General features: G+C 39.1%; 1 protein-coding gene across 3 annotated transcripts; it reads right to left on the bottom strand.

The window, feature by feature from the left end:
* Positions 1-32,177: 32,177 nt before the first annotated feature.
* On the bottom strand, positions 32,178-100,213 carry tns1a (tensin 1a). Of its 3 annotated transcripts, none has more exons than XM_079263794.1 (32): positions 100,135-100,213; positions 90,750-90,788; positions 86,625-86,666; positions 77,026-77,075; positions 75,308-75,479; positions 75,155-75,205; positions 74,930-75,052; positions 72,981-73,045; positions 72,394-72,477; positions 67,350-67,462; positions 67,209-67,269; positions 67,018-67,093; positions 66,769-66,898; positions 65,713-65,778; positions 65,418-65,543; positions 48,199-49,878; positions 46,929-47,009; positions 46,537-46,700; positions 46,029-46,173; positions 42,421-42,495; positions 41,509-41,590; positions 39,058-39,611; positions 38,881-38,967; positions 38,579-38,707; positions 38,357-38,452; positions 38,194-38,271; positions 37,781-37,852; positions 37,290-37,316; positions 36,782-36,950; positions 35,890-35,958; positions 35,774-35,803; positions 32,178-35,613 (listed from the first exon to the last, which is right to left on the bottom strand). In XM_079263794.1, the coding sequence occupies exons 5-32, from the start codon at positions 75,455-75,457 to the stop codon at positions 35,484-35,486; spliced, it is 4,713 nt and encodes a 1,570-aa protein (XP_079119920.1). In that variant the 5' UTR covers positions 75,458-75,479; positions 77,026-77,075; positions 86,625-86,666; positions 90,750-90,788; positions 100,135-100,213; the 3' UTR covers positions 32,178-35,483. The 3 variants fall into 3 exon arrangements, with proteins under 3 accessions (XP_079119920.1, XP_079119921.1, XP_079119922.1); XM_079263795.1 differs by having other exon boundaries at positions 46,095-46,173; XM_079263796.1 differs by having other exon boundaries at positions 46,092-46,173; positions 100,135-100,196.
* Between the last annotated feature and the right edge of the window lie 12,421 nt (positions 100,214-112,634).

Here is a 112,634-nt window from a genome sequence, read left to right as displayed (position 1 = left end):
CAACGGCCTCCACAGACACATCTCAATCCAATAGAGATTGAGATGTGGTTGAATGGGATGGATGTGCAGCCAACAAATCTGCTGCAACTATATGATGCTATCATGTCCATTTGGAGCTAAATCTGAGGAATGTTGAATCCATGACACCACGAATTCATGACAGTTCTGAAGGCAAAAAAAAAGCCAAAACAAGCAGCTGCATTGCTTGTTTTGGGTTAATATTGCCAGGTGTGGTCAATATTTAACATGATGTGGTGCTACTGGCAGGGGTGCACTCAGGTTAGTGTACATCACACATGGATGAAATGAAGACAATCTAATAAAAAAAAAGAGATAATAATAGACAGGTGACTGCAAGTATGAGGAAGTGGAGAAGCAAAGTATTTCCTGCAGAAGTCTGTAAGTCAGCTGACAATGCATCCACCTGCCGAATGATACCTGTTTGCTGGTAGAATGAAAATAGCATAATATATTTAAATTCCAATTTCTTATTGCATCTGAAAGGTTGTTATATTTCTCTTTACATCTTTTGTATAATGACAATGCTCTCCCCCACAGAGTCAGGATCATAGGGTACCTTAACCTTTTAAAGCCCGACCCATGAAAAAATGGCAAGAGAGGTCATGTATGAGGTCTTTATATGGCACTTTAATAAAATGTTACAAAAAATAACAATATTAGGAGGGAGATATATGCAATTTATTATCTTATGATATGTCAAAATTATGATTGTTTAATCTTCTGCTTCTTGCAATCTATTATGGGGAAGAAGGCAAGTATCAGATTATGCTGAACAGGATTTTGAGCAAAGTTTTTACCATAAAGTGATGCAAAAGGTCTCGGAAACGGTATATATTAAATATGATACGTTTGGCTTTGTAGGGTGAAAACTTTGAGGGTCTCAAGGGTGTAAGGCCTGACCTCACCCCTATTGAAAAACTATGTGATCTGCTTGGACTTGCTGCATAGTGACCAACACAACCACGCTGGTTGATCTTCAGCAGCTCCTGGTTGATGAGCCGGATTCTGTCCTGCAGCGAAATGAAACTACTCTGATGTGCCAAACTGTCGCTGCCCCTTACAGATCTTCCAGATGCTTTTAGGATACTTGACAATATAATTTGAGTAAAATGTAAAAATGGCCAATATACTGTATATATACAATCCCCCAGGAAGAGTGAATACCAACAGGACAATGTTGCAGTGAATTTGACATTTTTTGGGGGGCAGAACCCACAGATTTCCATGTGCAACTCATTACACAGAATTGCAATATATTCAAAGTATATAGAGGTGCTATAGAGCAGTAGAGGTGACTAGTCAAGATGAAACTTTACCGTCTGGTATTATCAAAGGGAAGAAAGTACTGGCCAAATACCAATTTTCTTACTTTTTGTGCTAAGTTTATTTTTGTGGCTAACCCTTGTTGCCATAGTTAGTTTTACAAGGGAGAATTTTCCACATTATCTAAGCCCTTCCAAATATGATGAGCATCACAGAGGACTTAGTTTTTTTTTGTTTGTTTTTGCGCTGGTTTATTTTGCTGCCCAGTCTTGTGTAGGTTCATCACTGCTTTTTTTTTTTTATCTGCTTTTGACTAAATTGCACAATTTTAGGATGGTGTAACGAGGCTGTGTGAGTATAAAAAGAAATGTCCATCCATCCTTTCATTTTCTTAACTGCATAGTCCAATTAAGGTTTGGGGGGAAACTGAAGCCTATGATTGGGTGAGAGGCAGGGTACACCCTTGACAGGCCGCCTGTTTATTGTAGCATCAACAACTTTTGGGACAACTTATGTGTCACATCTGCACATTTTAGGCCTCTGTATGCCTTATCTGATGCTTTTCTCTCCATAGGAGAGCAGTAGCCGAACTGAATGTTTTATCTACCTCTTGACAGCATAATTGCTACCCTTTTTTTTTTTTTCCAACAAAACTCTTCATTTATTCATGAAATTCCCCTTTTTTTTCCCCCAACAAAACTCTTAATTTATTCATGAACTTTTTCATTTTGAACCACCGGTACTAGTGGTGATCAAGATAATGATGATGAAGAAGGACAAAAATAAATAATGTTGCATTTAAGATAAATGGGAATACGTGTGGTGGAAGAAAAGGACAAAGCATCGCTTAGTCTTTGTGCTGGAAAGAACCAGTTGTAGCTGTTTTAAAAATGTAATCAGGCGCTGATAACAACATACTAAGTTTCATCAGAAGCTGGGCTGAATGGGCTTGTGTTTATAAGAACTTACTGGAACATTTAGGATATTTTTCACATCATGCAAAGTATGAAATCCATCTCCTGTCAACGCGTTCATAGTTAAATACAGAGTGGCTTAAAATCCCTGTTAGTTATTAATCCGTGTGCACAGAGCCGACTGTGGATCAGAAGATGACTGGTTGGTGTGACTGATGTGCTCATGACGGAGTCAGAGCTTACTGTAAGCGACAAAGCCGAGTAAACCGCTAAAAATGTGCTGAGGCAGCATGCTTTAACCCCCAACACACACACACACACGCACGCACACACAGACAGTCAATTCCCAGAATACAGTAAGCACTTGATTTTCAGAAAGAATTAGATGAGTCCATGCTGCATAAAGTCTGAAATTGCAAACAATGTGGCTATATTTGCGTGGTAGAAGGATAGCAAAGGCCAATAACTTGCACACAGTGCCTTTCCCACAAATTTCGAAGAAAAGTCATAGAGAGAAAAACTAATGAGTAAGATTGGTTAGCATTCCTGATGGCTCATACTTTCATTTGAATATCTGTAAAACTTGTCCAGCCAGAAAACATATCCTCTCCTGACAAGTGTGTGAAATTTCATGCCTGACATCAGCAGCCTTGCTTGTTTTGAGTTCATTTTTAAGAAATGGGTGAATCCCATGAGCAGGGATTAAACCTAGTGCCACCTACAGAGGTTCAAGCTCTAGCGAGGGGAAATTCCCAGGAAGAAAAAGATCCGAGGTCAAAGCCGATCTGTCAGATTTCTACTACAGTATTTATGTGGGAAGTGAACGACAACGACACCACATCAATGGCTGCACAGCATCAGTGACGTCATTGTTTACAGTCTACAGTAAAGATGGCGAGTAAAGCCATGTGCAAACCTTTCCTCAGCCAAAAAAATCACCTTTTACTGTAAACAGTCTGCATGCGGTTTTCTCTGATTCACAAACTTCTTAAGATGACAGTGTGCTTTTGTTTCCATGGCGCAGCAAATGAAGTCACCAAAACCAAATTACACATCATGTTTGGGAAATGTAAACTGCACATCAACACAGTGCTGTAATCTGCATAGAAAATTACAGTGCAAGGTAAGCGGAGGAACAACTGGCACAAGTGATGCGTTTAAAGAGCCCTGTAGGCTGCGGGGTTGGGTGAGGATTATAGGAAGCAGTACGTGAGATGGCAGATTGGCTAAAACCCTGTCAGCACATCTGTGTGGCCCTGGTTGAATGTGGATTGGACATGGGGAGATCATTGGATCCAGATGTTGGAAAAGCTTTGGTGCTCTTGTGCCACTAGAATTTTGTTCAAACAAGTGCTTATTTTCTGTGATTTTATGGAGCCTAATTATTCGGATATGTTAGGAAATCATTTGTCTCCTGGTAAGTGAGCTGCATATTGTGTCAGGTGGTCTCCTCTCTCAGGTGAGAGAGGAAAGGGCTCACATTTCATCCATGATGACTCAACCATATGCGAGCGGATTTACACCAGCTCTCTTTAGAAATGTCTGTTTTTTCCAAAATCCAACATGTAAACACAGTCAAGTTGAATAATTTTTTTTTTTTTTTTTTTTTTTTTTGTGATTTAAAGTATCAAAGCATATACTGACTTTCAATAAATTACAAAACATTCACAGCCAGGTCACGTTGCTCCATGACCCAACTGTGACACCTTCACAGTCTGAAAACAGCAAAACATTTATTGGAAAACAGATTTTTGGCATCCATATCTCAGTCATCACTCACATGAAAACGCTTTCTCAGAATTCGTGGTTTTTGCTCATCTGCGGTGTGGTATGCAGAAAGTCTTCCAAGTAAATATGGATGAAGTTTGGCTCGAGAATGTCCTCCGAGGAACCATTTTGATTTACTGCAGCAAGTCTTCGGCCCTTGTTGTGGCCCTTAACAGGTCGAAGCTGTGGTTTTGCTGTCTCTACTTTGTTACTTTCCAATTGGCGTTAAAGTGCAACGCAGTGAGTGATGGTTAAGCTTTCGAAAAGTTCTTTCCCAGAATCAGTCCGGCTGTGCTGTTCAGGGTCAGTGTGACTTGGAAAGACTAAATGTATTTGTGCAATTACACATCATGTGCCAGAGAAGTGTTTCTAGTATTTTGTTTTTCTCAGTTTAAAATGCATTGCTTGCAAAAAAGAAAAAAAAAAAAAAATCCCAAAACGAATAGATCATAAATATGCATGTACACACACACACACATACAGCCAACAAAACTGCAGCCTTACCTCATATCAAAACATGCAAAAATTTCTATTTGTGCTGATGAACATGACTTCTGACCAAAAGTGATTCCAAAGAGCTGGACATTTTGTGTTTTTAACTAAGAAATGGATATACTACCAAAGCTGACTTTGTCACCTGTTAAAATGGGATGCAACAGTCATTTCATGATCATTTTATTTATTATTAGGAGAAAAGAGAAAGAGAAAGAAGATAAAACAACTCATAAAGCAGGGGTGTCAAACTCCAGTCCTTGAGGGCCGGTATCCTGCAGGTTTTTGTTGGCTCCATGCTCCAACGCACCTGACCGAAATTGATAAATAGGTTGAGAAGAAGCTCCTGGATCCACTTGATTTGAATCAGCTGTGTTGGTGCAGGGAAACAACAAAAAACTCTGGATACCGGCCCTCGAGGACTGGAGTTTGACACCCCTGTCATAGAGCTAGAGTCAGAAAAACCTACGTACGCATATACACACATACACATTCGCCTGAATAAACACAAATACATACACATACACACACATACACAAACAAGCCAATCTTAGATTCATATTCCCCTTGTGGAGGACTAAGCTATCAACTATCAGGAGCACCAAAAACTAACAAGTTAAATATAAATAAGAAACACAGAAAGAAAACTACCTGCTGTTAGTGAATAAACCTGCAGGACAACTCAGTGACTCAGTGTCACATGCAGAACATACAGAGTGGAACGTGTTCATAGAAGAGTGATCATGCCAGTGTGACCCCACCCACACAAAGGCAAGAGGAAGGCCAGGAGGACCCCAGAGACCTGGGCAACCAGAAGCCACCCCAGAGCCCAGGCCCCAACTGCCGCACTCCGGAGCCACCCATGCACCCACCCAGGAGGTGGCGGAGGGGGACCCCAGCCAGAGTACCCCAAAGTCAGGGGGAACAGGACCCAGCGGGCCCGGACTGGCAAGGACCGGCCCCACTGGGCACCGGCCGCCAAGGGCAGACAGAGCGTGGGCCCCAGGGCCCCAAGAGCCCGAAGGCCATTCCACCACACCCGCAGGCAGAGGGCCCAGCCCATGCCAACAGAGGGCCAGGATCCTCAGACCACCACTGAGCGGCAGCCAGGCCAAACTCCAGCGCACCAGCCGCGCTCCCCGGGCACAATATACCCCCCAACACACACACACACACACACACACACACACACACACACACACACACACAAAAACCTATACTCCCTCCCTACACTCACCCTTCCCACCCATCTGTTACACATGCTCCATCTCACACTCCCCTACCCCCCTACCCCCACTCACATACTCCCCCATACACACATACATAGACCACAACACAACTCCTCTCATAATCTCCCCCTCTACACACAACATGTGCTCCCCTACACACCCCCATTCACACACTCCTTTCTTTGTCCACACACACATCCCATCATACACGCATCCAAACTCTCCTCCAATAACCCACTTCTCTCTAAACACACATACCCCCACCCACCTTTACGTCCCCACTATTACACTACCCCCCATATGTGCCCATACTTTCTAACTCATCCCCCCACCTCTACACACCCACACACTCCCCATTAAACACCCCCTACCCCACCCACACTTACATGATCCGCCTTTATTCACACATATGCCTCATCGCTCACTCCCCTACTCCACCTGCACTCCACCTCACTAAACCCCCTCCATCAACAATCACACTCCTCCTTATAAATAAGCACACTATCATACCCACAACCACCCCGTCACGCACCTACCACCAACATACCCCCCCACTTACCTACCTCCACCCATCCACATACACCCGTCCTTACCCTAATCCCACTACCCACCCACTTTCCTAAATTCTTTCACCCTGATTCCTCCCTTTATCCCCCCCCTCTCTTACATTCCATTCCCAAATTCATCCATTTACTCCTGCACGCCCTCATCTTTCCTTCCCAACATGTCCTGTGTGAGACGCCCCTTGGGGAGCAGAGAACAGGAAGGCCATCAGGGCCCCCGCAACTACTGCCCACCACTACCACCGCCACCCCACAGAGACAGCCGACCATCAACCCCCAGGGCCAGCAGCACTTTACCCCCAGCCAGGCCAGCCTAGACCCAGGTCGACAGGACAGCACTCTTCCCCCGCCTGAAGTAACCACACCGTGTTGGGAGAGGGAATAGGCAGCCCCACCCATTGTAGACTGCATGGCCAGTGGACATGTTTTGGCCCCAAAACATGTCCATGAGTTATCAGTGTGTTTTTTGTGTTATTATGACTAAGTGTAATTAAAAGTGAGAGGTGAGCCAATAATGGGTGCAGCCATCAAGACCACATTCATAGCTTCTCTCACCACCCAGCAACATGCACACCTCCCAACACCCTGCCTGTGTGTAATGTAGAGCGGGAAAGAAGAGGGATCCGGGGATTTAGGTCCAGAGGGAAGTGAGCTTCTCTCCAGAAGGTGAGCCGCCACCAATACTAGGCACACCTCCCATTCCCGGGGCCCCCGAAGGCCAGGACAAGCCAGGGGCATGTTGTGACAATATAACAGCAATGGGTTAGATTTATATAGCGCCTTTTCAGGCACTCAAATATTTCACATTTCATCTGTTGTTCATTCACTCCTTGTTTATACTTGGTGATAGTGAGCCAGATGTGTAGCCAGACTGCCAGAAATAATGACCTCCCCGACTATCACTGAACATTTGACGCCACCACTGGAGGCAAGGAGAGTGATGCTGCCCAAGGAGACAATGACAGATTGACTACCTTGTCATCGACAATCCATGACTTCTCCTATGGAACCTTTTAGAGCCTTCTTATGGAGGTTGCATGATGGTGTAGTGGTTAGCACTGTGACCTCACTGTGGTTCCTGGTTTGAGCCCCAGCTCGGGGGAGGTTTGAACGGTGGCCTTTCTGTGTGGAGCTGGCATGTCCTCTAGATTATAGAAAAAAATTTAGGGACATTCAAGTAAAACAAGCATAAAAAAATCATATGATAAAGCAATTGGAAAAACACTCACCTCATTCTAGAGTCTTTCACATACAGTCTCTCTCACACACACAGAGTGCATTTTTACTTTTCCCACCCTGTCCACCCACATTCCATGAATTATTTTTCTTCATTACTGTCTTTTAACTAAATGCAGGTATAAAGGTGTTACAAAAAAGAAATAAACATCTGAATTGGTGCTTGATATTGCTGTGAGGAAATAATGCTTCAGAAAGCTCTGTGTTTTCTGTTGTGGAGCTTTGAAGTCTTCTTTTGTTTCCCTCTGAGAAACCCAACTGATTTGCAACTATGAGCCCTGGGGAGTCCTCTCACTTTGACAACTCAGTACCTCCTTGAAGTTACCATTTTTGCACCAGTTCCAGTCAATAACCGGAGGCTCTGTTTTAGAAATGTTGAACTTTGCATTTAGGGATATAAAGCAACCATGTAATCAGATTAATCAGGTTTGTTCCTGTCTCGATTAAGCCTGAGTAATTTGGTTCAATTTATTTGAATTGTTCACTGAACTTTTCTCAGCAGGGAACGCTCCCACACCTCACTGCAACCTTCAATCAAGTAATAAATATGTCAGATTTGAATGCTTATAAAGTAACACCACTAATTTATTCTTATTTGACTGTTATATGGTATTATATGGGAGGATGAGGGGTGGGAGTTACTCTTGTTCACTCAATGAAAAGAATGTGCCTGGAAGTGAAAAACAGTCATGGTAGATACAAATGAAGCTGCTTCAACATATCCTGAAACATGCACATACACATTTAACATCAACCAACAACAAAAAAACCAACAAGGAAACATCCTTTTTATTTCCTATGATTCAACATGTTGCACCGATTCTTGCAAAATGTGAGCTTGCACAAACACTGATACACTTGTTCTGAAACCATCATTGGTTTTGCCAACTTTGCTGCGTATGTATAATGGTGTTCCATGGTGGCAGAGTGCTCAAACTCTGGAGTTTCTTTTATGATGCCGGTATAATTTGCACATGGAAGTTTTTGTCCTTGAGAATCCTGCATATTGGAGCAGCATGTAAAAGGTCAAGAGGACCTGCATGACAAGAGGGCGATAGCAAAACGTTTTCAAGAAGCATTGCAGATTCTTATCAGAGGTGCTGAGCTTGTCAGTTGAGTTTTTTTTGGTTTTTTTTTCTCTTTTTTAAAGACGCCAAGATGCTGTGATTGCACACTGATGAGAATCATGGAAATGTGGATGATGCATGATATTGGCTTCATGAATAAGAAAAGAAATAAGAAACCTGCACATTCTGGTTTTGTATTTGATCTGACACCCCTTTTAAAATCTATCACGTATCAAGATGCATGCAGCTTCCAAAAATCCACAGGATTGAAGTGCTTGTTCTCATGTTCATGGATCTCTAAGCTCCTGCCAGAGCCGCGTCTCTCTGCAGGATATTTGATACTGTACCAGAATGGCATTGTCAGGCTGAAATGAGTCAGAGCGTGTTGTACGATCTAGACAGAAAACAGTGAGCCAGTACACATCTTCAAGCATGAATGAGAAACACGTTGTCTTCTTGCATTTTTAAAGCCCTTTAAAAAAAAAAAAGAGAAAAAGAATGAACATTTCTTAAAGGTGACCATAAAATGTCAACAAATGTTTTTAACTTATGATTTAACTTTTGTCATTTGTTGACAGTCAGAAGACTGGTAGCACATCAAGAAACTGGTAATCTTTAAAAAAAAAAAAAAAAAAAAAAAAAAAAGAGGATATTTCTAACTTGGAAAATGCCAAACAGTTTAGAATCTGTATGTGAGTGCAATGTTTGTATCATTGATGTGAGATAAAGAAGGGAGGCTATAATATAACAAATGCACTAATTTAGTGAAAGTACAGTCCTTGTCTGTGGGATACATGTGCTACCAGGTGACCTAGAGTGTGTTACGGAAGTGTAGAGCTGCTAGCCTATTTTAAAAACAAAGTAGGACAATTGTACAATGTATGTTGCTCCAACATCTTTTAGGTCGCAGCCACATCTGCATACCATAGTTGAGTTTCATGCTCTTACAATAAAACTTATCACAATATAAGCTGATGCATTTCACATTTTCGCAATGAAACCAGTGACGTTACAATGTGAAAAGGTCCTAGAGGGACCTTTTTTAGGTCGCAGATGTGGCTGGGACCTAAAAAATGTTGGGGCAACATAAATCATTCCTGTTAAGCAGAACACATCACTTGTTTTTGTTAGGCATTGATGATTCTTACTCTGATATATTGCTGTACACAGATTAATGTGGGACAGTTATGAGCAACGCACGTTGCCTGCCTGCATACAGTGAGATGGTGCATGTGTCTGCCTGAGTGTGTTGCTTTTGGTTAGCATGTACCAGTGGTTATGCCTACAGCCCTGCTGTCTTCTGTAAAGTAAATTGAAATGGTAAAAGCTACATGTATTGACTGGGACAATCAAGTTGCCGGCAGGATGACGCATCCCGTCTGGTTTATCACAGGTTCCTCCAAGCTTAACCTGTCATGTTCTCTTCCTGGATCAATCAGGGGATTCGGTTCACCTGGTATTGTCTGATTGCCACTCTGCCATGGTTCCCGCTCTGAAAGTCAGTTATATTCATTCCACCTGGGTTTCTCAAATTGCCACTTGGTCTCCATTCTATCTAACCTTACTTCACTCTCCTTTTCTGCCAGATTATCAGCACAGCTTCTGCCTAGTTGAAATCCGGCATTCTCTTCCTGACTTCTAGATTGCCAACTAGCTTTGACCTTGGATTGCTCCTCTTGCCTTGCCCTTGTCGGATTCCTCCTGCATATTTCTGGACTTCTGGATGTTGACCCATGCCTTGTCTCTGGACCCCAAGCCATGCTTGTCCCCTTGATAAGTACCTTTTGCTCTGACCTTGGCTCCTGGATTTTGGACTTTTCAGCTTCCCTCCCACTTTCAGGACCAGTCAGATCTTAGTGGACTCAATTCCCTGGTTCTAAACGCTTTTTCAAATTTACTACTCTTCCTGCCTGTGGTTGAATTTCTGGGTCCTCACAGTCACTTAATACATAACTTAATACACATAACTGTCACAATCTCTCCTGTAAAGTCCAACTTCATCTCATTTAGATATTTCTCTGATCTACTACAGTTTCCTCATTTTGAGACAAATATGGTTTATATTCCACATTTTTACTGCAAAACTTACCACATTATTGTATAATTAGATTCAAGTTTTTTTCAAAGACAGCTTATAACACTGTGATACGTTTGTACAATAAGCTAGTACTTTATATTGTAATAAGGTCTCCCTTTTTTTTTTTTACTTGGGTGACAGCTCTATGCATTTGTAATGTGTGCATAAAACAAAACGTAACCATAAATTGTGCACAGAAGGTCATTCAGAGCAATTTAAAATTATTGTGCTTCTTCATGCAAACCAGAACGTTACAGTTGCTTTACTGGTGGTAAAAACCATTTAGTCCATATTCAGAACAGTCGCTGGCTTACTCATTGACGGCCAAATATTGACAAATGAGCAGTAAAGAGTCCCCGGTATGCAATGTAAGGTTAGGTAATGTAATGGAGGTTAGGTATGTCAAAGGTGAAAGAAGAAATGAGTGTTCAAGAATTCTTAAAGGTAGAAGAAATCATCTTGCACTTAGTGTTCATTAGACGATCATGGACCCATCATGGTATGGTCTACTTTATGTCAGTCAATATTCCTGAGAGGATTGCATCCCTCAGGATGAGCAGGATTTCAAACATAGAGGACTGATTTGGGAGGTCCATGTGGTGACGTAACTTCTTTCATTGAAGTGAAAGAGAAGATCTCAAAGATAGAGATGACATTGCTAATCTAGAGTTGTCCATTATTATCGACCGATATCGACATTAAAATGCAAAATCAGAAATGATCAGTATCAGGTTTTACATTTTTAATGACACAATTTGACAAACTCTTCAGCTATGTCTCCTTTAACACAAAATATAGGTGAGTCATGTTTAGTTTTACAAATATCTTTGTTTGTTTGCCACAACTTGCTCCAAAAATATCCATATTGATTGATGTCAGTGTCAAAAATTAAAAGTTGGACCAATTTGGTATATTGAATATCAATAAAAAAAAAAGCCAATATTGATCATCCCTAGTTCAGACATTTACATTGACAATATTTACATTTCCTTCTCAAATGCCTGAAACAGAGCAGGCAGACATATAAAGCTGCCAACTAGATTTGATCTAAGCTAGTATAAAAACAATACATGAAAAGTAAGATGTTAAAGAAGGGGTCCATGCAGGGGGACAGACTGAAAATGGGAAACATATATTATTGACATTAATAGAAAAAAAGAAAAAAGCTAAATTAGGGGTTGCATCAGTCTGTCTTCAGCAATATTGACTGTTTGACCTAGTGTTGTCAGAGTGATGTGACTATAACTGTAAAGATAAACATTATTTAAAAAAAAAAAAAAAAAAAAAAAAAAAAAAGTGAAAAATTTCTTCAGTATTGTGCACTGCAGTCAAATTGTTAATGTAATAAATAATGGATACATTTCAGTTACTGGACATACAACACTGTTTAACACCTTATTTGTACATGCATGTTTTTTTTTTCTTCAATTGATTTTCAAATATAGCGAACTATAAAAGTCTCCACTGCGTTATTAAAACTGCAGAAAGTCACCTCCTGAAAGGCAAATAAAGCATTATTCTACTCATTTCTATTCTTCTGATGTAGTTTGCCCTTAGATTTATTCTACTTTGTCTAAAAAGAGCAACTTTCTTAAGAGAAAGGTAAACCATAAGGGTGACAGCTGGGAGGGACCAGACTCATTTGTGTCTCACTGGATGCATTACTCATTCAAGCTGAAGGTTCTCCTGATATGTCAAAAACTTTGCATAAATGGGTTTTATTTTTTTGCCCACCTTAATTGCAGGAGGTGGGCAGGAGAGGTCATTTCCACTGTTCGTGTAAATTATCCAGTTCTTTGCATTGTAGGCTTATGAAAGCCACAAATTAGTACCACATCCTGGCTACTTTCTTTGCATACAACATTTAGCCAAAATGAGTGGACAACACCACTATTGTACAAATGGGTTTTCCACCATTGTGGGCTTTATAAAATACTTCCTCTCAGGCCTAATTTTATTTCCAGTCCTCACCACAATAGCCTTATGATTTAATTTTTGCCACAGCAAATCAAAATAAGCAGAAACTCTGTCAAACAAGATGTGAAATGAAGTGAGAATTCCATGAGTCACAACACTTTATGGAAGCCTAATTGTTGCTTCTTTCTCTTTGGATATAAATTTCATTTACAATAAATAAATAATTAAAAAAAGAAATCAGAAAGTGTCTCCATCAGACTGATTTTAAAGTTTCAAAACAGTGTTTCCCTTATATGGAAATTGCCCAAACAGGAAGTGGGATAATATCTTTGTAACATTTCATGCATCCATACAACAGCACACCTCTCTGAAAGTGTCCAAAATTAATAAATAAATTAATCAAATGAAGAAATTTAACCATTGAGAGAGGCTAAATGAAGAGAAGGTCATTTAAAAACATGATCAGATTCCCATGATGGACTGGCGACCTGTCCAGGGTGTACCTGGACAGGTCGTACAGGTGTACCCATGATTGCTGGGATAGACTCCAGCTTCCTGTGACCCTGATATTGGACTAAGCGGTTAAGAAAATGGATGGATGGATGATCAGATCCTTGGACTTTTTTTTTTCCCACCCATGAAAACAAATCAGCAAATGACTCTTATAAATGGATGAAATTAGATTTGTAGTTAAATGGAAAATTGCATATTTTCTCCAATAATCCAATTACTTAGGCAGATTTTGAAAAATGTTTGAACTCACTTAATTCTTTATCAGTCCAGAGCTGCACAGAGGTCAACACTGAGCATGTACACATCTGAAAAGTACAACAACACTAAACAAAACTTTCACTATGCTGTCACTGACACATCTTAATACCCACTGCAGTCTTGATTATATGACACGTTCTAAGTTGGGCCATAGTCACACTTCTTGGCAAAGACAAAGCTCGTGCAATCCCACTCAGGAGTTGATAGAAATGTGTCAGAGAGTTGGACCATTTCCCTCACCGCACACACACTACCTCTCTTGTTTTTGGCCAGAGGTGTGTGTGTGTCATACACAGAGCCAGTGCTCTGGCCATTGTGCAAAAAGCATCTGCTCATTCAGTAAAGTTAGCCAATGTTGCCTCTCTATTGCTGGTGCAAATGTAGTATTTTCACCTGAATCCTGGAAATGCTCATGTATTGCTTTGAGATTTAAACCCAGATTTGGGTTTTGATTTAAAACCTAAATCTGACCTCTTACACTCTTAGAAAGCAAGAGTGTCACAGCTTTCCAAGATCATAGCTGTAGACTGTGGAATTTCTTAGGGATTATGATGCTTGTACTCTTCTTGATGCCAAATCAATTGGTGCACAAGCTTAGTATAAACCCTTTGACATTATCCATGATTACAAGAATATGGGACAATTTAACCCCCTGAATGTCTCTTTGACACCTTTTCTGATTAATAGTGGTAAAGAAATTCCAGACACTTTGCCGAGACTGAACTCTGTGACTGCTTTAAGAGTCATAGATTGGGATTTTTTTTATTTTTTTTATTTTGCTGTGGTTGTTTGGAAGGCTTTCACTGAAAGAATGTAAACTCTGTGATTCATTGAGGGATCTTGCAGTGCTGTAAATCTGCACCACCACAAGAGCCTGAAGAGTTTTCACAGCCGAAAGATGCTCTTTCTGCTACTTCCACCCAGCCGATACTACTCGCCCAGCAAAGGAGCAAGGTCTTCTGTCTCTCTGTTTGCAAACCAGCTCCCTAAGTCAGACAAAAGACATAACAGGCCGCGATTAGTTACAAAGAAATATAATCTTTTTGCTGGCGGTTCACAGCAACACCGGTCTCCAAAGCAAACAGATACGGTGTGCTTGGAAGCTTGGTGCCTTGTACTGCTGCCATGCCAAATCCAGACCCACAGATCCTCTTACAGCAGATCAGAAAAGGAGGGAGGGGTGGTTAGTTATCAAGCACGCTGCAGCATCAAAACTCCAATTTTGTCTTAAGTTCTCCACTACTAAACTGTTATGAAAGCAGCTTGTAAAAAAGGATTTCATTGCTTTCGGTAACTTCCACAATCTGCTTCCAGTAAAGTTATCTGCACAAACTTCTGCTGGATAGGAAGAATCTGATTGCAAGCGTGTGCAGCGTGCAGTGTGATAGCAGATGGTTGTGTGGGAGGGTTGTGAGTTTTAAAACATGCATAACACCATCAACCCTGCAAAACAGAGTGGGCGGAAGAGGGAAATTGCTTTCAGTGCTCTCAAGATGTTACAGTTTGTTTTAGGAAGCTTTTCCAGGATCAAGAACCACTAAGGCGAGATGATAAAACTTCAGAGGCTTAAAGGATGGCACACTATTTTATTTTCTGCTTAGATTGTGCAGAAAGGAAAAAAAGCAGGTTATATTTAGTTCTTAGTTCCACCAGATTGTTAAATGATAGTTGAAGCTCTAAAGCATGGTGCCCCTAACCATATTTCTTGTTGGCAACATCCATTGTTTCTTTGACAGCACTGTGAGAGCAGGACATATTCTGTACTCTAAGGAAGAACATTACATCAAGTTGATGGTTGAGGCCAGACTGATGGAAAGATGTGAAGGTAGATCTGTCAGTAGAGCATAGGGAGAGAGAAGTTGCCAAGTGGGCTGTTTGAGTGACGGTGGAGCTGCGACTGTTGCTTTTGTGTGAACAGGGAATTTATATGAGCAGCAGGCGCTCAAGGTGGCATGAAAATGTCTTAACCTGATATGTAACTTTAGCTGATTTAGTAAATGTTCTTGTGGAAATCTAATTTTAGTTTTTTTTTCACTTTAAACTTTGTTGCATTTTGGGGGAATCTACTAGCAGAGATCGAAAGTCAAGGCATACCACAAATGTTGATGACATTCAGTTCACTTCTTTGTGACAGATTTTGTATGACCATGTTTCTACGGTACCTCAGAGAGGACAAACATGTTTCCTTCATGAGGAAACGGCCTATAATTATGTTTTCAAAATATGCCCCATTTAGTGGCCATAAGGAAAGCTCTGTGTGAGCTGTGAAAGAACCTCCACCAAGATGATTGCCCCAATAAATAAACAGAATATTTTTTGTAACTATGGTTATTTTCTAACTGCAGATTCAGTGATTGGCTAAACTCAACCAGGAAGAGACAAAGTTTTATCATAATGTCTTATGTTTACATACAAGCAAAGCAAGCAGCAAGATAGTGACCAATGCAGGCGTTCCCAGAGATACAAAAATGTTCAGGCTGAAGTCACTCATTCCTTGTATTAAAGTTGACAGTTTTAGGAAAAATTTGGGACCAGCCAAGGCAAAATTAAAGATTTAGCATATAGATATATTCATCACTACCGATTTAAACTAACAGTAAAGTCAAAAGTATGATGTGCAGAGTGCAAAGCCTTGGTTGATTTGAAAAGCAATAGGTTGTTTAGTGAGTGGATTAAATGTGGTACATGGAGAGGCAGTGACGTCGCCAGACGGTTTTTCCGGGGGCTTTAGCCCAGGATGTTTTGTGTTTAGCCTCGGTAGCCAAAACCAGTGTAAGTCACTGAACATAGATGCTTTTAAACTAAGCTGCCACCTGCTCCGCCAACCCGCTCCATAGCTCCGCTCCAGTTTGTGTGACTCCATTCATTTATCATTTCACTTCTGGTCTGGGCTAAGCCCAGGTTGTCCTCAGAGGCTGGACATGGCCCTGTGGAGAGGGACTCTGGGAAAATCTGGAAATTCTGGGAATTCCATTATGTTGTAAAAAGTTTGAAGGCTGATGTTTTACTATTTTTAAAAGAGTAAAACCAAAATCAGAAAGTAAATAATGTGTTTAAACACAGTTGATCTGTTATAGATTAAATGCAACTCAGAAATAGAAATGGCTGTTGGTCTTGAACTTTCCATGAATACATAAATGGATGAAAGCACTGAAGGTAATTGTGATCACCATGAATAAATATTTTTAATTCTATTGTTTTCTCACTTTCAGCTCCGTCTAGTTTGTTTAAACATAAATACTCCTTGTTCATGTTCAACAAAAGAATGTAAACTGGGTCAAGTTTCTTCTGAACTGCATTTCATTGGTATTAATACAACTTGTCTTCACACCTAAGCGAACATATTCAGAGCATTAGGTTATATAGTGCTGTCCAGGAACTATAAAAAGAAACTGCCAAGAAATTACAGGAATAGTATAAAAAGCTTTACAGAGTGAATCTAATGAGTGATATGTTCAGATTTCTGTTGTCTGCCAGCTTTTTCCAAATCCCGTTAAAACTAAAAGCCGTACAAGTAAACGTAAATGCAGTAAAATGCAGATGCAGTAGAAGTAATAAGCACAAAAGCAAAAGACAAAATTAAAACATGTTTTCATCATTATTTTATGTATTAAATTGGACAACATGCAAAAAAAAAAAGGCAAATTTTGCACTGAGGCCTGCGATTTTCTGCCTCCTTCACAAGATGCTCACTGGACACGCAGGGAAATTCAAGGTTGAGACGACAACAACATTGGTTTCAATTGTACAGGTAGATCTCGGAAAATTAAATTATATTATAAAAAAATTCAATATTTTTTGTCACTCATTTCAGAATGTAAAACCCATGTATTATATAGATTCATTACACATTGTAAAACATTTCAAATATTTATTTCTTGAAATTTTGATGATCGTGGCTTATAAATAATGAAAACCCAAAATGCAGTGTCTAAGGAAATTAGAATATCACATAATATCAATGAAAAAAAAAGGATATTTTAAACAGAAATGTCAGCCTTATGAAAAGTATGTTCATTTCCATGCACTCAATACTTGGTTGGGCCTCCTTTTGCATGAATTACTGCATCAATGCGGCATGGCAATGGAAGCTATCAGTGTGTGGCGCTGCTCAGGTGTAATGGAAGCCCAGATTGCTTTGATAGCAGCCTTCAGGTCATCTACATAGTTGGGTCTGGTGCCTCTCATCTTCCTCTTGACAGATTCTCTATGGGGTTCAGATCTGGTGAGTTTGTTGGCCAATCAAGCACAGTAAGACCACAGTCATTGAAGCAGCTTTTGGTACCTTTGGCAGTGTAGGTCCTGCTGGAAAGAAAAAAGTGGCATCTACATAGAGCTTGTCAGCAGAAGGAATCATGAAGTGCTCTAAAATTTCCTGGTAGATGGCTGTGCTGACTGTGCACTTCAGAAAACACAGTGGAGCAACACCAGCAGATGACATGGCTCCCCAAATCACTGACTGTGGAAACTTCACACTGGACTTCCAGCAACATGGATTCTGTACCTCTCCACTCTTCCTCCAGACTCTGGGACCTTGATTTCCAAATGAAATGTAAAATTAGCTTTCATCTGAGAAACAGTCCAGTCCTTTTTCTCCTTAGGTGCTGGTGCACCTTTTCCTTCCACTGAAATTTCCATTAATATGCTTGAATACAGCACACTGTGAAGAACCGGCTTCTTCAGAAATGACCCTTTATGGCTTTCCCTCCATGTGGAGGGTCAATGATCGTCTTCTGGACATCTGTCAAGTCAGCAGTCTTCTCCATGATTGTGTAGCCATCTGACCCAGACTGAGAGACCATTTAAAGGTTTAGGATACCTTTGCAGGTATTTTGAGTTAATTACCTGATTATGGTAATGACACTATGACTTTCCAAGATTGAAGTGTTTCACAATATCATAATTTTCTAAGGTTTTCATTACCTATAAGCCAAAATTATAAAAATTTAAGGATTGAATATTTGAAATGTTCCACTATGTGTAATGAATCTATAAAATATATAGGTTTCACATTTTGAAATGAGTGACAAAAAATATTGAAGTTTTTCACAATGTAATTTTCTGAGATGTTCCAGTGTTTTGCCTGTGATTAAAGCTAAAACCATCACATTGTCCAAACAGCATCATGCTGACTCTTTTATGGCTCTAATTTTGCTTACATCGTCTTTTTTCTTGCCAGGCAGATCTTGATTCCCGCATTTACACTGGAACTCTTTTTGTTCACGGTGCAAACAGCCTGCATAAACAGCAATATATCCGGGTGGGGAACTTAATTTAAGCCAAGATTTAAAATGGCTGGGAACAAGGAAGACATAACCATTCATAATGTTTTGTTTTTTTTTTTCTTTAGAGCTTGTGGGATAGACAGCGCAAGTCATAAGACATCGTATTTGATTTGTTTGTTAAGGGGCAAGTCACAGCTTCTGTTTTATAATACTTACTGCAGTGACACAACAGGCCATGTTGACATGTCTGCTCATCAACGAAGATGTGTAAAGATGTAAACAGTCCTCCCCCGATCTTATGAAGAGACAGTAGAGTAAACGGGCAAGGTCCTGATTTACTGGTTCATCTATATCCCAACCCTTAGCTGAGGTCACATGATTTGGAAATCAAATGGAAAGCATGAGATCGCAGATAAAATTGTCTGAAAAGAGTTCAAGTGAGGAGTTCATTCATCCAGGAGGGAGTGCAATGTAAAGCTGCTTCTTCTCCATATCAAGAGAAGTCAGCTGAGGTGGTTTGAGCATGTGATGAGGATGTTGTCTGCTTAGGTCCCTTTGTGAGTTTCCTGGGCACATCCTACTGGGAGGAGACCCCGGGTTAAACCTAGAACACACTAGAGGGATTAGTGATCCTCTCGGTTCTGTGAACACTTTGAAATCCCCCAGGAGGAACTCTAGAGAGAGATTTCTGGTTTTTCCTCCTAAACCTGTTGTTTCTGGGATCTGACCTTGCATAAATGGCATAAAAATCAAAGTATATGTATTCAAAGTGTTTGGCTGAAGTTTGGTTTGGTAAAGATCCAAATTTACAACACAATTTACTCTGATGTGTACAATTTTATTGACATTGACAATATTACCATGGCAATTCATCGTACAAGTGTCATGTTAACGAAGAGGTGTCAAGTAATGAAGTAACAAAGTACAAATACTTCCTTAAGTAGAAATTTGGGGTATCTCAACTTTATTGGAGTACTTAATTTTCAGACAACTTTTTACTTCATACTCCTTACAATTTAAAAAAACGATATATATATATATATATATATATATATATATATATATATATATATATATATATATATATATATATATATATATATATATATATATATAAAAATAATTGTATTGTTTTTTCTTATCAGTTATCATTTTGTTTTTTTATGTTTTTGTTTGTCTCCTAATACAAATCTGTTGCCCTCACTGATTCCTGCTGCTAAGCCTAGATTTACTTATATTCTCGTCTCGTCTTCGTGCCGCTTATCCGGGTTCAGGTTGCGGGGGCAGCAGCCTAAGCAGGGAAGCCCAGACTTCCCTCTCCCCAGCCACATTTGCCAACTCTGCGGGGGGGATCCCGAGGCGTTCCCAGGCCAGCCGAGAGATATAATCCCTCCAGCGTGTCCTGGGTCTTCCCCGGGGTCTCCTCCCAGAGGGACGTGCCTGGAAAACCTCACCAGGGAGGCGTCCAGGAGGCATCCTAACCAGATGCCCGAGCCACCTCAACTGGTTCCTCTCGATGCGGAGGAGCAGCGGCTCTACTCTGATCTCCTCCCGGATGACCGAGCTCCTCACCCTATCTCTAAGGGAGAGCCCGGCCACCCTGTGGAGGAAACTCATTTCAGCCGCCTGTATAGATCTCGTTCTTTTGCTCACGACCCACAGCTCATGACCATAGGTGAGGGTAGGAACATAGATCGACTGGTAAACCGAGAGCTTCGCCCTCTGGCTCAGCTCCTTCTTCACCACGACAGACCGGCGCAGAGCCTGCATTACTGCAGAAGCCGCACCGATCTATCTGTCGATCTCGCGCTCCATCCTTCCCTCACTCGTGAACAAGTACTACTTACTTTACTTATATTCTAATAAAGGTTATTGATAATATGCCTTTTAAAGTTGGACTCTTTGCAACATTACAATGCTTACAGTCATCATATCATCCAGGCCAGGAAACACATCTTAATTCTCATATTGTTCTTTAAAATATTTCCATTGCACTCAAATGTGTTAATTTTTCATCAGAATCTAAGTTGCTGAAAATGTGTAGTGCTTCCCAGCAGTATTAACATTCTGATATCACATTATATTATATTATAACACATTATAACTTTTAGAAAAAAGGTATTTTGTGGAGGTCACTGTAGTCTACAGTGCTACAGTTTAAGCGTTCCTTTTTAATGGTATTTTTCACACTTGCATTACTTTAACTTTTATACTTTAAGTTTTTTTTTTTAATCAGTGCTTTTACACTTTGGTACTTTTACAGTTGGTACTTTTACTTCTACATAAGTTTTTTTAAACCTGAGTATCTAGTACTTCTACCTGGGTAATGAATGTGAATACTTTTGACACCACTGCTTGGAAAAACTTGGGGTAGCTAATGCATTCAGTAAGAAAAGAGGCAGCTTATGCAGAAAGGCTGGCCGTTATATCAACTTTAGTAAATAAGACTGTCATGAATCTCTCAACCTTGTTTCTTTGAGTCACTGTCAGTGAGGTCTACATCTGAGAGATGACCCAGAACGAGAATGTTTGGTCCTTTTTATATTTCAATACAATGTAAACCTTCAGATGAGTTGCTGGAGAACACACATGCTGTCACCAACAGTAAAAACTGCAAACTGTATTTCATAGACACACTTGAACAGTCCTCTTTAGGCACAGCAAATTCTTTTTTCTTTGTCAGCTCAGCGAGAAAAGGGATTTCACCGGCAACATAATTAAACCCCCCTCCAGGCGAGCAGCTCACTGCAGCGAGTTCAGCTCTGGATCAGTAATGTGTGCTGAGATCTACTTGTAGCACCTTGAGTCCCCAATGACTCATTTGTTTATTTATGCAGTAAAGTTTTGCTGAGCAGGCATGCTTTCCTGTCTGCATCTCCCTGCCCATAAAATTTCACTGCATAACACCTGGGAGCAGCTTGACAAAACCACAGCCTTCTGCTGATGGCTGCCGAGCAGCTCTACTGGTGAATCTGTGGGTCTACTACTTTGCTCAAGGGTGCCTCTGACAGTTAGTGTTGGGCAGAGTCTGAATTATACTCCTTCACTTCCTTTAAACCAATTTTCCAGGCACGCTTGGGATTTTAAGTGTCAGCAGACACAGGTGTGTACATGTGTTTTGTTTCCATGCAACAGCACAAGTTAGTGTTACATGTATTTAGGGGATTGATAGGTTTGACGACCAGTGCCAGGAATTGGATTACTTTGGCTGATGCAGAGATGACTTGCTTGAGCTAGTACATTGTGCGAACAATATGATTGCTTTCCACCATAAAAAAAAAAAAACAAAACAAAAAACCAAATTAGCATCAAGTAGCTTTTGTCATGCATGCATGATGAACTGTCTTGGCAGCTGTGAATTTGAAGCCAGATCCAATATTCTCAGCCAAATTGGGTACGGTTACATGATGTTTTTTTTTTTTTTTTTTGTTTATTTGTAATTAATCATTCAGAAATAAATATTCAGAATTAACGTATTCTACTACGAGTTTACATGGAGGTTTACATGAAACCTGTCCTTACGCAATTCCTCTTTAGAGCGGCGGGTTGGGAAGGGTTCTGATTGGACAGAAGGTGCACGTGACGTATGACGGAAAAATATATACTGGAAATAAACAAAGTTAGTTCGCTGCTTTTGTCTTTTCAGTCGTAACTTGTAAAAATGACATAACAGATTCCAGTTCTGTCGCTATTTGTATTATATTTGGAAGTACCAGTCTAACACGAGCATACTACTTCACTTTTTGCAGCAACTGAGAAGTTAAGAAAGATAGACCACCGAACACGGGAGGGAAAACAACGTGCGTCATATGGACAGGTAACAAGCATACACAGAACGACCGGAATTAACTTAAAGCGGAATTAAGGTTCACATGACAGACGAATTAAATAGTTTGAAATTAAAATGCAAATAAAGCAGCCACTTACATTGGAATTAGGTTTAATTCCGAATAGGAATTAGCATTAGGAATTAAGTGTTTACATGGTCATTTTTCATCAGTTTAATGCAAAATTACCTTTTATTCAGAATTAAATAGGAATTAAAACTCCCATGTGAATGTAGCAAATGTGGCATTAAGGATTTTTTTTGTTTACTTATATGTGGATGCTTCCTTAGAAATAAGGCAAGTTACTTGACAACATTTTTCACTTGTTTTGACAAAGCAGTTATGTTACTTCCTGGTTGGATTTGTGTGTCAAAGGTTTGGTTGGGATTAGGAAAATGTCCTGATTGGAACTAAAACAGATGAGTTGCAATGCGTTACTGTCAAGTTTGTTGGTGACCGTTCAACACATGAGATGCTGGTCCTCTCAAAACCACCTCTCATAATTGGTGGATGCAACTTCACTTCAGCAATACCTGAAATGTCCATTGAAAAGGGAAAAACTCTTGAAGAGTAGCCTTTGTTAGACATATTCCCTGTTTCAGCATGCAAACACTGATAGCAAGTGGAGCCAAATCTCATCAGAAATTCAATGGCAGTTAAGTAGATGCCAAAACCTCTGTCACTTTTATCTCCACAATTTAATTTAAACTCAGCAGTGTAGTAGTTGTAATTTGATATATTTAAAAAAAAAAACAAAAAAAAAAAAACAAGACAGAAACCAACAGGGCTTGAAGTGTTTCGGTGCTACCGTTAGCTTATTAGCAACAATCCATTAAGCTAACACTGATAACACTGGCCAGAGTTAAGACAGTTCATATTAAATGTGGTTGTGTGACTGTTTAACTGTAAATCATAAGCGTTATCGTCCTAAATATACAATAATTTGACCCATAAATCTGCAGGTGTATTAACTTTTATCAAGAAAATCCTCAAGCACATGTATTGACTATGTAGCACCATAATGGAAGAAAACCTCTTCTGCTGCTTTTACAGCATTTACACTGAAGTCTTTGAGACAACATGCCACAACTGACATTCCTGATCCCAGATGTCTCCGGCACCTCATGCATGATCACCAGCCCCAATCATGATGTCGAGACAGCAATCTTGTGCACGTTCTGGAGCTTCAATCTACCTAAATATTCACCAAATTTGACATTTCGAGACAGCTATCTGTCAAGAATGTGTTTTGTACTCTGATCCCCTCATGACGCTAATGATAGCAGCAACATGATCGAAGTGTTATGTATAGGACTATAATGTTACCTCTTCATTAGACACAGCCTGATAGCCCTGTGTGTTTTCCCTATTGTAAAACTCTCATATTATTGCTATCAGTTCCAGGTTTCTGTTGCTAAAGGCGCAGGTGAGGAGAGAACACAAAAGACAGCTTTTGCTGATACTTTTGGAAAGGTCATAATGTGTGTAACTAAGTAAACAGATCTTTTGTCTGTGTCTTGGACGACGGTACTGTATCCATGTTTCACTTGGAAACAAACCAACAATGAGCTTCAATAGGATCACGGTTTGTGGAATTGGAGCCGACCTTTCCCACATACAGAAATTGAATTATAATTCATCCAGAAGAAAATATCCCTCATAACAAGATACTTTATCCTGTTAATGCAGAGATCCTTTCACTCAGAAAGAAATGTTTTACATGATAAGTGGCGGACTTTTGAGTATAAATAGGAAACTTTATTTTTATTGCAGCATCATTTCTAAATGATTGTGTCTAGGAGCTCAAGCGCCACCACTGAGATGGTCTTGATTCTTTATTACCATTGGCAGGATTCATAGACTAAATAATGATTGTGTAATGGAATCTGTGCTGACTTAAACGCAGGAAATAAATGGTGGTGGTCATGTTCATTCATGCTGGCAATTATCTTTGCCTTTTTCAATAGAAAAGGCAAAACCCCCTTCAAAGCAAAGAAATTATTAACTTTGGAAATGCACTGACTGTGTTGCGTTGATCCAGGATTATAACCACTTGCGTGGGTGTCCGTCTGGTGCACTCATTGCTTTGACACTGGGCAGCTATTAAGAAGAAATCAGTCTTGGTTTGAGAGCGCGTCTTCACCTGAAACTATAATTTCCAGCCCGATGAATCTTCAAAAGAAAGATTTCTTTTTCTTCACTGTGCTTTGGAAAGATCAGCCCAAATATGATTTCAGAAAATGATGTGAAGAATGAAAGATGCCTTATGTCACATGAATAGCATAACAAAAAAAGAGAACATCTGAATCTGATTAGGTTGGTCAAAACCCATACTTTTTAAAAGTGTTTTGGAGGTCCTGTTTAATAGAAACTGAGCCACGTTCAGGACTTTTCCCACTCTGAAGAGCCAAGTCGTAAAAAGAAACACTTACGCCCCATCATGACTTAGTGTTGGGAGCATTCACATTTAAAAGCATTTGCATTTTCTCTAAAATGATGGAAAAATGATGGAAAAATAGTTTCACATTGTGTCTCAATAAAAGGATGGACTGGCCATTTTCCCAATGAGCCGATGTCTGACTGGTCCACTCAGTTGATTGGTGTCCTAACTAACACTGGGCCGGTTTGCTCAAATTTGTGAATACCACACAGATCATTCATCCATTTAGTCTGCATGGCATTTCCTGAGCGACACATTAAAACATATTTATCTGTGGTTCATTGGTACTTTTTCTTAACCGAAACCAGCATAAACCAGTCAGATGCTTGAATCCATGTTTGACTCTGTGTCAGTGGATGCAGCCACCCGTCAGAACTCAGGAGGGAAAATAAGGCCAAGAAAAACTCTGTGATATTCAAACACGATAAAAATGTTCGAAAGGGTTTGCCACAGCAGGGCCTTCTTCAGCTACCATGGATGATGATGATGATGGTGGAAGCTGTGGTAAGTGTCACTGATTTGACATCAATGAGGTTCTGTTCTGAATAAAGAGACCCATTAAATCCAGTAAGGCTGATCCATACAAGCCAATTAGTGCTGAACACACTGCTTACAAAGTAATGATGAAGTAATGATAGCAGGTCAATAAAACAGGATTTTCCAACCAGTCACCAACATTAACAGAGTCATCTATTTTTGGATTTTCTGCTTCAGCCTGTTTATTAGTGGCAGACTGATAGTTGGGTATTTTTGGGACAAAACATGTAAAAACAGCTTGTGCATTGGTGTTTAAATGCCACAATTACACTTAAAAAGTGTTTAACATACAGAAATTAACCACTTTTTAAATATTGACTAAAAGTAAATGAATAGACAATGGGTTATACTGGCAGCTGTTTCTCTTTATGAGAGAATAATTCTGGGTCTGACTGCATCACTATGATTAAACGAAAACGAAGAATCTCCAGGTTTGTGTTGAACCTGGTTGAGATAACAACCTCAGAAGAGAGGAGCAGCAGCAGACTCAGAGTCGCTGCTTATATAAGTTGTCTGGGAACAGTTTTCATTGGATTCATCATTTCGCATGTCTGTACAGTCTTCCTCTAAGAGTAGGATGAATGCTGCTCTAGCGTTCAGCACTGCGCTGGAGTACTATAGATTTTTCTTTTATTAGAAACTATACTTTTTGGAGGTATTTCATGTGTCTAACTGATTCCTGCTAAGTCATTGCTTATTTTAGTTGGTTTTTAAGGGGGCTGCATTCAAAGTTGATAATCACATTTAAGGATGTACAAAGATTTGTGATATGTATGATTGTACATGTGCCAGTCTTGGCTAAATAACAGAGAATTTATTTTGTCCAAGTTCACCTCTGATTCTCAGTCAAGTTCTGTCTGTTTCTCTGCAAGACACCCTCCTATGCTACTTTTTTTCCTTGTTTCTGCTGTGTTTGGGTAGAGGACCAGCCAATGACAGCTTGTGGGTGTAAGGACTATAAACCCTTCTGCTCAAATTACTATCACATACATAGAAGCTTCGTCAGCAAAATGTGCACTTTCACATATAACCTGACTATTCAGCATCTTCCCGCAGGGTTGTGTGAAGGTGTGGTTGTGCTTATATGTGCTTTAGAAGGTAACAACTGAGAAACATTTGATTTTATTCCCCCCAATGTAGTGCTGTTCTGTGACTTACATCTAAACAGTGCCCTTTCCCCCACATTCACTGCTTTTCATTAATCCGTTGGTAAATAAACAGTATTGTGCTTTTTGATAACTTTTTTCCTGTAGCAGTTTGTTCTTTCAGTACATTATTCTGTTTTTATGCCAGTGTTAAAGTTATGTATGTATTGGCTGAAATGAAAGTGTCCATAATTATTTAATGAAAACTCCACACCTATGAAAAAAATCTGCTATAATTGCCTTCACAAAATAGAAAGTAGAAAAGAAGAAGCAAGTGCCGCTGAACTTTAGCAGCCTCATGATGTGTGTCATCTCAAAGTGAAGGAGGAAAGACATCAGCAATGATCTCAGATATAATATTTACTTCCCATCAGTCTGAATAGTCTTCTAATGCTAATTTCCAACTGTTTGGAGTCCATCATTCTGCAGCGAGAATGATTTTTTACTGGTGAAAACATTCAAGACAGCGGCCAGTCTTCACTGTCCAAAGTTCAGTCCAAAGTCAGACTGTGCAATACTCCAAACCTCCCCCAACAAAACAAGCTGCGTTACAGGTTTTCGTTAGCATGTTAAAGATTAAAGGTGCAGTGTGTAAAAATCACTGACACCCAGTGGTTAAGATCGGCATAGCAATAATTTCAGCCACTAAGCACAGCTGTGAATGGATGCTGTTTATGTGAAAAATGGCCTTTTTATGCAGAGTTGGCATGTTCTCCTCAAAGACATGCATGCTAGGTTACGTGATCACTCTAAATTTTCTCCAAAAATGAATGTCTGTTCCTCAGTGTTGGTCTTGTCATGGACTGGCGACCTGTCTTGGGTGCATCTTGCATCTCGCCTGATAATTGCTGGGATTGCAGCCCTGAACTGGACTAAGCAGTATAGAAAATGAATTATTAGAATTAGCATTCTTTTGGTAAATAGTCATGCCTAATACAGAAAACTACAAATAACCCTTAAATTTCAGCATACCTCCTGCTACTCAGAAACCTCATCAGAATACTACCAAGTGTAAAGCCCCTAGTAGTTCTTGTGTCTTATATTGCAAATTAATTGCATATTGCCAAAGTACATCTCTAATGCGAATGATGCTTGATGGTATTTCACTTAAAAGCGTGTTGACATACAGCAGTTTTCTGTAAATTTATGTGCAAGTGAGGTTGCAGGGTCATTTAAACATGTAAAGTAGCATTGAGTTGTTGGCATTCTTCTCCCAAACTGAGAATGTTTAATTGAAATTACAATAGTTAAAGATAATTATCATTGTAACTTACCTATCAAAAAGAAGCATTCCTCTTCATGAAATGTATGCTAGCAGTGAAATCCAGCTATCAAAATGGCATAAAGCACCCTAAACCGACAGACAAAGCTATAGATATCGACTTCAGGTAAGTTATTCTGATAATGTGCCAATAGTACAGTACTGTAGTTATAAAGCTCACACACACTATGGTGTCCTTTCAGAAACAACATATTAAAAATGGTGGCACAAATGTGTCCGCTAGCATATACTTGGACCCACCGCAAGTAGATATAAATGGCCGATTCCACAAGAATGAAAACATGAAAGTTTAGGAAAGGGATTAAATGCCAATAGAAACAGTTTTGATATCTAAAGGTTTTCTGTCATGGATGTCTGAATTTGTAACACACTGCAACTTCACGACAGTACAAGCAGAAAAAGACAGAACAGGTGTGGCTTGTTTGTAGCGGTTACCAGGAGAAAGGGTCATCACTTGATACATGGCGGCATGGCTTTGGTCTTCAAAGCCGCATCTAAACAAACCACAAGTTTTCTAGCACAATGTCCTTTGAACAGACAAAACTAAAGCAGACACATTTGCTCACAATGCACCAACTTAAACAAAACCAACACTAACCTTTAAAATCACAAATTAAGAACAGCTACTGCGTACAGAGCAGAGGCAACCATTTTTCTTCATACTGACAGGGTGAAACCTGCACGTTTCCCTCCAAATATAAGCTTGTATTTGACTGAGATGCCTCACAGTCTCCATTCAGTCTCATAAAACCTCACCCTAAAAAAAAACAAAAAAAAAAACACTGAATCAGATTCAAATCATTGCATGTTCAACTAAAAATGCACTGTAGGTGGATGTGGCAGATACGAACACTGATGAGGCCTTCCATGCATGATCACTGTTCTGGAGAGATTTCACACGAGCATGAAGCTGAAAAGGAAGTAAGTGAGCTGTTGCGAACATGGTGAGCTGTGCAGAGCGTACTCTGCTGTTTTGGCAGGAGAACAGCTGGCCCGTTTCAGAGACGAGTGCTTGACGGCCTCTTCCTGACCAATGTGGAAGTGAGGAGAAACCCAGTGTAGGAGAAGCCCAGTTTCCACCCACAATAAGCTTGAACTCAGGGCTGTTATCTTAAGGAAACCCTCAGGAGCTGTGAATCGTTCAAATTGCGGATATGACAGGAATCAGGAGTGTTTTTCTTAGCAAATGGGCTAAATCAAGGCTTCTCCCGAGAAGATTATCACTGGCAGAAACAGCTCACTTACATCACTGATGAGGTTTTAATAATTTCCTACAAGACTTCTGTTCATTATCAGCAAGTGCACTGACAATGTCAGCATGCCAGGAATGTTTTGAGGTGGCAAAAAAGCTCTTAGGATCACTTTTAATTAGCATCTGCTGCTAAACTTTATGAGCTACTCCAGCAGATTAAACCCTTCACTGTCTGTGAAATCTGTTTTGTATTCAACAATAAGACTCAATTCTCTTTGGGAAGTAGAAAAGAAAGAAGACGGAGTGCAAACCAAAACAAACCAGGTTGATTTTTCCATTTGATAAGACTGCAGTGGGAATTTTCCCTTGTTTGAATATTTACAGTCCAGTGGCATCTGCATGTTCAAGGGTTAGGTTTTTCCAAAACGACTGAGTCTGTGTGGGAAGGTCATACCTGGGTGAGATGCCTCTCACAGACTGTACACATTTCCACTGCACAGTTTGGCTCAGATTAACCGTGAGATGTTCTTGTTCACGTTTTGACCAGGTGTTTCATGAGAGTAACAAAAACAGAAAAAGGGTCAAGTTTCAACACATGTGAAGGGAAGTGAAATCTGGAGTGACGTGTCCAAAGAGCGCTTTCTTTTTATCACTTGCACTGTTGCAGAAAAGTCAGAGAGCCTGACTTCTAAGAACTTAGTAATTAATATTAATCACACAAAGATTTTGAAAAATTCAATTTAAATGCTGTAACATGGTGAAACATCGCCAAAAGGGAGGTACAAGCAAAAGTTAGCAGCTTGTGAAATCTTAGGACAGAAACTTTGGTCAGGGGTTGGTCAGGGGTGTCAGACTCCAGTCCTCTGCTAGTTTTTGTTGTTTCTCTCTACCAACACACCTGATTCAAATCAAATGGATCCAGCAGCTTCTTGTCAAGCTATATAATCATTTGAGCCAAGGCCAGATTATCAAATGGGCATTATGGGCACAGGCCCAGAGGCCTACGCCCACTTGGGGCCCATGTGATGGCCATGTGGGGCCCACATAGGGCAAACACCAGCAGTTTGGACATGAAACAAAATGTACATAAAAGCCAGATAGTTACACCACAGTGTCTAGTCTATTGCTATTGGTACCATTGGCTGAGAAATGTTAGAAATGTCGTTTCACAGTGTATCATTCACAATTTTCACAATGTTGTGGTGGGGAAGGGGGCCCCTGGATCACTCTGGGCCCAGGGCCCTATGCACTTTTAATCCGGCCAGGTGTAATTGAGCAGGGAGACAATAAAAACCTGCAAGAAACCAGCACTCGCGGATGTTTGACATCTGACATCTAAACAATATATGAAGATGGGCTTGTCCACCATCATTCCTCCAAAAATGGACCTATATTTGTTTCCTTATATAGCGAGATCTCCTGCTTTGTTCTGTAGTCGCCAATGGGTCCAAACGTCTATTAACGTGCTATTTTGGTGTCGCATCTCTGTTGGAGCACTTCCAGTCATTTTTGCTGCTTGTTTTCTTTGTCTATCATATTCTAACATTCAAGCAATTAAAAAAAAATCTAAGAAATCTGTCTCATTTAGTTGTCTTTAAAGATTTTTTTTTTTTTTAAATGTGACACGTTGGGTGGGAATGTTCGCTTTGGAAGTGTTTTGTAAAGTATGTCCACTTTGACTAAGACAGTTTGAGCATAACTTTATTGAAGAGTCATGCTTAAGTTTGGCTGTAAATAGAGAAATGGTCCATTTAGAGTACAAATGATAGAAAATCACACTGGCTTGGACAATTCAAACAGACGGTTGTAGGTTTCCAGATAGTTTTTGCACCACCTTTTTAAATGAAGGCCTTTCCTTGACAGTGGTTTACCTCCCAGCACTCTCCTCTCACAGTCAAAGCAGACGTGCATATGGTCCTGATTTTCATTTCAACGACTTATGCGTTGATTGGGGAGGACGCCAACCGCTGCGCTGCTGATGTTCTTTTTAAACTCAACTTGGGCTTTTTATTGCCTTGACAGAGTCAGTGTTTTGAGTTTGTTTTGCTTTCTGTCTGTTTCATGTTATTGAATTGCTCAGCTTTTTTTTTGTCTTAGCACAGGAGATTTCTTGAACAAGAAAAAAAAAAAAAAGGGAAACATTGCTGTCAGTGTGATGTCAGTGTTCAAATAAAGGTGTCAAATCAAATCAGTTCACACGTGCTGCGAACAGCCCTAAAAAACACGACTCCCAGGCAAGCCTGTTACCTTCTCAGCTATGACTGAACGTAGAGAGTCAGCAAACAGACCCACAATGCACTTGGTGGGAGAAAGCGCTTCTCTCCAAGCTCATAATGTCACACGGCAACACCAACGTAATCTGTCAAAGGGGATATGTGTCATGCATATTTGTGAGTTTGAACACTGTCTGCAGTCGTGAGAAACTCTCGAGTTTTGATCTTGTTTCTTTACTGCCTTTCTCCATTTCTCATGGCGCTGGTTTGGTAAGAAGAGATTCCTACTTTTAACTTGGGCCACTTCTTTGATGACTGTTGCGCTGAATTCCCCGTCTGGCTCAGCAGCTTAGAAACACACACCTGTAATCAATTTGTTTGACCTCGCCTGATGATTGAGGGAACTCTTTCATTTATTCAAAATATCCAAGGTTGCTTGGATTGGGAATTACTTGCAGAAGACACTTTGAATCAGAAACAAGGTGCTAAAAGGAAAAAATATCCACATGAAATTTAGCTTACACAACTCTGTCACATTATAATGAATCTTCTTTACTAACAAAAACAAAATTTGGCTATTACAGGCCGTTTGATGGGAATGCTTTGAAACTTTTCCATTTAGGTATCCAAGCAAACCGCGATATCAAAAGTATTTTAATTAGTTTTCACAGAAAACTTTATGTTGGCAGATCGTACTATCACCAACGATCCATTCACATCAGATAATTGTGGACAAAAAAAACCCCAAGAAGTCTTCTTAAGGTCTTGAAACCAAACCTATAAGCAATAACTGGAATAAGGGAAGCTACATTAGCTTTCCCATCACAAAGCGGTGGGGGATTTTGCCTTGTTGGACTTATTAAAACAGGTGGTTGACGGTAAAATAACAGTGGGAAGTAAAGGTGAAGAGGTCAGCGAGCAGTCACATGTGACTCTCATTCTTTCATACAAAGACTTCTCATATGAGTTCATGCAAGCGTTCAGACGCATTGTTCATGCTGAACTGTGAAGAAAACTTTGCTTCTATGTGAACCGCTGCCTGTGAAATCGGAGCACACCGGCAGCCTTAAAATCAACTCCGCAAGGTGCTGCAGATGAAACCTAACAAGGTCATTTCAGCTGCACAGCTGACAGAGTGGAATGAATCAGTCAGAGGTAGTTTCCTGATCACAAAAACTAAATAAACACCCACATCGTGTTGATGTAACTGATCTGTATTGCTTTAATGTTTTTTTTTTTTTTTTCTTTCCCCAGGAACAGGTAAGCCATGACAACATAATGTAAATGATAAACGCAAACAAAATCTGAGACCCTTTTGTACATCCTTGGTAGCACATTCATTCAACATACAAATCCAAACTGCACAAGGGGTCGCAGATTCTTCTATTTTTCAGTCACACAAGGTAACTCTTGACTCAAAGCCAACAGGTACAATGTAATTCCAGATTTTTCTTTTTTTTTAAAAATTTTATTATTTACTTTAATTTTTTTTTTTTTTTTTTTTTTGATAGGCAACATTCAACCATGGTATATTTTCCTCTTCAGACTTCAGAAAGCATGGAACTAGTTAGTAGTCAAATTAAGTGCTCTGTACCTCTTTGCTTTCAATAAAGCGCCACCATACATTCGAAAATCTTTTAACACCAACATAAAACTGCAAAGATGTGAAACAAGAATAAAAAAAAAAAAAAAGAAAGGAAAAAAAAAGAATAAATAAGAATAAATAAGTTGCTAACTCTTAAGCTGGAGAAGACACCTTTGGCAGGCAGTCTGACAAAGCTGCAGCTGTGGAGCTTTAGCATCATGGTGAGACTCGTCTGACTTTATTTACCTTCAGTGCTGACACCCACATGAAATTTATGTCACTCCTCTTTTGGTATTGTGAATATAAGTGCTTTGTTTATGCCCTTCCGACAGGACACTGCCGGCTTGTTCTTTCTAGAACAGGCGATGGAGGTGGACACATTTTTGGAGCAATGAGATGCCAGTAAAAACAAAACTAGAAAAAAAAAAAAAAAAGCTTGCCATATGCAGCTGAAAGTCTTGCTGTATGAGTGCCAGGGGCCCTTGGTAAACTGTACATCCCATAACACTCACATCTGTGAGATCAGGCTGGTTTGTAAAATTTCTGCTTGAGCTGAGCAAAGTGTTTAAATTAAATTAAAAATGGCAGCTGAGAAGCTGTCGAATACAAAAAAAAAAAAAAAAAAGCAACATGCAGCCTGCAGTCAACATCGATGGAACAAGCGGGAGTCTTTGGCAAAATCATAACTGTAAAATATCATGGGTGCAGACAGCTGCTTTTATATTGCATTTGAGTTTGGCGTCTGAGGTTCCCTTTATTCTAAGTCCTACCAGCTACAATGCATTTGCTTCGGTGTGTGCAAAACACACTCGGATGCTTCTACCCATGCAACTCAGACTCTTGGCTTCGGTCTCGTTCCTGCCGTGCCTCTTTCTGAAAGAACGCAAAAAAAATGAAAAACGCGACGAGCCAAAAGCAAACATACACATGTACAAAGTAATGTACACCATATATTCAAACACATTTCAAAATCCTCAGACTTTGAAATCATTAGCCAAAATAAGTATATATTTTTTTTCTCAACCCATAATTCTTTATCTAGACTGTACAATATATGTATATATGAGTAATCATGAGGGACCAAAGCAACAAAAATAAATACTTTTTCGCTATGTCACCTTTCAAAGTCGTATATCTATGTACATTTATATCAATATCAATTTTCCTTAGCTTATTGTGAATAGTTGAGCGTGTGTTCAACAAGCAGGCATTGTGCACAGTGTGTGTGTGTGTTTGTTTGTTTTTTTTTTTTCATTGCCCTAATCTAAATCTAAATGTAAATTTTTGACAAGACTGTGGAAGGATAACTAAAAACCAAAGTGTGAAAGGTAACCCTGGCTCAAATGGACCAAAACTGGAAAACTTCTTTTTTTTTTTTTTTTTTTAGTACTCCGAGAAGAGTAGAAAAATGTCTATTTCATGCAGTCTCTGACAAGTCAAACAACCTCAGTGTACTTGTCTAATTTTTTTTTTTCTTTTAAAGCACACAGCATAGAATGTTTTCAGTGATGTTGAGTGGTAGCTATGAGGGAGGGTGCATTTTCTTTTCTTTTCTTTTTTAGGACAACAACATGCATAAAGAACAGTGCATAGGTCCAGGTCAGTGGGCCAGTCCCTGGTGGTTTCCAGTGTGTTTCAGTGGCAGCGTCTATCAACAGATCCACTACTGCAAGCAGGTGCTGATGGGAAAGTCTGAGGGCAAAGTGCAAGCCTGAATGCATGGCGCCATCTCGTGGACAAACAGTCTTCTTCTTTTTGCCATGCTAGGAGCTTGCTGATTTCAAGCGAGAGTTCGTTCAGGAAGCGAGTTGTGTTGGGGCGATCGGGTTTGGACTGGTGGCCGAGATGATGAAAGATGTGGCTGCACTACCACCAAATGTGGTCTTTTTCTTTTGATGATTGTTTTTCTTTTCTTTTCCCTCCCCTTTTTTTTTTTGTTGTTGTTGTTTTCGAATCAGGTCTGCTATGCACAGTTTAAGATCAGTTGTGGTTTCACTGCAGAGCCCTTTCCAACACACAGCAGACCCGTAAATGACCTCTTAGGATTTCACAATGACTTTTTGTGGAAAGTAGAAGAACCAAGCTTAAAGATCAAGCTAACATGCAGAATGTCTTCAGTCGCTGTTTTGCTAAAAGCCATCAAGGCCAAATTTTTTTCCTGAAGAACAGTTTTTAGAAGAAACCTAAATTCTTTTCTTTTTTTGTGTGTGTGTTTTCTCCGACACCTCATCTTTTAAAAGAGGAAATAATAATGGCTTAATAGCTACATCATTCTTGTACTTGTATTGCAACTACCTTTGGTAAATCAATCAACAAAATCAACGTAAAAACCCTGAAACATACAAGTCCTGACATGTTCCCCGACTGAACATAGCATTGTTCCTTTTGTCTGTTGCTAGCTAGCTACCGCAGCACATGTTGCCCTGTGAATAAATCTCCATCTAGTGGCCTCTGTGTTTGTCACGTGCACAACTCCACATTGCACATCCTCTAGCTCCACTCTGGATCCATACCGAAGCCTTCAAGGAGAGACAACTTCAAATATGACAAACCAGCAAGGCAGAGAGGAAACAAGATAGAAAGGAAACTGAAACAAATCAAGAAGAAACAGCAAAAAAAAACAAAAAAACAAAAAGGGCATCATCGAGTCCTGGCTAAAAAGGACACCAACGTCGATGAAAGATTGCAAAACTGCCGCTGCCTTTCGGAGCTTTGGGGCTTCACCGCTTCATCATTTTGGAGACAAAGCTGACGATGGCGGTGGCAGGCTGGTCAGGGTCCAGCTCAGCAAATAAGTGGCTGACATTGTCAGTTGTGCTTCCTTGTTTCCTTGCAACAAATCCGAAAACCCTGGAAGTCAGAAACACATGCGTTTAATATCTTGCTGACGCTCAAGACTGACAATATCTGTCAACATACGATGTTCAAATTTCTTTAAAACGCTTAAAGCAGGAATCTTCTAACCTTGAAAGAGGCAAAACCCAGTTATGTATAAAAGATATAAACTTACTTCACTAAACCACCTCCTTCTTTGCTCCATCTATGGACAGAAGCAAAAGGAATTGGTTTTAAGGAAACACTTGAGCACAAAAAGCTGAGATGTTAAGCAAGAAAAAGGGTCCTTACTTTCTGTCCTGTGGGTCTGTGTCACAGTAAGTTACCGTATTGATGGGATAATGTCGCCTAAAGAAAATCCTGCAGCAAATCAACACATATTTATGTTATCAAAGGTGTTTTGTAGAGAGTAAATGGTATTCCTCTTTTTTAAAAGCTTTATAACCGAGGCAAAATGTGCCGAATCAGATAACTTTTCCTTTACCACCAGTGGCAGTTTGATGCAAAACATACAGGTTAGCTAACTATAGACTATTACAGTTGTGCTCATATTTATTCATACCCTTTAATTAAAGAAGGTAAAAACAGTTGTGTGTAAAATAATCTGAAACTGAATAAAGTAATAATATAAATTTTATGAAAATCATTACATTATTTTCTGATTCTGGTTCAATAGAAATATTTTTTTAAAAAAAGCAAAGTCCAGTCAGGTGTTATATGTTCCTCTCAGTCTGACTTCTGCACCTGTTGACAGGTATTTTGTCCCACTGTTCAATAGAAAAGTGCTCTAATTTGTCCAGGACCAATTTATTCATTTGTTTTTTATTTTTCTTTCTTTAACTCAATTAAATGAAAAAACAGTGTCTTATATTCCTAGATTATATTTTTGCAAATTTTTCATTATTATTCCTTTTTGAAGTCTCCAGTTATTTGAGTGACTGTTGTAAATTTAACCTTTTCTTTCATGAAAGGGGATGAATACATATGAGCACAACTGTATATGCAATACTCTATTGTCAATTATTTCTATCTATGCATTAAACTTATGCATCAAATTATTCATTAATATTTAGCCTTTTTTTAATCATTTAAAAAGTGACTAAATATAGTTGTTAAGATTCAGACTGAAAACCAGCAGCCAACACCAGTGTTGTTACAGTCCACCCTTCACGTGTTGACTCACTTCCTCTGGCTGTCTGTGAGTGTGATGCCCTGTGCGGATGCTTTAAAGTGGACAGTGGTGGCAGCAGGGAGAGGGTTGGTTGCCAGCGTCTGACTAATTGCCTTGGCAATCGCCTGAGGCCCCGTGAGAGATTCCATGTCCACAGAGTTGATGTAAAGAACGTTGCAGGCTGGAAATAACACAGGCAAACTGTTAAACGACAGTAGCTACAGGAAAAGGAGCGTTGCATGCAGGTCAGGGTAAGTGTGTGGAATTTACACTTGGAATTGTTTAAAAAGCACACAATGAGGAATGCTGTGCTGTTTGTGCCTGTCATGCACTGCACAGCAGGGAACATGCGTTTTACACATTGAAGTACTTCTCTGGTGCAGAGATGCTAGTTTCCAACATTATGGGCATGCATGTTTGTTTTTGTTCTTTCTTTTCTTTAACTTAGAATTTACAAGCAATTTTTGCAAATCAACTCAAAATTCAACCCCAGTGCACGAAGTTACAAAGCAGTATTTACCATGTGCTTCCTCAGGAACTTTCTGAACTGTAGAGGAAGGATGATATTGTTTAAGCAAATGAGCTGATTTAATAGGACAACTTATAGAAAATGTTAAAATTAAATGTTTTTTTTTTTGTTTTTAAGTTTTTTTTTAGAATAGACCTCTGCAGCATCCTGTATCATATCTGTATGAAATGTTCAGTTTTACTTCCCGTCTCTTTAAGGCCTTCTGAATGCTGCAGTCTGCTTTGATTGGTCAAAATTGTTGGATTGTTAGGCAGCTGCTCATTCTTTTATGGCGTGTGCCAAACAAGCCTCCAGGCAGGCATTATGCAAAAAGCAGTGCCTTCACTGGGAGACAATTTGGGTTTTAACTCTGCAGACGTTTCACATGCACAGAAAAGGCAATAACACACTAAAGGAAATACATGTAACTTAAAAAAGTATAATATATACCATGACAAAATCATTAAATAAGCTTTCAGCAGTTAAATTCCAATAATTCATACCTGCTCCTTGTTTGAGAAGTTCCACAACTGGATCAGTTGGTGTGGCAAGCTCCAACGCTTCTTCATTTGGGTCTTTAAGTGACATAATGTCAGACATTTATATCAGAAATTTTACAACATTAGGACGACAAGTTTGTTTATATTTGGTACACTTATTACTCACAAATTTAGTAAAAAATAGAAAGAATAAACTACAATTGGACCTTTGATTGGACAGTTTTATCAACAATCCACCACAATAAACCACAATATTTATATTTTAAGGGTTTTAATCATGCAAATAAATACATTTTTTTGGAATCTTGTTTGGTTTTTATGGTAAATGTCTTCATAAACTGGTATTCCATTGAAAATAATGCAATGTTGAGATAACAATGCCATCAGAATAGAGACATGAAGAGGCTGGTACAGACCTTTGGTGGGGATCATCAGCTTGCAGGGCAGGGCAAGTGGGGTCATCGAGTGCTGGTACACCAGAGCAGAGAGACATCCTGCAAATGTGAAGCACACTCCTGTTGCACTGGACCACTTCTGCAACCATGGCAGACAATTTTGATGTCATAAGCAGAAACTCACCGAAATAGGGCTCGTTCGGGCAGCCCTTCAGGCGGACACCTTTGGGGCTTGTCTCAATCAGGAAGTGCCTCACCAGCTCGTTTGTCATGTCACCCACTGGCAAAAAGGGCATAAATGAAGAATGAAATAATGTCTTCATCCAGAAAAGGTGAAAAAAAATCTCATGCTAAGGCCATTAAGTGTAATATAGTAGAAGAGAGAATGCTGTGCAACAAAATTCACCTTTTTTGTTCTGTTGGACGGTCGGAGGGGGGCAGGCCACCTTCATTGCCAGCCCATAGGCCCCACGGAAAGAATGACTGTCCCTTATGATGAATGCCCCCGGTTCCCTGTCCTTTAACAGATTGATGGCTGAGGGAAGGAGATGGCAAAAAAAGAGCAGATGGAATGATAAATAAAATAAAAAAAAACACAACCAAACAAGCAAGAAGAGGCACAAAGAATACGAAATACGGAATCAAAAACGCTGGCTGTTGTTTAAATCACTTCGGCGAGTGTAAAACACGGGATTACTGAACTCTCACCTTGCTCTCTGGAGATGTCTGGCTTGTACCAGAACTTGGAAGTGTCCTGGACAAACTTAACATTCATCTTAATGTCCGGATAGCCATCTGTTTGGATGAACATAAACAAGAGAAATGATCACCGTTCAGGACATAAACCATCTGCGACTCAATAAGAAAACATCGCCCGCATCTCACCATATATGGACTTTGAGACGTCTGAGATGGTGTGTGTGCCGGACAGGTTTGGCGTGCTGCCACCGCTGGCTGGTGTCGGTGTCAGGTTCTTGTTGTCTGTCCTCTCTGCATCTCCGCTGGACATGTGTCTTTTCTCAGGCAGCTGTGGGGAGACTGGGAAGGTGGGTGTAGGAGGCGGTTGGGCGCTCCCCTGACGGGATGCAGCGCCCAGCTCATCGGGTGTGCTGTGGCCGCTTGCTGTTGTGCGACGTCCCATTAATGGACTCGGGGGAACAGCAGCTGCTGTTTTAGGGTTTCGGCCAATGAGAGGACTGGAGGGGATGCCACCTGGAGGGGGGTGTCTGGCCAGCGAGGGACTGGCTTGACCTAAACGTCTTTGGAGTGCGGGGCTGGGTGGGGTGTTGGTGGCCACTGTGCGGTGGAGTGTGTTGGGGCTGCCGGGAACGGTGTGAACACCCATGATGTTGACCTGGGAGCCCTCTGGAGAGGCGGGTCTGTGGGCATGCATGGAAGCAGGGCTGTGCGGGGCACCATCCAAAGAACCAATACTCCTTCTAAAAATAAAGCCAGGAACAAGAAACACACATTACTGTCTCTGCATCCCTGTTCTACACACCAAACATTTCTATTCTATTCTATTCTATTGTACTCTACAGTCATTTAGCAGACGCTTTTATCCAAAGCGACTTACATATGAGTGAGAACAACAAAAGCACAAAATCAAACAGTAGAGAACATCGTAGGAAGTTGCTAGTGGACTGTCCAGTTGGACGCAGGTCCTTACATGAAGTGCTACAAGCTTCTTTTTTTTGTTGTTTGTTTGTTTTCTTCCATTCCACCCCATAATATAAGCTATGTTAAGATACAAGGAATTAATACCGTAATGTTTGTTGCAAAGAACTGGGCTAAGTTCTCCAACTTTCCGACAAATATAGCTAAACCAAGTGCGAAAGTGCTCCTTGAAGACTCTGCAGAGCGGACAGAGTTTTGGAGATCATTCCACCATCGTGGCACAACAGAGGAAAAGAGTCTGCCAAGTGATTTAGTCCCATGTTGTGGTGGTAACGTGAAGCATCTTTCACTGGTGGAACGTGTCTTTAAAAAGCTTACTAGATGCTGATTTTTAGTTCAACAAGATCATGTCTGCTGGCAATTCTACCTCTTTTTTTATTTTAGACTCAATCCTCAGGTGTTAGCTCCCATTGTGGCTGTTGTCGGTTATATAGTTGATTTCACCAGACTTCCACCTTCGTTGCAACTCTGTCGTCGCTGCATGACTAAGTATGCAGAATATTTGCCTGTTGGTACCACTAAACTGTTTTTCTTACAGTTTAACATCAGTTTGATGATTAACACTGACTTTTTCAGTATTTTGGGAAAAGCCATACAGTTTGAAAAGCTTTGTTAACTCATAATAACCTTAAAAAACAAGTAAGATTTTGTCAATTGACAACTGGCACACTGAGAGAAACTGAGGTCACCATAATACTAGATGTTTAAAGTGATTTAGCATGTCATTGCTTATCTGAATCTATATTTTTGAACCATTTGTAGATCATTTTTTATTCACTATTCCTTTATTACAATCTTCTTCTATAATAAATACTAGAAATTGCACAGAACTTTGCCTTTCACTCTGTTATCTCGGTCAGATCAAACTCAAGATGGTTACTTAACTTCCAACATATAGCTAAATGTCACATGACATGTTTTTGTTCTAGCTTAAATCACATCTAATTGACAGGTTTATATGACTTCCTGCTCCTTTTCAGACATTTGAGAAGGAAATGTAAATATTGTAAATGCAAATGTCTCAACTAGGGATGCTCGATATTGGCTTTAAAAAAAAAAAAAAATCAGGATCTAATATACTGATTTTGTCCAACTCTTATTTCCAATACCAATATCAACCAATACCGATATTTGTGGAGTGAGTTGTGCCAAACAAACAAAAATATCTTGTTTTGTCATGCAGTATCTTGTTGTTTTTTTTTTAAAATTTATTTTGAGTTAGTGGAGACATAGCTGAATAGTTAGACATTATATGCGCATGTTGTGTAAAAGTTATGTCATTAATAACTGAAAATGATTATTTTTGATGTTGCACTTAATGTTGATATTGGCTAATAATATCGGTAAGCTAATAATATCGGACATCTCTAGTCGGAACATGTATGAAGCAAATGACCTAATGTATCAAATAAAATCTAAATATATAGATTTTGTGATCTACTAACCAGTTTAAATACCAGTTCACTGGCTTTTTTGGCTTCCTAGTAACAAAATCCCCTTTGCAGCAACTTCTGGTTTTACATGTTAAGTTGATTAGAAATTACCGGCCAAGGTAAGAATTTGTTGAGACAAACAAACAAAAACAAAAATAAAATATGATTAAAAAAACATAAAAAAACAACATACCTCTGCTACAACAGTAAAAGTAGAAGGGCTTACCCATCAACACCGTGGATGGGACTGCTGGAAGACAGAGGAGCATTGACGGGTTGTGCTCTGGATTCCCCATAACTCCGAATATCTGAAGAACACAATCACACACACACAGACATGCACTCAGTCCTGTAAACTGCCTTGTGTGCACATTTTACATTTAGAACAAAACAAGAAGCAGCCATAAAGACATCAAGTGAAAAGTGGGGGTGACAGAATCGGGAAATGATCCAGCAGTTACGCTTTAAAGCAACACAACAACCTGGATGCAGGACTGAAAAAAGAAAGCATCTGGTTACAGTGGAATATCAATCATGTAAATATTCTGAGTTGTTTTTATTTGGATAATGACTTGTTTATGCGGTTTTGTCAAAGAAATGCCCTTACCTTGCTCTCCATTATTAGAATCAGAGTCTGACAGCAAAAAGAGACAGAAAGCGAGGGGCGAAGAAAAGGACAGGGGATGTGTTGAGGAGGAGACATGGAAGACAGACTTCTCCAAGTTATGCTCAAAGCACAAACATGGAGACATTTCCAGGGGTAAGAACATTTTATAACACAAGGGAGCAGCAGTGAGTAGTTTAAAAAATCTCTTTATGCACACTCAGCTCTAGTGCAACAATATGTGAGGAAATGTGTGTGACTGCATCATTAATACTTTGGAACTTGATACAATGTCATAACTCGTTTTTATGGTTTCAACATCTCATTTTATAGAGTCAGTGTGCATATTCATTCATTCATTCATTTTCCGAACCGCTTATTCCAATTCAGGGTTGCGGGGAAGCTGGAGCCTATCCCAGCCAACTTTGGGCGACAGGCAGGGTACACCCTGGACAGCTCGCCAGTCCATCGCAGGGCCAGTGTGCATGTATTAAACATTATTGTAATTTACATTTAGAAGAAGAAGATGCTGACCTGATCCACCTTGTTGATGAGGCTTCAATCCCAGTGCTGACAGAGGAGTCTTAGTCAAACCTGGCGTGGAGCGAGCTAAAAGAAAAAAAAGAAAAAAATTAGTCTGCTACGACTACAATATGTGTAAAAAAAAAACAAACAACCCACATGATAATGATGAAGATAATATGAGGAATGCATCCAAGCCACACAAGTATGATCAATGCTATGCATGAAACATTTAGCAGCAACATAATGCAACATCAAAATGCAATAATGTTATCAAAAGCAATAATTCAACCAATTAGATCCAAATACAGGGTCAAAAAGTGGCTTTTCTATCTATAAGTTAGTTCAGTTAATGTTCTAGTTTAAGTGTTATAAAGTTCACTTATTTATTATATCTTATAACCTCAGAAATAGACTAAATATTTCCCTTGAGTCAAAAATAATAATGTCACTGTGCCTTTCCTTTATGAATAACATAAATCAGTAAATGTGGAACCAGTATATATATATATGATCCAAACTGTGTCGTACATTTCAATTTGCTGTATCATTTCAGTCATGTTTTGTGAAAACATGAGAAGCTTTCAGATTCGTTCTGCCAATTACCTCATATCTAGCCATTTATTTATAAAGCAAAATCTATGAGTGATAGAAGTATGTGAACCTGCAGCTAATTTGATGGCAAAATTTAAACCAGATGCTTTCAGTCCAGGTGTGAGCAGATGCCCAGTTTTTTCTAAAGAAGGTTGATTTGACAAAGCTTGATCAGTCATTTCATGGCTGAGAAGGAGGAGTAGGTCAAGCTCATTAAAAATGAAATAGAAGTTGGACCAATCCACAATAACACAGATTGTTTACTGATCTAGGGGCTACTATTGGATGGCTGAGTTGTCCCACAACAGAAATCCAGCACAAAGCCAGCCGAAGGCTTCTATTGAGTTAGAAGAACATTGATCACGATTAATGGAAGGAGAAATACTGTACACGAAGAACACAGCTCTGTGTTTTAAGTTTGTAAAGGACTAATTGGACAAGAAAAACAACTGTATTTGAGCACAATAAAATCAAAATATATGTTTGGCTTTGAATGATTTTGTAAAACACTACATTCCAGCTGAGAAAAGCTCCATGTGAAACATGACGATGATCGTGTCATGGTTTGGGTACATTTTGCTGCATCTGGGCCCAAATGGTTTATTAAACAAGTCAGGCTCATATACTTTTACCATTCACTGATTATATTTGAACTTCTTCCTCCAGAAAGAAATGATAGCATAACAGGGTATATATACAGTATATATAAAATGAAACTAAAGGTTAAAGCACCACTGCATCAAAAGTACTTTGTGTCTTTTATATTTGTTTTTATGGAAGTATGACAAGACTAAAGAAAGTGAGGTGTCACAATGGTTAAATAGAATTTGACTGAGAATATGTTTTGTGTCGGTCTTATCACCAAATAAGAAATAAATGAGCATTTATTCTCAACACAATATGCATTCATGGAAATGTCAGAACAGTTACAGCATGCGGCATATCAAAGCGATGACTGTGTTTGGGTTAGATGTCAAAGCTAGGTACAGCTGATGGGGTTGTATTATTGTGGCACATCGGGGGTGGGGGGGGGTTGGAGGGGGACATTATCTAGAAATGAACTTGTAGAAATGAATCCAAAGGGCTTGCTGAAGCAGGCGCATGGAGGTGTAAATATGAATGTTTGCACCACAGAATGGTTTCTTACGGCAACAGTTGCAAGTTCGGGACTGACTGCAGGAAAGGGGGCAGGTCACACGCACCAATCTGTCACAAAAACCTCCTGAGCCAGCTGCTCCAACTGACTTCACTAGATATGTGAATGTATGACTCATGGTTTTGTAACTTGAACACTGAACCAAAATCTATACTATATATAAAATTCAATACAACCATAAGTATACACAAAAAAACCCAAAACATATATATATATATATATATATATATATATATATATACATACATATGTGTGAATTGGACAAACCTGGATTTTTTAAAATGGATAATAATAAATTGGCTTAAAATTATTATTTCTGTAAAGTACCTCGAACTAACTGTTGTGAATTGGTGACATAAAAATAAAGCTTAATTGAATTGAATAATGGATCTAATAATAATGTGATAATAATCAGACTACTATGAACTGAATTGAATTGGGTTATGTCTTTAACAATGCTTATACATGCTTCATATCTCTTAAGACTTTCAGTTGATATGAGACACTCATGCATCAAACTTCCACCTTCATCTTGCTCCTGATGAGCTCTCTTGAAATTTTTGTGGGGTAAGTACGTTTACATATATGAAGAAAAGGATTGAACGCCATCTCAGCGACACTGTTGTGTGTTTTATAATGATCTAGCTGTTATAAGAAGACACAGAAGAACTCTTACTCGTAACTGATGGTTATATCTGGATAGGAATGAAGAGAGGAGAGAGTGCCAAAAAATAAATGGAAGTGGTGAAGAGGTGGGACCGTGTCTTTGTTTTTCTGGGCATCTGGTGAACCCTCAAATGGAGAGAAAGAAAACTACGGTGCTATTAATGACACCAAGTTTTATGATGTAGCAGATACAGCTGGCTCTTTCTTCTGCTACAATGACTTGTGGTAAGGGAGCGAGAGATGGGAGGAAACTTGGGAGTACTGCTAGACACACCACAAAAGCATGGCCATCTCTGAGGCAGAAATAATGCTTTTACAGAGATGATTAACCAAAAGCACCACCGCAGAATATGTCTGGACCGGTTTGGATTTCTTCCCCTGAGATGGCTGGTTGTGGATAGACATATGAGACATGGGGAACAGAGAAACAGCCAGAAAGTCAGGATGGTGTGGCATCTTACAGGTAAAGGGACAGAGTGATAGCAGCATCAACAGTACATTTATGGAAGTGTGTGGGAAGCTCATGATTGTGAGGAGAGACTCCATTTTATTCTAGTTATTCTAGTTTACCATGATGTTCTATGTATACTTAGGTTTTATGCATTCTTTTTTAATTTGTTCATGTAAATTAGGTGTGTTTCCACCTAAAAATCCTGTAAAGATACAAAATATTTTCCAATTTTTTGAACCGTAGACTTGCTTTCATGAAATACATTTATCATTTATTTAAATTTTTTTAAACAATTTTGGAATTGTTATCGTTTATTTGTATTTTTCGCATGTGCTTGGTCTTTATCAAATCACATTTGATAAATGCTTTATATTAATTTACATTATATATATAGATATATATATATATCTATATATATATATATATATATATGTATATAATATAAAGTGTGTATATATATATATATATATATATATATATATATATATATATATATATATATATATATATATATATATATATATACACACACTTTATATTATCTTATATTATTTATAAATGATACATTTATCTAAGCTGATATTTGAAAAAAACAAAATTTGACATTAAAAATTTAACTAATTGAAACAAATATATGAAAATGAAGTAGCATTTGTTGCTGTTATGTTTTTTTGTTGATTTATCTTTGTTTTTTTGGTGGGGGGGAAATAAATACTTGGGTGAGCCCCATGTCTGCAGGCAGCGTGAACCTACACACGTTGAAGTAAGGACTCTGTGGTGACACTGGGAAGCTGGGAGTAGGGGGTGAATTCTCACCACCACCTCCAATTGTGGGACTGTTGGCCACCCTGCCCGCCTCATCGTCCTCAAATGCCTCCCGGTAGCTGTGCATGGGACCCTTTAAAAAGAAAGATAACCTAACATAAATTTCAACATTCATATAGTCACTGCTGACTAAAAGAAAAGACGTCTAAGCCGTATTTTTCTTAACAACATGATCTGACAAAGAAAAACAAGAAAAAGACTAAAGAGCACATTTGTTTTGATTTTAGTTGATGACACTATATAAAATGGCTCACTATCTTCTGAAGTAGCTCAAATGCAAATATACCATCTACAGTCATGCATGTACTTGAAAGCAGCTTTAACAGGTATTTATTTACCATATCAAATACTACACATGAAAGTGTTAATGCCTGTCATACTAAGGGACTACAAATGATTGTACATTCACATGACACAGGAAAACTTTTAACTGTACCTCTCTGGGTCTTCCTCCTGGGTTTAGGGCCAGATTGTTTGCAAAGTCTGGTGAATGTGATGCTGATGTGTTTTCATGACTGCTCTGGTACTGGCCCTCACTTGTGGTCCGACGCCTGCCTGTCTCTTGCATCACCTCTGGGGTCATCCCTCTAGAGCGAACTCCTGAAAGCCCCCAAAATATTCACTGAGTGGAAGTCAATATGTTTATCAAACAAGGTCTAGCAATCTGAATCACCTTCTGCATAAGTGAGACAGTGGGAGAGATGGATAGAGAGGGATGTTTTATTTGCAAAGGAGTGGTGCAGGACATGAAAAAAAGGAGATGGACACAACAGATGCAGGAACAAAATAATAAAAGTAGAAATTAAGAGTGAGGAAAAGTGGACAAACCAGAGAAGGAATAGGAGCGATGGCGATCAGATTGTTGTGGTGTCATGCTTTCACTGATGCCCCGAATTCGAGCGTTGTACTCTGTTCCAGGGGGTGGAATATCAGATGTTGGAAGGGAGGCAGCAGGTGGAAGAGGAGAAGGAGGTGGATGTGGGTGAAAGAGGTGCAGAGAAGGAAGCAATGGCAGGGAGTGTTTTCCATAGACATGGATTTAACAAAAAAGAGCAACAGACAAAACAGAAATTTATTTAATAGAAGTATGATAGTCAAATGATGTATGATTTGAGATGGCAATACTTTTATGAACTACTGATATGGCTCACATGAGAACAACTTTTGTTTAATCAGCCTCACCGGGAACAGCATTTAAAAATAGGAATATACACCTTTTCTCCACTAGGGGGCACATGGAAGGTTCTATCCAACTTTACATGAAAGTACATTCTGTATGCAGACAATGCATGGAAGCTGGAGCCTCTAAAAGCTTGGCTATTCTTACTCTCATCCCATCTCCACTCTCGCCAGCTCTGCTTCATTTCAGCTGCAGAGCTAATTTTATAAGCACGGGTCATTCCTCTGGAACGGCTCCCCATGATGAATTGGTAACAGAAACTGCTGAAAGCTGCAGTGCCTATGCTCTGCTACAGTTTTCTGTTATCCCATGTCAGCATTTTGGATGCAGGTTAATTTTCGTCTGTACCATTTCAAAGGTTTGACAAGGGTTTTGAGCATTTATGTTCTTTTCCTTTTTTCATATAGCTAAGTTCCCTTTTGTGCTTGTAGAAATAGAGTGGCTTTCAATAAAACACCAAACTCCCAATTTCTCCATAAGCCAGGCCATCAAAAAGAACAGCATCATCAAGTCCAAATTCCCATTTCTTCCCATTTATATGCAGACATAATACTCATTTCAAAATGATTTATCTTGAACAAGTTTCATGTTCCAGCATTTCAATTTACTAAATCATCCAAATTAATTAATCAATTTAATATTTATTTTGTTTATATCAACTTATTTTGATACAGGGTCACAGTGGGGTGGGGAGTGGGGAGTTGGGGGAGATGGAGACAATCAATGAAAGGAGGTGAGAGAACAGGACCACTGCAAGGATAAATCAACTCAACTCAAAATAAGTTTGAAGACTGAAACATCCAAGGTATCAGATGTGTAACCATCATAAGTAGGATGATTGTTGAGCAACAGACTCAACAGAAAACAAGCAAACAAATCTGCAACGAAGTAGACTGATGCAATATCTCAGAGCCTTACCAGCAATGCGATGAGCGACAAGGCCTTCCAAGTTTAGTGTCTCCTCCTCTGCATCTTGTTCTTTGGGCAATGGTGAAGAAGATGTATCCTTGGGCTGAGGGGTGATAGCAGGAAGGGGAGAAGAAGAGGTACTGTAGCCTGGGTAAGGAGATGACCCCTGAAGGTCTGGAGACTGTGAAACTCCACTGCCTGTGTATGGGTGCATTGACTTTTGTGGTGTTTGCTGGTTGAATTTTGAGGGCAAATCAGTGGGGTAGTGGTGGGATGTCTGGTGTGTGTGGAGGTAGGGCTCAGGGGTGTGTGTTGGGGTAGTGTTTTGGTGTTGATAGCTAGCATTGGACCTCTGGGGAGAGTATGCTGGAGACTCCATAACTGGACTCTGGTTTGGCAATGTTGATACCCTCCCAGCTGATCGTAGGTGTTTATGATAGGTGCTGTTGACTGACCCAGAGTTGTTGTAGCCATGGATGGCAGAGTCTGCTTGATATGATGGCCTAGCCAAGGTCTGGGAGAAGGGCACCTGGGATGAACTGAGGCTGTTCTCCCCAGGTGGTGCACTGTGAGATTTTGACATGTGGGAGTTGATTGGGTCCAAATCAAGCATTAACATGTTCAGTGCCTCAATGGATTGCTCAATGTCTCGCTGTGAGGCTGAAGTTGGGAAATGGGGAAGGCTGTGGGTTGACTGAAGAGGAGGGCCAAATGGATCATCTGGAAGACTATACTGGTGCCAGGCACTGAGACCTCTTTGAACAGCTTCCCGACTACTGGTGCTCCTTTCAGGGGCTCTGGGCATCAGCTTAGAATTTGTCTCAGGGCTGCTGGCAGCTGGATTCCCAAAGGATTGTGTGTGGTACACCCCTCCTCCATTTTGGTAGTTGTTGTATCCCCCTTGGGGTGATGGTGAGTCCATAGACCTCTCCTGCATTGCTGTAGGAGTTCGTACTCCATGTACTGGCATCTCGCCCAGTTTTTCCCCAAGGACGTTTCTCTCAAGGTATGGCCCGTCGTTCTGTCCACTGACAGGTGTCTGTGACTGGTAGTAGAGGTCACCTGGTGTTGCCTGGCCCTCTAGGGATGAGAGTGTACCCAAGCTGTCCACACTGTTTCCCTCTTGGCTGTTAGGCAGTTCGTCGTCAAGAATATCGGTCTCACGCTCATCTGCTGAAGGTGCACCAACTAATCTGGTGTGGCCCCCGTTGACGTGGACCTGTGCAGGGACCAAGTGTCTGACTCCTCCTGGGCTGGCAGATGTGGACAGATAAGTTTGCCGCTGAGTTGGTGCCTCAAGACCACTAAGAAGCTGGTCAAGCTCTCTTTTCTCTTGTGGGCTGAGTGGTGGATGATTTGTTGTTGGATTGTTGTGGCTCACAGCACTGTGTACGGACTGACTATGCTCATCAGTACGATCAGTTTTGATGGATGCAGTTGAGTTGCCCGAGTCACTGCTCACCGAGAGGGTATGGTCAACAGCAGGGAGTGAGGTATGGCCTGTCACAGGAAGTGCATGCTCAGTTGTTTGCAGTGGGTGGTTGGTCTGCTGCAATGAGTTCCCTGTAGTTGTCAAGGGGTTGTCACGAACTGGGAGGCCATTGATGGTGATAGTTTCCCCCAGGGAGTCTTTTTTGCGAACCCGGGCATATAGACTTCCATCAAGTGGACCTTGTGTGTGACCAACATCTGAAAAAGCCACAAGAATACGTACAAAATTCACCAAACATTTTTCATGTTTTTATGAAGTTCAATGAATGAATGAATGAATGAATGAATGAATGAATGAAGTTCAATGTATCAGAACATATGTGCATAAAAAGTGTGGGTCTTATACTGTAATACTAATAATGCATTTTATTCAAAGGTGCCTCTTAAAGCCCTCAAGGGCAACATTAAAACATAAAACAATAAAAAAAAAAGTCAACATGCACCAACACTAGGACAATATAGCTTTATGGGAGGCGACCAGACTGTCGACAAAAGTAGCGGCAGTATCAGGGGGTGAGAGAAGAGCAGAGTTGATTAATGTTTAATAACCGAGGTGAAAATATGCAGACCAGTTAGTATTATTTACATGACACTGGAATGACAATAGACTCTCATGGATGACATCTAGACTCCTAACCTGAGGAGAAAGGAAGGTTGAGCATCTGTCAATGGTCAGGGAGAAACTCTCAACTTGGTATAATATGCATTTTCTTCTAACAAGACCAATTTCTAAGTAATTACCATTTAGTGTCATACAGTCTGAGGTGACATTTTAATGTCAGATAAAGAGGATCTGAGGGAGGAGGGTGGGAGTGTGGAGTTAAATTTGCAGGAGAGGTAGAGGGAAGTCATCTATGAAACAGGGAAAATGAATGGTAAATATGGCCAAGAAGGAGAGATGATGAAGAGAAGGGGTACCAGAACAGACCCTGGGGAGCACCTGTAGGGACTGGGGAGGAATTGGATCTGAATGATTTTAACTGTATGAAATGACTGTTTCTTAATAGGCAAAAGTTGAATCACGTGAGGCAGAGATGTCCTATTCCGGTCCTTAAGGGCCACAATCCTGTGGGTTTTCCATGTATCCCTGCTCCAACACACCTGACTCCAATTAAAAGTCATTGTGAAGATCAGCTGTTGAGTTCATTTCACTTGTGTCAGGTGTTTTGAAGCAAAGATACAATGAAAACCTGCAGGACAGTGGACCTCAAGGCCCGACTTTGGACACCACTGATTCGAGGGGAGTATTAGTAATGATAATGGAGGAGAGTCTGCTGAGGAAGCTGGGAGGAGAAATTGTGTCAAAGGCCACACTCAGATCAAGGAAGATAGGATTGAAAAGGAAATCAGAGTCAGATGTGATGAGGGTCATTGGGGACTTTTATAATGTCAGTTTCTATACTATGATGGGGGCAGACTGGAAGGGCTCGTAGAGATTATTTTGAGAAGGGTGTGATTGAAGTTGAGTGGCAGTGAAAGTTGAGGGGTCACGATGACATTTTGTGGGCTTGGATTTACAGCTGAAGTCAGAGACAAGTTGAAAAAAAAAATATTGAGGTAATTCAAATCAGCTGAACCTAATGTAAGAATCACTTTCATCATGTTTCAGGAGCCCCTATCAGTTTTTGCAGGAATCTCTCACATTGCACAGTGGCACCCCTTTGCACTTGACTCTTGAGATTGTGAAGTTCGGCATACAACCCATCCACCAGCAACACAGGCCATCCAGCTCTATTAATAGCCAATTTGTAGGTCTAAAGCCTCTGGCACGTTGCGTCAGCGCTGGCCCACATGGTCTGACGTGAACCAGAGTGGTCCTGCCCAGTTCATTGAAACAGCTGATTGATGTGAGACAAAAAGGATCAGCAATGCCTGTTTTGTACTGAAAGAAGATGAGCTGTCGTCTTCATGAAGTTGATTTCTTGCGACTGAATTAAACTGATTGCAAAATTATAAAAAACAAAGTTATGCTCTGAAAGCTATCACAGGTCTGTGAAACATACAATGCCTATAAAAATAATTCTTTGTTACATGCAAAGTTTAATTATTTATTTTCTGGTGAATTGGACTGGTTTAATCAAGTGATATTTAATGGAAACCAAAAAGCTAAGTTAAATCCAATTAGCTTGTCTTGTTTCTATAAAACACATCATCATAGACTGTCTGTATGCCATTGGTAGCATCAGCTGATGCCTTTCTTAAACGCTCCCTCATGTACAGGAACTCGTGCCGTTTTCTTTAAATTCTGGTCTTTCTTTTTTAGCTTCTACTTCTATCACAACTCATGAACACAGACATGGTAATGTGATTCACGTAAAATGATACCATATAGATCCCAACTATGTCCAAACTACACCAGCAACTTGAATCAACGAAACAGCACATACATCATCTAACTCTGTGGTAATGTAAGAAAAAAACATGCAGTGCCGCTGTATCCTTTGTAGGACACATTTGGTAAGTGATACACAACATATACATGACCGTGACAGGCTCATGTGTGGGATGTTCCAAATTGAGTGACCCCTGGAGACAGATGGTGGATCGCTCGGACCGCAGCTATTTCAAAACCCATGTCAACAACAACTCCCAGGCACAGTGGCAATAAGAATGAGAGGAAGCTGTAAACAGAGCTTGTTCTTGTGGTTGTTCTTAATGTCAGCACATTTTGAGAGTGTATACATCTAGGCTTAGTATTACATTTTGTTTAGAATTATAGGATTAGTCTAACACTGTATGAATAAGTATGGCATTCTGTTTTAAACTTTAGTAAGTTAAATTATGTTTTTCTCGACAGTAAATCTCCAAGTACTTCATTTACTACTGCCAATGTAAGATTTGCTTATTCTTCTATTACCATAGGTTTATTTATGTCTTTGTATGAAACTCAGTAGAAACATCCTCCTTACCTGAACTCTGGGTCACCCTCCTGAGTTTTTAAATAAGCAAAGTCAACAATGAATTAAATATTTCCTTAATTTTAATTAAACTGAGCTCAGAAAGTTGCCTCATTCCAGACCTTCAGAAGCCACTCAGGCACTGAACCCTCTACCTATAGTTTCCTGTCCTCTGATTCACGGTCTCCCATAACACATGTGCTTTACTGAACTGAGGCGGAGTATACCACTAAAGCCTCTAAAAGGGGTGAGCTGGCAGTCTGAGATGATCTCTGGTTGTTCCGGGCAGCAGGGGAGGGACTTTACTGTCATTGCTGCCTTTGCCCAGATGCCTGAGAAGACACGTCTTCTAGATAAACTACAACTCCCACTCATCTGTCTGCAGCACCCTTGCCTGGTGACATCATTGGGGGATCCCTCAACTGTGTGGTACCTCCACTCCTTATATGTTGAGTATTTGCAAGGTTGCAAAACAAAGAGCAAATTTTCCTGCTGATAAAGAATTTACCACAACTTAAGGCCTCAGATGTTGACAATTTGCAATAATACACTGCTTTAACTTAGGTAAGCTCTTTTGTCTAACTTTATCGCTCTGGCTGCTTCTGACCTTTAACAGAGGAGGATATGCCCTTGTTCTTGCTCGTAAAAGATGATCTTTAAGTGCTCAGTGGTAAAAACGACCCAACTTTGCCTGTGTGACACTTTTTCCAGCTGCTGGTTAAATCAAGAGAGCAGACGCTGCCAGCTGACATGTGTCGGATCAGAGTGGGGAAAATGGAAGAGAGAAGCTGAAAATGCACATAGTAACAAAATGTTGCTGTGGAGTATCAGTTATAATAACAGCATAACGAAACATCTGTTTTATAACTCGTGTGGTATTTTCCAGCAGAGGTAAAGCATTTGCTGTGTAGTTCATGGATTAAAAATAAACAATTATGAGAAAATTATGAATCAATAAGATCATTCTGGCGTTGGGTTCATCATTTTGGACAACAGCACCCTGCTCTTGAATATGATAAAGAAATGGGGAAAAAAGAGTAGTATTCTCTAAGTAAGTAGTGTATTATACAGTGGCATTAAAGTTGGAGAGCACCAGATCTGAATGGCAGCTCTCTAACTTGGAATTACATCTAATGACCATAATTATGAATAACATAAACAAGCAGGTCCCCGTCGGAATAGAACAAATAGCTTTCATATGGTGTCAATAAATAGCTGCAGCAGAGTTTAAATTAGACTAGTTGACTCATAGAGGCTTGGCTAAAACAAATAGCTAACAACTTATTTCCTATTCCAGTACATGACATGCCACTCTGTGCTTCAGGGGACAAAGCCAAAATCACAGCCATTTAATAATCAGTACAACCTAGAACAGTTTTAATAAGTTTTAATCATTTAAAAATTGTTTTTAAAAACATTTCTGAGGTTACCACGAGTGTGTCTCTCCCACAAAAATCCGCACCTGTGCATACCCTATATTCCCTCATGTGACAGATGCTTTCCTTTATCAAAAGTACAGCACCTGCCTCGATGCTGTATTCTCCTAAGTGCTCGCTTGAGTGTCTTGTTGCTTCACTGGAGCTCCAGAGGCATTTAAAGAGCCATTTAAACACCTGTGGCTAATGGTTTATTATAAATAGACAGTGTGTTACAAACACTGTTATTGCTGTATCAAATGGACGAACTGGGATGTAGATGATACACAGTTAGTGCATTTCTGATTAACAGACAGTATGACAGGAGCAGCCCATTTGTCAGCATGCACACACAGGAATTATTATTATTTGACATCAAATGCTGGAAATAAATGTTTTAGTTGTAGTTAAATTGAAATAAATAGATTTTTAGTTTTATTTTTTCCCTTTTAATAGAATTGTATTAACATAGTAGTTAATACTAGTAATATGGCTCTCCCTGTGTGAAAACAATTATAAACTGTTAACAGTTAAAAATGAATCATTAAATCCCTTTGCAACTACTTTTCTATCCTTAGCAATCTATCATTTTAAGGATTCATTGTCTACAATTTTTTAAATTAATTTATTTTTTACATTTTTTAATTTCTGAAGTGAAATTTCTGAAGAGAAAAATTAATCCAGCCAATTAAAAAAAAGTTTTTCTTGTTGGTGGACTCCAAGGTTTCAAACTTTATTATGGGTGTCACAGTCTTAAGGTTCACACGGTGACCTTATTAAAAGACTAACCCCCTTATACAAAACACATTAATATATAAATTTAGAAACTCATTTTTGGAAGCAAGATTCAACAGATCTGAATGATGGGTTTACATTCTAATTAGGAGGGAAATGTCCAATGATAAATTTATGAGTTTATGCATACTAGCATCTCCAGCTAGAATCCAGAGTAGGAAAAGCACCTATGTGATAAAGTTCTTGTGTGTGAGCAGCAAACCTGAGATAAAAGGACTAAAGACCAGTTAATCAGACAGAAAAACCCTTCGGTTTTTAGAAATCACTAAAGATGAGCCAAAACTATGTAAAACTTGAAATTCAACAAAGCAACAATAAAAGACTGTTGCTTAAAAAAAAGAAAACAAAAACTTCTGAAAGAAATCCTCAAAGATGCAAAAAAACCAACAAAAAAAAACAAACCAGAAGTATTTAGAGTGGTGGATTTTCTTAATGTTCTGTGGCTTTTCTTTAACAACTTAAAAATAAACCATTTTGCTATTGGTGAACATTTGTTTACCACTGAAAGAATGATCACAGTTCTGCCTGAAGGTTTATCTGTCTACTGAAAGGGAAAAATTCTGAGTTCCCATTTGTTATTGAATGCAACTTGACTGGCCCTTACAACAACCAAGTCATTATTGGAGAAACAGTTCTTAATATAAGCCCTTAGAATGTTTAAATATCAAACAAATCTGAACTATTTGCTGGCCATGTCTTTATTCCTGCATTACCATTAAGCCAGTTCAATACCTGGGATCCTTACCAGTTGTCCTTCATCAAACTGCAAATGAGAGGTATCCAAGTATTTTAGAATAAAACTGTCAATCAGTTTGTTGTGTGGTACTCTGAGTTTTCTTTGTTGTGAACGCTAGTGTGAGCTCTGTGTGTGTCATACATGCGCTTTGTCATGTGGTATAACTTGCCTTAAGATTTTCATACAGCCATCTATATCCAAATTTACATTTTTAAGGTATTGCAAAGCATCAATCTCAAATAAAGCTCATCCTACAAACTCTCTGCTACAAGCTGTAAATACAGAGTTATCTACAACCAGCAACATGTTTCAAAAAGTTAGGACTGGGATGTCGGACTGTGGGAAAATGTCTAAAGCTGTCCTGTAGTTTGATAAATCAAAATTCCTCCTGAAGATTTCTTTAGTTAAAAGAGGAGAGGGATCAGAGATCCAGATTGCACAGTTCAAAAGCATCTGAGATGGTACGAGGGGGAGGCATTAGTGGTTCCTATTTACATTTTACACTGCATTCCAATTCAGCACAGTTATACCCAATCACATGCACTAGCAGGAGTGCACATGTACAAACATTTATATACACAGACATACTGTAATGTCACAGGATGGTGTCCAGGATCTTGCCGCAGGATGTTACATCCCCTGTCACAACTCTCATGCCACTGCGACGACAACCAGTCTGCGTGCCATTTCTCAGTGACTGGGTCATCTCAAATACCTGTATCTGTGCAAAACCCTTCAGCAATGACCATCATGATGCGGATGATGTTCATGTTACAGTAGCACTGTTGCTATGCATGTTTTTCTTCCTTTCTTTTTTAAAATTCCTAAAAAGTAAAAGTATCTTTTGTAAAAAAAAAAAATCTGCCTTTAACCGCTTAATATTGGACTATTTATTTTGCAGCAGAGAAAGAGAAAGTGAGACATCCCTATAAGGAATGGGGTGACAGTCCATCAGCGAAAAAAGGTGTCATGGTTGGCGTATCGGTGACTGGCAAAAGAAAAACTGTCACGGTTTTATATTTGCCATGTCTGCCACTCGGACTATCTATCACTGTCCAGCTGTCACAGTTTGAGGTGACATGATGTGACTGTATCAGTGCTTGTCTCGGAGATTGCTTTCAAGATGATGTCACCCATCTGTCTGTCTGTCATCTGAGTGCCTGTCATAAAAAGCTATCTGTCTGGCTGTCGGTTGGTAATTTTGACTTCCTGCCACGTCTGATTCATGTCTTGGAAAGGATCATACTGCAGATTTGGATCTTCTGTCAAGCTGGGTTTTGAGAGGATTCTGGTACTACCTTATGTAGTATTTTGAACAATCTTGGAGCTGATGTATAATCTATGGAGGAGTAAACGTGCCACAATGTATTAATTAAATAAATGATTAATTAATGAAATAAATGTGTCATTAATTTATTAAAACATTAAATGTAAAATTAATTAATTAATTAAATGTGTCATTAACTGTTTCAAATAGAAAATGAATGCACAAATATATAATTAAATATATCAGCTATTCATTAAAATACAATTCATTGCATGTAATAGTGAAATAATTTCATTATATATACGTACATATATATATATATATATATATATATATATATATATATATATATATATATATATATATATATATGATTATATATTTGTGCATTTATTTCCAATTTTAAATAATTAATGACCCATTCATTTAATCAATTAATTAATCATTGAATTAATACATTGGAGCACTTTTACTCCTCCATAATAATCTGTACTTTATTTTTATATATGAAGGGTCAATATTATAGTCAGAAACAGTGAATGTTAAATGAATAAAAACAGCTGAAGTCCACCTCACTCCTAAGAAATATTTTATTCTTTTTATTTCTTATTGTTTCAAAATGCTGTGTGGCTGAGTTTGCCTCCTATAAGGTGACAAACAGAATCACGTCAGGATATCTGGGCTGCATGTCTGCCTCTGTAGGCCCCTCTGTCTACTGACTGGAGGATGTGTTTTCCATGCATCTGTCCACCTATCCATCTTTCACTTATAAAGGATCAGTAGCTGTCATAACAGTGCATCTGCCTGCTGTCTACCTAGATGTCAATCTGTCATCTGAGGCTCTTTGGAGGCTTTAGAGAACCATATTTACTTCTTAAAGAAACAAAAGTGCATGCTATATATAGTGAAATTCGCCCAATATAACTATGTATCAGAGAGACTTTGTCACTATTTTCTCAACCCAAAAACACACAGGAAACAGTCAGCAGCAGGATATGTTGGTCAGCCATCATCTTTCCAATAATATGTGACAACACGGATGTTCTTTGGTTGAAAAATACTGAGGCAGAAACAACTGTCTGCTGCAGGAGGGGAAAGAATTTGCTTGAACTCAATTCTTTTTGTTTTGAATTGTTGTAAATGGTCCAGTTCTACTACTCAAGGGCAAGCGTCCTGCAGAATTTAGCTGTTCCCCTGCTCCAACACACCAGACTTGAATAAAATGAATCAACATGGATCTGCCAAATAATGGTCTATTCACTTTAATCAGATTGAATCTAAAACCTGCAGGATAGTAGGAGGACTGGAAATGGACATAAATATTGGTGTTAATATTTACATGCTTTTTCTAGTAGAGGAGTAATTCCACAATGTAGCGTTGCTACAAGTAAAGGAATTGAAAACATATATATCAATAAATATGAATAAATAAAAAGAATAAAGTCAGATAGAAAGACAGGCAGCAGTACAGTAACAGAAGCCATATGGAGACATCTTGACAGACAGTAGGAGAAAGGAGGCATTAAGAGATGAGGAGCGTCTCAGTGGGGTTTCCAGAGCTGCGATTTGAACCTGCTGCTGCAGCTCACTGTGCTGTCAGCAAGAGGTCTAACTAGGTACATTATAGCCTCATACATGGGTTGTTTTTAACATACCTGACTGTGCTCCATTTCTACGTAGAAGCCTTTGACAAAAAAACAATGTTTGCCACATTTAACACGCGCAGCTTTACTGATTAGACACATGCTTGCATTTCGTGCAATCTGATCCTTCATATTGCTGCTACTTTTAATTAGAAGTATTTAACTTTACCACAAAAAGTTTACCACTAGGACAGTTTGTTAAACAAACCCTACATGTACTGCATCCCACTGCAAGCACTCTGGAGCACACTTGAAGTTACCAATCAAAGTCCCTAATAGTTTTGGTGTACCCAAATTGCAGCCCAGTCATAAAATGTTCCACACACAAACTGCTCACTCCATGACTCATTTTGAACCATATAGATGCCAAACACGCAGGATGCAGCAACGTCGACATGGAAACACAATAAACAGACAAACAGACTCTTGACTTGGTAGACCAAGCGGACAGAAAGTTACACTTAATTCTGTTTTTAAAGTAAAAATAAATGTCTAAAACATCCTTGCATTGCTACACAAATAACACATGTAGAAAATCTGTAGGCATGATCAGATTATATTTGAATTGAATGTATGCTATAGGCAAACATGTGACTATCTAAATTGAACGGAAGCTTCCCAACCACTCAGAAAAGATGTAAATCTAATGTCTTACACTCACCAGTCTTGTTCAGCTGCTCTTTAATGACTCCTTGAGTTTACCTCATTCTTTAATCTCTCCTTGTATTTTACTCTCTAATGCAGCCAAACCTTTGAAATCTAAAGCAAAATGAAATTCTCACGACCTGTAAAAACCCTCTCTGATCACTGCTGTTTTACTCAGTCTCTCCGATTCTGTCTCACTATCTATCTCTGTCTGTCTCTATCCAGCTATTCCAGACATGTTTGAAAGCTCTGCCCCTGCCAAATATGGGAAGAGGGCAGTAAACAAGAAAGGCAGACTGCGCTGTCACTGGGCTTGCTCTTCTACTGGACAGCATACCACACACGACGGGATGAAAACAAACACATTTCTTGTGGCAAAACAGTACTTCTAGTAGGGGAAAGGAAATCTTTATAACACAAAGTTCATGGAATCATAGATTAAAAATGTTTAAATCTGACCCACTTCTGGTAATATGCCAATTTAATTATTAGCTCTGTAACATTATGTAAATAAAAAAATTCAGAAAAAGAAGGTCAAAACATATTTTTTAAACATTAAAATTTCTCTATTTGATCCTGTATGGCATTTAAAAAACTCAGTATCATTATGAAAGCAAGCACTCAACTGTATCTGGCATAGTGAGTGGTGAGGGTGCCATTACTGGATATAAAAGGACTATTCACCCAAAACTCAGTCCTTTTCATCAAGGATGGATAGTGGTTAATTATAATTTGTGGCAAGCTGTCAAAAAAAAAAAAAAAAATCTCAGCGCATCAACAAAATGTAGCAAAATAAATAAATAGAGTTTTAATGACTTATTTACCAAAGAGGTTTGGTCTTTTGTAGTGTCAAAATATCTGGTTGGTCTTCAAACATGTTTGTATTTCGAAGACAAAAAACACTGATGGTTATAGCATTCTTAAATTGCAAGACCGCGAGAGATTATCTGTTCACAGTGATCAGTGTAGCCCAAGCAGCAACCTCTGGTGGTTAAAAGTAAAGCCTATGTGGGAATGCAAAAAGTTGCAGTCCCCCTTTCATCCACTAGGGGCTCCAAAGTACAGGAAATTCCCAAAGAGTCCCATAATAAAAAAGCCAACTTCACAGCACAAATGAACATCCTGTTTTAAAAAAAACAAAACAAAAAAAAAAACAAAACAAACCCACACATTTAAGGTTTAATAGGTCAAGTTTACCTCATGACAAATTTGGTAAGAGTGAATTTCTTTATAACTCGTCTGTTCAGAATTTATTCGCAAAATTCTGCATAATTAGGGGCATGAACTTTTGATTGACATGTACTCAGTGTAGCACAACCACAGTTTTTAGCTGGCTTAGCCGCATGACTTAAGCCTGCAGCATCCCCCACCAGAAGCGAAAACCTTTTTCTGGTTTTTGAGGCCGTGAGAAGAAAATGACAGTTATTTTGTTCTGGCAGATGTGATTAAAGACAGTTTTTGACACATCCAGCTTGCAGAACTTTTGTCTTGTGGGGCTTCAAGAAGTATTGTGTGATTGAGGTTTGCGTGGTAAACACAGAAAAATATTTTGGTGATGCAGGTAAAACTAATTGCACTGATAAAACAGCTGATTGTGGTGGTGAGAAAGTATGAACTATTTATGTAACAAGCTTTAACTTTAATCTGCCTATCGTTGTTAGCTGGTTAGCTTACGTTAGCTCTGGCTAAGTTCAGTTAACTCTTAGCTACAGGCAGGTCGGAGTTTAATAGAGGTCAATCATCCACCCCCGGGCTCTGTCCATCCTTTATATACAGTCTATAGTGTAGCTGGTGTATGGAATTGGGACCTTCCCTCTATTATTTTTCCATACCCACTTCATTCACTTAAAATTTGCAAGGAGACCGGAGCCTGTCTCAGACAGACATGACGTACAACAGATGCACTCCTAGGATTAACTTTAAAGTTCAGAATGGGCTTAACATGCATGTTTTTGGACTCGGACATACTTGGAGAGAGCACAACAAGCATACATAGAGCACGCAAACTTAACACAGAAAGGTCCTGGCTGAGGTTCAAAACTGATTTCACGCAACACAGCCTGCTCCTCGATCCAGAAATGTAACCTTAAGGTGTATTACACAGGAAAGTTTTGGATAAGTTAGGAATATAAAATCATGCTAGGTTCTATGTGTCAAAGATAAAGGCCATTCAAGCTGCAACGGGCAAAAGTTTAAGTCATTTCTTTTCTTTTTTTTTTGTCTTGTCCAGCATTTAAGCTGGCAAATTGGATTTTCTGGATGCTGTATTCTGCTGGGCAAATTTACTTTGCCAAGGGAAACATCATAGATATAATGCTCCCCTTGATATTCTGGATTTTAATTTTATTTTTCTATTTATTTTGCATAATTGTTTGTATTACAAAGTTTGTACTGCTGGACCGGACCGGAGAGGACTGAAGAGGGACAGAAAGAGAATTGAAAAGAACAGAAAACACCTTGTAGAGAGAAAAAGAGAGAGAGAAAGAAAAAAAAGATTGAAAAAGAGAACAACCTACATACATTTGCGTGTATATAAGCACACATACACATCCACTTATATATACACACATCCATACACCTATACACACTGGAGTCATGTTCCCCCTGAGGGAGGGCGAAGCCATCAACTATCAGGAAAACCCAGAACTCACAAGCTAAATTAGACACAAGAAAACCAGCCGTTGTTAGTAAATGTACCTGCAGGCGACTCAGTGACTGTGTCACATTCAGAACATACAGAGTGGAACGTGTTCAGAGAAGAGTGATCATGCCAATGTGGCCCCGCTCACCCACGCAGGCAAGAGGAAGGCCCAGAGAAGAAGTTTAAGTCATTTCAACAGAACAATGCCAGATCTCGATCTGTACATCTCACCACAGCTCCATAGACAGTCGGTTTGTGTTTGACTGGCCTGCTTGTAGTCTAGATCTCCACAATATATTCAGCATCATGAAAAAGAGAAATAGACAACCATGGCTGCTGAAATACTGATCATTAAAAGGAATGAAGAAAAGATTTTTCCCAAAATGTACCAATACCAGTGAGTAAAAGGCAGCCTGTTAAACAAGCCTAGCTAGCAATTCTAGCTTTATTTATAAATGTAATCTTCTGATGAACTTTAACAAACTTGTAAATAAATGACAAAGTGAAGTTTTGGCTCTATTCTCACAACTTTTATCGAAATTTGCAATGAAATATCCATTAATGTCACTCTAAATCTTGCTGGAAGAAATAAAGGATTGAATGTTTATTGCTTGAAGCAAGCTTCTGCTTTCACACATCACCATTATTCATTTTCAAGAGACCTGATTTGCTTATTGTAACTCATGGATCCCTTTGAGGCCCAAACGATGGCTTTCTCACTTGTCTAACCTCTGTCAGCAGGTGCTACAAAACCACAGATCTGTTAATAGAGCAAAGGCATCATATACAAATTGCACAGCAAGGACACAACCCCCCTATGTCTCACATTAAACACTGTACAGGACCTATAGTAACATACAGCTGGCACAGCCTATAGCAATGAGCTGAATTCACGCAAAATCAAGTTAAATTGACCAGGAGTAGAAGCCAAACACTTTCTTTTACTCGTATGGTAAGTGTGAAATTGACACAACTTCAAGCTTCCTAATCCTGCAGACTCCTTTAAGACACCCATCTTTCACTGAGCCCTCTCGACCAATTTTCCAAGGTCAGTGGTTAAAAATGGCGGTGGAAATAGTTAGCCGAGTCCCCAGATGCATTCAGACATCAGTGCCTGTGGGGGAGAAACATTCATTTAACACCTAGACAAATAAACATGTCTGGATTCTTCCAGTGATGCCTGATGAGTAATTATGTCCACTGAGATGTAGCATGTAAATATAGACACTTCTCTCATGGAGATTCATTCATTAAGCAGTCATGTTTTAGTGTAATTTGCACTTAATTGACACTGATTAAAGGCTTTCTTACAGTTCTTCTGCAACATTTTGGCTTCTCTCCTTTCTTGCATCTTCCAAAACAAGCAAGACCCTCCAGCATGACCTCCCCCAAGCCTTGTAAAAACACACACTGTGTTCCTGCACCAGCTTCTTCTCAAGTTCCAGATTCTCGCGTTCAAGCGTGAGAGCAAAGGCTGCAATTAAAGAAATGAATAAACCGGCCGAGAGCTTTTTCTGCTGAGCGCTGAGAACACAGCCGCCCATTCAATTAGGATCAAACTTGCAATCCTGGCGGTTCCTGCTGACCTTCTTGCAACACAGCAATTACCGCGACGGTTCTCTGGGGATGTGCATAAAAATGAAATGGTTCTTTGCAAAGCCGTAAAAAAAGAAAGAAAGAGAAAAAAGAGTCCCATACATGAAAGTGGATGCAACTCCAGAGTCATTGCCAAGTCCTGATTGGCTCAGGGAGAGTACATCCATCTGTTTGTGCAGATTTCATAGCAGTATTTGTAGTAGGGGTGTAGAGACAGCTGCATGTTAAGTTTAATTTAAATCAACTTCTTTGCATATTTGTGTTTGCCATTCATTTTCCCATTGTAGTGATGCAGTTCTCCAGGCTCCAGGTATGCACAACTCAAAAATAAATAAGCCTGAGCCTTGGCAAAACACTTAGATCAGGCCTCTTCAAACGGCGGCCTGTGGGCAACATGCGGCCCAGAACCAACTTCTGTGTGGCCCAGCTTATGTAAAACAATAAAGATATTAACAAGAACCTTCAGTCATTCCGACGCTGGTTAAGTAGCCTACAATCCTACAGTTGTGCAGACCATGAATGCAACAATTGGTTGCCTAGCAACATTAACCCCAATGAGTGTTGTTGTGTTTTGAAGTTGTAAGAGTAGCGCTAGCTAGCATGTCGTTCTCTGTCCCAAAATGCAAAACTGACACCGAAAACCGCAGATTTAACCCCACCTGGCGCCAAACCGATGTGTTTAATCAGCGATGAGTGTGTGGCAGTGTTTCAAAATTATAATACGAGGAGGCACCACATAGAGAAGTTTACTTTGATATGACCGTTTTATGTTAAAAGTTAGGAGAAAAATAGGGTCTGACTGAAATGATCATTATTTTATTTAGTGCATTTGCCCTTGTCATGTGGGACTGAATTTAAAATAGAAGATGAATAAACTACTTATTTTTCAAAATGTAAATGTCATTTTTACTCATTTATTTTACCTTAATCTATTTACTGGCTCTGATCATCTTTTTTTTTTTTTTTTTTTTTTTTTTTAAATCTGGACCACCTGAATATCTAATTGAGTAGCCCTGACTTTGAGTCTTCCCGCTACATGTTTTTTGTGTGTGTGAGTGTGTGTGTGTGTGTGTGTGTGTATGTATGTATTGGCTCCCCCCAAAAGCCTGTGTTCCATTTTTTGCTCCGAAAATCCCCAATACTTTCTTTTTCCTCACTTCTTTGGATACCATAGAAACAAACATCCACATTAATAACAAATATTTTAAAAAATCTTGGACATTTAACACCCAGTGCCTACATTTTACATTTCTGAGCTCTTGGCACAAAAGCAATGGAAGTGTTGAACACTTGAGGGAGTCGTGCCTGGTGGGTGTTTCAGGTTTCAACTTCCCACTGGGGAGGGGGTGGCCAGTAGCAGGGCGACTGACGCCCCCCTATTTCTGCAGCAGCTATTTAAAGGCCTAACTGACAGGTCAGGAGAGGAGAAGCAGGAGGAGGAGGGCGGTGTCGGGCTTTAGAAGCTTTACAGGCTGCAGAGACTCTGAGACGTGGCTTCTCATCATCAGGGTGCAGCGTTTGCCACAGAACAGCACCTCAGCCTGTCACGATGGTGGAATTTAGTTTTCAGATTGTATGAAGGAAAACCTCAGTTAAATAGATTAATTAATTTACCCAAAAACTACCAATAATTGATCCCTTCTGTTTTGATTAATGAGCACAGGTACCTGTGCAGCTCCAGGTTATTTCCATCTCAACCTACACAACAGCACTGGACAAACCAGACTGTTTATCAGTATAGCCGGCTTTGTCTCCCATCTATCCTAAAACTTTTTCAAGTTTCTCTCATTTTTGTTGAATTTATTCGTTTTTTGTTTTTTTTTTTGTTTGTTTTTCTTCCTTTTATGTGCCTATTAGCCAATGCAGTGTGCTTAAATGTCATCAGGCCTCATTAGTTTTTTTTTTTAAATACATTTTAAATCGATGCTTTCCCCCCTTTTTTTGTCTGTTCCCTTGTTTTCAACGAGAGATGTCTGTGCATTAGTTCCAGACAAGAGCTTTGAAGGTAAGAGGGAAGCAAAACTAGTGAAACAGCAGTTCTATAACTTTAGTGACTGTGGATGAATAGGAACACTCCCATTAGTGCCCATGTTTGAACATACCGTGCTCGCCATCTGCTGTGTCCTCGCAGCGTTGATCAAAATTGTCGTACGAGTCCCAACGGATCAAAGGGTCCTGGGTGTTGTAATCCACAGAAACACTTGGGCCATTCTCCAGGTGGCCCAAACCTTCAGGACACAAGGTGTGATGGGTAACAGGATCCACACACAGAGCATATTAAACGCCACATTAAATATAAATCGAAAGAAGGGAATACAATAACATTCTGAATATAAAAAGTCACAAATTATTCATGTTCATTGGGTTACACCACACCTTCTTATTCCATATGGTTACCTTTGATTTTTTCTGGTCCATACGAGAAAACAAACTCCACCTTCCCGTATTCTGGGAACCTCTCATCTGCACCAAAACACAAAATTACAGAATAATGACAAAACTTTATTTCTGGCCTTTTCTTTTGTCTTAAACAGTAGATTTAGCAGAAACAAGTAGCTTCCTGTAACATGTAAGCAACATATTATGTGAAACCTTATCTCTAATTGTAGTGCAAATTACATTCCACTTTTACCTCCAGTGATTGATTTGCAAATATTTCTTTTATTCATTTAGATAAGTCAGCCAATTAAAATAAATTTACATTTTATGAATTTGAAAATATCCAATGGTTCCAGTCTAATTCTGTATGATCGTGAATGAATGCTGAGCTGCTTTCACCACCAGAGGACCCTGTTCACTGTGAAACTGTGGGAAGCAGAAAAACTTTCCCTGGAAGGAGCACTGAGAAACCTTTCAAGAGTTCACAAAGGAAGATTGTTTTAACATTTCATCTATTTATATATATATATATATATATATATATATATATATATATATATATGTGTGTGTGTGTGTGTGTGTATACATATGTATGTAAGTGGGTATGTATGTGTATTATCCCTGTATGCATTGATCTCTTTCTCTTGTTTTCTCTGTTTTCCTTTCTGTTCTCTTTCTGTCCCTTTTCTATCCTCTCCGGTTTGATCCAGCAGCATAAACTCTGTGATACAAACAATTATCTAAAACAAATAGAAAAATAAAATAAGAATCCAGAAAAACAAGGGGATCATTATATCTATAAAAGCTCCCGTTGGCAAAATAAATTTGCTCAGCAGAACATCAGTCTGCTTGCTTAAATGCTGGACAAGACAATTAAAAAAAAACCATTTCAGCTTTAGTTTTTGAATATTTCCTGACACTGATGGAACTTAAGCCAAAAAAAGTTTGTTTTGTCAGCCAGTTTTCTGGACATTTTGAGCATTTATAGCTCCAGTTTTCTGATGATTTTATCTTTTTTTTTTTATTGTAGTTATTAATGTAACAGTAATAACACATGCACAAGAAAACTTTTACCTTTGAAGGTGTCATCCAGCTCACTCTTCCCAAAAACCACTCCGAGGTCATGGATTGCACAAGTATGGAACTGAACTCTGAACATCACGTCTCTGGTTGGGTTTCTGTATCTCTTGTGGTAACATTTCAACTACCAAGAACAAAAACATCAATATTCTGGATCAGCTCAACAACCCCCTGGAATCAACTTTCATTAAAAAAAAAAAAAAGATCTGTTCTATGAAAAACAGTGAAAAAAAGATATTTTACCAAAATGTCTCCCTTCAGAAGGAGTCCAGGTTCGATGGTGATGCAGATACTGGTGTTGCTGTCTCCTTGCACATTGCTGTCAAAAGACAATAAAAAGCCTTTAAGTTTCAATTACTAATTCTCTCATGAAGACAGTTTTTCCCTGGATTTGAAACACAAACCACACTGAACTGGAATAAAAGTTTCCATACTATATTCCTGATGTATAGACTGGCTGCATTGCCTGGTAGATCTTCAGGAAGGGACGGCAGCCTGTGAATTGATAGAAACAAGGAAAATGAAGCATGCTCGAAGCAACCAGCTGAGTTTTCTGTGCAGGGGTTTGACCTCACCTCCTTTGGATTCAAAGTTGGGTATGCCGTGCATGATGACATGATGCAGGAACAGAGGCTTGTTGTTGATTTTGATGTGTCCTGACAGAAGGCCATTAAAGTATCGCACATACCTGCAGCCGAAACACAGACACATCATTGAGTTATCAAACCTGAACAATACTGTTTCAGTGTCAAGAAAGAAAAGGAAAAAACAAAACAAAAGACAGACATGATTTTCAAGCAATGTTCTTCTGATTTAATCATATGCAGGATAGAAACGAAAGAAGAAACCACAACACTTTGCTCTGACCAGACCAGAACCTGTCGCTATGAGAACAGTTTCTTCCCCTCTGCCGTCAGACTCATGAACACTCATACCTGTGCTAAGCTGGACACTTTATAACATCAGTCACTCAAATAAGTCATGTCACAACAATTCATCTATAATCCAGTCAATTTTCACAGTTGTTTGGATGCTGCTGTTCATATCTGTATATGCCTTTTTTACGTAATTCTGTGACATGATCAATAATTATTGATTCTGACATGTAGTTGTGTAATTTCTGTGTTTTACATCTGTACATTGGCAGGAGTGTGGAGATGTAGGAGTGAGCAAGTTTGTCTTGTATTGTTTTGTTTGTATCTTAAATATTGTTTTGCATTTAATCTGTGTAATTTTTGGTTAAATTGTATTGTTATATGTTTTATGTTTTTGGACCCCTTCAAAAACAAGATGGTACATCTCAATGGGCATTCCATAAAATAAATAAATAAATTTATACAAGATTTTTTTACTTTTACTTTTTATTAATTTTTAAAAAATATTGACTGAATTTTTTTCTGCATGTCCTTGCCTATTTATTTATTTATTTATTTATTTTTTTTCAAATAGCTGTATTTCTACTTTTACAGTGGTTTCATGTTGCACCTTATCACCGAAGCAAGTTCCTAGTCTGTGAATTGTGTCAACAGACAATGGCAATAAAGTTTCTGATTCTGATTTTGTTTTTAATGTCATTGAGCCAGAAAGGTTTCAGTAATAATAGAAGAAAATACTGTAAAACCCTTCAAATGACTCACAAATATAACATGCAATTATATATATTAAAAAAAAAAAAAGTTTTGCAGCCTGACTCAGCTGTTTTTTTGGGGTCTTTTAAAGAGAAACAACAAATAAAGTGGTTTGCTCAATGCTGAAAAGCACTGTTTGTGCTTGTGTGTGTTTTATAGATGAAGGTAGAAATGTAAATAGATCATTAATTAAGCTTTAAACATGTTTTCTAAAAGGAAAAGTGTTAAACATCAGTATTTGTGTGTGATGTTGGAAATGAGTAACCATCGTAATATCTCTGGTTTGGCCTCTTTTTATAGGATAAAATAGCTCAATGACATCTTTTAAGACAATGACGGCACTAAAATGAAGATCAGGACATGACAAAAATCTATACACTAAATTTTGTTGCAGTTAGTAAATACTGTCTGAGAAGCAGGATCTTAAACAGCCATCAGATCACTCGAGGCTGGAGCACAAAACCAGACTGAATAAATCCTCATTCTCCCTCCTGTCTGCTCCAACATCGCAGCCAGAACTGACTTCCTCTCCAAACACACAGTCTTTATCACTACAGGACCTGTCAAGGTGAATCAGAGTGTTCAGAGGTCAGTTGGGGGTCTGTTGAGTTAGTGTGGTCTGGTTGTTAATGATGATAATGATGATGGTACCAAACGTAACCTTGACCACAGGGTCGCCACATGCACACACTCTTCTTGCCCTGCTGTCAGTGAGCATATGGTTTAGTCTCTGTGAAATTCAATTAGACTGACCCGATGTGTTATGTTAGCAGTGTGGGGCTTGTAGCTACAGCACATGTGTGTGATATGAGTCATGCTCTGCCTTTAATCAAGACATCGTGGTCACTATGGATGTGTCATAAAATCACAGCTTGATCTTTATCTAATGCTTGTTTATAATAATCCTTTAGCAGCTGCGGTTTAATGTTTTGTTCCTGACTTTGAGTAAATTTTAAATTAAACGCAGCAAAAATGCACGAATAGACATGTTTCTATCCAAATGGCGTGCTATTTTTTTGTTTTTGGAAGACCACAAACTGAATATCATAGTGGCCTTGACGTTGTTCTGGTTTGTGTCCCTCTAAGACCACCACATCTAAACTCTGGGTTTCCATTTCAAACTCCTTGTTTCATTCCAGCTGAATCTACCCCAGTCCCACAAGAACGAGCTGATCCACCCGGACAGCATGCATGCTACAAACTCATCGGCATCTGATGGTGCTAATAGGCTACACATAAATCTCACTGTCCAACTTTTTACAGCTTGCATGGCAGCAGGATTCTCCGCTCTTCTCTTCATGTTGATGCCACAAATTCCAGACCATTATACTTGCAGACTCAAGGGGCAGAGATAATTATATCCAAAGCAGGAAATAGCAGCAGGGCAGAGGGTAACCTTATAGACCTGTAAAAGAATGCCTGGCTGCCTAAATTGCTGGACCTGAAATGAAGTGGTGTCACACTCCTGGTATTTCTTGTGTTCCTTCATTTATTATCCTCCTCATCCTCTCTCAGAAACTCAGGACTCCACAAGTGGAAAGGGGAACTTTGTTGGAGGAGCCCTTTCACCAGCCTGCTGTCTAATAATGCAAAGAAGTCTAATAGTTAACAAGATTCATGACTTATAATCACTTGAAAATAATATATTGCTTTTATTTTTAATCCCTTCTTAACTTGTTTGAGAGCTTTGATTTGTAATTTAGAGTACTGTAAATTCATGTAAAGGGTTTCTACAATGTTAGAAGTATGAGAGACTGATGGATGTTTTGCTCTGATATTCTTAAAAGACAAAAATCAACTTTCAACATGGCCTGCAGCCTCCCAGGAGACACCAGTGGAATCCTTCTGACAGACAAGACAGATTGCTTCTCTCTGTGCGCTGACATTCACTCACAATTATCTCCTTTAAATCTGAATTGGAAGTGATCACAAGAAAACAGGAACGATTCACATCTGAAGAGTGTTTCTGAGACTAAATGGCCGTGAGCTCAAAGAGTTGTGAAGTGAGCTCTGCTTGTATTTTTCAGAAACAAAAAGCACCAAAATGCAAGTGCATCAAATCAATGTGAGAATTTGTTCAAATTTATGATGCCTTATATGTAAATATGAAATAAATATGTCCAGGTATGTTATATTTGGCTAAATGAAAACACATTTATTTATCTAAGCACACTAACCTTTGTGACTTTGCCTTCCAGCGAAACACAGGCGCACCTCATAGACATACATGCAAGTCGTATACAACTGCTTGCTGGATGGTTTTCTTAGTTTCTTTTAGCTATATGCTCATTCTTTATAGTTACCTGAAGAGTTTGTCAGTGGCCCACTGTACTTATATACTTAATAAGAGATAATAAGAGGAGACACAAGAGGAAAGCAGGGTGCAGAATAATATGCATGCATGCATTGGGTGCATTGTGATGGACAGGGTTAGTAATGACAACTTTGCACTGGTGCACGGTGCTTATTTGTTGTTCCACTCAACTATAAAAAAGAATTTTATTAGAATATTGGATGATATTACAAGACTTTAAAAGTTGGACGTTTTATTCTAAAATATCAAAGGTTATGCTGTAGTAAGTGGTCGGTGCTAACAGTTTTTTATATGCTGATCTCAGTGGAGTAGCTGATGTAGCCTGATCTTTCATGATTGGTTTGGATAATTTGGTGTGGTTCTACGATGTTTTGAAGTACCATGTGGAGAGATTTTGTACGTCAAATGAAGTGTTCAAATATGCTCATTTGCCCCCAAAAAAGGGTTAAAAGAAGTGCACTATACCTCTGTCATGCAAATGAATACAATAAAGCAAGCTACTTTTACTGGTAAGAAGTAAAGTAGATTTCCAATGTCCTCTTTCATGTCTGGGTTCTTTACTTAGGGTTAGCTTACTGAATAAGTGAAGAATTTCATGTATTTACTCCTGTATCATGGACAGCTGTAACCTTTCTATTTCACATATTTGAGAACAGTGGGAAAAGGACCTGGGGGGCCCAAATGTCATGGATGGACCATGGCTCTTGCAAGAATCCATTCTTCTTCCATATGTTCCAGGCATGCTTTCATACAGTTCCAAGTCTTACACTTAGGTTACACTTCTCAAAAGTCAAATTAGCGAGAATATGTCCAATAACATGGACCTAAATAACGATAGATACAAACAGTTCCAGACTGTGTCCCATTACATGTTCTGCTCTTTTTTTCTGAACTTTGTTCTTTTCCGGTCTTCCTCTTTTGAAGCCATTGGTGTATGGTTTTTATATCTCACCTTCTTGCATGGTTTCTGTTTTGGTTGGCTTTTTGATCCTGCAGGATGTGTTCCCCCTCCTCTACAGATGGTCAATGCCTTTTCATCCCTATTAGCCAGACACCTGACCTTTACTTAAATGGAAGGCTGCTACTATTGGATTTGGGAAGTTATGCAGAATATTAAGTTGGAAAGGAGCAAATGTACCCTTGCTTAACTTGCCTGGTCTGGAAATAGAACTCTGGATATCTATACCTGCGCTTGGTCGGTGTTGTAATTAAGAATGTAAGGTGCACTTGTGGTTGCTTGTTTATCTTTTTTTGTATGTTCACCATGTAGGATAAGTCTGTCAGATGAGTTTTGGTTTGTCTAAAGGAACCTTTTGGGTTCTTTTAGCATTAATACGGTGATACTCCAGACTTTACTGATTTTACTCTAGCCTACTCTTTTCTGTAGATTGTCTATATAAGCCTGGTGACATCAAGTGTTGTAGCTTTGATCCATGTACATTAAGTAGATAAAATACCTGGTTTGCTTTTTCTTTAAAAATATTGACACAATTTTTCTTTTTTTTTTTTTTTGTTGGCAGTGATATAGTTCACATCCATGAAAGAAATAAAAGCAGCTTAAATTAGTTTTTAATATGCTTTGTCAGCTCCCGAGAGGAGAATCTGACTTCTCATTAGTTTATTTTTTTAAAAATATTGTTAGTTTCCAGTTAATGCTGAATGCAACATAAAACTTACCTTCTCTGCGATGGCTGACCCACAGGAAGTGCTTTGTCTTCGTAGAAACGCCTCATGGCAAACCTGTCCAGTGCCTGGTCAGCACTGCATAATGTGAAATTAAAATAGCTTCATTATCATTGGTTAAAAAAGGAATTATTAAAGAGATTGCAAAGCATCAGCACTAATCACATTTACTTGGCAAATCTTTTACACTTGTAGAAATACCTCCTTGCCTTCCTGAATTTTAAAGCAGCTGTAAGTTTCCCTGGCTCCTCCCAGCCTAGTAACATCTGGTTGCATTAGTGCAACGATGACATTTTCAGATTTTTTACCTCTCACTAAGCCAGAAAAATAATCTGGCCAGCGCAGACTGTTTAACTAAAACATCACATTGGTGTAAAATTCTCAAGGCTGCTCGGGAAGCCAGACCTGAAAGCTGAACTTTGATGGATGTGGTTCCGCTCCAATCCACATGCGAGGAGATTTAGAGGATCAGGTACTTCAAAAACACTTCTCTATTACTGACAGGCTGAAATCTACTGCTGATCAGTGTGGTTTCAACTCTATTCAGGTAATTACAGCGCTTTACTGAATATCAGTCATACCTTGCAGATATATTGCTGTAGTGCATATACGCAGCCACAACCACCCCTGTTCGACCCCTGTTCCCCTGTAACACAGAAACAGGCAAAACTCCGGTAATCAACACAAAGTTTCTAGATTTATTTGAAACAGGAGTCATATCAGTCTTTGTAACGATCAAACAAATATTCTTTAAATACTCTGGATTGGTCAGTAAGCTAGACGACTTACTGAACACATAAAACCCGAAAGCTGCAGCAATAAATAAGATGAAATGCTGTTAATCTTGCTGTTTGTTTACAGCAAGCAGGGAGACTGAAAGGCAATAGATTTCTTCCAGAGTCTGAGGATTTTTGCTTTTGTTATATTGAAACAAGAAGCGCAAACACTGAGCAGCTGGATGTGTTTTTACAAGAAGGAATGAACTACACGCTATAAAGAGTTAAAATTCTAACATTTATGAAGATTTTTAGGTTGGCAGCAAAAAATGAAAACGTTGGCTTAAACTTAGCCAATTCACATTTTCTGGAAATTTCACAAAAGTAATTCCACAAGGACAAAAAAAAAATTGGCTGAAATGGTGCTTTTACAAACCTTTGTTTTACATATGACAGAAAGAAGAAAAAGCACAACATTCTGACAAAAAGTACAAGCAGGAATTGAACCAGCAAACAGCTGTCCCATAGCAGTGTGCTTGAACCAAAACACTACTGACCTCTCTCTCATAAACTTGGTTCTCTTGGTTGTTGAGTATGAAATGATGTCACCATTGTGCCACTTCCAGTGTTTAAGTCCCTCCTTTTCTGTGTAAAACTGCCTTTTGTTCATTTGTTTCGGGATTTGTAAAAGTGTTCTGCCAGTTGTAGATCTCGGCTCTTTTAAAAGTGTTTCCTGAACTATAAATTTGTTTCCCCAAATAGGAATTTTGCTTTCTTATTTTAGTTTTTTCCTTAAATTTTTAGTTGTTTCCTAAAAACGTAAAAATGTTTCTTGAAATATAAATTTGTTTTTAAAAATATTTATTTGTTTCCTAAAATGGGAAATTGATTTTTTTTATTTTTTTTTATTTCTTTTTGTTCAAATTTGTTTTTTTAAAATTGAAACTTGTTTTTTTTAATTGAAATTTGTTTTTTATATTGGGAATTGGTTTTCAAAATGTAATTTTGTGTTTGAATTTTAAAATGTGTTTTTTTTTTATTTAATTTGTTTTGCACTTCCCAACCACCGTAGTTTCTTCCACTTCTGACTCTCACCCATAGACCATATATGAAAGATGGATGGAGCCTTCAGTAGCCTTCAGTTCGGTAAAAAGTGAAGCCTATGCAGAAGTGCATAAAACTGCAGTTCCCCCTTCATCCACTAGGGCTGGTTGCAAAACAGAGCAAATCCCCATAGACTCCCATATTAAAAAGACCAACTTCACAGCAAAAATAAACATGTTTACAGCCTGGTTCAAAAATACATCTTCGGTTTATAGGTCAGGTTTAACTATATGACAACTGGGGGGGAGGAGTAAATTTTTTTCAAACTCGCCCGTTTAAAAGTAACAATCTAATAATTTAATATTTAGGGGCGTGTCATTTTGATTGACAGGTATCCGACCTCACTCTTTCAGTGAGAAGAACGTAGAACAACTGCGGTTTTTAGTCGATTAACAATGTGACTTAGCTTTAGCCCGCTTACCTCCGTTAGCTAGTTAGCTCCTGTTATCTCCATGTTAGCTCGGTTAGCTCTTAGCTACAGGCAGCTTTGAGTTCGCTCGACGTCAATCATCCACTATGATGGTCACTGTGCCCCTCTCAGCTCCACCTCTTTGCCCATATGTGTTTTTCTGGGCGAGATGACGCGCATGCCTCTACCAAGATGGCGATGGTAGGAACCGCCCACCGAGCTTCAGTTCAGCTCTTCAGAAACCTCTGGGTGACGAGACAGAGGCTAGGTCCATCTTTTTATATACAGTCTATGCTCTCACCTTATTGTGCAGGACGACGACATTGTGTGTGTCTCCATTGAGCCATGTATCGATAGCTTTGCACATGCTGCAGATCTTGTCCAGCGCTGGTGCGTGGTGATCCGGCCAGCCAAACTCCAGAACCTGAGGAGGGAAGTTTAACTTTTCCTTTTTGTTGATTAACTCTTTTTAAGCATGACATGACTGAAAAAACAGAATGGACGCAGCGGCTGAGTTTCTTTTTACCTTGGGGTTTAATTTTGACAAATCGTTCCTCCAATCGCTCAGGTTGAGCACCTGAAACCAGACAGATGTTCAAACATTACGAACACAAACATTTTAAAAATTTTGAGGTATTCTTTGTTGACTTAGGATTCTAATGTTGCAGATCGTTCTCACCAGATAGTTTTCGCCATGCTTCGACCGCAGCATTGTCGCCACCTCCTTGAGGTTGGTGATGTAGCTGCGCTCATCTGCACCGGCGGGGAAAGAGACGGAGATGATCCTCTCTGTGATGTAGACCAGGTCCACCTCATAACTCTCCTCCATGTCCAGAACCACACTCTGACTCCTGGAGGGTCAGCAACAAAAGAAAACATTCATCTAATGCTAATCCAAGCGGTCTGTACATCATTTAGTTTCAAATCTTCATGACTGGGTTACAGCAGTCCTGATGGTTTACAGTCTGGAATAGAGCGAGTTTGCTCTACTTTGAAATCCCCAAACAGATCTCAGTACGGAGGCAGAAAGCTGCCAGAATTCATGCAATCCTCTTTAAAGCCATAATGGGCAATCTTACTCAGTCATTTTTTTTTTTTTTTTACTCTGGGTGAAGTGGTTCCACATCCTGATACTAGTCTATACATTTCTTAATCATGAACAATAAGATATATAGTTAGACCGCTCAGTTTACTGTAAATCTGTAAAAACTCTGACCAATCCAAACGCTAAGCCGAATTGAAGGTGTTCATTTCTCATACATTTCTCCCAGCTCTCCTACCGTAGCACATACCTGATAGCCACACCCTGCATATAAATAGTGTGTTAGGATGAAAATACAAAGTTGTGAAGAAGAAACTTCAGGAAAATACAGGAAGGATTTCCCCGACCCGGCTCGGTTTATTTGTCTCCTCCCGCTAAACAGCCGAGAAAGAGAAAATTGTTGGTGGAAAAAGCTGCGAACTAGAAAAGCAGTCGGAAAGCGCAAACCTCCGCTAAGGGCTTTAAAAAGTTCCTGGATCCAAACGGTGATCCGGATCACCACCAAATTTAAATGAGTTCTTCCTTTTCACATTTCCAATAACTCCTGAATATTTAATTAAAATCTGTCTGTCACTTTTTGAGTTATCTTGAACACAAACAAATAAACGCCTGTAAAAAACATGACCTCCTTGGTGGAGGGAAGAAAAAAGCCTTGGATCACGCAAGGAGCAAAACCAAATGAGGAGGAGCCAAGACAGGTTGCTACTTTCACATCTTGCTAGCTCCCCAACATCACCTTCCCCAGCTTTAAATGGAGGGATTTACAGCAAGCTAAGTGAGTGGCAACTAGCGCTAAAACCAGGAAGTAAAGTAAGACACAGACGGAAATACCGCAAGCTGTGGCAAAAAACAGTTATATAATCTGGTCCCTTCAAACTGCAGTCTTTATCAGCAGCAACCATCTGTTGTGAGTCATTTTTACAGCTGCTACGAGAACATTTCTAAAACTCTCCAGTTTCTCCGAGGGACTAACCACAGAGCAGATCTCAAACATCTACTTGATCAAATGTAAACTCCGGCAGCTTGCTTGTATATTTCTCAGACAGGCAGAGATTTACATTCCTTCCCTGACTGTTGACATGACCTCTGCTGATGTTGTGCAGCCTCTTTCTCGGGCCAAACAGCGATCAGGTTTATCGACTGGTGGGCATGAGAAAGAGCCCCACTTAAATAATCAGGGATTAAAGCGATTTAGAGATCTTAATGAAGTTAGAGGAATCATTTAGTGATCCTCAGAGGCGAGTTTTTCTCCCGCGGGATAAAAGAACTGATGATGTTCAGATCTTCTGCTCTTGTGCACATCTGTGAACATCTTGTGCGTACGCAAACATGACAGTATGACAGCGCCGCCTTACCGCGACTGCTTTCGCCTTATCTCCACGCTTTTGCAGGATCTCGTGGATCCCTGAAGAACACAAACAGACATAAAGAGAGAGAGTAAAAGAGAGAGAGAGAATGATTCATAAGCAAAATTGATCTGGTAACGATGATTATGTCACTGAATCATATTTGACATCACATGTAGTGTGAAAAAGAAAAGTCAGATTGTAGGGGCAAAGGTGAAAACATATTTAAATACAAAAAAAGGAAGAGGACACAGAAATAAGTAGAAAAGCAAGTAACAGTAAAAATAAATATACATGTAAATATTAAACAAATATTGTGTGAATTAATTTATTAACTGAGTCAAATTAACTTTCTTATCATGTATGTTTACATGCTAACCATTGAATTATTTTCCTTTTTTAAAATAATTCAGATAATTATTTAGTTAGATAATAACACATCTTTGAAAAAAATATATTCAGAGGAATTATTAATACAATATATTATTAACATGGTGGAAGGAAAAATAAAGGTAAAATAAATGTAATCAGAATGAAAGGATTAATTTGTAAATTTAAAGAAAAGTGAAGCTTGTTGCACTTAACTGGGAATAAAAATTAAAAGATAAAGTTGTTTCTGCAAAACCTTTTTCAATCTGGGCCTGAAATCCCCGACATGTGCCTCTTTGAATGTCACAAACCGCTTTGTCAAAAGCAGCATTGTGGTCCAGAAGTACCAAGACTGAATGTAGCCCATCATCTGGAGCCTTAATCATATAATGCTGCATGTATCATAATAAAAATATTCAATTTATGAGACCTTTTGCATCATTTTATGGTAAAAATTGTACACACATTGTACACAATCTATGACTTCTGCCCCCTGTTTGATACAATAATAATATAACATAACACTGCAATCATTTTAACACATCAAATGGTAATAAACAGTGAGTATACAAAAATATGTTGGTTTTTTTTTAATTATTTTTCTTAATTTAGTACAAATAAAAACTTCTGATCAAAAAAAAAAAAAAAAAGAAAAAGACTTTTCTTATATTTTCTTGGCTTAAAGCTCACTTGTGCAGAGGTTTTACAATAATGTGATACTTCTGGAAGCTTTTAAATGATAAAATTACATATCACCAATAGCTATTTATGCCGCTATCTTTGATTATGTCAATCTTTTATAAACATTATTAAAGTTGTTGGAACAAACAAGTTACTGCTGGAGGAAAAGCGTGACAATAAGTTTGTTTCTTCCTCATTCAGTCAGCTTAGCAAGGACAATATCTGCAGGAGTCGGCTATTGTCCAAAAGATGCCGTTCTTAAAAAAGACAAAAGGACAGCTGAATTTATCTCCATGCTTAACATTTCAGCCACAACGTGAACCAGTGCCAGAGCTCAGCTTTACTGGTGAGGCAGTTAAACGTTAATGCTGCCAAAAAGCATCTTGGCACAAGGTTAAACACACAGCCCGCAGCTCTCCCTACTGCTGCAGAGCAGCTCCTCACACATAAAGATAATCCCAAACCCCCCCAATGGCCTGAAATTCTCAGAGACATGACAGGAACCAGATGTGAGGCCAAACACGGACGATGGTGTTGGCAAAATGAAACAGCCTGTTCACATGAAGCTTCAGGGGTGTTACTCCTGTACATGGCACATCACAGGAGCAGTCTGCTAGCATGTACAAATATGGAGTTCAAATTATATCAATCAGCAGGCTAAGTGGCCAATACATTGAATTTCCCCTCGGGGACAAATAAAGGATTGTTGACTGATTGATTGATAAGCAAATAATTATACAAGTTTCACATTTTTAAATATAAGTCTCCTCAATTCCTCAATTCTAACTATTTAAAACATTTCTTCGCTGCCAAAAACACACACATATATATAGTCCAAGGTGCATTATTGTCTCGCTTTTATAATAATCTAAGGAAATGACACTTCCTTTCTTTCAACAGCAGATTAACGTGGACTCTTGTCTGATTCTAATCTTATGTGAACAATAATGAAAACATGGAATTATAAAAGACGCCTTGTGTGGGAGAGGCTCACCTTGCCAAACAGGTACCCAGTGGTCCACCTCCAAAAGAAACGCAAGTGGCCAAAATATCTTTGAATATAGCTGCCCAGAGGCATGGCTAGAGTGGCAACAAAAGCCCCGTTTCTATCCAGAAGTGTCCCTGATGATGTCTAAACAAAGTCCTCCATCAACCTTATCTCAATGTCAGATCATCACCCAGATGTTAGAACTTTACAATAAAGAGCTCATGTTTCATCATCATGATAAAAACTATGCTGCATTCGAGCCAAATGTGATCAGCGCTTACGTAACATGCCACAGTAAATTTTCTTTTATTCCAAACCGTCTTCTCCTCCCCCATCCACTTTCTGATCTTTGCAGCTCCTCCTTTTGTGTCATTATCTATCATTACTTCTATCCTCTCCCCGGTTCTGACTTCCCACTTTTCCCATGCCATGTGTTTTCATACAGCATGCTCCTTCTTGAATGTACAGTGTGTGTTAGTCTGCTGCACATGCCTCAGGAAACACAAACAGGTTGTAAATGAACACAAAGTGAAATAGAAGTTATGTTTAGGAAAAAAAAATCAATTATTTAATTGTGTCTATTAACTGTGTTTTCTGTTGATGGGTAATGTCTGGAATTTTTATGCATTTGTTCTTCCTCCCACTTTGTATGATTGGGTAACCTATTGACTCAATTATGGTCACAACAAGGCATTTTGACTTAAAACCAACATATTCTGCAAAACAACCATCAGGATTCCTGTTTGCTATCCACACACACAGACTCTTGTATAGAGAAACCTCTTGCATTGGTGATGCCTGGAACGTATCAAGGCAGAAAGCAGAAGAATCCTACATATCTCAATGGAAAAATCTATGAAAGTGAAACTCAGCTAGAAAGCGCAAGACTTTGTCTATGAAACACAAGCAAGAAAAACAACTCTGACAAGTTTACTCTTCTGGACAAACAAATGACATGAATTATAAATCCTTCGGCAAGAGAACAACTAATTTTTATGTAAAAAGTCTGTTGGGCAGAGAAATAGTATAATTACCCAAAACACAAATAAGTCATTGTCACATTGTGTGTGACAACTTTCTGTAATTACAGTGGGGAAAAAGGGACCATCATGACAATTAGTAGTCTGGTGTTTGCAGTCAGAGTCTCTCCAAAGTGCTGCCTTTTTCTCTTAAAAGCTTGCCTGCTTTTGCAAGAGCATGATAGTGCAGTCATTAATTTTCAGTAAATTTGATGGTTGTTATCATTAAAGAGTGATCACAACATAAAAGCAGCCTGAATTAGATGTAAAATGAATGATGTATTGAGAAAACTATTGTATATGATTTTTCAATGAAAAATTTTCTGAAAATTTGAATAGTCTGTAGTTGGCTTGTTGTAGCATGTAGCATAGCTAGATGCTGGATTATAAACCTAATATCACAACAAGATAGCAAAACATTTTGAATAAGTTAACCAATTTCCATATCTTCTGTTTTATATTTATTTAAAATATCCTCATAACACTCAAATCTCTAATTACATTTTCTGTAAAACTCAAGTTACAAGAAAATGTATGTAGCTATGTCGGTTTGTTGCTAGCATGTTTAGCTGTTTCCCCGTAGCATGCTAACATATCACTTGCTGTAACAAATGCAAACAGTTAATCAAATGATGTTGCTGAAAGATAGAAGTTGTGTAATGTGGAAACAAAAATTACTGTAAAACCACTGTAGCTTGATCAAATATATATTCACTAGCATGCTAAACAATTTTTAACAACGTAACGATAACAACGTGGGTTTTATAGATAATTGGAGCGCTTTTTGGGGAAAGCCTGGTCTTATTAGGAGAGATGGCATCCATCCCACGTTGGATGGAGCCGCTCTCTTATCTAGCAATATGGACTCTTTTATTAGTCAGCTAAATTGACAACTCAGGGTTGGGACCAGGAGGCAGAAATGTAGTCCTACACACTTTTCTGCAGCTTCCCACCTGCCGCCGCCCACCCAAAACCCCATTCCGACCTTGTACAACTTCCCAGCAGTAAGAATTAAACAACACAAAAACACTTCTGGGGTTAATCGTGAAAACCTCATAAAAATAAAAACAATGGATCTAATAAAATCTGAAAATAAGACAATAAAGTGTGGCCTACTGAATATTAGATCCCTCCCAAATAAGTCTTTATTAGTCAATGACTTGATAGGTGATCACCACATTGATTTATTCTGTCTTACGGAAACCTGGTTACAGCAAGAGGATTATGTTAGTATTAATGAAGCTACGCCAGCTAACTATTTAAACTTTCACATTCCTAGAACTACAGGCAGAGGAGGAGGTGTTGCAGCTATTTTTAAGTCAGAATTTTTAATTAATCCTAAGCACAAAACTAACTATAAATCCTTTGAATTCCTGACATTAAATTTATCTCATCCAAAATGGAATTCAGAGAAACCGCTCCTTTTAGCATTAGTGTATCGCCCACCTGGACCTTACTCCGAGTTTCTGACCGAATTCTCTGATCTCTTGTCTGAGTTAGTGCTGACTACTGATAAGGTCATTGTACTAGGTGATTTTAATATTCATGTTGACGATGAAAATGATAGTTTAAACATTTCCTTTAGCTCTATTCTAAACTCAATTGGGTTTTCACAAAATGTCAATGGAGCCACTCACTCTCATGGTCACACTCTTGATCTTGTTCTAACATATGGTATTGAGACTGATAAGCTCAAAGTATTTCCTCAAAACCCTGTCTTGTCCGATCACTTCTTATTAACCTTTGAATTCACTTTATTTGATTACTCACTGACCAAAAATAAATTCTACTATAGTAGATGTTTATCAGACAATAATATTACAAAATTTAAACAATCAATTGAATCAATTTTTTCACATCTACCATGTGTTAGCATGACTGAGAGTCCCCCTTTAAGCCTTACTCCTGCTCAGATTGATCAACATGCTGATACTATAACAGCTTCAATGCGTACAACCTTGGATAATGTTGCTCCCCTAAAGAAGAAGAAATTAGGTAAGATTATGAAGGCTCCCTGGTTTAATTCCCAGCTTCGAGCTCTAAAACAGGCATCAAGGCGTTTGGAAAACAGATGGCGTTCATCAGGACTAGAGGAGTCTCACTTAACCTGGAAAGAAAGTTTAATCGTATACAAAAAAGCCTTACGTACGGCAAGAACAGCTTATTATTCATCATTGATAGAGGAAAACAAAAACAACCCTCGGTTTCTTTTCAGCACTGTAGCTAGGCTTACTAGGAGCCGGAGCGCTGTGGAGCCATGTATTCCTTTCTCACTTAGCTGTGATGATTTCATGTATTTTTTCAGGAATAAAATTGACACTATTAGAGATCAAATTCACAATACTCTTCCTTCTACCTATAATGTTGAGCCTGTTGTGGTCTCCGAAGCATCCTTAGAACCAGGATCTGACTTGTGTCTAAATAGTTTCTGTCCTGTCCAACCCTCTGAATTAACTAAAATAATAGCTTCATCTAAACCATCCACCTGTATCTTAGACCCTCTCCCAACGAGCCTCTTTAAGGACATTTTCCCTTTAATTAATACATCACTACTAAATCTTATCAATATGTCTTTAGTGACAGGATATGTACCACAATCATTTAAAACTGCTGTAATCAAGCCTTTACTTAAAAAGCAATCTCTGGATCCAGAGGTGATAGCAAATTATAGACCTATATCTAACCTCCCGTTTATGTCCAAAATTCTGGAGAAAATAGTTTCAGCTCAGCTACATGCCCACCTGAGCAGAAATAATTTATGCGAGGAGTTTCAGTCAGGATTTAGAGCTCATCATAGTACTGAGACAGCATTGGTGAAAGTTACTAATGACCTTCTTATGGCCTCAGACAAAGGACTTGTGTCCGTACTTATCTTGCTTGATCTTAGTGCTGCATTTGATACAGTCGATCATAACATTCTGTTACAAAGACTAGAACAGGTGATTGGAATTACAGGTACAGCGTTAAGCTGGTTTAAATCATATTTATCTGATAGACTTCAGTTCGTTCATGTAAATGACAAGTCCTCCTCCCAAACTACAGTAAGTCATGGAGTTCCTCAAGGTTCTGTACTTGGACCAATACTCTTCACGCTATATATGCTCCCTTTAGGCAAAATTATTAGACAGCATGGAATAAACTTTCATTGTTATGCAGATGATACTCAACTATACTTATCCTTTAAACCAGATGAAACAAATCAGCCCAATAGGCTACAAAATTGTCTCATAGACATAGACTTGGATGTCTAGAAATTTTCTCCTCTTAAACTCAGATAAGACTGAAGTAATTCTCGTTGGATCTGAAAAACTCAGAGCTAAATTTTCCGGTTTTGTAATGAACCTGGATGGCATTACTTTAGCTTCCAGTGCTACAGTGAGAAATCTAGGAGTAATATTTGACCCTGACCTGTCCTTTGGTCCACATATTAAGCAGGTTACTAAAACAGCCTTCTTTCATTTACGTAATATAGCCAAAATTAGGGACATTCTGTCTCAGAGTGATGCAGAAAAACTGGTTCACGCTTTTGTTACTTCGAGACTAGATTACTGTAACTCTCTATTACTGGGCTGTCCTAAATATGCCCCGAAAACCCTTCAGCTGATCCAGAATTCTGCAGCCAGAGTCCTGACCAGAACCAGCATGAGAGATCATATTTCTCCAGTTTTAGCCTCTCTTCATTGGCTGCCTGTTGAATCTAGAATAGAATTTAAAATCCTTCTCCTTACATATAAAGCCCTCCACAACCAGGCACCACTATATATCAAAGACCTCATTGTTCCTTAGATACCAAGCAGAGTACTTCGTTCGCAGACTGCAGGCTTACTTGTGGTTCCTAGAGTCTCAAAGAGCTGAGCAGGAGGCAGAGCCTTTGGTTATCAGGCCCCTCTCTTATGGAATAAGCTCCCAGTTAGTGTTAGGGAAGCAGACACCCTCCCCACCTTTAAGACTAGGCTGAAGACTTCTCTTTTTGATAAGTCCTATAGCTAGGGATGGTTAGCATCCCTTAGTTATGCTGCTATAGATTTAGACTGCTGAGGGACATTTCCTGATACACTGAGCTTCTTTCTTTTTCTCTTTATCTCTTTCTTTTACCCCCCCCCCCCCCAATAACAGTGTTGCATCATTAACATGTATGTCTCCTGTCTCAGCAGGTCTCCCTGGCCGGGAGTAGCAGTTCCTGTTGTCTGTTGTCTTTCTGTCCTCTTCCCCCCACACAGCAGAGGCAGATGGCTGCCTGTCCTGAGTTCTGCCGGAGGTTTCCTTCCTGTTAATAGGGAGTTTTTTCCTTCCCACTGTTGCCAGTGTGCTTGCTCAGGATGGGAGATTGAGTTGGACTCAACTCAATCTGTTGGTTTCCTTATATAGGCTATTATGAATTGGCCTTCATTATGTTTTCCCCTCGAGATGGCATTGCCATGATTTGACGCTATATAAATAAAGTTGAATTGAAAAATTGAATTGAATTTTCAGGAGCAACCTTCTTCCAAACTTATAGACAAAGAGGCCCATATGAGTTTTCAATAGGTTGAAGAATGAGGCCTTTATGAAATTGTGCACAAGCTTCATATTAGTCCAATGTGAATTGCCCACCTGTGTTCCCTCATGTGTTTGGCACAATTGGGCCCACATTACACATTTGGACCCATGTCCATTCACTACCCTTTGAGCATAAGTAAAAATATAAAATTTGGGCCAATATCAACACATTAACCCTTTGAAGCATGAAGAACTGGAGAGAAAAGGCCATTTTTAAAAAAAAAAATCTGATGTTTTTATTTGATCTTTTTGTAGCATAGTGTGAATTTTTTAATGGGTGTATTTTGTTTTATTTTTATTTTTTTTTACCATTTATTACTGTGTAATAGGTCAAAATGATTGTAATGAAGTCTTTTGCTTCCAGGTGTCCATTATGGGACAGGAGATACGTGTCAGATTATTCAGCGTTTTGCGAAAGTTTCAACCATAACGTGATAAAAAACAGTCTCAAAGCTGTGCTTATGAAACTGACATATTTCACTTGAGGGTAAAATTGAACAGACAGTAGATACATCATTCTTTCTCTGCTTGTCCAATTCTTTTCCAGAATCTGAATCTCCATTCAGAATCTGCATTAATCTTCAAGGAAGCTGGAGTACACAGGCTGATCTGTGTTTATAATCTCTCTTTGAGTCACCGCCTTCTTCTGGAGCTGATCTAAACATTTGGGTGATGTCTGATGCAAACACTGACTCACAAAAAGAAGAAGAGAGAAAACAGCACTCTGCTTTCATCTTTGCTTCTATGTTGCTTCTAGTTTCAGGAGAAAAGAACTGAAGAAAAAGGAGTCCCTTTTTATCTAAACCAATTTTTAACAAGCTAACAAATTCTGCCTTTCTTGTGCTTGCTGGCTTATATAAACTGTTTCCTTTTCGCATTAGCAGCTGCTGTCTCTTATTTTACTGGAATTTTGCCTTCTTGGATACATCGCCTGAACCCACACCCTTCATGCTTTTGCAGTGTCAAACAAAACATGCGAACCTAGTCTCCAACCAGTTCTTGGCTTTGATTTCTGGCAGTGGGCCGGTCACAGATGTCACTTCCACTGCTCTGATTTAATAAATATTTCTAGCCAACCTGTAGACAATGAATCAATTCAACAAATATTGTTTTATGTAAATTTACATCTTAAATATCCATGTTTAATTTAAAAAAACGACTCATTTATGATGTGTAGAAAGTGTGTTTGCTTTGTTCATTGCATGGTGCTGCCACCTTGTGCAGTTAGCAAGGTAAAGCATGGTTTTTATTGTTGTTGATTATCTGTAACTCATTTATTACATATCACGAGCTAATAAAATAATTGCAAATAAGCTCAAAGCTGGCACAAAAGTTGCCATGACCCTACATGACATGCTTGCTGCCAATATGACAGCATGTCATTTTGTCTCTGGAATATGTTTCATTTTTCTCAAACAAATCTAAAGAATATAAAACAGAAAAACAAACAAAGCACTTTTCATCAGGATACCTGACACATATTAAACATTCAAGGAAAACAACGCTTTAATTTGAAATTTTATGGCCTGATTTTCATTTTTCATTTCATTTTTATTTATTTCATAGAAAACAACATAAAAACAAATACAAAATAAGACTGCCAATTAAATATGGCTTGAATGAAAAGGAGCAGAAAGAAGAGCAATCTTATTATATCTGACCCTTAATTTCATAATCATCCTATGTTCATTCTTATTATACATTTTTTGCCTGATAACATTGATATCCTCTTTCAACAGCCATTGTTTTCTCTTCTGGCAGCACTGCTACCATGAGCCAGTATTTATGTGGGAGCTCTTTCAGGTGAAAGCAAAAGTTTTCTTTCCTTGTTTTGCTTAGTAAATGCACACACATTATTCACTCGAAACAATCTTTACATTCTGTAGCAATAAGATTTGCCCTGACTACAACCATAACAGTGTGTAAACAGGGTTGTCAGCATACGATTTGCTATACGGTTTACAGTTTTAAAGCAGGTCTACTTGGTGTAAAGACAAGAATCCACTACTTACCGGTGTATCTACATGCTTTAATGGCAGCTGAAGAGAAGGAGGCTAAAGAGACAAGTGAGACAGTCAGTGGGTTAGTCATTGTTTTCACAACGAGGAAGAATCATGATGAGACACAAACCATTACACGTCTGGATGAGATTAACCCACCAGACATGGTTATTCTATTTGATTTTGTGAAAAATGTGCTTTATTATATCTATATTATATACATCATCTGGAAGATGCAATCATCTATTCCTACATGCTGTTTCTTTCTGAACTGAGTTCAACCAATGTCACAAGCTGTCTGGGAAATCACTGCTCTGCTTTCCACTGTAAAACAGTGAAAGAACCAGAAAATCGTCCTGGCAGCCTGACAACTCCATTTTACCTTGATATGTGCGTATTTCACAAATAAACACACGTTGATTCCTGCATTCAAGCTTTCTGCTCTGATGACAAGTAAAATAAAGAGAAAAAAACAAGACTGAGACATGAGTTAAAGAAAATCTCTTCACTGAGACAGCTGCTGGATCTTAGGCAGATATGGACACTGCAAAGTCAATGTGAAGTTACTTTAGCTTGAAGCGATGCTGAGTTGGTCACATTTATCTTGAGGATGCGAAAAAAACAGAGTACAACATATATTGAGATTTTCAACAAAAAAAAAAAAAAAAAAAATCTTGAAAATGAATAGATTGCCATCCCTGTCGGATTCTTAATCATGATCAACCATTTGCTGAGCTCGCACTCTTCATGGAAGTGAAAGAAGCTCCAATTTCAAGCTCATTAAAATGAAAATGACTAAAGCGTTGATGTCGCAGTGTATAAATCACATTCTGTCCTATAAAGAATCCACCCTTACAAGAAGCTGGAGTAATCAGTTTGGCTGCGGCTGATCTTCCCCTTTCTTCTGTGTGCTGCCGTTAAATAGTGCCTCAAAAGCCTGAGAACAAATCTCTGATTTAAAAAAAAAGTGTTTTCTTAAGACCTGGTTCACATCAAGCTGTGAACTTTTAGTGCATTTAATTTCCTGTCACAATTATAATTCTATTTCCATGTGCACATTTACAGTGTCCAAACTACGGTATATATCAGTAGTAAAACTTGTGCAGGGTCAAATGTCCACCAAAAGTACCAGCTTAGAAAAATATAGACTTCTGTGATGGTGTGTTCCAGTAACTTCTGTTTGTTGTTGAGCCTGTGCGAGTTTGAGCATGTAGGTTTTACAATGACCTCCAAGAAATAACAACAATGGTCTACAGCTTGCCAAAACAGTGTAGTGATGTGCCAGTCAGAACTCAGAAGTAATTTGGGTGAGGAGGGCTTTGAAATTTGGCTTTCAAGAAATGACAAGAATTCAATAATTCCAATCCAAAAAAAAATGTTGGAATGCAGAAAAAAACTGAAATAAGAACAGAATGCGAAGATTCACAAATATTATGAACCTTAATTTATTGGTAACAGAAGACAGAAAACTTCTCAAATCTGGAAATTTAGATGTTTTGCTACAGAAAAAAAAAAAAAAGCCTCATCGCAGTCTTGCTCGTGTTTGGAGTTTCCCAGCTGCAACACACCTGAATCAAACCATTGTGTAATTAGCAGATGTGTGTGTGAGGTCAAAGCCCACATCTGAGCTCAAGGATAATGGTCCAGCTAATCCAGTTACTTGTAGACCGGTCAGTCACAGGAACACCTTAGAAAGGCTCAAGATGGCCAGAAGTTCAGCAAGTAGTAAAAATCAAACTTTGATTATAAATGATGGATTTTTAAATCATTTTGCTCAGTATAAGATCGCAAAAACTAAACTTTTATAATCTACTGAACATGCTACTGTGTAAAACTACTATCTACAACTACTGCTGTCCAGGGTGTACTCTGCCTTTTGCCCAAAGACTGCTGGGATAGGCTCCAGCTTCCCTGTGACCCATCATTGGATTAAGCGGTTTGGACAATGAATGAATTTATTTTATTTATTCATCTATTTATTTATTTTAAAGGAACTGTTGGAACACCCCAAATATTGCCCCCCTGGGGATGAATAAAGTATCTATCTATCTATCTATCTATCTATCTATCTATCTATCTATCTAATCTAATCTAATCTAATCTAATCTAATCTTATGTATCTATCTATCAATCTATAATACCCTAAATGGATTCTGAGAATGTGGCGACATCTCTGTGTGCATGGGACACAGCCGAAAATCAGTTTTAAATATGGATCATCTTCAGACCCTCAAACAGAGAGCCTTAGTAATCACTGCATGGTCTTATGAAATCATCAGTCCACCGTAGCATCTTACAATGCAGGTTAAAGCTGAGTCCAAATGTGAACATGATCCAGAAAGATCATTTTAAAATGGAAAAATGCACTGAGATCAGAAAAAAACTAATCTGAGCACATTCATCAAAAACCTCCCTAATGTTGAGGAGAAGATACAGATCTAAAAGCAACAAATGCACCCGGTCAAATGAGGTCTTTTTTAAGGGAAATCTTTGCATATTTCAGCAAGACAATGCAAAACCACAAACTGCATCAGCTACGACGAAATGGCAGTGTAGTATAAGGGTCCAGGTGCTGGTCCGATCTGTGTGCAGTTTAGACATTTCACCAATGTAAAACATTTGATGCATCATGAAACACACACAAATACCATGTTTTGTTGAGGGGGAAGAGACAAGAGTCCTCTGCCAAACATCCAGCAGCTGTTCTCCTCAGTTCCCAGATGTTTACAGGCTGATGTAAAAAAAAAAAAAAAAAAAAAGTAGATGCTACACAGCCAACGTGGTTCTGTCCCAACTTTAGGAATGTGTTTCTGTAGCGTATATTTTAATAAAATGGTAAAAAGTATCCCTTTCAACGTGTAATCTGTTTTTATTATTTGCTCTTAATAAAATGTTGGTTCATGATATTTTAAAATCACTGCATTCTGTTTTTATTTACATTTTATAGCTACATCGTACCATCTTTTTTTGGGGGATTTAGGGTTTTATAAGCATGTTTTTTAGTACTGCCTTTTTCAGGAAAACAAACAAAAGACAGAAATCCAGAAATAACATCACAAACACATACAGACAGACAACCAAATATAGAAAACCCCAGAAGGAAATTTGATGCAGGAAGGCATTTACAATGTTTAATGACATTTGTATTTTAAGATTGCTTCCATGTTCAGTCTTCTTCTTGTTATCTGTTTGCTGGATTACATAATAAGGTATCAGGCGCATTTTCATGAAGGTTGGTGTGGAGTTGTACCACCGGTAAAAGACCATCCAGTCTTCTAGCACCACCAGAAGGCCCCTTTTGGAAGTAAATTTAAAGTTGCAAGCAAATTCTTAACTATATTCTCCATTCTAACAAACGAGGTAGATCAGGTTTCCTGTTTTTGCAAATCAAGCTGAGGACAGTGTCTCCACGCCACATTGTGCACCATACTTCAAGAAAATTTGCAAGCCATTGAGCTCCAGACTGATTGATTCATAAACGCTCGATTTTCACGTCCATCACTGCCAGTTAAAATCTGTCACATAAAGTTTGACAGCAACTCTTCTATCAAACCAAAACAAAATGAACTTCTACAGCACAATAATATGAAATACAAATTATGTGGCATGTGACTATGGGGGGGGCACTGCAGTAAGCAGGACGGCTCATCACAACGCTGATGCAAGTTAATGCATCTTGTCAACAATGGACTTCTTGCCTTGGAGAAGGACTAAAACATGGGATTCCCCTGTGAGTTTAAGCTTTTCCTGCATTTGTTCATGTCCATTTCTGCATCTGGATCTCTCTTTTGTAAGTGGTGCAAAAGTTATTTCAGTGATTGGAGATAACGATCAGCATCTTTATAAGTGCCCCTGCCAGCTTCTCCATCAAGTTCTTTTCTCTTTAGAAAAATGAGGGAAAAAATTATAATTTTAAAAGAGAGGAAACTCGTATGGTTCCAGCCTCAGACCTTTGACCATCTGGCCGAGACCTCTCAGAGCTCCCTGTGTGTCTTTCTGCTGCAATTCTGGGAAAGACCTCTTACAATGTGAGGGGGATTTAAAAGGTCAACAAGCTCTTTAAACGTTTCCCTGATGGTCTCGTTTTAGCACGAACAGGCACATTGCAGAAAAAGCACACAGGCTTCGTATACTCACCGGCTCACAGTTGGTAGCCGTTTGACATGATGTAGTGACCTGGAAATACAAAAAACAAAGAAATCACGAGTCAAAAAAAAAAGCAACAAGATGAGCTGAGAACTCATCTTTTAGCAGCAAAAGCAGAAGAATGCAAGAAAATAACCGAAGGATGCAAATACATCTTGCATCCTCTTACTTGAAGTATTCCAGGATCTAATGCTTCCCCCATGGCTGCATAAGTAAACCTCAAATTAACCTCTGGACAAAAATAACCACAACAAAACGCCCTTTTTACTGTTTGTGTGACATCTAATGCAGGCACTAAATTCCCACTAAGAGAATATTTCCAACAACAGGCAGAAAAAAGTTGTATCACACAAAGTCCTCATTTAGGCAGAAACGATAGTTTGAATGAATGATTTGCACATGTAACAGTAAATCCTCTGACTTTATTAATATTATGAAAAGAATCTGGTTTACACCCTGTTTCATGCAGCATATCTTTGCAGTGGAAGGCACCTATTTTTTTTTTCCTAAACAGCAATCTATACATTTTAGTTCAGTTAAGGCGCACTGACTGATATGTTTCCCACACCGTTTCCCACCATTATGCATGCAAGATTACAGACCACAGATACATTCATGATCCCAAATAGATTAAGGTAATCTCAATCACTAATCAATTACAATAAAAGGAGAAAAAATGAGTAAAAAATATTCATAAATCTATATTTAATCTATCTTTAAGACAATATCAGCAGCAAACTCCTGTCTGTTTACTTTTTAGAAATCATGTCATTCAACTTAATGTGTTCCAATAAATTTCCCTTGGTCATCCAAGCCTCCCAATGCAGAGGCTCTATGCCCTCCCAGCGGGTTGGGGGGGGTGGCGCCCCATTTTAAGAGTCGCTGCTTTAAAGTTAGCAAAACAAATAGGAATAAACAGAACCAGCTGCCTGGAAGCTCTTCTTTGAAACAAACTGCCACAAGTCGACTGTGTTATTTTCCTCTCTCGCTATTTGTGTTTACCACATTTTATCACTTATTTTTCTGTCTTGGCAGTGAGAAAGTCAGAGGAATTTATTCATGTAACACATATTTCTGAAATAACTTTTGGAATTTGGGGCAATTTTTGAAGAGTGAGGCTTTGGTTGATACATAGTTGGTTTGAGGTTAGTTTCACTTTCCTTTACTATCAGTTAATCTCATGTTTCTCTATCCCTTTTTTTCTCTTTTAGACAAAGACATTGACTATTTTATCAAGATATAAACCCTTATAATGGCCAAACCGAGTCAAAAAAAATTATTCCGCCAACACCTTGTTCTGAAGCATTTAGTCTCATTTAAACACAAGACACAATTTTTTCTACAAATTTCAAATGACAACATGGTCTTTATGCAGTCCACATTGTGATTGACTTATGACTATTATATGATCTTCACTGGTTGATCAAGATTTGCTGATGGCTTAGATTTTTTGATTCATCCTCTGTTTGATGATAAAGTGTTGTGTCCAAACTACTATACGATGATTTTGTAAGCTTTTCCTGATTCATGATCATCGACATCAACATAATTACCCTTATTAATGAAGAAGAATTCATTTGACTATTTATGTTACAGATTTTTTTTTTTTTACCTTGTAGTAAACAGCGGCATTGGTCTCCCAACAAATGGAGCCAAATAGCCCACTGGTCCCATGAATGCAGAGCTGAGGGGTGAGTACCTGTTGCCAGACGCAGTATCATTTCTACCCTAATTATACTGTCACCTCACATTAGAGGGGTGTTGATTTCGTGACGCTGCAAGGCTAAATGTAACATCTTTAAATAGCAGTAAAGGCGTCACAGGCTGCTTAGATCTGAAAACAGTAACTAAACAAAATTCATGGTAGGCGAGAGTGACTCCTAATCGTCTGATTAGCCGTTTTGCCACGAGTACCTGATTACAATGCATAAACAGCCTCTCAGTGTCAAGCTGTGGCTTCCATCTGATTGTATGTACTTTAGTGTTTACAGATAAAAACGTACATTGGATGTTTACAGATGCAAGCACAGTAAAGCGAGTGCACTTAGTGCCATGTATACCAAGGTGCTGCGAGTTGGCGGATGTTTACTAGCGGCGGGATGAGAGCGCCCTATCAGTAGACAACAGACACAGACAGGAAGGAAGTCGCTGTAATTAGTTTGCTCTGGAAAAACAAAAAGCTCATTGACTTTGTAATGCTATCAAACCTATCAGAGTACAGTAACTGGATAGCATCACACTAGAAATGATCCCACCCAGTGCATGCTGATATGCAGACAGAAGGCTTATGTGGACTTTGCTCAAATGAAAACATAAAGGACTAAACCTGTTTAAAAGGCTAGCCAATGCATAATTTCTTTGAGACAAGATTATTTTGTTGTAATCATTTTTAGTGTGCAGATTAAGCTTTCCTGTTGTGCTAGTTTGCGCTGACAAAAAGGTCCTCACATGGAACAAAAAACACTTCTGCTTATTGCAGCTTTCGCGTGCCACTCGGTGGCAGTGTTACATAAATAATTTGGCAAATTTGGCCAAATTTGGGCTGAATGGTGGCCTGGTGGTTAGCATTGTGACCTCACAGCAAGAAGGTTGCTGGTTCAATCCTCAGCTGTGGCAAGACTTGGAATTTGCATCTTTTCCCTGTGTCAGGGTGGGTTCTCTCTGGGTACTCTGGCTTCCTCCCACCATCCAAAGATGGGTTCTCTCTGGGTACTCTGGCTTCCTCCCACCATCCAAAGACATGCGTGTTAGGTTAATTGGTTACTCTAAATTGCCCCAAGGAATGAGTGTGAGTGGTTGTTTGTCTCTGTGTGACCTTGCGATGGACTGGTGAGCTGTCCAGAGTGTACCCTGCCTTTTGCCCAAAGACTGCTGGGATAGGCTCCAGCTTCCCTGCAACCCTTCATTGGATTAAGCGGTTTGGATAATGAATGAATCTAGCCTATTTTATTTAAACTAGCCCTGTTATTGGTTATTACAGAAAAAAAGTCATTCTGAAAGTGTCCAGCGCATCTTCAGTAGTTACTCTGCTTCTCATCAACTTTCAAGCAATCAATAGTGGACTTACAGGTCGCATCACTGCTGCAAAGAAGGCTGACCTTTAATCTGCAAGAAGTGAGATGCGACCATTGATCAACTGTAATTCAGAGCAGCTAGACTACATTTAAAGCTCCTGCGCTTGATTTGTGACCTCACAGTTGATGCCATGCTCTTAAGGGACCATGCTCTTATTGACAACAAGGAGCAAGAAACCAGTAGTTGTTAAATCTTACTGTGTCCATAAATAGAAAAACCAAGTTGCAACAGCTTTTCATCTTCGGAAAGAGGTACTGAAAGCCTACACATCATGTAGCAATTCTGTGGAAAGCCTACCACACGTCCTCTGATGATGATTTACAGGACACCAGTGGCTTTTGAGTGGACAGGCAGGATGTAACGCCCTTGTAGTAGCCTCATAATTATTGATAGAATTCACACCGTGATGTGTTTCACTAGTCTAGTCATTGTGGACATTTGTATTATGAGGCTAAATGAAGCAAAGAACATGTAGTTTCTCTTGATGAAAGAGTAGAATTAATCCAGTTACCTTGTATTCTTTACTTTGTTTGTCTGAACATGCTGGCAAACAAAGTAAATCAGCCTGCCAGATGGAAAAAACCAAAATTTAAAAAAAAAATCCAGCCTCTTTTGAAAACTTTGAAGATGGACATGAAATTCAGAGTATAAATCTGTATCACTGGATTTACTTTCGAACCTCCAATAAACAGAAAGTCATTCTGCAAAGTTGTGAAGCGACCAAATATCTTCTTTTGTGAAGTGAAAACATTTCAGCTCTTCTGCAGCATCGAATGATTCAGGCTCCATGAAGAAAATTAAATCATGCAAGCTCATAGGCAAGATCTACTGCTCATTGTTCTTATAGTTATGGATAGTCTAGCCATTCATTACTTACGTAGCAATGGGGATGTTACCTGATGCACTGAGAAGTACCTCACTCTATTTCTCTAATATATTAATGTATGAATTTATGCCAATATTGCCATCTATAACTTATTTCTCCTTTTTTCCGCAGGTTTCCTGAATAAGTGCAGTTGTACATGTTGATCTGTCTTTCCTGTCCTCTCCACCCCAACCAGTCGAGGCAGATGGCTGCCCTCCCTAAGCCGGGTTCTCCCGGAGGTTTTCTTCCTGTTAAAGGGGAGTTTTTTCCTTCCCACTGTCGCCTCGTGCATGCGCAGGATGGGGGATTGAATAGAAGTCATGACTCAATGCAATCAGTTGGTTTCTATTATAGGATATGTATGAATTGGCTCGAAATGATGTGTATGTTGATTCGTGTATGTAAAGTGCCCTGTGACAACATTGTTGTGAAGTGGCGCTATACAGATAAAGTTGAATTGAATTGAATTGAATTTAATCTTGATATTGTCATGGCTGAACATCAGAATTTGACCTCTAAGTATAACTTTGTTTGAAACAGTTTTGCATCTTACATTTACTTAAATAGGAAAAACAGGATTGCACTTTATAATGGAATTTATAATAAAAGAATGATGATAATTAAAACATTTTCCCATTCGGAGCTGCTTTTAAAGGGCACATTTGCTAAAATTGCTAATAACTGCTGGGGGATTTTAATATTCTAAGAGAAGACATACATTTTTTTCTTGCATTCACCAGGGGCTACAAGTGTGTTTACTCATGTTAATGCTTTACTGTCCCTGCAATACCTGAGGCTGCTACTGACATTTGTATGTCATTGTTGGTTGCCCCGCTGCTTCAACAGTCTTGCAGCAAGCAAATCTAGTGCTTGATTGTTGGAGTTTAACAAATGTCCTGCTGCTGACTCCCCCCAGCACTGATTTTAAGGTTTTATATTCATGTGGAATGTGGAAAGTATTTGCAAAGAATCTGAACTCGAACATCATAAATTTGGTGATAAAGTCACAAGGCGCACTTCTTGTTTTCCCTTAAACATTGAAATCCACAATGGGCAACAAACTGAGTGGAAAAACAGCTACTATGACCTCATCCATATAAGTCTGGTGCAGCTAGAAGCAGAGACTAACACAGGCTTCAGGGTATTTACCAGCCCAGACGGATGAAGTGTGGGAATCTCAGGTAGGCTTCATCTGTTGGGAACTGATAGAGCAACACCAACTGTGCCGTCTGCTGGACAAAAAACATGCTACCTTGTTCCCCTCATGCATCTGTGGCAGAGAACATGCAAAGTGACGTTCAGTTTATATTTGTATTCATCATATAAAGCAAAATATAAGGAAACTTGCCTTGATTATGTTTTTGAGTCCTAAGAATAACTTGGCTTTTAAGTAGAAATGATTCCATTTAAAACAAAGAAAAGAACGCTGGCTAATTTTTTGACCCCTGCATGAGTCTCCCCAGTCACTTCCCATCAGATGGGGAGCATTGTGACCAGCAGACCACAATGAAAATTCCCTAATAGCAAAAGAGAGAGGGTCAAAGTGAGTTTAGTCTTTTAAAACATAATCTCATTGGGTCACAAGGGGCGTCTGGGAAGCCATCGAACTCGAACAAGGAGTCAACTGAGACGCCCCATGGGGCCCCTTTGCTATGTCAATCCAGTTAAGGGGCCTCATTATGGGGCAAACAGAGGTGAGTTAAGGCTGGGAATTGTTGAAATCTAAAGGTTAAATGTCTCAGGTAAGATGCTCCAGCTTCAGCGAACAGCCTTCCTGGTATTTTTTTCATTCTAATTCCTCTTTTTACAGTCGGTTTGGATCTCCAAAAGCTTTAACGATTTCAGAGGAAGTTTTACTTGAGAACTCAAGTGGGTCTATATGGAATTAGAGAGTGCAGAATATCAAAGAATCCCCTCTGAAACCGGGTGCAGCGAGTTGAATCGCTGTATAATTAGTTAGCATGCAGCAGTTCAAGCAGGATAATGATGAACCTTCTCTGTATTCACAAACTTCAAACAGGCATCCTCTGATAAGAGAGGCAGAATGAGTCCGGCTTGCTCAGCAACCTTCCCGTTCTCTGTTTGCACCTTGTCAAACAATAGCGGCAATTTGTGCGAGTGTGACGTTTTCTGACTCAAATCCATTGTTTTTATGTTTTGCTTTTTTATTTTGCTGCACGTCGACTGGTTTTCCCTCTTCATCCCTCAGTGTTGATCATCACTCCGATCTTAGTGCATCAGCTTCGTCCTATCTGATGGGAGAAAGTATGCGTTTGCCACTGTGCATAAATCATCTCATTGGCTCCAGCAAATAAGCCCGCCATTGGTCCAACCATGCTAAGAATTCCTCAAGCAGTCCTCTTGCCCACACAAGAGCTGCTTCGCCACATTGATGGCAGTCTGCCTGAGAAAGTAAATTCTTCACTTTCCAAACATGGGCCAAATAAGGACTGAAGCTCAACAAGCCCCTTTGGAGGGATTTATACATCGACTGGGTTTCTGTTTTACTTGGAGGGCTAATAAATCCGCAGTGTGTTGGGATGGTGGAGTGTGTGTTCCTTCCTACTTTGACATTTTGACATTATGTCAAGTGTGCAATGCACCCAGTTAGACAGGGTGGCAGGGTGTTGCTGGCAGAGAGGAGCTGGCAGTGTTGAATGCCATCAATGGTTAAATAATATTGGATAGAGGCGATCTAATGGCAAATTACTCAGGCTCAATGCTGCCAAAATGGAATACTGCGTGGGAACATTTTACTACTCAAATACTGTCTGGTACTTCAAACTCATGATTCAATGTCCTTTAAACAGAAAACATGTTATTTAGTCTGCACAGCTTGGTGGATACCTAAATTTAGAGGCCTGTACTGTACTGTGGGTCCAACTGCTGCTTCCCAGAACACTTAAACAGGATGTAAAATGATTTTGTACACACTGCAAGACAAAATAATTGTGTTTGTGGAACATAAGCTGTCCAGCAGCCATTTCCACGGGTGTCAAATAATTACTGTGGTGATAGTTAGTCTTCCCACACCATGCCTTTAGTGGATGAAAAAAATAAACCACTGAAGATCTAGGGCTGCTTTCTCTGCAACATGCAACCTGCCAAACGACACGTTCTCCATGTTTTCATGAAGAGTCCATGGTCTAAAGCTTGGATAATACAAGGAGGGGTAAGTTTTTTACGTGAGGACAAAATGACTCCCAAGTGCTTAACAGACCATAAATGAGCATAGAAACTGGTCGACAAGCATAAGTGTTCGCTTGTCCTCTAAACGATTCAGACAAAATACACCACAACATACAGAAAGCTATTCGCAATGAGATTTATCACAGTGGATTGCCGTCTTGTTTGAAGTGTTTTCACTGCCAGCCAGCTCAGTTGCGCTTCCAACAAATGCACTGACATTATTTCTCCCCAAAAACCAACATGCCGATGTTTGGTTTGAGGCCTCGGGGAACTTCATGAAGTGGACACGCAAGAAGCCAAAGATTATGGATCACTGAGGAAGCAACTATTTGATCATGGTTACCACAGCCAGTGGTGAGTAGGCTCTGGCTTGGCTGTTTCACCTCTGGTTACAATTGAAATCCCTGCAAGTTATGGGCAACAAAATACCCCATTAAACAAGGAAATGATGAATATCAGATGTGTGATTGTGGCTCACTTTGGACACAGGTTAAAAACCTTCAGATTCTGAGGGTTTGTCTTGGAGTTTTTTACGCAAGAGAGGCATGACCACGCATTGTTAACTGTTAGGTAATCCGATATGGGTTTTCAGTCATGGGAGAGGTGTAATTTGGTACAGAAAGATCAAAATTCTCCTGATTTGCAAGATCTCTGGTGTCCTTTCATGGGAAATTTGCAATCGAAATGTCTGCAGATTTGTCACACTGTAAAGATGGAGCTTCTGCGTATGTCGAAAACAAGCATGTTTTCATTATTACCAGACTGAGTTGGATATGTCAGTTCCGGGCAGTGTTTGCCTATCAGTTCCAGGTTAATTAGGGGTGACTGCAGGATGCCTTTTCTTATTTGACCACTAATAGCACAGTGAAGGGAACGGAAACAATGAAAAGCCAACATCAAAGATAGAGAAACGCTCAATGAAATGTAGGTTTATGAAAACTGAGAAGCTTGCTGCAACTCCATCTGTGAAATCTTCCGTTTGTGGTTTTGTCTACGCTCATCTTGCAAGTGCAAAATGTGGAGCTGAAAGTGTTTATTTCTAGTGAAGTTAATCTGATTTAATTTCCCCTGCCAGACTATCACTCATTGACAGAGGTAAGATGACGTCCAGGCATGCTAAATGCCATCCCCCCTGACCGATATTGCTTTTTTAAACACTTCTTAGCACATACTTCAGTGCTTCCAAAGCTGGGAGACCTTGTCGTTTTTGTGCTTCACCACTCCCAGACAAAAAGCCACAAAAAGCCTCAATCTGAACAAAAACACAGAGTTTCTGTACAAAAAGAAATAATTTCCTTCCCCAGTTAAAGCTAATACATTCATGATCCAAAGTGACTTTTTGGACAAAATCTGCAGGAGTGGTAGCCACATAACATCCCACCTTAAACATGCTTTTATGTTATGAAATAGGAAGGAGACATGAGTTAGAGCTAGGCAAGATGAAAGTAAAAGAGCTCTTTTCCCTTGAGATTTAGGAGCAGTTTTAGAAGTGCTATGCCAGGACAAGAGCATCAGGTTCAAGGTTATGTAATGCTTTGAAATAAAACTCAAAAAGCACTAAGGAAAAATGGGATGCAGTGTGACATGTTGAAACTGCATTCTCGTGTTTTGGGACCGAACATGCAAGTTGATCAACCTCTTGATCAGTCATGTTGAATCGCCATCTCTGTGTTAGTTTAAGGTCAGAGGTGAATGAATCATCAGCTTGCAAGGAAAATAGTGACGGGAGAATAAATCCAAGAAAAGGAAAGAAAGATACACTTGCCCAGCTGCTGTCCCTGTTGTCTTGTAAAGACCATGAGTAAATTTAGGTTATGCCGAAGGAGAAAACACATGTTTGCCTGCTGTGCTTGACCAGTTGCCCCTCAGCTCTCACTGACTCCACTGCCACAAATCACTGCTCGTCGGGTCACAAAAGGCTCTCGAGCCTCAAACAGCAACATAAATGAACTCTCGCTGTCTCGTTCCCGTGGGAGCAACTTTCCCATGACTGCGGCATGCCACCAGCCTGTGCTTAAACCAGTCAGGGAAATTCAGATTCAGCTGAAACAATGTCTAAAAACCCCCTGCTCCTGTTGCAAAGCAACCCATTCTTCAAAATTAGACTTGACACCTTCGTTCTGACAACCCATTGCAAGCTGCAAATGGCAAATAAATAATGACATGATCATTTTTCAACAAAGTAAACCCTCTAACTGCAGATACGGTGCTGAAATGCCTTCAATGCAACTGAAACTCGGAGCTTACCTGCACATTGGTGCCACTTTTTCTCACGCTCTCTCTTCTCTTCCTCTCTGACTTGTTTCTGTCTCGCCTTCACACCCCCTTCTAGTACAGAAGGACGGCAAGGGAGGGAGAACCAAATGCTGACACTTTCCTCCTCCCCCCCCTCCCCTCTCGCTCTAAACAACAGCAGTAATCCCAAACGCGTGCCAGGGAGCTACTGAACTCGATGCTGTGTATATGTGTGCATGTCTCTGGACTGGACCAGGATACACTCTTTCTTCTGCTGGCTTCAGTTCCTCCCCGTCAACTGCCAAGAAATTTTGAAACACGCTATATAAGGCCAAGAAAGTGGCTTGGGGCTCCTTTTGATTCCGGTACTCAAAATGAGAGAGCAAAAAAAACCATTCGGGGGCAGACAGTAACTGTATCCCCCTGCATCCCTCCCTCCGCTAACCCGCTATGTCTCTCCATTTCTCTCATTCTCCTCCCTCCTTTTCCTCAGTCCTTACCACTCTCTGTAGCTGTTGACACATGTTGGACAGAGACTGAGAAGGCGAAGTGGAAGGAGAGGAAGAATCACTCTATTGTTCTTGTTTTAACTCAATATTTATCAATGAGCTCTATAAACAGATGTACAATGGTGCTTGAAAATGTCTGTTTTTGCAGATAAAGATCAGCAAGAATGTTTCATTTCACAGCCTAAATGGGACAAAAATATGGCTGATTATGTATTTCCAGCAGATCATCTCCTTTTCTTTAGGACTTCGTAGGTTATCAGTGACGTGAAGCTATCTTGGGTCAGATGCAACATATCAAATGCAAACCATGATGCATCCACCACCATGGAATGCAGCATCCTTTAATCAAATCCATTTAATCATGTCTTTCCTAAAACATTCATGTCTTGTTGATCTTTCACATTCTTTTTGGAGATTTACGAGGTCTTTTTTTTCCCAACTCTTTATAAAAATGACTAAAGAAAATAGGAAATAAAATGGCAAAATATAGCATAACGTTATGCATATTGACCAAAACAAAACTTACATATCCCACTTCAGTGTATCATTTTGTCATATATTCTTTAAGGAAAACATTTGCACGCCTCCTGGTGGGATTTAAGCTCTCACAGTGAACTTAGCTCTTGACCTCCAGATGAGAACTGCGGTGAATTGGGCCATCACTCATCTGCTAACACTCGGTTATTAGACTGTCCCAAGCATTTGTCTGCCAACACTATCTCCCGGCTACCGTGCTGCATCTATACCGCTGAAGGGTGTTGCCATGGAAACATGCCCTGATGGCTTTTTGATGTGACATGTTTGCACCGGGGAAACAGACTTTCTTCTGTGAAGGGCTACTGAGGAATGAGGAGGCTTGGCTCTGGCGAACACGAGCGTGCGCATGTGCGTCTCATCACTTTTCCTTCTCCCTCACTCTCATACCTTTTTCACTTTCATGCTTGGATGGGTACTTTCTTTTCCACGCCAACATTCTTGAACGCTCCTCATCCCCGCACACGCTTACAATGTTTTTGGTCTTAGTCCACTTTCTCCCTTTTGGAAAATGAAGCAGACAAAAATGGAGAACCATAGAAGGAAAAACTCTCAAACAGCATGAAAAATTAGCTATTGAAACACGTTGAGAGCTAAATATAAACAAGGTTGTCGTTGCAAAAATTTCTTGTTTTTCTTGCTACAAAGAACATAAAAGACATTTCAACTTTCAAACCTGTGTGGGTTCAGTTTTTCCAAGTATTTAGATAACTAGTGAGCCAGCAGGGCGATAACCGCAATAACCAGACACCACTATCACTTTTGGTAAGACACCAACCCAAGTTACACTAAGGCCTTTGTAGTCTTTCAAGCCAATTTCACACACATGTTCTATAAGAAAGTGACCTTTTAGATGTGAATCGCACACATTCAGGGTAGAAATCACGGGAGGCAGTTGTTACAAATACTCTGGAGGGATGTTGGGGTGAATGCTCAGCAAGCATGGGATGATGCAAGCCTCATGTTAATTGGTGGTATTTATACCTGCATTTATATATGATTAAGCATATGTGACCAGTGTTGACTCATGTGTCAATAACAATAAATAACTAAAGATATCTAATAAATAAACAGTATAAATATAAAAAAAAAAAAACATAAATATATGGAAGCATAGAGCTGTGACCCCAAAAAAGGGACTTTACTCTGTAAACGTGAATATTTTAGTGTAAGAATATAAACTGTATTTGACTCTGAAAGAAGATTCTGCGCATATAGCAGGTCAGAGAAATGGGGTTAAGTTGTCTTTTATACTAGGCTGAGACAAGGAGAGGTTGGACCATGATGAATGTTGGGCAATAATGTCATATTGTTGACATTACACCCTGAAACCATACAAGAATAATCTCCATAAAAGGTCATTTGCTTCAATATTTCTAGTTTTCGACAACATTTGCATACACAACGTTTCACGTTTTTACAATAAACTATCACGTTATGATGACATAAGGTCTGTTTTTGTTTGACTGACAGCACCATACTTCTGGATAAGTAAAAGTGAGCAAAAGCAAATGGATGGACAAAATCAATTGATTAAGTAGGAAGAAGTAAAATAAACATGTCAATGCCATGTTTAAATGAAAACAAACACATTTCTCGATGACTTTCAACATTAAAACCCATCTTTACTGTCGTTCTAGCAGCTCATAAACTTGTAAACACTTAGATGTATTTAGTTCATTTATTGTAATAAAAAAAATAATAAAAAAAAACATGGTTCCAGATTTAGCCAAAGATCAGATCGAGTTATTTAACAGATTTTGGATATTATTAATTTTACATCTGAGGTTTCAAATGGAACATAACACTTCCTCTTAGTGTTTTAGTGTTTGTATACAGACACACATTACACATGTTAGCTTATATAAATCATGTAAAGTTTTACTATAGGGGTTTCAGTTATGAGTCCTGTAATACTAAAAGAACTCCTGGGTTGCGCTTTATGGAGCATGTCATTTACCAGGGTCTAATTAAGTGCTTCTTCTAGTTTTCACACAGCACACACACGTGGATTAAAACGTTTGAATGACTGAAAACCTAAACCTTAAAACCTTGTCCTCAGGCTTCTGCGCTGAAGGAGGCCAAGTTCGACTGAATCTAGGTTCAGCTGAGCCTGAAATGTGCATGAGTTGTGCAAACAATCAGCTTTACTGTCAGTTTATAACAGTAAATCTAGTTTTCTGCAACAGATAACCCTACTTGGGCTGTTTTAATAGCACTATAAATTCTGACAGGACATCCATTTGCTTTCAAAAATGCTTTTTCTTCCACTTCAGAGCTGTTATGCCAGCAGCCAGTGAGTGCCCGCTAACTGAGCAGGATTTCAGGCCTCTAGAGATAAAACACGACTGTCTGAGTCTCATGAGAACAGTGATGTGCTCTGGATTTCCCAGTGTAGGACTAATTACATTAGCGATTTTCTACATGTATCTTTCTTCACTGGATTTTCAGTTGTTTCCAAACCTTAACAGCTCAAAGTCAATGGTGCACTGTTTTAGGTTTATTTCCATTGAGCTCCTGGTTTTTATTTCCTCTTTTTGTTTTTCTAAGAGATCTGTTACGATAAGAAATGCTCTTTTGTTTTACACCCTACAGAATGCAACCATAAAGAGCACGAAGAAGAGATTTTTTTAGATGGCAGACGACCAAGTATAAAACATGTCAACAGATACATGCCCGTTTGGTTGATTTTTTTCCTGGACTGAAACCATGACTCACTTCCTTGTCACCCTGTTTCACCCCTGCTGCTATTCTAACGTCTGTTCCCATCTTCAACTACAGGAAGTGGGAAAGCTTGATTACAGGCGTGCTTTGTGCAGCATCAGCTGATAAAACCCTTGTTTGGCTGGATGGTGACATATGAAGATTGTGTTATGACCCCTGGATGAACGTGGGCTACACACCAGCAAGCGCTACTGTGGTCTAGGACTAGAACCAAACAAAACTGGTCTGTCTGTGGTATCTTACTAGTCCGCCACAGTATCTTTGTGAGGGTTTTAAAGAAGGAAGATGCCATGGCGATGGCTTACAGTGATTACTGTGGTGAGCCATCATCAACCTTCAACACCCTGTCTCATCTGATTGCAACATCCCTCACAGTGCTTCATTGTTCACACTGTCAGATAAACATCTCCTCAACTCCAATAAGGCTGCAGAAAAGGTCATCTCTGATCAGGTCAGATTGACTCCCTGCTAATGGGACAAGCTTTCAACATGTGAAACAAAATATTTCCCTTTATAATTCTACAAATTTAGAGGAGCTACATTGAATGCTTTGATCTCAAAGTGATATTTGAATCCTTAAGTCCAGACATACAGAAATATCGTCCAACTTGCAGCCATTTTTCACTCACAGGTTGTCCAAACAAATTAGTTGTGCAGTCAAGATGCAAAAGTATATGCAAAATGTCGGACGGAACCGCATCCATTTAGGAAAAACACAAACACATAGGCTGCATTTTTATACAATGAAGCCAGCTTAAGACAGATTAACTTTCCGACATCATTGTTTACATGATAAATATTCAAATTTCTTTTACTCTTCTCGTCTTGTCCGACCCTTTCCCGTAATTCCTCCCTGCCTCTACCTTTTTCCCTGCCAAACCTCTCCTGTGTTTTCCAACCCATCAGCCCAATGAACACTAAAAACCACTGCAACAGCATTCCAGGAGGCTTCTCCAAGACATGGCGAGGGTAAACCATAAGGAATAATGAGGACTTCTGACCATGGAGGAGAAGTAAAGCAGGGAGCTGACTGATGGTGTTCAAAGTGAACACAAAAGCAAACTGATGAGGCTTTATTAGAATGTTTTTCTTTTTTTGTTGTGTGTTGGTGCCAAACTGAAACCATGCAGGAGTTTGTTGAGTTACGCAGGATGCTAAAGGAATGAAAACAATTTTAGACAGAACCGGTGGAAACTACTGGCAATCTAATGCCATTATGACACATTTAACCTGGTCAGATATGCTATTGTGTTTTAAATTTCCTTTGTCCTTTTTTTTTTTTTTTTTTTTACTGTAGCATCACCTATAAAGGAAGGAAATGAAAAAATTCAGACAATCCAGACTTAATGAAAGAAGGTATTTCTGAGCTCCCTTGTTTTAATGTTCTTAAATTTCACAACAAATTTGACAAGAAAATACATCCCAAGTAAATCCATCTTTTGTTATCTGGCCTTGACCACACAAACTCTCACAGTGAGGGACAGACAAATGAAAACTGTGGGACATTTCCTGGTTTAAGAACCACATATGTCCTCTGAGGGGTATCACCCAGGACTAGTTCTTTTCTCAGGACTGACATCTATCGCAGCTTTTTTCATGGATGTTTTTAAACCGTTGTTTAGTTGGTGCCTTCAAGCTGATCTCATTGGAGAATATGAGGCCAAAAAATAACAAATCAATGTAAAACTAGCAGGTTATTAATGCAAAAGAAAAGAAAAATATTCATTTGGCAACCATCGATTTGTGATTGGTGTTTAGTGCAGACAGACATCTCCATATTCTGGCATTAATTTGACAATATTATGTAATGTAGATGTTGGAATACTTAAAGTCTTTGTAATTCTGTGTTGAGGGAAATTATGCCAAAAGTTACTTTGCAAATGTCTTAGTTATTTTTTTTGTTTGTTTTGTTTTTTGCAGATTGCGGTACATCTTCATTGTTCTTACCTCTAAGAGACTCTACCTCTTTGACATGCTCTTTGTCAACCCAATCATATTGTTGACCTGTTCTAATTTAATCTAATGATTTACAACATGTTTTTTTCCAGCTGTTTATTTTTACAACCACTTATTTTTCAGTCTTTATGCCAATCCAAATTTTTAAGACATATTCCTAATGTCAAACTCAAAATATGTTCATACTTTACACAGAAGAATATAATGTCACACTTTTTATTTATTAAGCTTTTTGTTCGATTATAATTATGTTAGTTTCAAATTAGCTAATTATTGCATGTTTTATTTACATTCACATAATTTATGTCATAAATATAAGTATTGCTTATGGCAAATATTAGTAAAAAGGCCAATATCGAACATCTCTAACACATCTATCTATCTATCTATCTATCTATCTATCTATCTATGCACAAACAGGTATGTCTGTGTAAGTGTATATGTGAGCATATCAAAATTAATATTTTAATAAATGGTTTAATGACTTCATATACATTATTGTAATGTATTTATATGTATTTATGTTTATTTATGTGTATTTATGTGTATTTATGTGTATATGTAAAAGCATTTGACTGTATAAATTATAAGTACAGAGACAGTTGACTGCACTTAACAAATGGACCCCAGAAAGAATGGCAGCCAGTGTTGGCTACAGCTGATGGAGCCCCAAAACGAGGGTTTGTATACAGACACACATTACACATGTTAGCTTATATAAATAGCGCAAAGTTTTACTATAGGTGATAAAAACGGGGGTTTCAGTCATGTATCTTGTAATACTAAACAAACTCCTGGGTTGCACTTTATGGAGCATGTCATTTACCAGGGTCTAATTAAGTGCTTCTTCTAGTATTTGTGCATATTCATGTTTATTTATGTGTATTTGTGTGTATATGTAAAAGCATTTGACATTTGTATAAATTATAAGTGCACAGGTGTTGGCTAGAGCTAATGGAGTACAAAAAGACCCCCCTCCCAGTCCCCCCTCCAAAAAAGCAAAAACAAGCAATGCAAAAAACATTTGTAATTAATGCTCTTAATAACAGCAAAATATTAAAGTTTGTTCCTTGTTGATGCAAAAACTCCCATTGCAAATGGCTGATCAGGTGGGCAAAAAAATCCCAACTCTAAATGTAAAAAAAAAAACCAGCAAAAAACAAAACAAACAGACTCAGCTCAGATGCCAGGTGTTGTGTTAGGGACAGACAGCTGAAAACCCTCTTGTCTCTTCAGCCTCTGGCAGAATCCCAACTACTGTCCCAACAAGTCTCCATCTTAACAAGCCCATGCATAACAAACAGACAAAGGTCACCAAAGCCTGCCTCTTACCCAGCAGGACAGGACAGAAATCTACTGCCAATCTAGAGCATCCACAGGGCTCCAAAAAGCAGCCATACACAGAGCTGGTTTTGGCCGAACAAAAGGAAAAAACAGAAAATGAAGGGCAGCCAAAAATTACGAGCTGATCTTAATTGAGGCACATTATTGGACATCTGTCTTTTAGATGTGCGAACTGACAATTTAATATGCTTCAGAAGTTAACGATTGACCCTCCGGCGGTAACAGATTTGTAAAGCTTAGCAGAACGACGCTCTTCGTTGCACTGACAAGATTGCAGAGGCTTTGGAGAAATGACTCTTAAAGGGGCAATGAGTCAACTTTTTTTTTTACTGACAAGTAAAATACTTCATACTTTTCGTAACTTTTCTTCTCCTGTGGGTAAAAGATCAACACTTAAAACATTTACACTCACAATGATACACAACATTTACTACCACTATGTCCTGAAGTCATTTGCAGCCACATTGGCATGCAAAGGCCATTTTCATGCTCCTTAATAGCAGAGGTAAAAAAGGTCAGAAACTCTTTGGCCAACCAAATTCAAACACTTCATTTACATTGGAAAGTTTTACACATCAATAAGTATAAGCATTTAATGTGCTGCTACTTCTTAGAAAACCAAGAGTTCAGTACTAAATATAAGCCATGGCCCAAGTAAGTGCATGACTTAATTGCAGGTAGGATTATTCAGGCATTTATCCAATTTAAGACCACATTAATCAGTATTCAATCATGGAAGTAAAATAACTTTCCATGACTTGTCTGTGTCTCAAATTCCAGTGAAAGATGTAATGAAACCTAATCCTCTAACCCTAATCTACTCATCAAGTTACTGGTGAGTAAGCACATATTGTCCCACAGCTTATCACAACCTCATTAAAATCATTATAGCCGCCATTAAAGGCCATAAAAAAAACCAGAGATGCTGCATAAAACATGAATTTTACACCATTGAAACATTGAAATAACTGCGTGGCATAAAAAAATGGGTGGAAATATAAAGCATAAAAAGTGAAATCAGTGCAAAGCAGCAGTTACCATCATGTTTAGTGAAGTGCAAATGCTGGCAACAGCCCCATTGTCTCTCATGATAAATTAACTCATCAAGGTCAGAATGGAGTCTCCTGAGAAAGGCATCGCAGTCAGCCAAAACCCACATGGCAGTTGGGACAAAACGTTTACTTGTAAGTTTTATAGCCTGAAATGCTGATAATGACACTGCTACACTTTATCCTTTTGATGTTTTCCCATTTTTTTTTTCCATTCAAGGGCCTTTTCATTGAACCAAACCAATGCAAATGTTTGGTCCCAATCAACAAATTTCAGGCTTTTTTGCTATTTTAAAGTTATCTACTGTCAACACTACTCCGTCCAACAACATACATACACCTCCATCTTTCCCCATTTTCAATACATCCTTGTCCAATGTCTGTCACCACCAAAATGCATGGCTCATGAAGCGATTACGATTATTCCTCATACTGTCACCACAAATGGCTCTGCCTGGTTTCGAAGGCATTTGGCAGCTTTTTTCTCGGATGTTTTGCAAACACACAGTTTTTGTTCCGAAAGTAATATTCTGGTCGAGGGATGTCTTTGCGGATGAAGAGATATGAATCAGAGTAAAGCAAAGAGAAGAACAACTCAAACCACTAAAAGTGGCCTTGTTATGCTCTTCCTCCCCACTTTTTTCCTTGCTCTTGCTGGTAACTTTTCATCTGCAATCCTTATGCATTCTTCCTCCTTCGTATTGCATACTGGGACCTAATGTGGTGTGCAGGATTGTGAGTTGGTAATAATGGAGAACATGTCATTTGAAGTGTGTACAGACAAAGCCGCAACCTCTGGCGGTAAAAAGTGAAGCCTATGCGGAAGTGCAAAAAATTGCAGTTCCCCTTCTTCCACTAGGGGTTGGCTGCAAAACAGAGCAAATCCCCATAGACTCCCATGTTAAAAAGGCCGACTTCACGGCAGAAATAAACATGTTTACAGCGTGGTTCAAAAATCCATTTTCGGTTTAATAGGTCAGGTTTACCTTCATGACAACTGTGGGGGGAGTGATTTTTTTTTCTAACTCGCTCGTTTAAAAGTAATTTAATCTCGAAGTTCAGCATATTTAGGGGTGGGTCCTTTTGTTTGACAGGTACCGATATCCGGCTTCAAGTCAGAAGAACGTAGAACAACCGCAGTTTTTAGCCGGTTAACAACGTGACTCAGCGTTAGCCCGTTTACCTCCGTTAGCTGGTTAGCTCCCATTATTTCCAGGTTAGCTCGGTTAGCTTTTAGCTACAGAAAGCTCGGAGTTCGTTTGATGTCAATCATCCACCATGACGCTCACAGCCCCCCTCTCAGCTCCACCTCTTTGCCGATATTTGTATTTTCCAGGCGAGACGACGCGCATGACGCTGCCAAGATGGCGATGGTAAGAACCGCTCACCGACCTTCAATTCAGCTCTTCAGAAACCTATGGGTGACATCACAGAGGCTCCGTCCATCTCTTTATATACAGTCTATGGTACAGACTAAGACGGTGCACCACATGGCTTCATTTTCTCGGCACTTTCAGAAGGTTCAAGACTCATCTATACAAGGTAAAGTGGTTTTGATGCAAATACAATGCCTGATCGAATGCAAAAAAATTGTCATATTTTGTGGAAACACCTTAAAGCTTTAGTCACGGCAGTCACTGTGGCTTTGATTGGATAAGCTCCTACAATGTAAAAAGTTTAATTTCATCCAGTACTGCACTCGTTTTTCACCAAGATCTTTTACTGATGATGGGAGACTCCAACCACCGTGCAAAGTGGTCTCCAGCACATACTGAAGATTTACAATAGGGTTCAGGTCTGGGCTCTGTGGTGGCCAATCCATGTGTGACATGCTCCCTGAACCACTCTTCCACAGTACATCCTGGCATTATTATCTTGGAATATGCCGTGCCATTGATGGAATAACCTGCTCATTCAGTATATTCAGGTAATTAATCAACCTTGTTCTTTGGGCACATAATGTTGCTGAACGTAGACCTGACTTGAGTTAATCGGGACTCATGAGATCACATGATCACAAGACCTGCTAACTGAAGTTATTTTTCTCCAGTTGACACACGATTAGTGATTTTTTTTGTCTACACAGCTGTTCAGTTCCAGTTCCAGTGGGCTCCCTTTGCATTTTGCGTGTGGAAATGTCCTTTCTTTCACTATTAAACACAGTCTACTGTTGTATTTCTTCAATTTAATGTCACCAAAAATTTAAGTGATTGCCCATCAGCATCACTCAGGACTTTTTTTTCCTAACATTTCCTCCCAGGAGACGACAGTACTTCCAGTTTTTCCTAATGCATTTGCCAGTTCTTAGTTCTCAATCCCATTTTAGTAATGTCTGCAATCTGTTTGATGCATGTCAGAGATGTGACCCTTCCAAAACAGAATAACTAACACTGGTTGTTTAAGAAATTAGAAGCTACCCGTTGCATCAGTTGGGGTTTAATTACTTTTTTCCAGCTGAAATTGTATCATCCAATAGGAGGCTGATACCTATTTGTTTATTTAAGGCCACGTGGGAAGTTTTATTTGGTCAGGCTGTGTGAATGTACGATTAATGAATATCTATGGAGTAACTGTCAATTTTGGCCATTTGATACACACAACGTTGATTTTGTTCATGAGATAAAGCCACAAACTATGTCAGTTGCTATTCAAAGGTACATAATACAATGAGAGCAAACAAACAAGCACGTTTACCATCTAAAATATAAAAGGTCTGTGTATTTGCACGTGTTTGACTGTTTAATACAGGGTGTTGGGTTGTTTCACATTAAGCTGCAGCAGAAACTGCTGAGTCCTTGTGTCTTGCAGTACAGAATCCTACTGCAGACCTCTCCCCTCCGGCAACTATCATGCAGGTGAGAGAATTTACAATCATTTCAGATTTTCTTTCCAAAATTCATATGCAAGAATTGGGAATTCGGGGGATAAAAGAAAGGCACACTCTCAATATAGCATCAAAACAGTTACTGCTAATGTCACAGAATGCTCCTGCTGAGGCAATTTAGACGCTCACACACTTCCATGAAACACCTTCTCAGCAAGAGTTGTCAATGCTGCACTTAGATTCACCAGACTCCTTCGACAAAAGCAGGAATTTTACTCCAAAACTGGACACTTTGGTGAGATTTGTGTGAAAATGCACAGCTGAAGGCAGAGGTAAACCATGGAGTCCTGTGATTTACGAGGAAGAATTACTGTAATAATTAAGTAATAACTTTAACTGCAGCTCGGACCTTGCTTTAAGGAAGCCATCAGAAAATATTAAATTGAGTATTGATATTCAAAATGAAAGAAAACTGTGGCAATGGATAACATATACTGCCCAGCTGAGGAAAGAAAGATGCAAACTAATATTTTGCTCAATCGCCTTTTGCTTCTGCCTTTACACATTCCCTGTGGCGTGGTCTCATTAAGATCATTAAGTCACAACATGTTCGTTCTCTCAGTGTTTCGTTCATTTTTCTCATTGACTTTGAAATGCTGAGGGGGGGAATCAAGCACATCACTCAGATTCTATGCAGATTCTGGACTCCGCTGATTTGATCATGCAGTGTTGATCCCTAATAATCATTTATTCAGAAGTGGATTTTTGCTATAATGTAAAAGTGTTGAGAGTCTATATAGTCTTAAAAAACACAGTGAAAGTCAACTGAGAAGTAACTGTAATAATAATAAGAAGCAAAGGATATTCAATATCTTACCTTTACTTCACATTTCTTGTGGCAGGAGAGCCGACACGCTGAAATAAGAAAAAGTCATTGTTAATTCGTGTAATACTAAGGTTGCTCCTTTAAAATCAGGAGCTGTTTCTCTCTCCCTCTCTCTCTCTCTCTCACACAGACACACACACAGACAAAAATAGCCACTGAAAAATTAGGGGAAAAAAAACAAAACACTACCACACACTAGCAGTTTTAAAGGGCTTGGAAAACACTGATGTATGTCCCAAAATAGACCAAAAGCATAGAAAGCGAAGCCATAAAGTACTCAGATCTGTAGAGTGATTCCTTTACTAATCAACAGATAAAACGTTTTCTTGTTTTTGTTGTTTTGTTTTTTCTTTGTTTTGCTGAATGGCCCAAAAAAAGAACTGCAACCAAAGCGAGCTCCAGTCCTGACACTAACATGCTGTGGTGCTGCCCCCTCGTGGACAAACAAAGCAAACGTCCATCAATTAATAAAGTCATTTCAGGTTTTCCTTTGATTTCTCTATGACAGGGCTACAGAATTCAGCCCCAGTCCAGTAAATGTCTATGTATTCCTGCTTTCAGCACACCTGAATCAAACTAAATGGATCTAACAGCTTCTGCACAAAGACTCATGAACTCGACTTGCCCTCGTAGGATAGAACTGAGAACTGAGTACTCCTATGCGATGATGTGCGAACCTTTCAGCC

This window comes from Telmatherina bonti (assembly GCF_933228915.1).
Source record: "Telmatherina bonti genome assembly, chromosome: 24".
NCBI lineage: Eukaryota > Metazoa > Chordata > Actinopteri > Atheriniformes > Telmatherinidae > Telmatherina > Telmatherina bonti.
The sequence above is the reverse complement of the archived record's forward strand: the minus strand, read 5'-3'. Positions and strand labels throughout refer to the sequence as shown.

What these genes read in the sequence shown, in the direction of transcription:
- tns1a (XM_079263794.1), bottom strand. Translation starts at nt 75,457, where the DNA reads ATGGAGGAGAGTTATGAGGTGGACCTGGTCTACATCACAGAGAGGATC. An exon ending in TCGTCGTCCTGCACAATAAG is followed by an intron (nt 73,046 to 74,929) that starts GTGAGAGCATAG and finishes TCTGTGTTACAG; the next exon opens with GGGAACAGGGGTCGAACAGG. An exon ending in GTCTATACATCAGGAATATA is followed by an intron (nt 67,094 to 67,208) that starts GTATGGAAACTT and finishes GTCTTTTGACAG; the next exon opens with CAATGTGCAAGGAGACAGCA.